This window comes from Lithobates pipiens, unplaced genomic scaffold (assembly GCF_037356315.1).
Source record: "Lithobates pipiens isolate NorthernLeopardFrog02 unplaced genomic scaffold, aLitPip1_a1.2 Scaffold_18, whole genome shotgun sequence".
Classification (NCBI taxonomy): domain Eukaryota; kingdom Metazoa; phylum Chordata; class Amphibia; order Anura; family Ranidae; genus Lithobates; species Lithobates pipiens.
In genome coordinates this window covers 28,774,899-28,919,077 of record NW_027507758.1, presented here as the reverse complement: position 1 = coordinate 28,919,077, position 144,179 = coordinate 28,774,899, and the positions used below count along the sequence as shown (strand labels likewise).

Genomic DNA, 144,179 nt, shown 5'->3' with positions numbered 1-144,179 from the left:
TTCAAAATTGTCGCTCTTTTTTTGTTTATAGCGCAAAAAATAAAAACCGCAGAGAAGATCAAATACCACCAAAAATCGCAGATCGCCGCCATTACTAATAAAACAAAATCAATAATGAAAATGCCATAAATCTATCCTCCTATTTTGTAGATGCTATACCATTTGCGTAAATCAATCAATATACGCTTATTGCGTTTTTTTTTTTTTTTACCAAAAATATGTAGAAGAATACATATCAGCCTAAACTGAGGAAAAAAATCATTTTTTTTATATATTTTTTGGGGATATTTATTATAACAAAAAAGTTTAAAAAAAAGCTTTTTTTTTCACAATTGTCGCTCTTTTTTTGTTTATAGCGCAAAAAATAAAAACCGCAGAGGTGATTAAATACCACCAAAAGAAAGCTCTATGTGTGGGAAAAAAAAGGATGTCGATGTTGTTTGGGTAAAGCGCAACACTTCCGCGCAATTGTCAGTTAAAGCAACGCAGTGCCCCAATCGCAAAAAAAAAAATGGCCTGGTCATTCAGCAGCCAAATCTTCCGGGGCTGAAGTGGTTAATGTAGGGCGTACTTTTTTTTTCACTGTAAATGAAAACTGCAGCGTTTTCATTCGTCCTCGGCACCAGAAGCTCTCTTCCAAAAAAGATCCTTGTCGGAACTAACATTGGCGAGAACAAGAGCGTTGAAGGATTCCTATAAAGCTGATCATTTTCCTTGGCAGTAATATTCGTATTGCTGCGGCTTCAACGACCATGGATGAGGCAGGCGTAGCTGTGAAAATTCTACCACCCCAGAAGCAGGGCTAGACCACCGATCTGTTAAAGAAAGATAAATAATGGTTTCCTTGATAAAAGTCCTACTGACAGCGAACTCGGTCCTGTGAACAGATGTTTCACAGAGATTTGAGGGAGGTGTTTTTTCAATTATCGTTATAAAAAGTCCAGGAAACAATAATTAGACAAGAAGCTGAACCGTTTCCAGGACATTTGCATAGGAAGCAGATGATTTATACCACAATTATGCGTCTAATTCCCAGAGGACGTGTTATATTATTGACAGATATGTGTGAATAGTTTTACATCTTGCCTAATTAGCTAAACGATGTCGCTGTGATTGGTAAGAATTGCACAAGAAGAGATAAATCAGCTAAATCTGAATAGATCTTCTGCCAGTGTTTTTACCCATAGCAAGACTCAAAACGTTCGTATTGGTCTATTGTATATAAAAAATATTGGCAGTGGCTATATTTTTATACCAAACTAAAGGCATCGTATGGGTATTTTTGTTGTACTGTATTCAAAAAGTGTTTTAAGTAAAATTAAAATGAACTCCTTCCCGACTGGCGCACGACGATATACGTCGGCAGAATGGCACGGGCGGGCAAAAGGGCGTACAGGTACGTCCCCTTTAAGATGCGGCACTGTAGGCACGCTGCTCCCGTGGACTTGATGTCTGCCGGGTGCCCGCGATCGTGTCACGGAGCCTCAGAATGGGGAGATGCCTATGTAAACAAGGCATTTCCCCGTTCTGCCTAGTGATATGACAGAGATCGATGCTCCCGATCACAGGGAGCAGTGATCGCTGTCATGTGAGTAGTAGCCCATTCCCATACCTCCCAACATTTTGAGATGGGAATAAGGGACACCTACTAGCAAATGTATGTAGCCATAGGACACGCCCCCTGCCACCCCGCCTTAAAGGATAATTAACCCAAAAAAGGTTAATTAATTCCACAAGGCCTTTTTTTACCACTAATATTCCTTTATATTGGCTTTTAAAATGTACAAATGCAGCAATTTAGAATATGGATGAAAGGTTTATCGCTGGGAAACACTTTTTGAAAGAAAAAAAAGACATTTTATATACAACTATATAGATCAAACCAAAATGAGGGACAAGAGAGAAAGAGGGGCAGAGGGACATTGCTCCAAATCAGGGACAGTCCCTCCAAATCAGGGACAGTTGGGAGCTATGCATATGGTCCTCTAAGACCCCTTTCACACTGAGCCACCCTGGGTGTCAGCAGTAAAGAGGCGCTATTTTTAGCCCGCATTACCGTAGTTTTAGCTGTGCTATTTGGCCACTGGCGGGGCGGTTTTCACCTTCGCTAGCAGCCGAAAAGGGGTTAAATCCGCCCGCAAAATGCCGCTGCAGTGGCGCTTTGCCCGCGGTATAGCAACGCTGCCCCATTGTTTTCAATGGGCAGGGGCGCTTTGCACTCCAAAGAAGCTGCTGGCTTTAGGGTGCTTTGTTGGTGCTATTTTTAAAGCTATAGCACCTGCAAAGCGCCTCAGTGTGAAAGGGGTCTAAGTATTGTGCATGAAATAAGATACCGTATTTTTCGGACTATAAGATGCACTTTTTTCCCCCAGAAATATGGGGGAAAATGTGCCTGCGTCTTATGGTGCGAATATACGATTGGCACCGCCCCCGCCGCGATCCGCGGCGTCGGCCTTGGGAAAGCCGTGGCTTCGGCCTAGCTCCGGAGCGGCAGCCATCTTGGTGCACCCATCTGCCTTTACAATGTGATCGCTCCGTCAAATGACGGAGCGATCACTTGTAAACAAATCGGCGTCATGACGCCGGTTCCTCCCTCCCCTCTGTGTACAGATCTATACAGTAAAGGGGAGAGATTGGATGGCAGCAGCGCTGTGGGCTGCATCTGTAGTGCCCACAGTGCTGCCCTGTGACAAGTGCAGTCATAGCTATCCCTCCATACCGTGCCAATAACCTGCCAATACTCTGCCATACCCTGCCAATACTCTGCCATACCCTGCCAATACTCTGCCATACCTTGCCAATACTCTGCAATACTCTGCCAATACTCTGCCATACTCTGCCAATACCCGGCCATACTCTGCCAATACCCTGCCAATACTCTGCCATACCCTGCAATACCCTGCCAATACTCTGCAATACCCTGCCATACCCTGCCAATACCCTGCCAATACTCTGCAATACCCTCCCAATACCCTGCTAATACTCTGCAATACCCTGCCAATACTCTGCCATACCCTGTCAATACTCTGCCATACCCTGTCAATACTCTGCCATACCCTGTCAATACTCTGCCATACCCAGCCAATACTTTACAATACCAAGCCATACCTGGTAATACCCAGCCATACTCGGCGATACCCAGCCGGTACACTTAGTACTGCATAGTGGCCTGATGGAGGAGGGAGAAGTGCCAGCTGTCCCTTGGGGAGCCTGGCACCATAGAGGCAGAGAAACGCAGGGTCGATGACTCTGACAGGAGTGGCCGGAGGAAGAGGCGAAGGCAGGAGTCGGCTCTCAGGAACAATGGCCGGGGAGGAGGACGGACCGAGGACAGGGGGAATAGGCAGGCCGCTGGGATAACATCAGGTAAGGCAATGGTAACTCTGCATTTCTATGGTAATTGTGACTCTGCATTTCATGGGCACTGGAAAATATTTTAGTACACCATTTGGTTCAGAATATTTTTTTTTCTTGTTTTCAACCTTTTAAAACCTGGGTGCGTCTTATGGCCAGGTATGTCTTATGGAGCGAAAAATACGGTATACCTAATTAATGACCTAATATACAATGACTGGTGACTACTCGCTTTGTAACATTTATAAATTATAAAAAGAAATGATGATAGAAAGAGACAGCTTTTAAGGTCAGGACACTCTCATCATTCCACAGAGTCAACCAACCAGCTAACACTAAATGCAGGCACAAGTAAGTAATCTCAATGGGATCCAAAAAGCGGAACGTTTTATATTGTATTACATTGGTCAATATTTGTTGGGATATGATGACAGAAAAAGAGAGATGGTGTTTTGAATGTCCTAATACTGAAGGGTTTATAGTGTTCAAAAATATGTTTAAACATGCATTCCAGTCATTCTTGAAATTCAATCAGGGAACACATTCTACCCGCTCAGCGATTTTCATCCAAAAATTGCTATAGTACACAGTTCAATCCAACACCTGCTTGTGATGCCAGTGAAGACTTACACGGTCCAGCCAGGGCACGCTTTAACCACTAGCTGACCAGCGCATGATGATATCTGCACAATGGCATGGCTGGGCAAATGGGCGTACAGGTAAATCGTGGCATTGTGGGTGCGTGCGCCCGCCGCGTTCTCCATGACCGTGGCCGCGAGTCCCGTGGACTCGATGTCCACCCGGGGGCCCGTGATCGTGTTACGGAGCGGAAGAACGGGGAGCTGCCTTTGCAAACAAGGCATTTCCCCTTTCTGCTTAGTGACATGACAGAGCTCTACTGCTCCCTGTCATCGGGAGCAGTGATCGCTGTCATGTCAGTGGAAGTCCATCCCCCCCACAGTTATAACTCCTCCCTAGGACACTCTTAACCCCTTGATCGCTCCCTAGTGTTTAACCCCTTCCCTGCCAGTGTCATTTACACAGTAATCAGTGCATTTTTATAGCACTGATCACTGTATAAATGACAATGGTCCCAAAATAGTGTTAAAAGTGTCTGATGTGTCCGCCATAATGTCAGTCACGACAAGAATCACCGCCATTACTAATAAAAAAAATTCATAATAAAAATGACATAAATCTATCACCTATTTTGTAGACGCTATAACTTTTGCGCAAACCAATCAATATACGCTTATTGCGATTTTTTTTTAAATCAAAAATAGGTAGAAGAATACATATCGGTCTAAACTGGGAAAGAAATTTGTTTTTCTTATATATTTTTGGGGGATATTTATTATAGCAAAAAGTCAAAAATATTGTTTTTTTTTTCAAAATTGTTGCTTTTTTTTTTTTATAGCGCAAAAAAAAATGCAGAGGTCATCAAATACCACCAAAAGAAAGCTCTATTTGTGGGAAAAAAAGGACGTTAACTTTGTTTGGGTGCAACGTCCCATGATCGTGCAATTGTCAGTTAAATTGACGCCGTGCCGAACCGCAAAAAGTGCTCTGGTCAGGAAGGGGGTAAATCCTTCCAGGGCTGAGGTGGTTAATATTGATTGGACCTTGGGCAAATATTAACTTGGGCCCTCCTGAATCCACTTATGAACTATTTGCTGGCAGTGCAGACTCAAGGGGCAGCTGCTTTGGGCCCCACAACAATGACTGGGCCAGGGGAAGCTGCCCCTTTTGCCCTGTGTTAAAGACAGCCTTGGACACCACACAGAAGCCTTGATGTTTTTCACATTAAAGCGGGACTGCACTGCGGAAAAAAATATTAAAAGCCAGCAGCTGCAGTATTTGTAGCTGCTGGCTTTTAATATTTTTTTCCGCATTTACTTTTAATAAATGGTCACTCACCTGTCCCGGGGTCCAGCGATGCCGGCAGCCGAGGCCGATCGATCGCTCAGCTCTCGGCTGCTGCCGCCACCATTCTAGGTGAGGGAATCAGGAAGTGAAGCGAAGCGGCTTCACTTCCCAGTTCCCTACTGCGCATGCGCGAGTCGCGCAGTGCAATAGGAATTGTCTGCGCTGTCTCTGGGACCCGTATGTGTCCCAGCAGACACCGTGCAGGGACAGGAAGAGGCATAGACTCCCGTGGGAGTCCCGGGGTTCCACTTTAGGGTGGAACCCCGCTTTCAAAACATTTCAGTGCTAATTCATTTCTCACAGTTTCTAATCAGAACCTGCCTTGGAAGCTTAAATATTATTAGTGAAGAAGAGAAATGAGGAGCTATAGATGATATTTTGGGTTGTACACTCCCACTAACCATGTGAGGTGTTATCTGGCAAAATTCCAACCTATCTTGCCAGTAGGCACTGGTGAAGCCCAGAATCCCCTTAGGCTCTACAGCACATGCCTACTGGTGACGACCCTTTAGATATTTTTAGACATGTACACTTCATTTCATTCTGAAATAGTTTTTTAATGAATTTCGATAAATTCGTTAATCCGTAAATATCTGAATTAACCAAAAACCCCTTTTAAAGAATGTTTCTGAATATTCGTAAATTCTAATACTTGAAAATTCGTAAATTCGTGAATTTGTAAATTCAAAAATTCGAAAAATCGGAAATTTGCTCATTCGGAAATTTTAAATTTTAAAAGTGAAAAATCGGAAAATTTTAAAAGTGAAAAATCGGAAAATTTGAAAATCTGAAATAATAACTAACTAATAATAACTTAACTTTTACTAGCTATTAAATTATAGGTATTGGAATTTCCTTTCAAATTTGGCTGTTATGAATGTAACAAATACGGATTTATCCGAAATTACGAATTATCCGAAATAACGAATGCCTTATCTAAACTAATGGAATGTAACAAATTAATAATAAATTATAATAATTAAAACGTTTTAATAGTATTATTTTTTATTATTAATTTGTTCTGTTCTATTTGTGCAGCATTTGTTATTTCATGTAATTAGTAACTTCGGATAAATTCACATTCTTTACGTTCACTAACAGCCAAATTTGAAAGGAAATTCCAATACCTATAATTTAATAGTTATTATTAGTTAGTTAGTTATTCTTTCAAATTTTCAAATTTTCTTTCTTATTTTTGGATTTTTGAATTTACAAATTTTTTAATTTACGAATTGCGACCATAACGAAAAAAAACAAAACCTGCTCAGCAATCTTCAACCAACAATTCAATTATGAAAAATAATTAGAGGTACAGGAAGTGGGGAGAGGAAGATATATAGATGATGTTTCAGGATGTGGGGTTTTATCTGGTCAAATTCACAGTGGGCCATGGTGAAGCCCAGAATCCCCTTTGTTTTTACAAGGGATGAGCCAAACCCCCCCCCCCCCTTTCGGTTCGCTCTTGAACACTGTTAAAGTCTATGGGACTCGAACGTGATAAATCAAAAGTGAAAATTTTAAAGGCTAATATGCAAACTATTGTCTTAAAAAGGGTTTGGTCCTGCCCCAGGGGACATTTTTTTTCGGGAGCAGGGATTTTAAGAATGCTTAAAGTGAAAAAAAAAAAAGTTAAATATTCCTTTAAATATCGTACCTGGGGGGTGTCTATAGTATGCCTGTGAAGTGCCACGTGTTTACCGTGTTTAGAACAGTCTGCACAAAATGACATTTCTAAAGGAATAAAAATCATTTAAAGGTGCTTGCGGCTGTAATGTAATGTTGGGTCCCGGCAATATGGATGAAAATTATTAAGAAAAATGGCATGGGTAGCCCCCCAGCCCATTACCAGGCCCTTTGGGTCTTGTATGGATATTAAGGGGAACCCCGCACCCAAATTAAAAAAAGAAAAAGATGTGGGGGCCCCAGGCCCTATATACTCTGAACAGCAGTATACAGGCGGTCCCGAGAAAGACAGGGACTGTAGGTTTGTTCTTAAGTTGAATCTGATTGTAATTTGGAACAGGTACATTTTGCTCCAGCCAAAAAATCTATTTTAAGCTTTCTGGAAAACATAGGGAAGGGTTATCACCCCTGTAACATTTGTTTTGCTGTCTGTGCCCCTATTCAGAAGATTTCACCTCACTTTCTGTCCCAATGACAATTGGATTTCGAAAATTTGTTTTTTTTAGGGAAACAAGGATTGGTGATAAAGCATTAGGGGAGGAGACATCTTTTTCCCATATTAACTCTTCTAGGAATTTCCCTTCCTAGAGGAAGATTTCCTCTCACTTCCTGTTGTCTCCCTTCGTTTGCAAGTAGGAGACGTTTGTAAGCTGAATGTTTGGAAGTAGGGGCCTGCCCTATATACTCTGCAGAAATTTGGGCCTTATGTGTTGGTGGTACCAGAACACTGTAAGCCCGGTGGCTGTGGGGGTCTGCGGGTGGGGGGGCTTATTGGAATCTGGAAGCCCCCTTTAACAAGGGGACCCCCAGATCCCACCCTCTCGTTTGAATTGGTAATGGGGTACAAATGTACCCTTACCGTTTCACAAAAAAAGTGGCAAAAGGGTTAAAAAAAACACAAGAGATGGTTTTTGACAAGTACTTTATTAATTTTCTCTTCTTTCCTCTTCTTCTTCCATCTTCTTTCTTCTGGTCTTCCTTTGGTGTTCTTCTTCTTCCTCCATCTTCTTCTACTCCATCTTCTCCATCTTCTTCTTCCTCCGCTCTTCTCGTCTCGCATCTTGCTCCAGCTTCTTCTCTGCTCTGTCCCCACGATATGCCTCTGTGGGAGTCTTCCGCCGCGTGATGCTTCTGTTCTTCTAACACTTGTTATATAACAGAGGGCGGGGCCACCCGGCGACCCCGCCCCCTCTGATGCACAGGGACTTCCTTATGGCTTTTCCCATGTTGTCAGAGGGGGCAGGGTCACCCATTTACGTAAACGGGGTGATCCCGCCCCCCCCCTCTGACATCACGGGGAAAGCCTGAGGGGTCTGGAATTGATTTTCAGGGGTACCCCCACCCCATTTTTTTATTATTTTGCCGCGGGCTTCCCCTTAATATCCATACCAGACCTGAAGGGCCTGGTATGGAATTTAGGGGAACCCCAGCGCATTTTTTTTTTTACATTTTGGTACGGGGTTCCCCTATGGGGAAATTCCAATGCCGTTTTTATCAATGAACTGTTATATGTATCGCCGGACCGACAATTCATTGTAGCCACGAGTAGTTTTAAATTACTTTTTTCCCTTTAGAAATGTAATTTTGCTGTCAGACTGTTCTAAACACGTGAAACATGAACCCCTTTACAGGCATACTATAGATACCCCCAGGTACTACATTTAAAGGAATGTTACACTTTTATTTTAAAACTTTTTTTTGCATTGATACATGTCCCCTGGGGCAGGACCCAGGTCCCCAAACACTTTTAATGACAATACCATGCATATAAGCCTTTAAAATTAGCACTTTTGATTTCTCCCATAGCCTTTTAAAGGGTGTTCTGCTGCTTTCGAATTTGCTGCGAACACCCAAAATTGTTCTCTGTTCGGCGAACAGGCGAACAGCCAATGTTCGAGTCAAACTCATGTTCGACTCAAGCATAAAGCCCATCCCTATACATCAGGAACGGTCTGAATAAACTACCTGCTCAAAGTAAATGAAATGACACTCTCTCTCTCTCTCTCTCTCTCTCTCTCTCTCTCTATCTATCTCTCTATAACGCCAGCAACACACTACACAGGGCCGATCTGCAGCCGGCCTTATATAGTGTGGGGAGTGTACTTAACCCCCTGAGCTATAATTGGCCAAAGGCAACCTGCTTTGGCCAATTTTGGCTCTGTTTGCTTGTGATTTGCGATGTGATTGGCCAAAGCATGCGGGTCATAGTGCATGCTTGGCCAATCATCAGCCAGCAAACCACTGCGATGATGCAGTGCATTATGGGCCGTGACACGTTGCTCCAATTTTGCACGAACGGCCCATAATCTTCGATGGCTATATTCATAGCCCCCAAGAGTATAACTTTATATTTATCCACGTTAAGGCTGCGTTCACAATGAGCAGCCCCTCGTTTTATCAGCACTTTATCACTATTTAACCACTTGCCGACCAGCCACCGCAGTTTTACTGCGGCAGAATGCATGTACCCGGTGGTCGTCGGCTCGCGCGATCACTCGTGACACACCGAGAACTGGGATTTGTGAGTGTAAACACACAGATCCCGGTTCTCTGAGGGGAGAAGAGACTAATCGTGTGTTCATACAAAGTATGAATAGTGATCTGTCATCTCCCCTAGACAGTCCCATCCTCCCTTCAGTTAGAACACAATGATGGAAAACAGTTAACCCCTTGATCGCCCCTAGTGTTAACCCCTTCCCTGCCAGTGACATTTATACAGTAATCAGTGCATTTTTATAGCACTGATCACTGTATAAATTCCAATGGTCCCAAAAATGTGTCAAAGGTGTCCGATGTGTCCGCCATAATGTCCCAGTCCCAAAAGAATTTGCAGATCGCTGCCGTTAGTAGTAAAAAAAAAAATAATAAAAATGCTATAAATCCTGCCCCTATTTTGTAGGCACTATAACTTTTGCATAAACCAATCAATATACGATTATTGCGATTTTTTAAATCAAAAATATGTAGACGAATACATATCAGACTAAACTGAGAAAAAAAGTACAGCATATTGGTGGTTATTTACTAAAGGAAACTCCACTTTGCACTGAAAGCGCATAATAATAAAAATGCCATAAATCTATCCCCTATTTTGTAGACGCTATAACATTTGCGCAAACCAATAAGTATTACTATTGCGATTTTTTTTTTAACCAAAAATATGTAGAAGAATACATATCGGCCTAAACTGAGGAAAAAAAATGTTTTATATATTTTTTGGGGATATTTATTATAGCAAAAAGTTAAAAATATTGGTCTTTTTTTGTTTATAGTGCAAAAAATAAAAACCGCAGAGGTGATTAAATACCACCGAAAGAAAGCTCTATTTGTGGGGAAAAATTTCAATTTTGTTTGGGTGCAACGTCACACAACCGCGCAATTGTCAGTTAAAGCAACAAAATGCTGTATCGCAAAAAGTGCTCCGGTCAGCAAGGGGGTAAAATCTTCCAGGACTGAAGTGGTTAAAAAATGTTTTTTAAAAATGGAATCCATGCGTCTGGCACCCTGCATGTAAATTAGGGACCGGGCGCAAGGACTGGGAGGGGGGGCGCGTCCCTGCACCCCTTATAGACGGGCCGCCACTGATGGAATGCCTAATCCAAGATATTTCAGTTCAAGACTCCAAATAAACAAAGTGCAGAAAGCTGAGCAATCTGATAACTACACTTCAACTAAGGATCATTAAATCCTGCTTCATATTATTATAAGTATCAATCACTTACTAGACATTTGCTAAACTGCAATGCCTAAGAATTACTAAACATGATCTTTTGATTTACAACTAGAGGGATATATTATACTCATCATCAGACTTGCAGGTTTGATGGGTCTGACATTTAAAAAATCAAATGAGATCATAATTTAGCTCAGCGCCAGCATTAAAACATAATATCACCCACATTTTATTAACGAGTTATCCCTGACATTAGTTGGGGACCTTTCCATGGGTTAAATGCTTATTAAAGGTCATTTGGAAATTAAATGTTTACATACAGAGAGATTATATTTGTCCATCAGCAAATCGATCTCTTTCTTTTCTGCTGGAGGCTTGATGAATACCTACATAAATTTACATTTCATGTAATTCAGAGCACAGGCAACATTTCTCCCTAAGTACTAGACAAATGTTTAATACAGATAGGATCTAATTTATTTTAATCAGGTTTATAACATTGATGTTCGTGTTTAGGTTAATGTATTCGAGTCGTTATTAAGCAACCCCAAAGGACAAGTAAAATAATTCAGTCCCTTGTTAATGTGCTGACAGTTTGTAAAATTAGGAGCTGATTACCTAAATAAAATAAATACATACATTAAAAAAAATAATAAAAAATAATAGTTAACCACTTCAGCCCCGGAAGAATTTACCCCCTTCCTGACCAGGCCATTTTTTGCGATACAGCGCTGCGTTGCTTTAACTGACAATTGCGCGGTCATGCGACGCTGTACACAAACAAATGTAGCACTGACTCCCGAAGGAGCTTCTGGTTTTAATGGGCTTACCTTTACCTTCTTCACCTCGAATTGCGTCTAGGGGTTTCCCATGGTAGATGGCCCAAGAACTATAAAGACTCATAACAAATCGGCTTAAAGGGATTTTTATATGCAAAAACTTAGTTAACAAACAGTCTCTCAGTATAGGATCAGAGGGTTAAGGTGAAAAGTCCAGGTACTCTTAATGTCAAAGACAGTATAGGAGAACTCTCTTACTTTAAATAAATCCAGAGAATAGCCATTGACAGCTGGATCTTCACTCTAATTGGATAGTCCTTCTCTCACCAGGGCTAGCAGCCAACAGGGTGCTTAAGACAGGAACAAGTCTCTGCCACAGACTTTATTATAGAACACGTGTAAGGAAACTTGAAAACTTGTAGAACACTTGTGTGGTACCAGTATCTTGCAGCCGGTCCGGCGATACCGCACAAGATTGGATTCGCTTAGGTCCTTCAGCTTTACCAGGCTCTTGTTGAGAAACCAACCCTTGCGTGGCCTTCTCCCGAAGAGTCCTCCCCTGGATAAGCCTCTCCCCAACCTGAAACGGCACCTGACCACCTCCGAATCCTTCATTTAGTTTCCTTGACTCGGGCTAGCCAGCCCCGAGACGTAAAGTCGGGTGGATCCTCACCCCAGGCCATGGATGTCCTGGGGGCTGGTCAGGAGGACCATGCAGTTAGAACATACTTCTGGACCGGAACCCCTAAACACGTGACATCCGCATCTTAAGTACCCTCTCCCAGAAGGCACAGCAAGAGTGACACTCCCACTGGGCTGACTCTGAGAGAAAGTAACCTTAAAGCATCCAACTAGACTGTGTTACCATTCTTGCCAGAAGTGACAGTGCCCCCCCATGGCCAGGCAGAACACCTTGTAGTCTAGTCAGACTGATGCTGAGGTCAAAATCTGGAGCAATCAAACACAAACCAAACTGCGGTTTAGATTAAACATTGCATTTTAAAAACACATAGCACGTGCTCTTCAGGAGCCGGCGCTACACAAAATATATGTCCTTTTCTTCCCACAAATAGAGCTTACATTCTAAATGCTTCTTCACTCATTGAAGCTAACTTCTAGGTATATTGAGTTGGTAATTAGTTCCCATTAAACTTGCAGAAATGTTCCCAGGAACCTCTCCTTTGTGCTTTAAGGGGTTGCGGACATGAAGAAACTATGCCTCACATATGCTGGGAATTTCCTAAAATCCAGGAATACTGGAATATAAAACTACCTAGAATAGACCCTCAATTTATGCTTCTTAAAGCGGGAGTCCGCCGGGACTCCGCGTATTTTTTTTTTTTTTAAAAGCCAGCAGCTACAAATACTGCAGCTGCTGACTTTTAAAATAGTGACACTTACCTGTCCAGCGTGCCCGCGATGTCGGCACCCGAAGCCGATCTCTAGATCGTCTCTCGGGTGCTGCCGCCGCCATCTTGGGTATGGGAATCAGGAAATGGAGCCTTTCGGCTTCATTTCCCGGTTCCCTACTGCGCATGCGCGAGTCGCGCTGCGCAATAAGGACGGTCCCCGCTGCCTCTGGGATCTGTGTGTTTCCCAGCAGGCAGCGGGGCACTTGCGGAAGGGGGCGGGCACTTGCGGAAAGTAGCGTAATCTACGCCCCTTTCCGCAGAGAGCTATCCCGGAAGTGGGTGCAGATACCTGTACTGTACAGGTATCTGCACCCCCCTCCCCCCTGAAAGGTGCCAATTGTGGCGCCGGAGGGGGGGAGGGTTCCGATGAGCGGAAGGTCCACTTTAGGGTGGACCTCCGCTTTAACCTCCCTAGCGGTAATCCCGAGTCTGGCTCGGGTTGGGAATTTACTAGCAGGAGCGGTAACCCCCAAGCCAGACTCGGGATCGCATTGCTGGATGCAGGGGAGGACACAGTGAGACTTACTTACCTTGTGCCCTGGATCCAGCGATGTCCCCCGCGCTGTGTGATTGAGCTGTCCTCCGCTCGATTCACAGTGCCGAATGCCGCCGAGCTCCGTTCCCTGCGACATTACGGTGCACGGGAGCGGAAAACAGCGGCAAATTCAAAAAAGTTAAAAGACACAAAACACACACAGCACTGTCATCTTACAGATGACAGTGCTGTATTAAAAAATTACACACCCCCTTTGTCCCTAGTGGTCTGTGCAATGCCCTGCATGCACTTTTATATTATAAATACTGTTTTTTCTGCCTGGAATTTGGAGATTGTCCATAGCAACCAAAAAAGTGTCCCTTTTTCAGTGTTTTAGGATTTGATTACATTATTGAATAATTTTTATTATTCTTTATTATATTATAAACTTTATCATACCCGGGATGTCTGCTAGACTCTGGTTTGAAGAGATTTAAGTGAGTTATTCCTAAGAATTACAGGACTACAAAAAAAAAGGCAAAATTCCATGCAAAATAATTGTACCGCTTTCAGCACCTAATTCCAGACTGAATCATACCGCCAGGGAGGTTAATGACCTAGTTTGGGACATAACCAGTGTGATATTCGGGAAAGTCCGGATCACCAGCCAACTGTGTTGATAAAAGCAAACGGTCTTTATTTTTCAAAAGCTAAATGAAAACAGCTAATAGTTTAGCATAAAAGCAAACAAAACAATCAATTTCTGTTATAAGGTAAAACTGTCAACCAAAACCTTGTCCCACAACAGGGTTCAAAGTCCCCACCTGCTCCAGGGATCCAAAGAAAAGGTCACCACAACTCAGCAACATCTCAGTAGCTCATACAATACACAGTTCCTTCTCACAAATGTGTCCTGCTCCACACCAAACCTCACTGGCATCTGCTGGCTGCTTTCTGCCCTTTTCAGCCTTCTCTCACAGGTGAGTTAACCCATGTAGGACCATAGTACCCATAGTCAGGTTTGGAGGCTCTTTCCCACCCAAAATCTATCTTAGTCTCTGGATTCCGGGTCCCATATCAGAACTTAATAACTTTGGGAACAGGGGCGTAACTATAGGGGGTGCAGCAGTCGCGACCACAACCGGGCCCTGTGATGCAGGGGGCCCATGCAGCCCCTTCTACATATAGCCTGCAGCAGCATAGGCAGCTAGGGATGCCAGTGCACCATGCATACGGGTGGCTGGAGGTGGAGGGTGACTAGCAGAGCTCCATGCTCTACTATCGCACTGGCTGCTCTTTAGTTGTGCATTCCCCACATAACCTGTGTCCTCAGCTGGCTCCTCAGAGTACCCCTCTCCTGCTCCATGCATTGCCGCTCAGTCCGATGTCTGTTCTCCCCAGCCAGAGTCCCGCCCCCCCCCCCCCCCGAGTCCAGCCCACACTGCACTGTAAACAAACTTAAATTTAAAAAAAACTACTGATGCCAGTGGTGGAACTACAGGGCTCACAAAGGTCATACCTGTGACCACGCCCTGGAGTTTCACTGCCGGACTCGGAGGGAAGGGCCCTGGCTGGGGTTCAGGGGGGCCCTTCATGGTTTCTTGTATCGGGGCCCTGAAGGTTCTAGTTACGCCACTGCTTGGGAAACCTGTAAATCAGGTTTCCCTCCTTACCGCATCACCCCAGTACCCCTCACCTTGCACAGATGAGAATCCATGAGTTCTCCACAGTGCTTTTTTTTGTCACCCTTATAAGTGGACCACAACCCAAACAATGGGGACACATACCTTTCATCCTGTACACCAGACACGCTCTAACATTGATTTTCTTTATACTGGTCAAATTTATGATAGCAAGGGCATGGAAAATCTCTTCTGTTTCTTTATATTTACTAAAACCAACATTTCATGGATTAGGACTAAATAGCTAGCAACATAAGAAATAACACCAGTTTGAGAGTGCCTGGAACCCTTATGCCCCGTACACACGATCGGACTTTCCGCCAACAAAACCGTGGATTTTTGTTCGAAGGTCATTGGCTCAAACTTGTCTTGCATACACACGGTCACACAAATATTGGCCAACAATTACGAACGTGGGAACGCGGTGATGTACAAGACGTACGACGAGCCGAGAAGAATGAAGTTCAATAGACAGTGCGGCTCCTTCTGCTTGATTCCGAGCATGCATGAACCTTTGTGTGTCGGATTTGTGTACACGCGATCTGACTTTTTCGACAACAACGTTTTGTTGGCGGAAAATTTGAGAACCTACTAGCAAACATTTGTTGGCAGAATGGCAGCAAATGTCTGATGGAGCGTACACATGGTTGGACTTTCTGACAACAAGCTCACATCCAACATTTCCCGTCGGAAAATCCGACAGTGTGTATGCCGCATTAGATGGAATGTGTTAACACTCGTTAGTTTACTTAATTAATCTTCACCCCATATATACCTTTTCGAGCAATCAAGTCAGAACACTAATTTACTTTCCTTTTTCTATCTCCCCTCCTTTTTTGTTTCTTTTCTTTTCCCTTTTCTGTCTTTCTTATTGTATCGCATGACCATGATTCCACAGAGCAATTTTAGAAGGATGGTCCCTCTCCTCTTTCCTCCTCTGCCCCTTTTTACCTTTTTTGCTGAAGGAACAATTGATTCATTAAATTCTAAAACCATTACGACAACATTTTGTACAAAAAGCCATTATATTTACTTTCCCTTTTTACTATGACTAATGGATGACTATGGACAACATGACCGTACTGTATCTGTTATCTTTTTTTATTGAAAACCTAATAAAAATTTTGAAATGAAAATAGCTATTTTCCACATATTTTTTTGCAAGACAGGACAAAAGCCATAAAAAAATAGACAAGTAAAATAAACATCTGTGAACCTTCTACTTTGTTGTACACGTTAACAGTGGAAACCTAATAATCTGCTACCTCCGCTGTCTTTTTTATAAAAGCGTGCAGCCTAAAGTCTTACTAAACCCACAAAAGTAAAATCAGTCTGGATATGCAGTAAAGCCCTCTGTGTAAGAAGGCCGTTTGATCATGTCTTCTCTGATTCTCCCCTTCTTCCACTGTCCCCAATCTATCTCCTAATAGAGCAGAGCCTTGGAGGCAAGCTGCACATGCTCAGTTTGGTGTATATTGCTAGAGAGTTCTTTTTTTTTTTTTTTTTTTGAGGGTGCATGTGATCAGCACAGGGCCAATCAGCACTGTCTAGACAGAGGGTCAGGGGTCCTGCAGCCTCGTAGGTCAATAACAGTAGAATGAAAGTTCCTCCTACAAGCTTTAACCAGACACTGATAGAAGTCACAAGACTGCTATATACTGCCGATGAGAAAAGGTATTTAGCAGTTTATATTTACAAAAAATAATTGTATTTCCATGTTCTGTGTACTGTGGGAGACCAGATATAGTGAATGCAGGGTCCTGGGTTTAGTAACACATTGAGCAGATTCACCAGTGGTGTTGCTGGTATGCAAATTTAGATTTTCTTGCAAAAGGCATACACTACACCCTCATTGCCATCTCTAACCACTCCTTCTGCCCGCTGATGCAGTGATTGGCAGCCTATCTTTACCTTCTCTATATTTTGAGATGGAGCTTGGAGCTTCCACTGCCGAACTCACTGGGTCTCAAAACACAAACTTAACCACTTCAGCCCCGGAAGATTTGGCTGCTGAATGACCGGGCTTTTTTTTGCAATTCGGCACTGAGTCACTTTAACTGACAATTGCGCGGTCGTGCTACGTTGCACCTAAACAAAATTGACATCCTTTTTTTCCCACAAATAGAGCTTTCTTTTGTTGGTATTTGATCGCCTCTGCAGTTTTTATTTTTTGTGCTATAAACAAAAAAACAGCGACAATTTTAAATAAAACACAATATTTTGTACTTTTTGCTATAATAAATATCCCTATATTTATTTATTTTTTTTAAAAAGCAAATTTTTTTCCTCAGTTTAGGCCGATATGTAATCTTCTACATATTTTTGGTAAAAATAAAAAATTGCAATAAGCATATATTGATTGCTTTGCGCAAAAGTTATAGCGTCTACAAAATGGGGAATAGATTTATAGCATTTTTATTATTATTTTTATTTTTTTACTAGTAATGGCGGTGATCTGCGATTTTAATCGTGACTGTGACATTTTGGCGGACACAATTTTGACACATTTTTGGGACCATTGGCATTTATACAGAGATCAATGCTATAAAAATGCACTGATTACTGTAAAAAACCCCTGTCACTGGCAGTGAAGAGGTTAACACTAGGGGGTGATCAAGGGATGCACGCCTGCTATCCCTATCCCGCGAGCTGGCATATGGCTACGATGGTTCGTGGGATTGTGCCGACCTGCCGCAGTAAAATGACTAAACACACACTTTTGAATTTACAGCGTCCCTTTGCTTTCTATATGTGGATGATGGCACTGTAATTATTTTAATAAAAAAAGAAAAAATCTAAGTACCTTTTTTCTAACTGATATAAATCTGTCACATGACCCAGATCTCTCCCAGCCTGTCTGTACGGAAACAATGGCAAGAGAAGCTTATAGTCCTCTGCTACCGGTCACATAAATAATATCAATAAACTGTTTTAAATTGTCATACAAATATATATTTTAAATTAAATCTTTATTATTTTTTGGAAATAACATGGTGTGGGTGGATTTCTGCCAGTCACAGGCTGTGTTGTGCCCCTCCAGCTTGTGTCTTAGAATAAGAGGGAGGTGAAGCCTCCATCTATCAACATGTAATATCCCACCCTCATTGTGTTTAGCTGGTTAGTGGGTATGGAGGAGGAGGGGGGAGTGGCCTGTCATTTACAACTGTGTATACGCCCACATGTGTGATTCTATAGTCACATGGGCTGCTCAGATGTGATGAGGAGGAAATGGCCAGCATAAAAACTCACTGAAAACTGTGTAAAGTTGCCAACACTGCTATGCAAAATCCCCAACTGCAGTGGGGACATGGACAGAAAGGGGGAGATAGAGAGCACCAGGATCAACCCGTTTTTTTGCAGAATACAGAAAATGAATATCATAGTGACTGAGTATGAACAGCATGTAATACACCATTTATTCATAGATTTTAATGACGTGGGTTTAATGATACTTTAAGCAGAGTTTTTGGTTTCTGATTAACTCCAATTAATTATTTATAATTTGGGTAATTCAGTCAAAGGTGATATTTTAAAAAAAGTCTGGTCACCTTCTAGCTGTTTTATTCCTTGTGTTTCATTTCAAGCATTTGATGGACATACTGGCAGCATATGATGGGCACACTTGCAGCTATTGATGGACACAGTGGCAGCATTTGATGGCACAGTGGCAGCATTTGATGGTAAAGTGGCAGCTTTTGATGGTACAGTGGCAGCGTTTGATGGGGATAGTGGCAGCATTTGGCACAGTGGCTGCATTTGATGGGCACAGTGGCAGCACTTGATGGCACAGTGGCTGTGTTTGGCATAGTGGCTGTGTTTGATGGCACAGTGGCAGCGTTTGATGGCACAGTTGATGAATTGATCATTTTTTTTCAACATTTTTTGTTCCTCCCCTCAAAAATTTGGAGCACCAGCCGCCACTGAAATGCATTCTATGCATTAAAGTGAAAACCCTCCCCCCTTCAATATTTACCTGAGCCCGGTCTTCCTCCAGGGATGTGCGTGAGATCCAATGCTCTCCGGGGAGTCTCTCTCCTCATTGGCTGACACAGCAGCGGGAGCCATTGGCCACTGCTGTTAATCACCAAGATCGTGTGAATGTGTAATGTCACAGTCTGTGAATGGACACACAGAACTGCGGCTCGTGAGCGAGCCTGCTTGGAAGCCACCATTGCAAGCTGCTTGGTCTCTGAGGGCACTCGGCAGGAGGGAGGTGCCAAGAGCGCCGGCAAAGGAGCCCGAGAAGAGGAGGATTGGGGGCTGCTCTGTGCAAAACCACTGCACAAAGCAGGTAAGTATACCATGTTTGTTAGTCCTTATTACCGGCTCGCCATTTTTGGGGGCACCTCTTCCAAAGTTCAGTTCATCTTTAACCACTAGCCGACCAGCTCACTCAGATATACTGCGGCAGGTTCAGCTCTCCTGCGTGTCGGTCCGTGCAAGGAGGATATCAGGCATGTGCGCACCCACCGCGCACTGCTGGAGCGTTCCCGCGGGTCCCGCTCCCCCGATGTCCGACAATGACCCGCAATCGTGGTGATGAGAGTGTAAACAAGGTGATTCCCTATTCTGCCAGATGACATGACAGAGATCTACTGGTCCCAGTGATCGGGAACAGCGATCTCTGTCATCTTTCAGTAAGCCCACCCCCCTTACAGTTAGAAAACGCTGAGGGAACACACTTAACCCCTTGGTCGCCCCCTAGTGTTAACCCCTTCTCTGCCAGTGACATTTTTACATTGATCAGTGTATTTTTATAGCACTGAACAATGTAATAATGTCACTGGTCCCCAAAAACTGTCATTTGGGGTCAGATTTGTCAGTCCCACTAAAAATTGCAGATCGCCGCCATTATCAGTAAAAATAATTGAAAAAAATATAAGTCCCTTAATCTATCCCGTAGTTAGTAGACGTGATAACTTTTGCGCAAACCAATCAATATACAAATATTGCAATTTGTATTGCAAAAATATGTGGAAGAATATATATTGCCTAAGATGATGAATAATTTATTTTTAGTTTTTTTTGGATATGTATTATAGCAGAATTTTTTTTTTCATTGTTGGTCTTTTTGTTGTTGTTTATAGCGCAAAAAATAAAAACCGCAGAGGTGATCAAATACCACCAAAACAAAAGCTCTATTTGTGTGAAAAAAGGACGTCAATGTTGTTTGGGTATCGCACGACCGTGCAATTGTCAGTTAAAGCGACGCAGTGCTGTATCACAAAAAATGGTCTTGTCGTTAAGGGGGCAAATCCTTCCAGGGCTGAAGGGGTTAAATAACCTGATATTTATTTATTTTTCATGGGTTATTGCTGCACCTTTTCAACATTATAGCAGCCTGTGTTTCATCAGTTTGCCCTTTAACCAATTCGGGCCGTTGCACGCCGATATACAGTGGTGTGAAAAAGTGTTTGCCCCCTTCCTCATTTCCTGTTCCTTTGCATGTTTGTCACACTTAAGTGTTTTTCGGAACATCAAACCAATTTAAACAATAGTCAAGGACAACACAAGTAAACACAAAATGCAATTTGTAAATGAAGGTGTTTATTAAAGGTGAAAAAAAATCCAAACCATCATGGCCCTGTGTGAAAAAGTGATTGCCCCCCTTGTTAAAACATACTATAACTGTGGTTGTCCACACCTGAGTTCAATTTCTCTAGCCACACCCAGGCCTGATTATTGCCACACCTGTTCACAATCAAGGCATCACTTAAATAGGAGCTGCTTGACACAGTAAGGTCCACCAGAAGATCCTTAAAAGCTACACATCATGCCGAGACCCAAAGAAATTCAGGAACAATTGAGAAAGAAAGTAATTGAGATCTATCAGTCTGGAAAGGGTTATAAAGCCATTTCCAAAGCTTTGGGAATCCAGCGAACCACAGTGAGAGCCATTATCCACAAATGGCGAAGACATGGAACAGTGGTGAACCTTCCCAGGAGTGGCCGGCCGCCCAAAATTACCCCAAGAGCGCAGCGACGACTCATCCAAGAGGTCACAAAAGACCCCACAACAACGTCCAAGGAACTGCAGGCCTCACTTGCCTCAGTTAAGGTCAGCGTTCATGCCTCCACCACCAGGAAAAGACTGGGCAAAAATGGCCTGCATGGCAGAGTTCCAAGGAGAAAACCACTGCTGAGCAAAAAGAACATCAAAGCTCGTCTCAATTTCTCCACAACACATCTTGATGATCCCCAAGACTTTTGGGACAACATTCTGTGGACCGATGAGACAAAAGTGGAACTCTTTGGAAGGTGTGTGTCCAAGTATATCTGGCGTAGAAGGAACACTGCATTTCATAAAAAGAACATTATACCAACAGTAAAATATGGTGGTGGTAGTGTGATGGTCTGAGGCTGTTTTGCTGCTTCAGGACCTGGAAGACTTGCCGTGATAAAAGGAACTATGAATTCTGCTGTCTACCAAGAGATCCTGAAGGAGAATGTCCGACCATCTGTTCGTGTACTCAAGCTGAAACGAACTTGGTTCTGCAGCAGGACAATGATCCTAAACACACCAGCAAGTCCACCACCGAATGGCTGAAGAAAAACAAAATGAAGACTTTGGAGTGGCCTAGCCAAAGTCCTGACCTGAATCCTATTGAGATGTTGTGGTATGACCTTAAAAAGGCCGTTCATGCTCGAAAACCCTCTAATGTAACTGAATTAGGACAATTCTGCAAAGATGAGTGGGCCAAAATTCCTCCAGGACGCTGTAAAAGCCTCATTGCACGTTATCGCAAACGCTTGGTTGCAGTTGTTGCTGCTAAGGGTGGCCCAACCAGTTATTAGGTTTAGGGGGCAATCACTTTTTCACACAGGGCCATGATGGTTTGGATTTTTTTTTCACCTTTAATAATAAACACCTTCATTTACAAATTGCATTTTGTGTTTACTTGTGTTGTCCTTGACTATTGTTTAAATTGGTTTGATGTTCCGAAACACTTAAGTGTGACAAACATGCAAAGGAACAGGAAGTGAGGAAGGGGGCAAACACTTTTTCACACCACTGTATATCCTAAATTTGACGGGGGATATCATTGCTATGGCAGCAGCTAGCTGCCATAACCCCAGTATCCTTGTGTTCGGACGGCGGTCCGGTTTTTGATAAGAGTGGTCTCTGTGGTGGATTCGCCGCAAGATTACTTTTATTGGCGGCTGGAGGTCTCCCCCCCATCCCGCCATGCTCAGGTGCCCTCTACGGCTTTCCATCGGCAGTGGCGGAGGCAATCAGATCTTCACTCTGGCTGGGCATGGAGACGAGTGAGGGGTAGCTGGTCCCCACCCATCCCCAAAACAGTGCAGGGTGGAAGCGACGTCAAAATGTCACTTCTGCCCACAGCTCTTAGCCCTTGTACACACGTTCGGAGATTCCGACGGAATGTGTCCTATCGGACAGTTTTGTCGGATAATCCGACTGTGTGTGGTATGCATCGGACTGTTTCCGTCGGAATATCCGTCGGACCCAATTTTCCAACTTGTTGGAAATATTTTCCGACAAACTGGTCCGATCGGACATACTCCGATCATGTGTAGAGAATTCCGATCGGACAAAGTGCCACGCATGCTCAGATCAAATTCCTACACCAAAGCTATTGGCTACTAGCCTGAATGTAGTCCCATCGTAACGAAATAACGTCATCACGTTCTGAACGATTGGATTTTCCGACAACTTGGTCCGACCGTGTGTATGCAACACAATCCGTCTGACAAAATCCGTCGGACAAAATCCAATGGATTTGGTGGTCCGACCGTGTGTACAAGGGCTAAAAGGGCCTGTTTTTTTTTTAAATTATTTTTTTAAATGCCAATTTTCTTTTTATTTCATTTAAGTGTAAATATGAGATCTGAGGTCTTTTTGACCCCAGATCTCATATTTAAGAGGTCCGGTCATGCTTTTTTTTTCTATTACAAGGGATGTTTACATTCCTTGTAATAGGAATACAAGTGACACGATTTATTTATTTTTAAAAAACTGTATACAAATAAAAAAATAAAAGGTAAAATAAATAAGAAAAATTTTTTTTTTTTAAACGCGCCCCATCCCGCCAAGCTCACGTGCAGAAGTGAACGCATACGCGAGTAGCGCCCGCATATGAAAGCGGTCTTCAAACCACACATGTGAGGTATCGCTGCGATCGGTAGAGCGAGAGCAATAATTCTAGCCCCAGACCTCCTCTGTAACTTAAAATATGTAACCTGTAGAATTTTTTAAATGTTGCCTATGGAGATTTTTAAGGGCAAAAGCCTGTCACCATTCCATGAGCGGGCGCAATTTTGAAGAGTGTTGGGAATTCACTCGGCGTAACATTATCTTTCACAATATATTAAATTTAAAAAAAGTGAATTTTTTCCAAATAAGTGTGCTTGTAAGACCACTGCACAAATACGGTGTGACAGAAAGTATTGCAACGACCGCTATTTTATTCTCTAGGGAGTTAGAAAAGAAAATATACAACGTTTGGGGGTTCTAAGTAATTTTCTAGCAAAAAAAAATAATAATTTTTAACTTGTAAACAACACATCTAAAAAAAGAGGCTTGGTCCTTAAGTGGTTAACAATTCAACCATTGCATACAGTGGGTATAGGAATAAGAGTACAATGGCACATCTACATCCATGGTCACAGAGTTTGCAGCATATGCAGCATATTTGATCTTTTTGACCCCAGATCTCATATTTAAGAGGTCTTGCATGCTTTTTTTTTCTATTACGAAGGATGTGTTTTCCTTGTAATAGGAATACAAGTGACACGATTTATTTCTTTTAAAAAAACTGTGTAAAAATAAAAGATAAAAAGGTAAAATAAATAAGAAAAAACGTTTTTTTTAAACGCGCCCTGTCCCGCCAAGCCCTCGTGCAGAAGCGAACGCATACGTGAGTAGCACCCGCATATGAAAATATAAGATCTGAGGTCTTTTTGACCCCAGATCTCATATTTAAGAGGTCCTGTCATGCTTTTTTTCTGTTACGAGGGATGTTTTACAATCCTTGTAATAGGAATACAAGTGACACAATTCATTTCTTTTTAAAAAACAGTGTAAAAATTAAAACTAAAAAGGTAAAATAAATAAGATTTTTTTTTTTTTTTTAAACGTGCCCCATCCCGCCGAGCTCGCGTGCAGAAGCGAACGCATACGCGACTAGCGCCCGCATATGAAAACGGTGTTCAGACCACACATGTGAGGTATTGCCGCAATCGGTAGAGCGAGAGCAATAATACTAGCCCTGGACCTCCTCTGTAACTAAAAACATGCAACCTGTAGAATTTTTTAAACGTCGCCTGTGGATATTTTTAAGGGCAAAAGTCTGTCTCCATTCCACGAGCGGGAGCAATTTTGAAGACATGTTGGGTATCAATTTACTCGGCGTAACATTATCTTTGACAATATAAAAAAAAAATTGGCTAACTGTACTGTTGTGTTATTTTTTAATTAAAAAAAGTGTATTTAAAAAAAAAAAAAAGTGCGCTTGTAAGACCGCTGCGCAAATACGGTGTGACAGAAAGTATTGCAACGGCCGCCATTTTATTCTCTAGGGAGTTAGAAAAAAATATATACAATGTTTGGGGGTTCTAAGTCCTTTTATAGCAAAAAAAACTGTTTTTAACTTGTAAACAACACATCTAAAAAAAAGAGTCTCGGTCCTTAAAGCGGAGGTCCACCCTAAAGTGGAGCTTCCGCTCATTGGAATCCTCCCCCCCTCCGGCACCACAATTGCCACCTTTCAGGGGGGAGGGGGGGTGCAGGTACCTGTACAGTACAGGTATCTGCACCCATTTCCGGCGTAGATTCTGCAGAAGGTACGCCCCTTTCCGCAGAATCTACGCCCCTTTCCGAAAGTCCCCCGCTGCCTGCTGGGAAACACACGGATCCCAGAGACAGCGGGGACCATCCTTATTGCGCAGCGCGACTCGCACATGCGCAGTAGGGAACCGGGAAATGAAGCCGAAAGGCTCCACTTCCTGATTCCCATACCCAAGATGGCGGCGGCAGCACCCCGAGAGACGATCGAGAGATCGGCTTCGGGTGACGACATCGCGGGCGCGCTGGGCGGGTAAGTGTCATTATTTTAAATGTCAGCAGCTGCAGTATTTGTAGCTGCTGGCTTTTAAAAAAAAAAACGGCAGACTCCCGGCGGACTCCCGCTTTAAGTGCTTAACAATTCAACCATTACATACAGTGGGTATAGGAATAAGAGTACAAAGGCACATCTACATCCATGGTCACAGAGGTTGCAGCATATGCTCTCTGCTATACCAAATAATAATAAACAACAATCTCCATTCATCGCCTGACAAAGCACGCTAACAATCTATTAAACGAAATGTTGTACATCTGTGATCTCAATGAAGAACATTCTTCATACAGTGTCCTTGATGTTTGACAAATGGCAAATTCATTTTGTAATTCTAATTTGCAAGATTTCCCCCATAGTTCCTTTCATTCATCAAATGTAATTATTCCGTCCATTCAGCCTTCTGATTAGAACACTTCTTGCAAATTTATAATGAAATTTCTGAATGAGAAAATTACAAGTAACTTTCGAAAGGCAGCCCGTTATCTAAAACGCTGAAAGATACCAAGGTCTAATCATATTTAGCTATTGCTCGAAATAGAGCCGAATGAAAGGGAAGAGTATAGACATAAAGAATGTTCTTTTATGAGAAGTACAACGCGCATACAAAGTAGAGCGAAAGTTGTGATAAAAAGTTTGTCAGGGTTTAGCTGAGAGGTTTAAGATACAGCTCTGAACTATTTTCTTAGTTTGAATAAAGTAAGAAAACTCTGTAACCTTTTTCTTTTTTTTTTGTGTGTTGGCTGTGACCTCATCGGGGAGATTTGCCGCTACGTCCTGTCCTGGTGAAACCATAGTAAGTAAGGAAACCGCCAAAATAATGACACAAACATCATGGAAGCCCTTTTTCCCCAATAACTTTCTCTCCAAAGCTAGTAATCAAAATGCATTCTTTGCTCTTGACCCAATAGGAAAACTCTATCTGCCTATGGGGAATAAAAAGGGAAGATACCAAATAGGTACCAACAGGTCGGATTTTTAAGGCATGGAAAATAATGGAAAAATATTATTAATGAAAAATACATAGTGTCATAACAGTGTTTAAAATAGATTAAAAATCATATAAAATTATACATTTTGTACATTGAGCCCTTGTGTGTCTCGTCTACGCGTTTCGCCGTAAAAGGCTTCCTCAGGACACGGAAAAAGGTTCAAAGACGTAACAAGAAAGAGCAGGATAAATCTCACTGTGTTCGGGTTGGGTTACATCTCAAGTACAAATGTCACAGCAGCCGGAACAAGTCCAGATATGTGGGGAGTGTCTGCCAAGCTGTGGTAAGGTAAACAGCACGTAGCACATTCAATAAAGATAATTAATAATTGAATGTGCTACGTGTTTACCTTGCCACAGCTTGGCAGACACTCCCCACATATATCTGGACTTGTTCCGGCTGCTGTGACATTTGTACTTGAGACGTAACCCATCCGAAGACAGTGAGATTTATCGTGCTCTTTCTTGTTACGTCTTTGAACCTTTTTTGGTGTCCTGAGGTAGGCTTTTATGGCGAAACGCGTAGACAGGACACACAAGGGCTCAATGTACAAAATATATAATTTTATATGATTTTTTAATCATGGCAGGGGCGGATGAAATCTCATGTCATGAATGTAGCATAAAATGGAACAGCCAGTGAAGCCCAAGTTCCCATCCATTAGTGGAGCTTAGTAGACGCTGGTAGCAAATAGTGTATCCTGAACAATATAATCAGCAGCTAAAGATAGATATATATGCTGTGAGACAGAAAAACATGCTCCTGGGAGCCAGCCCGACGCTGTGCACCTATTTGGTATCTTCCCCTTTTGTTCTCCTTGATATATACGGATGTGGCAATGTGCTTTTCCCTTTTTCCCTACTTCTTTCTGCCTATGGATGAAGATAAAGAAGTATAAGGAGGAAGTAGAAAAAGAGGAATAAGGAAAAGCAGACAGGAAATGGCCAAGATGGGTACCAAGGTGCTCAGGAGCAACTGGCCCAAGTCTACCGTAGCTGGTGCATCATCCAGGGAGTCCAAACTTTGGTAAATGGTGACAGTTTTTTTTCAGAAAACATACCGGTAGATTGGTTTAGTCTATATGATTTAGTGTGGGTGAATCGTCACTTGGCCACAGTCATGACCCAATTCTTGTGATCCTTAATTTCATAGAGGTATTATGATGAAATATCCCAACATGTTTCACCTGCTGGGCTTCTTCAGGGGGATGTATTTAAAAAAAAACAGATATGGTATAAATAATCCTAACTAGGGATGAGCAGTTGATTTACTATGGATTCAAAGTTACTTTATAAGTAAAAAAATGTATTGTATGTGCAAATTGGTGTCTTTTTTTATTGAGCAAGAAGTTTTCCTTCATAAATCTGCCCAACGAGTATATAAATGATCTGGCTTGATGTACACTGCCAGATACCATCTAAAGATGTGCACAGCTAGGCATCACAGAAAACAGAGGAATGCTCAGAGATAGTTCACATGATGGGGACAGAGACTAAACAAAATCTCTATAGATATGTCTAAGTGGATTCCAATAATAATGCATTGACAGCGCATTTAAAGGTAGCATTCTAAATGTGTTTCACAGCCCTAGTTGTAGCCAGTACAGGCAAAGAAATGGGTTCACTTTAAAGTGGTTGCAAACCTCAGACTTGAAATATGAACAAAACATATCCCTCCATAGTGTGCAAAAGCACTAAATTAAATTTCTGTCTTCTGCATTGTTCATTTGCTATGGTCATGAGTTCTGACAATTTTTCCTGACACCAAGAGAAAAATGTTGACAGAGGAGGGAGCTTCAGCACACAGCCTGTGATTGGCAGCCTCAACTCTGTTCCTATGTGCTGTGTGAAGGGGGGTGTGTCCCTTGCCTCCAATCAGCTCTCAGACCTCTCCTCACTGAGCTCTGCAGAGTGTAGCTTCAGCCCTTTTTTCTGAACGCTATGATAAGCTGCAGTTTGAATTGCTGTAGAGAAGAGAAGACTGGAGATAAATAGGTACAACTTATGTAGGAAGATTTGTTTCATCCCTATGTATCACCCAAGGATGGTCTCTGGGTATATGTAAGGGCTTACAACCACTTTATACTTTGGAACATAAGCAGTATGTATTTATCATCCGCTCACTCCCAGTTCACATTCTGCCTCACTCTCAAGAGAAAGCTCTAGTAATTTAACTTTTCTATGAAAGAGCATATATCACTGTACAAGGCACTTTTGTGGTGGTACAAGGTGCCTCATAGAATATACGTTGGGGCATCTGCTTTCCAAAATGGGGTCATTTTGTGGGCGTTTCCATTGTCCTGGTGCTCCAGGGCCTTCAAAAGTGTAATAGATAGTCACGAAATTAGATGTGTAATTTATACTCCTAGAACACCCGAAGGTGCTCCCTGCATGTTGGGCCTCTCTATGTGGCCAGGCTATGAAAAAGTCTCACACATGTGGTATCGCCCTATTCAGGAAGAGTAGCAGAATGTGTTTTGGGGTGTAGTTGCAAGTATGCATATGCCATGTGAAAGAGATAACCTGTTAATATGACAGTTTTGTGAGGAAAAAAAACGTAATGTTGCTAAATTGTGGGAAAAAATTACAACTTCAAAAAACTCACCATGCCTCTTACTAAATACATTGGAATGTCTACTTTTCAAAAGGGGGGTCATTTAGGGGGTATCTGTACTTTCCTGGCTTGTTAGTGTCCCAAGAAATGAGATAGGCCATCAGTACATCAGGTGTGATCAATTTTCAATGATTGGCACCATAGCTTGTAGACTGTATAACTTCCACAAATACTATACACTGATTTGGGTTATTTTTACCAAAGAAATGTAGCAGTATACATTTTGGTGAAACTTTATGAAGAAAAATGGCCAATTTGCAAAATTGTATAACAGAAACAAAGAAAAATTCTTTTTTTTTACAAAATTGTCTGTCTTTTTTAATTTTTAGTACACAAAATAAAAAAAATCAAGCGGTGATTAAATACAGTATGACAATAAAAAAGCTCTATTTGTGTGAAAAAGTACAAAAATGTCATATGGGTACAATGTTGCATGACTGAGTAATTGTCATTCCAAGTGTGAGAGCGCTGAAAGCTGATAATTGGCCTGGGCAGGAAGGGGGGGGGGGGGTATAAGTGTCCAATAGGCAAGTGGTTAAAAAAACACTTAAGCTGGAGATAGAATCAGAATATTTGTATACTGAAAATCTCAAACTCTTTCAGCAGCGGGTGAATGCAGCAAGCCAAAGGCACCAAATCTTTGATCCCATAAAAGCCAGTGGGACAGAATAATGTCAGGTCAGAAATTACAGCCCCCAATGTTTCTTTCAAAGTGGGTTTAGTAGAAGTCAGGATGTGACAGGGGCATTGCTAGGTGGCAAAAAAAAAAAACAGGCTTCAGCCCCGAAGTCTGCACCCATGACATGACCGGGGGGGGGGGGCAGGTGTTGTGTGTTACCTACCTGATGCCCACTGATCTTCCTGACATACACTGACCATTACACTCACCTACCTGACCATTACACTCCCCTACCTGACATACACTGACCATTACACTCACCCACCTGACCTGACCATTACACTCACCTACCTGACCCACACTGACCTACCTGACATACACTGCCCATTACACTCACCTACCTGCCCATTACACTCAGCTACCTGACCCACACTGACCTACCTGACCCACACTGACCTACCTGACCCACACTAACCTACCTGACATACTCTGACCTTCCTACCACACTGACACTGACCCACACTGACACTGACCCACACTGACCTACCTGACCCACACTAACCTACCTGACCCACACCAACCTACCTGACATACTCTGACCTTCTGACCCAAACTGACCTACCCGACCCACACTGACCTACAGCAACCCTTACACTGACCTACCTGATCCACACTGACCTACCTGACATACACTGACCATTACACTCACCTACCTGACCATTACACTCACCTACCTGACCCACACTGACCTACCCGACCCACACTGACCTACACTGACATACACTGACCTACCTGACATACACCGACCATAACACTCACCTACCTGACATACACTGACCTACCTGACCCACATTGACCTACCCAACTTCAGGTGACATGACCTCCTCCTGCAGCTCAGCCATAGTGTGCGGCGTGCCTGTAGAGTAGACAACAGCCAGAACCATGACACACTAGAGGAGAGGAGAGCCACCCGCCCGAGCACCGAGTGGGGATATTCTCACAGTGGCACGGGCGGCCGCATTGCAATTCCTGCATTCTGGAGCCTGCAGCAGCTATGATGGATGTCACACGTCCTGCAGTCCCCGCATTGGACCAGTGGGACGTCCACCATAGGCGCTGCAGGCTCCAGACCTGCTATGTCACTCAGCCGCGCTCGGGTCAGATCGGTCCCCGCTATGCAGCGGCTCTCATGCTCAGGGCTAATTGATTCAGACTACAAGAATTTGAACAAAGACAGTTCTTTCAACCAAACGCCGTGGTAAAATACAGTATGACAGTTAATGATATCTGTGACATCAATTATCCGTTTCAATGAAATATATGTTTTTCCAGCTGCCTAATGCAATATATTTTATGTGTGTTTTATTGATGTGTGATTACTATATTGTCTTATGGTGAATAGGAGGAGGGAGTTATTCAAAACCTTCATCACTAGAGGTATTATTTGTCCTTAAGATGAGGCTGGTTCTATTCAGGCATTTTTCTTTGTCAGAGCCTTTCATTTATGTTTTATTATATAGAATGCATCCTCATCGGTAGATATGAAGGTGGGTGATGGATGTGATGGAGCTAGAAATGCTGCAGGAGTCTCTGCCAAACATAATGGGCGAGTCGACCCAGCAGGATCACCCACATTAAGACAAATTATTAAAATATCAAACAGGCTCTGTGCCTATCAGAATTATCCGAAATAACGAATGCCGTATCTAAACAAATGGAACCTAACAAATGAATAATAAATGTTATAATAATAAAAAAACTTTTTATTATTATTATTTATTATTATTAATTTGTTATGTTACATTCATTTAGAAGCGGCAATCGTTATTTTGGTTAATTCGTAACTTCGGATGAATTCGTATGCGTTATGTTCATAAACAGCAAAAGTTGAAAGGAAATTCCAATGCCTGTAATCGAATAGTTAGTTATTATTAGTTAGTTATTATTTTGGATTTTCAAATTTTTGGATATTCGAATTTCCGAATTTTCGAATTTACGAATACCATACCTAAACAAATGGAACATAACGAATTCAAATTTTTCCGAAGTTACGAATTCATTCGAAATAACGAATTTCTATCATAACGAATGACCCGAAAAAGAACGAATAAAAAACAAAAAAAGAATGAAGCGAAAATGAAAACAAACCAATTTTTCAGTAGTGCACAAGTCTAGTAACCTGTAAAGGCACTTGAAACGTTACCTATGGAGATTTTTAAGTACCGTAGTTACTTGTCTATCTTGCCAATATGTGCCTATCATATTGAACAATATAAGAGGATCAGATGCTGCGTGATCGTTCTGGGAGTTTAGAGCACCGAGTATGTTGAGGAAATGACCAGCTCAATCTGAGCCTCAGAGGTTTTTTGCTTTGTGATAAATTTCCTTTAGCTACTTGCTTTTTTGCTAGAAAATTACTTATAATTATAACCTCAAAACACTATACATTTTATTTATTTATTTTTTTAGCAGAGACCCTAAGGAATAAAATAGCAATTGTTGCAATTTTTTATGCCACGCGGTATTTGCACAGCGTTTTTCCAAGCGCAATTTTTGGGGAAAAAATACTTTAATAAATACATTTTTAAAACACCATGATAGTTACCCCAATTTTTTGTATAATGTGAAAGATGATGTTACGCCAAGTAAATAGATACCCAACACATCACACATAAAAATTGCGTACGCTTTTTGGAATGGTGATAATTTACGGTATATAAAGATCTCCACAGATGACGTTTTAAATGCCTTTACAGGTTACTAGACACGTCCACTGCTGAAAAATTGCTTCATTTTCATTTAATTTGTTTTTTTTTTTTGTTTTGTTTTTTATTAATTTTTCGGGTCATTCATTATGATCAAAATTAGTTATTTCGAATAAATTCGTAACTTCGAAAAAAATTTGAATTCGTTATGTTCCATTTGTTTAAATACAGTATTCATTCATTTGAAAATTTGTAAATTCGAAAAAAAAATTATTTGAATATCCAAAAATTAGAAAATCCGAAATAATAATTAACTAATAATAACTAACTATTAGATTATAGGTAAATTTCCTTTAAAATTTGGCTTTGGTTTATGAACATAACGAATATGAATTTATCCGAAGTTACAAATTATCCTAAAAAATGAATGCCGCATCTCAATGAATTGAACATAACGAATGAATAATAATAATAATAATAATAATAATAAAACATTTTTAATTTTACAATTTATTATTATTAATTTGTTAGGCTCCATGCGTTTAGATGTGGCATTCTGATAATTATTATTTTCAGATAATTCATAACTTCAGATAAATTTGTATTCGTTACGTACATTAACAGCCAAAGTTAATTTTCGGGGATTTCAAATTTTCGTTCTTATTTTCGGATTTTCGTTATTTTAATTTATTGGATTTTCATTCTTATTTTCACATTTTTTAATTTTCAGTGTTTTGAATTTTCAAATTAAACAAATTTACACATTTTCAGAAAATCTAGGAAAAATTTGTCAAACGGTTTTCGTTAATTCAAATATTTGCGAATTAACAAATTTGTTGAATTTTGCCCAAAATCGAATTCGTAACTAAACAAATTGCACATATCTACTGGTTACCTGTTTAGAGTTACAGAGGAGGTCTAGCGCTGGAATTATTGCTCTCGCTCTAACAATCGCCGTGATATCTTACATGTGGTTCGAATACCTTTTACATATGCGTGCCCAACTTACATATGCGTTCAATTCAGAGGGCGAGCATGGGGGGATGGGGACACTTTATTTTTCTTTTGTATTATTGTTATTATTTAGTTTACTTTTATTTTTTATTTTTACGCTGTCCCTTTTTTTATTCATTTTTTGGTTACTTTTATTCCTATTACAAAGAATGTAAACATCCATTGTAATAGAAATAAGGGATGTCAGGTCATCTTTATGGAGAGATCTGGGATCAAAAAGACCCCAAGTCTCTTCTTTACCTTTAAAGTGGTTGTAAACCCTTACAGACCACTTTGACTTACAGGTAAGCCTAGATTAAGGCTTACCTTTAAGTCCATGAAATATCTCCTAAACCTACACAGTTTAGGAGATATTTGCAGGCGTACTGAGCATGCCGGTATGCCGATAGTGGCGGCTCCCGTGCGCATGCGCGGGAGTGACATCATCACTGTTCCGGCGCTGTGAGTGGCTGGAGCAGCGATATCTGGAAGAAGATGGATGCTCTGTGCTACAGGGGACAGCGGTGACATCGCTGGATCCTGTGTGAGGTCAGTGACACACAATGCATAGTAGCCCGTTATGCTTTACCTTTGCAGGGAGACAAAGAGGAAGTAAACCCATCAGGGTTTACTTCCTCTTTAACCGCTTCCCGACCGGTGCACAACGATGTACGTCGGCAGAATGGCACGGACAGGCAAATTGGCGTACAGGTACGTCCATTTAAAATTGCGTCATGCCATCGCGTGGGCGCTGCTGGCGGCACGTGTGTGCTGGTCGGGACCCCCGTGAGTCCGACCATGGGTCCCGCGGACTCAATCACCGTGGAGATACCTGCGATCGCCTCACGAGGAGGGAGAATGGGGAGATGCTGATGTAAACAGCATCTCCCCATTCTGCCTAGCAACAAGTGACACTGATCTCTGCTCCCTGTGATTGGAGCAGAGATCAGTGATCTGTAAATCACAGCCACACCCCCCACAGTTAGAAACACGCCCCTAGGACACACTTAACCCCTACACTGCCACCTCCTGGTTAACCCCTTCACTGCCAGTGTCATTTATACAGGACTTAGTGCATTTGTATAGCAGTGATCGCTGTATAAATCACAATGGTCCCAAAAATGTGTCAAAAATGTCCGATGTGTCCGCCATAATGTCGCAGTCACAATAAAAATCGCTGATCGCCGCCATTACTAGTAAAAAAAAAATTATTAATAAAAATGGCAAAAACTATCTTCTATTTTGTAAACGCTATAACTGTTGCGCCAACCAATCAATAATTGCTTATTGCGATTTTATTTAAATATGTAGAAGAATACGTATTGGCCTAAACTGAGGAAAACAAATGTTTTTTTTATATATTTTTTGGGGATATTTATTATAGCAAAAAGTTAAAAAAAAATTGTTGCTCTTTTTTTTATTTATAGTGCAAAAAATAAAAACCGCAGAGGTGATCAAATTCCACCAAAAGAAAGCTCTATTTGTAGGAAAAAAAGGACGTCAATTTTGTTTGGGAGCGACATCGCATGACCGTGCAATTGTCAGTTAAAGCGCTGCAGTGCCAAATCGCAAAAAGTGCTCTGGTCTTAAGCAAGCAAAATGGTCCGGGGCTTAAATGGTTAAAAGCAAAAGATCAAAAACAAAAACAAAAAAAAAAAGTTGAGCTTCTGCTTTCAAAACATATATATTTTTTTTTTTTCCATCCTGAACCGGAAGTGATGTCATGACGTCGCTCCGGCCCTCCAAGGCCATAGAGTCGATCAAAGAGTGTTAGCTTTTTATTTGCCTACTATGAGATCAGCCGGCCACATCGCCGAAACGTTTCTCAGGCAGGAAACAATGAAAAAGAAGCTTTAAGGTGGGTTCCCATTGCTTTATTTTACTCGGTCCATTTATTGGCACTTGGAAAGTTGTTTTGACCCCTAACAAGTGGCTTGCAAACATTTGGTCTACAGGTGCGAACTGAGATAAAAGATCACATTTCATAGTTGGGTTAGGACAGAGTTTCTCAACCTTTTTTCAGTCAAGGCACCCTTTAAAAATCACTTAAAATCACCAATACCGCACGCCGTCATACTTTGTGCAGGGATATTTGAATGATGCTTGCAGCTACTGTGCATGATAAGAACGATCATTGCGGCAGTTCTCCGCTTGATCCAGGGTCGGGACAAGGGGTGGGCAGGAGGAGCGGCTGCTACTGGCGCAATGGTTTATTGCAGGGGTAGGGAGCACCCTGACCCTAACCCTAAGGGAAAGGGGGGCGCAGTTTGGCATCTTTGCCCTGGGCACTGGATGACCTTGTCCTGGCACTGGCTTGATCGTTCTTATAGGCGACGCGAGGGGACGTCCCCCCCCTCCAGACGCCATCCGGTGCTTCTTCGGGCTCTCCTATGCCATTGGGGGGGTCCGGAAAAGAATCTGACTCCTCCGGATTATGACCATAGAGATTTCCACTGACCAGGTGGTCACCAGTCATCTCAGGCACAACGTTATGATGTCACGCCCAGACCCTGCATGTAAACAAAGCCGCGATCTCGGCTGTCAGCATGAGATCGGTGAATTTTTTTTTTTCCGATCTCATGCTTTACAGCCTGGAAGAAAGATGTGGGGTCTTATTGACCCCGCATCTCTCCATAAAGAGGAGCTGTCATGATCGATTCCTATTACAAGGGATGTTTACATTCAACTTAAATGTAACCAAAAAAAATACAAAATAATAAAAGTATTAAACAAATTGGAAATTAATAAATAAAGAAAAAAAGAAAAGGAGAAAAGAAGTAGAAAAAAGGGAAAAGAATAGCAATAAAAAAAAAAATCTAAGAAAGATAAAAAGTAACCAAAAATAAAAAAATGTAAGCGGTATTAAACTTAAAAGTAACCAAATATAATGTGTATTGAGAGAGTTTACTTCCACTAAGTCAAGGCCTAGGAGGTCTTGAACCAGGTGATTGGGTACCTATTATACGTGATTAGAATGTAAGAATGTAGAAAAGTGTTATAACCTGTGACAAACCTGTAACCAAAAAAGAGCTTAAATGACAAAAAAAATAAAAAAATACTAGATTAAAGCGGTATTAAACCCAAAAGTAACCCAAAACAAAGTAATATTTTATTACTTATAAGTAGTCAAAGTAATAAATAGAAAATTTAAAAAAATTAAGAAAATCAGAAAGATGGAAAGAAAAAGATTAAATAAAATGGAGAAAATAAAGAGAAAAAAAAAGAAAGAAAAAGGAAATAGTAATAAAAAAAAATGAAAGTAATACAAATAAAAAGTAAGCAAAAATTAGGAAATTATAGCAGTATTAAACCCAAAAGTAACCAAAATAATAAAATAAAAAGTAATAAGTAATAAAAGTAAATAAACATTAATAAATAAAGAAAAAAGTAAGAAAAAAAAAGTAGAAAAGTAGAAAAAAAAGAAAAAAGAAAATAAATAGCAATAAAAAAATAAATCTAAGAAAAATAAAAAGTAACCAAAAATAAAAAAAAAACAGTATTAAACTTAAAAGTAACCAAATATAACACTAGAGTTAAAGACATAGTAAACCCAAAAAGCTAATTTATATTATATTGCGGCTTTTACCAATTCTTAGATGTGATGGCTTTTCCTTTTTTAGGCTTTTTTTGAAAGCACAAGCTCTCCAGCAGATTGCATCAGTTTACATGGATGAGATAAACCATTTAACACTGGCAGGGGTGCTTGCAATAATCAGCTTTTATTTATTTATGTCAAACCTTTATCCCAAAAAGGAAGAAAACTGTTTGCTGTAACTGATTATAAATTTGAGCTGCTAGTACATTTAACACTACCTTCCACCCAGACTGACAATGCCGTGACCCCCCATGCCCATTCCTCCAGAGTGGAGGAACTCTAATACAGGAGATGTGTTACTGACCGGATCCCCAGGTGAAAATAGAGGAGAAAAAAAAAAGCCAAAGAAAAGAAAACAAATGCAGCCACTACATCTAATGATTGGTAAGCTGCAATATATCACATCGCTGGATTTTGGGTTTAATACCGCTTTAATTGCTAAATATGGCAAAGTAGAAAAATGGAATGTAAAATAAATACTGCACCTGTTATTTAAGGGTAACATTTCACGTGGTATTCAATGCTTGGTTTCAAAAATTAGGAGAATTCATTCTGTTTTGTGAAACGTTTTAAAATAGATTAACATTTTTTTTTTTCATGAAATTCAAAAGAAAGGAATGTTTTTCGCTGTTTGCCAGCCGATCGTCCACAGATCATCTCTGCTTGGAGCGGGGATGAAATCTCAGAAAAAATAAAATCCATACACATCATTTCTGCACCAAATCCATGGAGCCTTGTGTAAGAAAGTCAATGCAGACATGAGTGAGATTCCCTAGCATGTCACACTTCATATCAGACATCAGGATGTGAAAGCTGCAGCACGACATTCTACTGGATGGGGTGCAACAGGATCTAAAGCAGCCCCCATACTGTGCATACATAGATCTGATAGAATGTGCCTTTCCAATCTTCAGCCATTCTCAATGAATAAAGCCTTGCTTTAAAGCGGTATTAACCACTTCAGCCCCAGAAGGATTTACCCCCCTTAATGACCAGACTTCTTTTTTTTTTCCGATACGGCACTGCGTCGCTTTAACTGACAATTGCACGGTCGGGCGACATTGTACCCAAACAAAATGTATGTTCTTTTTTTCCGCAAATAGAAGCTTTCTTTTGGTGGTATTTGATTGCCTCTGCGGTTTTTATTTTTTGCGCTATAAAACAAAAAAAAAGCACAACTTTTGAAAAAAAAAAAAACATTATTTTTAACTTTTTGCTATAATAAATATCCCCCAAAATTAAAAAAAAAAAAAATGTCTTCATCAGTTTAGGCCAATATGTATTCTTCTACATATTTTTGGTAAAGAAAAAAAAAGAAAAAACAAATCGCAGTAAGCGTATATTGATTGGTTTGTGCAAAATGTATTGTGTCTACAAAATAGGGGATAGATTTATAGCATTTTTTGTATTTTTTATTTTTATTTTTTTACTAGTAATGGTGGTGATCAGCAATTTTTAGCGGGACTGTGATATTTTGGCAGACAGACGTGTAAAAACGTGTAAAAAAAAACCTGTAAAATGCAAAGTTCCGGTGGGTGTAACATGAGGTCCGCTTGCCGCCTTCTCACTATATCCTTGTATCCTTACTGTGGAGGAGTGCGGGGTGTAGCAAGATGGTGGCGACGGAACATCACTTCTGTTAGATATTCTGACGGGACGCCTAATCTGACGAAACACCAGGACTCAAACTGGACAGGGCTTAGAATTCTATAGCAATGCAAATGGTGGGCTGGCTGACAGGCGGGGACGAAAGCAGGCAGAAGATGAGGGACTCAACCCGAGCAGATCTAAACATTCTAAATCCTTGCAGGGGGTGGACGGGGACAGCAGCCGACAGTTTTGATGATGTCACTAAGATGCAGGAGGAACTGAAGCAGCCACTGCACCCCCCTCAACACCATGCCCCCTTCAACATCACGCTCCTCAACACCACGCCCCCCTCAACACCGCACCCCCTCAACACCACGCCCCTCAACACTGCACCCCCTCAACACCACGCCCCCCTCAACACCACACCCCGTCAACACCGCACCCCCTCAATACCACGCCCCCCTCAACACCTTGCCCCCCTTAACACCGCACCCCCTCAACACTATGCCCCCCTCAAACCTGCACCCCCACAACACTGCACCCCCCCTCAACACCGTGCCCCCATCAACACTACGCCCCCGTCAACACCATGCCCCCCTCAACACCACACCCCCTTCAACACCGCACCCCTGTCAACACTGTGCCCCCCTCAACACCACGCCCGGTCAACACCCCACCCTCGTCAACACCATGCCCCCCTCAACACCACGCCCCGTCAACACCGTGCCCCCCTCAACCCCCCCTCAACACCACGCTCCTCACAGTGCTCAGTGAGCAGAGAACTGGTGACTGTCAGTCGCTGCTCTGCTCTCTGCCCCTCCCCCATCCTCCTCCCTCCACGCACACTGGAAAGCTGGGCTGTGGAGGGGGCAGGAGTGGCCGGTTTAGGCTCTCAGAGGCTCTCTGCCGGTGCAGAACAAACTGCACTCCTGTGATCCACGGCAAAAGTACAGCCAAACGAGCTTTGGCTGTACTTCTCCTTTAATCCCTTCCCAACCAGTGTCATTAGTACAGTGACAGTGCATATTTTTAGCACTGATCACTGTATTAGTGTCACTGGTTCCCACACAGTGTCAAAAGTGTCAGTTAGTGTCAGATTGTCAACCACAATATGGCAGTCCCTCTATAAGTCGTTTTTCCTGACAGGCTCCATGGCAGCATACGTGTGGGTTAGCCCCGCCTCCATAATTACCCAATAGGACCTCTACTCCCATAAATCTTTGCTCCAAGCTGCTATCCGTGTTCCTTTTTTGTCCTCCTCCATAGGACAGGTGTTTCCTATCTGAAGAGATCTTCACTACGATCAAGTCGGCCGACTATCAAGCTTTTGTTCCTCCGATAGGCCCTGTCTGTTAAGCATGGGTATGGAGTGTATGGCAGAGTAGCGCTGAAGGCTTGGTTTGTCCGAAGATAAAGTGCGCACGGCTTATTACCTGCTATGTAAGGTGGCCATTATCTGCCCGGTGGATCGGTGGTGTGTGCTTGAACCTGTTCGGCCAGACGATTGTTGGTGGAGTGGTGAGCTGTAAAAATTCCGTTTTTCATGGCAGCAGTGTTTATGTGTTTTTCTTTTTTCTATCTGTGTCTTTTCATATGCCAGCTGGTTCTTGTGCATAGGCGCTGACGCTTCCGCGTTCCAGCAGCCTTTCTCCCCCTGTTTCCGGGTCCAGCGCTGCGTTCTGCGCATGCGCGGACCCAAATCCAAAGCGAGGCTTGGTTCCCGCGCATGCGCGCGGGCATCTCGCGTCTGACGCCGCTGATGACGTCATGGGCGCCATATTTAAAACACAGTGAGAGATGTCAGAATTTGGGAATGATTGCAGGAAATTCAGCGACTTCCCGGGGCCATTCTCTGGTTGGTGTAAGGTAGGTTATGATCTGCTCTGATGTATTATTGCTCCTGTGTTTTGTATGGCTGCTTATGAGGGTCTATTGTTGTTACAGTCAGCGTTCTTAGTCATGGATGCCTCACTGCCTACTAGTGACCTGCCCGCTTGTAACAGGTATGTGCATGGCTGGATTGCTGTGTATATGTGGAGTATTCCTTAGCGTTTGATACCAGCCTGGTCTGTATCTCTCTCTCTTTCTTGTATATTTCCTTATAGCCCTTCTAGGTCTGAAGCGCATTACAGTGCGCATAGTCGCAGTGGATCGTCAAAATCGCACCACCGCAAATCATCGTCAAAGTCTGGTTACCGCAGGTCTTCCAGATCTGGACAACGCAGTGGTCACTTGCACTCAAGCAGAGGACCAGATAATTCATGTTGGGGCTGTAAGATGCCCATTTCATCAGACAAATCGCTCTGTGATCATTGCTTCTCTAAAGTCGCAGATGAAAGAGATGGTGCGGATCAACGCTTGGAATCTATGGTGAGAAGAGTGGTAAAGGAATCCCTGCAGCAGAGGGAAGCTCATCACGCTATGGAATCCCCCTCAGACCCATTATGTCCTTCAGGAGGTGAAGGGCTCTTACAAGAGACTGGGGAATCTTCTCAACCAAGCCACCACTCTGTGCTCTTGTCTGACAGCGAATCGGATCCAGAGGATCCAGGAGTAGGATTTGATTATGCTTTAGTACCTGCTCTTGTCAAGGCAGTGAAAGAAGCTTTAAAATGGGAAGAACCCACTTCTTCCCCCCTCCCCAAACAAAGAAAGTTTTTCAAACAACTCAAAAAGGAACGGCAACATTTTCCTTTCCTATCTGAATTGGGAGAAATCATTACTGAAGAGTGGAGCAAGATTGATAGGAAGAGCTCCATGCAATCAAAGGTGTCTAAATTGTACCCCTTTAAGGAGGATGATGTGAAGCACCTTGAATCAGCTCCTCTGGTAGACGCAGCACTTATGCGTTTAGTTAAATACGTGACTCTCCCTTTGGAAGACACGGTATCTTTCAAAGATCCGTTAGAGAGAAGAATTGACTCAGATCTGAAAAGAATTTATCTAACTTCAGGGATGGCTTGTAAACCAACTTTGGCTTTAGCCGCAGTCTCATAGGCTATTGAAACATGGGCCGACAATGTTGAAGAGTTCTTGAGAGGTATCTCAGTGAATACGGCTAAAGACTCTCCTATTCAGGAGATCAGAATGGCATCAGCTTTTTTGGGGGAGGCATCTATTGACATTACCCGCCTTCTGTCTCGGGCTATGTTGGCAGCAGTCTCGGCACGCCGTGCTTTGTGGCTCCGTCCCTGGTTGGCGGATCCAACATCTAAGCAGGCATGGTGTCGTAGACCATTTGAGGGTACCTCCTTGTTTGGTAATAAACTAGATAGCGCCATATCCCGGGCCACGGGTGGGAGGTCTGGGTTCCTCCCTCAAGACAGACGTCTTCAAAACCAAAAACGTATTTTCTCAAGAAGGCAGACCTCGGATCGCGCTAGAGAAGCGCGCAGTTATAGGCCCGGCAGGGAGTTCTCTAGATCTTGGAGGTCCAGACAATCCTCCCTTAAGAAAACCTCAAAGGGGGCTTCCGCAGGTAATCAAGATTATTGGACCGTCAAGACGGTTTCCTCGGGTCACAAGTGGACTTTCATCAACACTCCGAGGTTAAGGTTCATTCCCACAACAATTCCAGGCTCAGAGGGAAAGAAACAGGTCCTATTGACCTACGTAAGTTGTTTGCTGGATCAAGGTGCAGCCGTGCCCGTGCCAGAAGACGAACATGGCGAAGGCATGTATTCTCCTCTGTTTATGGTTCAGAAAAGAAATGGCGCATGGAGGCCGGTGATAGATTTGACCCACCTCAATTCCTTCATTCGCAAGGAAAAGTTCAAGATGGAGTCTCTTCTTACAATCCAACAGTCAGTGCAGCTAGGGGATTGGTTAATCTCAATCGATTTGAAGGACGCATACTTTCATGTGCCAGTAGCAAGGGATTTCCAGCAATTTCTCAGTTTCGCAGTTGGCGATCAACACCTCCAGTTTACCTGTCTCCCATTCGGGTTGATGACATCTCCTCGGGTCTTCTCCAAGGTACTCCTAGCGATAGTAGCTCTTTTACGAGTCAAAAGGAGTTCGTCTCCATCATTATCTGGACGATTTGCTCCTATTATCTCAGGACAGAGATCAAATTCTGGAACACAAGAGTTTAGTCATCTCCACTCTGCAGACGTTTGGTTGGCTCCTGAACCTAGAGAAGAGCCATCTGGTTCCAACTCAAGTGATCGTGTTTCTAGGGGCTCAGTTCGACACATTAAAAGGCACTATCTCCCTGCCGGAGGAAAAAATCAGTGTGATCCGGGACAGGATTCACAAGGCTTGGGAATCATCTCATCTTTCGGCTCTACAATGCTTGAAAGTGATCGGCACAATGACGGCCACCATCCCTATGGTGAAGTGGGCCCAGTGGCACACTCGTCCCTTCCAGAAAGGGTTTCTGCAACAGTGGGACTCGTCCAATCAAACACAGCGCATACGCCTTACACCAGCGATGAGGATGTCTCTCCTCTGGTGGCTTCAAGGGAAGAATCTACGCAACCATCATTCGATAGTCCCCATTTCCTGGATAATAGTAACCTCAGATGCCAGCAACAAAGGTTGGGGCGCCCATTGCCTTACGGAAGTAGCTCAAGGAAGGTGGTCGTTCCCGTCGCGGTATGTGGTCTCCAACATCCTGGAGTTGAGAGCAGCCTTTCGAGCACTCATAGCATTTCGCCATCTGGTGGCAGGGTCGTCAGTAGAACCGATAATGAACTGGGCTCAGAAGAATGTGGTCAACATTTCTGCTGTATACATCCCAGGAGTCCAGAATGTTCAAGCAGATTTTCTGTCAAGGGTCAAAATAGACAACAACGAGTGGTCCCTTCACAGGGATGTCTTCGAGTGGCTTCTGACTCTGGGAGTATCTCCAGAGGTCGATCTGTTCGCTTCGCCGTACAATCGCAAGATGCACAGATACTACTTGAGGTTCAGGGATCCTCAGGCGTTCGGGATAGATGCTCTCACGGATTGTTGGAAGTTCCAGAGAGCCTATGCCTTCCCTCCAGTTCCTGTAATCCTACAGTTCCTTCGGAGGCTCAGAGGGGAGAAGGTGGAAATCATTGCGATAATACCATTCTGGCCCAACAGGCCTTGGTTTCCTCTGCTGTTGCTCCTCAGCTATCAGGACCCTGTTCCCCTGCCTCTCAGGCCAGATCTACTGTCTCAAGGCACGCTGTTACACCCGTGCCCATCCTGTCTACACCTCAGGGCATGGTTCTTGAGAGGGGAAGGCTAGAAGCTCTAGGTTGCCCAGAAGAAGCGATTCCAACCCTTCTTAGTGCCAGACGGAAGAGTACCAATAAAGTGTACGAACGTATATGGGCCAGGTTTATGGGCCACATGTCTTCTAGGTCAAATTCATATAATTCTCCAGCAGTTCAAGATATCTTGTCTTTCCTTCAGTCAGGGTTAGACTTGTCTCTGGCAGTTAGCTCTCTTAGAGTACAAGTTTCTGCCATTTCAGCCTTTACAGGAGTTTCGTGGGCGAATCACACCTTAATTCAACAATTCTTTAAAGGAGCCATCAGGCTTAGGCCTCAAAAGAGGCCCAGGTTTCCCAAATGGGACCTTCCGTTAGTATTGGACTTTCTTTCTGATCTTTGGAAAGGTTTGGATGCTCCCCTGTCTTTAGGAGATCTCACTATCAAGACGGTGTTTCTGATGGCAATAACTTCAGCCAAAAGAGTGTCGGAAATTAGGAATCTTGGGTCAAGTTGAACCATTTCTAACTTTCTTTCCGGACAGAGTGGTCCTGATCCCTATGCTTGGATCAAATCCAAAAGTCACATCAGTATTTCACGAAAATCAGGAGATCGTGCTACCTACGTTTAGAATGTCAGACAACCAAGAGATTCATCCCCTGGATGTTGGTCGCACCTTGAAACAATATCTGGACGCTACAGCCTCGTTCAGACGAACAGACTTTCTTTTTGTCCTTCTTCATGGCAAAAATAAAGGGATGCGAGCATCAGTAAGATCAATCTCATCTTGGGTGGTCCAAACGATTAAAAGGGCATACAAGGCAAAGGGCATGGTTCCTCCTGAGGCAGTGACGGCTCATTCAACTCGGGGCATCTCGACCTCTTGGGCAGCAGTTCGACATGTCGCACCAGAAGTTATCTGTAGAGCAGCTTCCTGGTCTTCAATTAATACCTTTGTTTCCCATTATTGTGTAGAGCCAGCTGCGCTTTCTTCTGTTAATTTTGGTTTACAAGTATTGTCAGTGGACAATGAAAAATAAAATTCTAGTTTCTTTGCTCAACATTTTTAGCCCACCCGGGTGTGTTTGGCGAGTTATTTCCCACACGTATGCTGCCATGGAGCCTGTCAGGAAAATGGAAAATTTATATCAAATACTTACCGTAATTTTCCTTTCCTGATGGGCTCCATGGCAGCAGGAGTTCCCTCCCAAATGTTGGAGTAGGCTAGTTACGGAACACGGATAGCAGCTTGGAGCAAAGATTTATGGGAGTAGAGGTCCTATTGGGTAATTATGGAGGCGGGGCTAACCCACACGTATGCTGCCATGGAGCCCATCAGGAAAGGAAAATTACGGTAAGTATTTGATATAAATTTTCCATTATCTCCGCCATTACTTGAATTTAAAATAATAATAATAATACAAATTTCAGTTTCTTTTTTTTTACCAAAAACATGTAGCAGAATACATATTGGCCTAAATTTATAAAGAAATTCGATTTTTTACATTTTTTTTCCTTTTTCTTTTTTTTGATGTTTTATAGCAGAATGTAAAAAAATATTTTTTTCACAATTGTTTTTTTTGTTTATTGCGCAAATAATTAAAAATGCAGAGGTGATCAAATACCCCCAAAAGAAAACTCTATTTGTGGGAAAAATTATATCAATTTTATTTAGGTACAGCGTCGCATGAGCGCACAATTGTCAGTTAAAGTGATGCAGTGCTGTATCGCAAAACATGGCCTGGTCATGAAGGGGGTAAATCCTTCCCGCTGAGCATACGCAGATATGAGGCCTCGGCTTTTGGGGGTTATACCGGTATGATGTCTGCAGCTGCAGGCATCATCCTGGTACCATTTTTTAGAGCGGGCGATCAGCTTTCCAGGGATCACAACCAATGTGGGTAAAAGCCGCTCGATTGTTATCCCGGAGGAGCGGGAGGGGACATCCCCCTTCCGCCGCTCTGACCGGGCCTCCCGTCCCACCGGGAGACCCGATCCCTGATCCGCCACTTCTGGCAGCTAGAGACAGACTGGCACAAAGCCAGAAACGGCTTCATTCCAGTCTCCTGAATAGGGATGAGCCGAACAGGGGAACATGCAAACAGACAAAAAATTTGTACGAACACGCAAACACCGTTAACGTCTATGGGACACGAACATGAATAATCAAAAGTGCTAATTTTAAAGGCTTATATGCATGGTATTGTCATAAAAAGTATCAATGCAAAAAAAAAAAAGTTTTAAAAATGGCCATTTTTTTCGGGAGCAGTGATTTTAATAATGCTTAAAGTGAAACAATAAAAGTGTAATATTCCTTTAAATTTCGTACCTGGGGGTATCTATAGTATGCCTGTAAAGGGGCGCATGTTTCCTGTGCTTAGAACAGTCTGACAGCAAAATGACATTTCTAAAGGAAAAAAAGTAATTTAAAACTACTCGCGGCCATAATGAATTGTCGGTCCGACAATACACATAACAGTTCATTGATAAAAATGGCATGGGCATTTCCCGCATAGGGGAACCCCGAACCAAAATTTAAAAAAAAATGCGTGGGGGTCCCCCTAAATTCCATACCAGGCCCTTCAGGTCTGGTATGGATATTAAGGGGAACCCCACGCCAAATATTTTTTTTTAAATGACGTGGGGGTCCCCCTCAAAATCCATACCAGGAAGTGTCTGGTATGGATTTTAGGGGAACCCTGCGCCAAAATTAAAAAAAATGGTGTGGGGTCCCCCCAAAAATCCATACCAGACCCTTATCCGAGCACGCAACCTGGCAGGCTGCAGGAAAAGAGGGAGGGACAAGAGAGCGCTCCCCCTCCTGAACCATACCAGGCCACATGCCCTCAACATTGGAATGTAAACGGGTGATCCCGCCCCCCTGACAACACGGGGAAAGCCATAGGGAAGTCCCTGTGCGTCAGAGGGGGGCGGGGTCACCGGGTGGCCCCCGCCCTCCGTTATATAAGAAGTGTCACATGGCGGAAGACTCCCACTGAGACGGATCGTGCGGACGGAGCAGAGAAGAAGCCTGAGCAAGATGTGGGATGAGAAGAGCGGAGGAAGAAGGAGATGAAGAAGATGGAGGAAGAAGAAGAACACCGAAGGAAGACCAGAAGAAAAAAGATGGAAGAAGAAGTGGAAAGAAGAAGAAATTAATAAAGGACTTGTCAAAAACCATCTCTTGCGTTTTTTAACTCCTTTGACACTTTTTTTTGTGAAACGGTAGGGGTACATTTGTACCCCATTACCAATTCACACAGTGGGGGGCTGGGATCTGGGGCCCCCTGCCCGCAGACCCCTACAACCACCGGGCAAGGGTTGTGGGGGTGAGGCCTTTCTCCCCATCAACAGGGGGACAGGGTGCTTTGGGGGGGCCGCTACCCCAGAGCATCCTCCCAATGTTGAGGGCATGTGGCCTGGTATGGTTCAGGAGGAGGGCGCTCTCTCCTCCCCCCCTCTTTTCCTGCTACAGGGATGCCCCCACTACCTTCCCAATGCTGAACATAATGAGGCTAATCATCATTCGAGTCAGCGTTGGTGTCTCGCGACTCCGTCCATATATCCCATATTTTATGAAATTTGGTGCCGCAACCACGCGACAGATATGTAGCCTTATACAGTGGTAGAGCCGTATTCACTAAACTCTTGCAGAAATTAATTGAGGGGGCGGCCGAGGCCTTCCATTTGAGTACTATAGATTTACGGGCATAGTATAATAATAGTCCTAGCAGTGTTCTGATCGCCCGGCGTGGAGCCAGTGGCCTGACCAATCCCAGCAGACATATCTCTACAGACAATGGTACAGAAACGGTGGTGACTGTCAAAATAAATTTGGTCACCTCCACCCAAAAGATTTCTATCTGAGGACAGCTCCAGAACATGTGTATGAAATCCGCCGACTGCGAGTTACATCTCCAACAAGAGGCAGAGACAGTGGGGTAAATTCTGTGAAGACGTGTAGGTGTGTAGTATACCTTATGTACTATTTTAAATTGCACCAATTTATCTCTGGCTGACACTAACTGTGCGTAAGAATACTCCCATATGTCTTCCCAGTCCTCTGTGTCTAATATAGGGAAATCCACCTCCCACTTTGCCTTAAGGCAGGGGTTGACAAATTTGCTTGGAATCTAGGAGCCAGCTAAAAAAGTTAGGAGCCAGGTACGTGACGGCGATCTGGACCTGTCCCTGGCCTGACATGGAGGCAAGTGAGGGGAAGATAGCCCCCAGCCCCCCACATATGAGATCACCTCCCATTGGACACACCGCTCGAGTGCTAAATGGCCGCTGTGATTGGCCATTTAGCATGATCTGTGATTGGCTGTATCCAAGGGACACGGCCAACACAGAACTTCCCCGATGCGGGCCCATGGCGGCGTGCAGAGGGGAAGTAAACAGGAGGATGTCCAGGGACGCCCTCCCGGCAACTGGTGTACGTGCTGTAGACATCTTTCGTCTATAGTGCGGGCACGAAGTGGTTAACAAAAGAATGTGACTTCTTTTATTTCCGCCATATTCCCGCTAAGGGTTCGATCAGGTCCGCCTGAAAAACTGACAGTATGAACCTGATCAGACAGCCCTTGTGAAAGGGGCCAAGCAGGTAGGATTACAAATAATAATTTTTTTTTTCCTTAATTAAAATAATTTTTTTTTATTTTTAAAAAATAAATTAAATTAAAAGCTATTATGAAAAAAAAAAAATTATATATATATATATATATATATATATATATATATATATATATATATATATATATGTATTTATTTATTTATATTACACATATACATATACATGCATAAAGCCATTTACCAGCCACCACACTCATCGTTGGGCAAAAGGCGCCAGTTGATGCCCGCAATCACTTCCTTCTCTTCACTTTGGGAAGGAAATGGGCGGCCAGTGAAAAACAGGCAGGGCTTTGAAGCTCCATTAGGATTAGCATTATTGGATGGTTTGTAATTTCAACATCCACCACAAGATGGCACCAGACTACGGAAAGACTTTAGAAGGCCGCAAAGCCGCGGCCTCAATTACTGGCCGGCGTGGCCCGATGCAATCGCACGGCGGAGTTTGGGGTCCACATGGACACAAGATACCCCAGCTGTGTTGCCCCAGGCGCCAGGACGCGAATTCTAGTTGCAAATGGGACCTGGCGTCCGGGGTTTGTCGAGCCCTGCCTTAAGGTTTTCCAGACCCGTATGAACGTTAGGTAGTAATGCTTTGTATATTGTGGATAGGGGTTTAGATAGATTCTCATCCCTAAACAAAGTCTCCAGCCTCGAGGTATAGAAAGCCACTGGGGCGTTTCTAAACTGCGTCTGGAAAGCATGATTAAGTTGTAAGAATCTAAATAGGTGTGAGTTAGGCAAGGTATATTGTTGTTTCAGCCTGTCAAAAGTCTGTATCTTGCCCTCAAAACAGAGCTGATCAATATACTTGATACCCCTACTCGCCCACATGTTAGGGTCAGGAATGGATCCAAATTCTGATAAGTTTGGGTTAAACCAAAGAGGACTATGCGGGGAGATGTGTCCCAAGGGAATGGAGCGCATTGAGTTAGCCATTGACCATGCCCTTAGGACGGCTCTCATTGCAGTGGTGAGAGGGAATGGAGCTTTAGGACCTTGGTAAATTATGTTCCGTAGTGCCTCATATGATCCCAAAAACGCAGCTTTCAGGACCACCGCTGCGTTAGACTCATCCGAGACCAACCAGTTATGGGCGTGGGACAGGAGAGCCGCCTGGCAAGCCAGACCACCCTCTCCCCAAGGCCTCTGCAGCACCGTCAACCTAAATCTCGGCTGACCGGCGCCCCAGAAAAAGGATACCAAGATGGAATTTATTGTGCGGATTCTGCGGAATACTCTTTTTGGAATCCAAACTGGTGCATGTCTGAAGGCAGGCAAGAGCTTCATCTTAAATAAATTAATCCTCCCAATCAAGGTGAGAGGGAGATGCGCCCATGCCTTCAGTCTAGTCCTCATCTTCTGCACCAGTGGCTCCAAGTTGAGGGCACAAAATTCAGAGGTAGAAGTGGAAATATGAATCCCTAGATATTTAATTGTGTCTGTCCACAGTAATGGCAGGTTGGGATCCGCTACCACTTTGGCTTCCCTATCTATTGACATAATTTGAGACTTGTCTCAGTTTACCTTCAGTCCCGAACAGTTAGTAAAATGAGAGAGAATGATTAGTGTCTCTCTGAGGGACTGGGCAGGATCACTTAAAAAAAGGATAAGATCGTCTGCATGCAAAGCTACTTTCTCTTGTATGGAACCCACCTGTATCTCTCTAACCCTTTCCGCCTGTCTGAGGGCCGATGCAAGTGGCTCCATCACCAAGGCAAAAAGAGCCGGTGACAGTGGACAACCTTGCCTCGTTCCTCTTCTGACAGCAAAGGGTGCTGACAGAGCACCACCAATCTTAATCTGCGCCGATGGTTCCTTGTATAAAATAGTAATCCATTTACGAAATTCTACTCCAAAACCCATAACCTCCAGGACTGAGGACATAAACTGCCACGCCACTGAATCGAACGCTGTCTAATGTAACCAGTACCCTCGTGGAGGACTCAGTGGGAGGTAATTGAAGATGGGTAAACACTCTACATAGATTTATATCTGTAGATTTCTCTGGCATGAAGCCGGTCTGGTCTATATCAATCAGGGATGGCAGGACTGATCGCAATCTGGTGGTCAGAATTTTTATCAAAATCTTAAAGCGGGAGTCCGCCGGGAGTGCACGTTTTTTTTTTTTTTTTTAAAAGCCAGCAGCTACAAATACTGCAGCTGCTGACTTTTAAAATAGTGACACTTACCTGTCCAGCGCGCCCGCGATGTCCGCACCCGAAGCCGATCTCTCGATCGTCTCTCGGGTGCTGCCGCCGCCATCTTGGGTATGGGAATCAGGAAGTGGAGCCTTTCGGCTTCATTTCCCGGTTCCCTACTGCGCATGCGCGAGTCGCTCTGCGCAATGAGGATGGACCCGCTGCCTCTGGGATCTGTGTATTTCCCAGCAGGCAGCGGGGGACTTTCGGAAAGGGGCGTAATCTACGCCCCTTTCCGCAGAGAGCTATCCAGGAAGTGGGTGCAGATACCTGTACTGAACAGGTACCTGCACCCCCCTCCCCCCTGAAAGGTGCCAATTGTGGCGCCGGAGGGCGGGAGGATTCCAATGAGCGGAAGGTCCACTTTAGGGTGGACCTCCGCTTTAAGGTCATAATTTAGCAGGGAGATCGGTCTGTAAGAAGCACAAAGGGAGACATCCTTGCCAGGCTTGGGAATAAGCACTATTTGTGCCTGATACATAGAAGGAGGTAATTCCATCTGATTTTTGCTGTCGGAGAATACTTTTAACAATTTTGGAGCAATTAAGGGGGCGTACATTCTGTACCACTCTCCAGGTAAACCATCAGATCCAGGTGTCTTCCCGCTAGGGAATGAACAAATTGCCTCTTCTATTTCCTCCAGAGTAAGGTCTTTATCTAGAACCTCACTATCCTCCTGTGAAAGAGTGGGTAGATTTAGGGAATAGAGAAACTCCCTTTTCTCGTCCACAGACCCCCCTGGGACCGCACTATACAATTTTTCATAAAAGGATCTGAATTCATCAAGAATCAGTTTGGGCGTAGATACCAGATGACCATCCAACCCACAGATCTCTGAGACCACCGTCTTCATTTTGGAATCAGCCACTAAATTTGCTAAAAGTTTGCTATTTTTGTCACCGGACTCAAAAAAATTTCCCGCCATAGTCTTTAAGTCTAAATGGGTAGCCGCTGCAAGGTGTAGGGATAGGGCCCTTCTTGCCTCGGCTAGCCGGGTATAGTGGTCCAGAGTCGGTGAGCCAGAAAAAGCTTCAGCCGCCTCGGCCTCTCCCTCCTTGAGTGTCCAAACCTGGTAGGACATCTCAGAATGGACCGCCTTGATAGCCGAGATGTATTCGCCTCTGGTATTGGCTTTAAAGGCGTCCCAGACCATCTGTGCTGAGGTAGAATCCTCATTAATCTCCCAGTATTGTTGTAATTTAGGAGCGACCTCCTGTTAGTGTCTTTTCTAATGTATTCAATAAATACAAATGAAATTTTACTATTTGTGATTGCTATATCTGGGTACCGTAATAGTCCCCTCCATTGTCTATGCTCAAGGGTACCTTCTGCAGTAAGCCTTCTATGAGCTTTTTTCTTTCCCATATGTTATTATGGGATGATGGTACCCTCACTCTCCCTTACCTTTATTTACAAGTATCTGTTGAGGCGGTATCACTTCAAACAGTGTTTATATGTGTACTATGTGTGCTGATTTCACTAAGGCATGTGCTGGATTTTATTCCCTGCTTTAAAGGGAAACAAAATCCAGCACATCCCCATTGACAGGACGGCGCTCTGCCTTGTTGGCGTAGACAGAGTTCCGTCCAGTGTCTCTCCTTGATGATCAGCGGGTGCCAGAAGACATCCATTGGCCGGCACCCTCTGATCAACTTCTGCTGTAGGCACACGCCCCCTATGTTTAACTGCAGAACCATGTATACATCCGTGATTCTGCACAGAACTGCCACTGTGTAGCTGTAAATCTGCTATTGGGCAGTCGTAAACTGGTTAAGGCACTCCTTTCATTATTAGAGACATTTTCCATGTCACCCCTGAAGTTGCATGAACAGGATCTTGCCCCCACTATAATTCTTTTTTTTTTGGCACTGACACAGGCTCCCCATGACAGTGCCCCCTTTCTGGTGCCCCTTTTATTTATTTATTTATTTATTTTAGTACTAAGATTCACCTTGCATAGACTTCAATTGAATTTGCTGCTACAGTGAGGGAAGAAAAGTATTTGATCCCCTGCTGATTTTAAAAGTTTGCCCACTGACAAAGAAATGGTCTATCATTTTAATGGTGGGTTTATTTTAACAGTGAGAGACAGAATAACAACAGAAATATCCAGGAAAACGCATTTCAAAAAAGTTATGAATTGATTTGCATTTTAATGCATGAAATAAGTATTTGATCCCCTATCAATCAGCAAGATTTCTGGCTCCCAGGTGTCTTCTATACTGGTAACGAGCTGAGATTAGTAGCACTCTCTTAAATGGAGTGCTCCTAATCTCAGCTTGTTACCTGTATAAAAGACAACTGTCCACAGAAGAAAAAAGATTCCAATCTCTCCACCATGGCCATGACCAAAGAGCTGTCCAAGGATGTCGGGGACAAGATTGTAGAGTTGGTGTGATTATTCGCAATGGAAAAAACACCCTCTCCCTCAGTCTGGGGCTCCATGCAAGATCTCACCTCGTGGCGTTTCAATGATCATGAGAACGGTGAGGAATCAGCCCAGAACTACACGGAGAATCTTTTCAATGATCTCAAGGCAGCTGGGACCAAAATCACCAAAAAAACAATTGGTAACACACTGGAAGACTGAAATCCTGCAGCGCCCATGAGGTCCCCCTGCTCAAGAAAGCACATGTACAGGCCCGTCTGAAGTTTGCTAATGAACATCCGAATGATTCAGAGAAGAACTGGGTGAAAGTGTTGTGGTCAGATTAGACCAAAATCGAACTCTTTGGCATCAAATCAACTGGCAGTGTTTGGAGGAGGAGGAATGCTGCCTATGACCCCAAGAACACCATCCCCACCGTCAAATATGGAGGTGGAAACATTATACTTTGGGGTTGTTTTTCTGCTAAGTGGACAGGACAACTTCACTGCATCAAAGGGACGATGGATGGGGTCATGTACTGTCAAATTTTGGGTGAGAACCTCCTTCCCTCAGCCAGGACATTGAAAATGGGCCATGGATGGGTATTCCAGCATGACAATGACCCAAAACACACGGCCAGGGCAACAAATGAGTGGCTCAAGAAGAAGCATGTTAAGGTCCTGAAGTGGCCTAGCCAGTCTCCAGACCTTAATCCCATAGAAAATATGTGGAGGGAGCTGAAGGTTCGAGTTACCAAAATTCAGCCTCGAGTGGGACAAAATCCCTCCTGAGATGTGTGCAAACCTGGTGGCCAACTACAAGAAACATCTGACCTCTGTGATTGCTAAGAAGGGTTTTACCACCAAGTACTAAGTTATGTTTTATAAAGGGGTCAAATACTTATTTCTAAAAAAGGGAAGCAATCGAAACTACGGTTTAAAATAAATTCAATCAAAAAGTAGTCTTTCAAATTTCAGCAGCGTGAAGCACAAATTTTTGATTGAATTTATTTTAAACCGTAGTATCGATTGCTTCCCCTTTTTAGAGATTTTTTATACTAAAGCAGCTGCTTGTCTATTGTATGAGGTATTTTCTAAGCCCTTGTACACACGGTCGGACATTCCGACCACAAAATCCATCAGATTTTTTCCGACGGATTTTGTCCGAAACTGGTGTTGCATACACACGGTCGGACAAAGTTGTTGGAAAATCCGATCGTTTGTAACGTGATGACGTTCGTTCGTTACGACGGGACTACATTCAGGCTAGTAGCCAATAGCTTTGTTTTCATAATTTGATCTGAGCATGCGTGGCACTTTGTCCGTCCGGAATTCTCTACAAGCGATCGGACAAAGTCCGATCGGATCATGTTGTCGGAAAATTTTATATCCAGCTCTCAAACTTTGTTGGTCGGACATTCCGATGGAAAAAGTCTGATGGAGCCCACATACGGTTGGATTATCCGACAACACGGTCCGATCTGACATTTTCCGTCGGAATGTGTGACCGTGTGTACAAAGGCTAAGAGTTGGATAAGTGGTCTTTTGTGAAATACTTTTTTCACTCGTTAAAAGGCAAATAAATGTATAACTTTTTTGAAATGCATTTTTCTGGATATTTTTGTTGTTATTTTGTCTCTCACTGTTATAATAAACCTACCAATAAAATTATAGACTGATCATTTCTTTGTCAGTAGGCAAACGTACAAAATCAGCAGGGGATCAAATACTTTTTTCCCTTACTGTAAAGCTACGTACACATGATCGGATTTTCCGCAGAAATACAGCAGAGTTTTGTCCGAAGCTTGTTGGCCAGGAACTTGTCTTGCATACAAACGGCAAGGAATTGTTGACCAACAAACACGAACGTAGTGACGTATTCGACGTTCTACGAGTTTACAAAGAGGAAGGTAATTTGTCACACGTCACCCTTTGGGCTTCTTCTGCTAATTTCATGTTAGTAGAAGTTTGGTGAGTGTTGATTCGCGCTTTTCATTTCGCACTTTTCAGTTTGTTTCTGAACGCCCGTTCCTCAACCAGCCATGTTGTGGAATCGGAGGAGATAACGTGTTATTTATTATTGGCCTTGGAGTTATTGATTTGGCCCAAGTCCAGTCCAGGAATGGGAGGAGGAGGATTTCTTGGACCAAAAATTGGTTGCTTTATTAATCGTGAGTAATTATGTCATATGCCTTTACTGCGAAAGCTCCAGGAGAATAATCCGGATGATTTTTGGAATTATCTCCGGATGAGGGACTCCTGCTTTCACCAACTCTTGCCATTGCTGACCCCCCAAGAAGCAGGACACATGAGTGAGGCTCTTATTTTATTTTTTGGTTGAATAATGATTTGATTTGGTACATTTTTTATATTTTTGGATGCATAGAATGCCTTTTTGGTTAAGTTCTATTGACAGATAGCATGTCTAATTTTAATTGTTTTCTTTTTTTAATGCACAATAAAACAATTGTGGAGAATAATACTTGGCTGTGTGTTTTACTTCAAATGACAGTTTGGGAGTAGGCAGTTACATTTAAAAAAAAATTACAGTGTGAAATTGACAAGGGACACCAACATAGTTGTATATTTGATCTTAAAAACTACAGGATAATGGTAGTGTTGTGGTAACTTGCCCAAATAAAAATAATAAGCATAATAATATTAATCTTGATATCACTAGAAAAAAAAGCCTTTGAAAATTGTTTTCCATAACTCCATCAGTATCACCAGCAAAGCAGCTTCATTATTATCCAATTATAGAAGAAGAGAATTGTGCGCTGCATTTCCAGATTTCATAATTTGCCGCGTTGCGAATGTTAATCCTCCATTACGAACGCTAGTTTACAAGACCGACCGCTTCCGGCTCGTCCTTGCTTCTGAACATGCGCTTTTGTACTTTGGACTTTTGTCCGATGGACTTGTGTGCACACACTCAGAAAATCCAACAACAGTTATTTGTCCGCAGAAAATTTATAAGACTGCCATCCAACATTTGTCCGCAGAAAATCTGACAACAATTGTCCGATGGAGCGTACAAACGGTCGGATTTTAGGCCAACAGCCTGACATCACACAATTCCCAGTGGTAAATCCAATCATGTGTACGAGGCTTAAAGGGGTTGTAAAGGGAATTTTTTTTTCTTTTAAATAACAAACATGTTATACTTACCTCCACTGTGCAGCTCGTTTTGCACAGAGTGGCCCCCGAACCTGCTCTTCTGGGGTCTGGCGGCTGTCACGGCTTCCCCCCGCAAGTACTTCTCATGTTCATGCGAGCTCCCTCGCATGGTGAGCAGCATTTGCGGGCGCGCTTCCGTGATACAGTCGGCAGCTATAGCAGCTCACTGTATCACTCAGCCCCCCCCCCCCCCCCGCACGCCGCGTCATTGAATGTGATTGACAGCAGCGCAAGCCAATGGCTGCGCTGTTTTCAATCCATCCACTCCAGCCAATCAACGGCCAGGCTGAGCGGCGAAGAGGATCTCGGGGACGAGCGCGGGACTTTCGAGGGGTCAGTTAAGTAAAACGGGGGCGCTGGGGGCACCGGCACTGTCAGATGTTTTTTCACCTTAATGCATAGAATGCATTAAGGTGAAAAAACTTTTACCTTTACAAACCCTTTAAGTCTTTGTTTCACAAATTTCAAACAGCATTCAATGAAACAACTCCCCCCCCCCCCCGCCCCCACACACCAAATTAAACCTGACCACAATCACCCATTGTCGGGGTGGATAGTGAGTTTATTGGCTGCACTGAATAAAATAGTTCCTTTAATGTCAATTCATATACTTTTGGTTGATAACCTCTAATACCCTTTTCAAATGAGGTTATTTTCATTCTGATTACCTGCCAAATATTTATATTACATTTCAGCTAACCTTAAAGAGCTCGGTGACTGGTCTTTCACATTTCCGGTCAGATTGTCTGAATTTATTTTTTTTACAATAATTTATGATAGGCAGGTCACACAGCTGGGCTTTATGAGATTGCCTGATGGAGCCCAACATTACATCCGTCATGGGAAAAGAAAGAAAATGTCATTAGTATTAAACAAAACGAAGCACAAATGGAAATGCAAAAAGTTCCCATTGCAATAAGTCATGTAGAAGTTAACTTGGATGATATTTGCAAGGTGATGGGGTGGTGTGAGTGAGTGGTTGGATGAGGATTTGTTAGAGGGGCTCATCCCTCATTTAAAGAAAGCATGAGAATCCATGCAAAAGATTTCTTTTTGCTAACAGTTCATTTAGGCATTGCTGGCTTTGCAATATACTGTATATACAGCCTAAACTATGAGGGTCATTTATCAGACTTGAACACAGATGTTTTGGTTGGAGGGTTCTCAGTTCTCTTTGGTGTTAGATATGGAAACCATGCTTTCTATCAACCTCAACATTTTCTAAAAGTACCATCTTACTCTAGGTTAACATCTATGCAATAGCGTTTTTAAACCCCTTCATTTTGATGCGTTTTGCACATGGGGGGGCGGGATCGGGGGAGCCTTTGTTACAGGGGGGCTTCCAGATACTGAATAAGCCCGCTGCCCACAGACCCCCACAACCAGCAGCCAGGATTGTGGAGAAGAGGCCCTTGTCCCCATGGAAAAGGTGCTCCCTCGCCCAAAAGCACCCCTCATGTTGAAATCATGTACCTTGGTATGGTTCGGGGGGGGGGGCGCTCGCTTGTCTCCACTCTTTGCTGATCTGCTGGCCTACATGCTTATATAAGGGTCTGGTATGGATTTGGGGGGGGCACGCCATTTTTTTTTTTTTTAATTATGGTGTGGTGCTTCCATCAAAATCCACACCAGGCCCTAAGGGGGGGGGACCCCACACCATTTTTTTACAGATTTTCTTATTGCTGGTAATTCTTATTTTTACATTCAGCTGTCAGCGTGGAACCCCGCTGTCAGATGATGACTCACCGGCTCTTAAGGACGTCGTGGCCAGCTTCCAGGCCCGCTCCCTAACAACCAGCTATTTACAGTTTGTTAAAGAGAAAACAAAAAATGCATGTAAAAACACATCAAAAGCACAACACTTGTGTTTTTTGGCACAGGTCCATTGAAGTCTATTGCACGCAAAATGCAATCTGCTGTGGGGAAAAAAAAAGTCCCTGACCCTTTCTGAAAACACTGAAAAATGCATAGATTTTATTATACATTATTATTATTATTGTACACCATTTATATAGCGCCAACAGTTTACACAGCGCTTTACAATGTATAGGGGGTACAACACAATTACAGTACAATACAAAAGGTACAGGAGGGCCCTGCTCGTAGAGCTTACATTCTAAAGGGAGGGGGTGATGGTACAAAAAGGTAATAGCTGCAGAGAATGGCGTATACCATAGGAAAACATGTTAAATGGACTGTAGTGCAAGCCTGTGAACTGCAAAATGCACTAAAAAACGCATAGCTGTGAACCTAGGGTCATTGATCAACATAGACTGTGGTTTTCTCATATGTCAATAACAAGCGCTAATAAGCTTTCTAAAGCTGCATGTACGCTGATAAATTACTTTACACCTGTGGTTTAAACCAGTGGTTTTGGGTGCCCAGTTGGCCATGTCATTATGGAGTGATCCCTGTGCCTCTGTCAACTATATTCACATGAGGAGTAAACCCAATGTTTTTATTTGGAAATGTTAGGTGTGACCTCAACAAGTCACCTATTTGTCAGGTTATGTTACCGTTTCCCAATTGTTAGTTAGAGTTCTTATCCAAGCAAAGAGACACGGAGGTATTCAGTATTTCTGCTCAGAAGTCCGTCGTTAACTCTGACTTTCTCTGACTGACTCTGGCTCTGAGGCTTCTTTATTACATCTTTTATAGACAGAAAAGAGCAAACATCAGCAAATGTAAAAAAAACAACATTTTCAAAGAAAAGACAATTCTCCGGGTGTTATCAGCTGATAAGACAATCTTCTGGGCGTAGACTGCTTTTTAGGGCTGATGCGGCCTCTTCTTGATGAGTACGTGACAATAGATGACGAGTCCTTATTTTACAGAGAAGGATAGAAAAATACATGTATTTAGTAAGACATACGGTCAACCATTTTGTTTCAACATATACCTTAATCCTTACATTTCCCCCTTTGACATCACCCCTCCCTCTTGCCCTGGGTCCACCTGAACAAGTTCTAGTCAGCCTATATCCAGAGTACTCTCCCTGACCGCGAGTTGTCAGAGGGGTATACACCCATCCCCCTGGACAGTACCAACATCTAAAATTCAGGAAGAGTGGCTTTTCTGACAGATGGGTGATGTCAAGGATCTAAATCTACCTATCTTCACAAAAGTTCCATCTTTTCCGCATCATTTACCTTGGCTTTCTTGCAAAAGCACATAAACAACTTAAAGCATGCATAAAAGAAAAATACGAATAAGAGCACCACTATAATCGTCATTGCTGCCTTCTTAACCCAAGAGAATAACCCTGAGAAACTAAAAGTTCCACCAAACGGATCCCAGTCGCGACCAATATTTCGGGCCTTCTCTTGTAAATTCTTTACTTCCGTACGGTGTTGTGCAATGATGTCATAATAGTCAGGTACCTCAATGCTGGTGTTATGTATCCAAGTACAGCACTCATAGTCCTCAGTAGTTTCACAGAGTCCTGTCAGTGCTGCACTCATACTTTCAATTGCTAATTCATGTAATTCTAATTGTTGTCTGATGGCTCTGGTCTCCAGATTTAACTTAGTAATGTCATCAGAGTTTTTCTCCAAAACATCATTAATAATTCCTGTATAGTTATTTAGTCTTTTCATTAAGTCTATACCCCATCCTGTCCAGGACGGGAACCAAGCCCATGCCATGTCCTTCTTCAGGAATATTTCTCTTTTACTACGATACCTGAGGGGATATCTAGGATGCATGCTAGCTTCTAATAGGTGATCACCTCGTTCATCACCTACTACTCCCATTACTGGTACTAAACTTGCGAGGTAGCACCATCCCTGAGCTCTTCTAGGTATCCAAGTATAACATTTATCCTCACAACAGATGTATATATTGTTTCCTAGAGCTACTGATCTTGAACTGATATCATTTCTATAACGAGAGGTGTATCCATAGAGGGATAAGTTGGATACTAACCACCTAACATTATTATCCACAATGTTAGTGAGGAAGTCAGATAATGTCTGGTGTGTGCTGGAATTACTGGGGTAGAAGCTTCCATTTAATACGACAATGGACAAATTAAACTTGCTGTCTTGGCATTCTCCATTTCCTCCCGTTGTGTTCCCTAAGTTGAAACACCAATCAGGGGAAAAGGCGAGGCCATTTGACTTAAACATTACTGTCTCGCTGGTATTTGTTCTAATTATGTTAATGCTACTGTTAGCAAGGTCAGTATAGTTTATAGGAACTGCCATCAGTGGTATACTTGCTGTGCTGGGGTGTAATTTGCTACAAATCCAACATTTCTCATATCCTGACTTCTGGGCATAAGCATATTTAAACTTCAGTAATAACATTTTTTTAGAAAATCCTTCATCCTTGTGTATTTTATTCTGTGAGGTAACCAAACTATTAGCCAGGATTACTGAAACAATAAAAAGATACATGTTGTCATTTGCCAACTGGCTCCTTTTTACAGTGAGAAGCGTGGATCCAGGTAGGTTTCCCTTCCAATTTCACTGAGGTTGCTGTAATCAATAGCACCTGGAAAGGACCTTCAAACCTTGGTTCCAGTGTCTTTCTGGTATGTTTCTTTACATACACATAGTCTCCTGGTTGTAGATCGTGAGTACCTGTGACAGAATTAGGGTCTGGAAGAGAAGAATACACACTCTTGTGGATTTTAGTCAGACGCTGTTGCAACTGTATTACATACGTAGTTAAACTATCACATTGTAATTGCATACTTTGAGGAAAATATAAACCTAATCTAGGTGCACTTCCAAACAGTATTTCATATGGGGATAACCCTGTTTTTCCTGTTGGGGTGTACCTAATAGAGAACAAAGCTAAGGGTAGGCACTCAGGCCATGGTTTATTTAACTCTTGCATAGCTTTTTGTATTTTCAGCTTGATTGTACCATTTACTCTTTCTACTGATCCTGAACTCTGTGGGTGGTAAGGGGTGTGGAAACTTTGTTGAACCCCTAACATTGCCATCACATTTTGCATTATTTCTCCCGTGAAATGTGTCCCCCTATCTGATTCTATTGTTTCTGGGAGACCAAACCTAGGTATCAGCTCAGTAATCAGTTTCTTGGCGGTGGCTTTTGCCGTAGCTGATTTCACAGGATAACTTTCGGGCCAGCCTGAAAATAGGCAGATGCACACGAGAACAAATTCAAAGGGGCCGCTCTTAGGCATTTGTATGTAGTCAATCTGCAGTCTCTGAAAGGGATATTGGGCCCGGACCTGATGTTTACGTGGGGTTTTCACTCTCTGTCCTGGGTTATTAATCAGACAGATTTGGCATGCAGCACAGTAGTTCCTTGCAGTACTACTGAATCCAGGGGCTAGCCATCCTTGGCTTACAATCCTATACATAGAATTGGAGCTGACATGAGTGGGTAAGTGAACAGCCGCTGCCATTGCGGGGTATAGAGAAGCGGGTAGACATATTTTGTCTCCTTCTCTCCATACATTGTCAAGGCCTGGTGCAGCTCCCTCCTTAACCCAACGGTCCTTCTCAATAGCCCCTGCTTGTTCCTGTAGTTCGATTAGCTGCTGCCATGTGGTTTCGGGCATACTCACCTGTACCGTGGCTAAGGTCTCAGGGCTTACTTCCCCTAGAGCTGCCTTCTTTGCAGTTAAATCTGCAAATGCGTTTCCTTTTGCCTCAGTTGTTTTTGCGCTCGTGTGTGCCGCTATCTTCATGATGGCTACTCTTATAACCTTTTGAAGATTGTTCAGGACTCTTTTGATTCCTTCACCATGTTTAACAGGTGTGCCTGCTGCTGTAAGGTAACCTCTAGCTTTCCATATGTGGCCATAATCATGTGCCACACCGTAGGCGTATGCGGAATCAGTGTAAATGTTCCCTTCTTGTCCCTCCAAGTGTTCTAGGGCTTTCTCTAGAGCGGTTAGTTCCGCTTCTTGTGCCGACATGTGTGCTGGTAGTGACTTTGCCTCAATTACCTGTGTGTCCGTTACCACAGCATAACCTGTGTGATATTTACCTTTGTCATCGGCAAATCTACTACCATCTATGTACAGTGTGTGTTCTGCATTTGTAATGGGTATGTCTGTGACATGTGGGAACCCCGTGGTTTCTTGTTCCATAAGTTGAAAACAATCGTGTTCATCAGATGTTATGTCATGAAATGAAAGTGTGTCAGAATCCTGAGTATCTTGTGCTGTATCTACACCATTATCATCATTACTCCCCCCTGTCAAATCTGTCTGTAATGGTAAAAGCTGTGCTAAGTTAAAAGAAGTGCATCGCTGAAAGGTAACATTGGGGGGTAGGAGCAAAGTGCATTGTAGACGCAGCTGCCTTGCCATTGATATGTGTTTTGGCTGGACCTGTGACAAGATGGCGTGTATGTCATGTGTGGTATGTACCACTACAGGATTGTCTAAGACAATTTCTGAGGATTTGTCAATGATAATTGACACTGCTGCAACTGCTCGTACACAGGACGGTGATCCTCTAGAGACAGGATCGAGAGCCGCCGAGAAGTATGCTACCGGCCTTTGTTTGATGTGTTGTTGTGTCAACACCCCTGTTGCGTGTCCCGTGATTTCAGCAATGTACAAATGAAATGTTTTGGTATAATCAGGGATCCCGATCGCAGGTGCCGAAATTAGTAACCTTTTTAAGGTGCTAAAAGATTCATGACCTGCTTCTGTGAGTACATAGGGTATTATTTTCAAGCAATCATATAATGGCTGCATCAGAGAACTGGCATGTGGTATCCATTGTCTACAATATGATACCATTCCCAGAAACATACGAAGTTGCTTAAAGTTGCGTGGGATATTCATTTGTCTTATGGCCTGGACTCGGTCTTCAGTGAGATGTCGAGTACCCTGGGATATACAGTGGCCCAAAAAGACAACCTTTTTCTGGCATACCTGTAACTTAGTTCTATTCACCTTGCACCCTTTTTCAGCCAGGAATTGTAACAATGAGAGAGTGGCTTTTAAACAAGTATCGTTATCCGGACAACATAACAATAGGTCATCTACATATTGCAACAATACACAAGTGTCAGGCGGTAGCCATTCTCCCTATTTTTACTTTTTAAGGTTTAGTCAGTGGGGCATCGGACAAATAACCGTCATAACCACTTATGGGTATGGTGTCACGGGACGTCATGTGTGGAGGGACTACTGAATCAGACAACAGACTGCGTGACGCTCCTGTGTCAACCAAACAAGGAATATGTTTACCTTCCACCTTCATCAACATGTGGAGCATTTTGTTCTCTGATTCAGCTAGGACTGGGGCAAGTCATGCGGTCGGATCGTCCCTATCATTGGTACGCCTCTGTCTGTAGTCCCTCGTGTCTCTGTCCGTGTTTCCTTCCTGTTCGTCTTTTATCCTTTTCCTACAGTCTCTTTTTATATGTCCCACCTTGTTGCAGTAATAACAGGTAAGAGGTTTACGGGAGGAATTCCCTCCTTCATTGACCCGGGCAACAGTGTTAACTCCCGGTGTCCTTCTGGGTTTAGTTTCTGCTAAATCAGCCTCTATGCCTTGTGCTTTCTGCAACAATGTTCCTCTGTCCCGTATGGCTCTCCATTCGGGACGGGAGTACATGCCTTCAGTTTGTCACCTATTTGGGGTACTAGTCCTTCCATAAACTGTCGATTGAAAGCCCTAATGGTGACGGGTAAGGCTAAATCTAGACCTTCGTCAGCCATCATGCTTTCCATGTTGAGGTAAAATTCTGTAACAGTCTGACCTGGGGCCTGTTTTATGGGCGCTGTCGAACCCCTTTCCTGCTGTTTCCCTTGGCAAAATTCTCGTAACTGAGCAATAAACAGGGGTCTAGAGTCTATATGACGGGGGTGTACTCCTGGCGGATCTGCCGCTGGATCCCCTTGTGGTCTATGTGGAGCAATTTCATTCATAAATTGATTAAACATCGTTAGTGTAATTTTATGTCTACATATATCTTCCCCATCTTGCCAAGTTGCTTCATGTGTGTCTAGTAATTGTGTCACGAATCTACAGAATGCGGCAGGTTTTGCTACGGGATCAGGAGCATTCTGTATTAATGCCATAAGAGTGTCAGCCGACCAAGGTGTCCATGTCCTCAGAACGACTTGTCGGGTCACTGTAGGTGGCTGTCCTGCTTGACCCGCATTTGGATTATTTACTTGTATTACCCTAGTCCGACTATGGACTGGAGCTACGGGCTCTGGTCTTTGAGCGCCGCAATGCACACATTCCTGTGCCCAGTCTGTATTCTGGGTACCGCATACTCGGCATACCCATCCTCTTCCTCTTAAGGAAGGATAAAGTTTTGGTCTTTCATTACCTGGTGTGGTGATGTTATAAGGAGGTGGAGTATCTCCCGTATTAACCCTATCGCCGGGAGCAGAAGGAAGACTTTTGTGTCGGACCTTCATATCCCATCCACCCTTTTCCTGACAATACTCCCATCCCTCCTCTTTAGCCCTGTTGGAAACCTTAATTAAACATTGTATTTGTGATACCCATCTGTTCTGCAGTATCTCCCCCTGTCTGTCTCTCTTTATTTCTTCCCAACCTTCTACACTTAATCCATTTTCTCCATCCATCCCCAATTTCTTGAGAATCCTATTTGTGCCCTGTGCCTTATCCTTCCCATACAACATTGTAATTATGTCTTTAACAGCATAACATTTCTGAGATTCCTCCTGGGGTTTACCATGTGTCTGGCCCATTTTGACAGTCCTGCCTAGGTGGCGTTTGGATCACTTACTAAGTGTCTCGTTGCCTTCTCCTCCTAGGGTGCCAAAATACTAAAAACCTCTCCTGGATGAGATTTATGAAATCGAATTACCTTATATGCTAGCCAACTGACAAATATTATGACCAGACTGACGGCTACAACATATACAAGCATTCCCTTTTGGTGGCCAAACACATATGACTAGGTCTCCGGGACTTTGTGGAGACCTTATTTCCGTCCCATTACCATGGAATCTCTCAGCATTCGTTTCTTATTCCTGCTTTATTGAGGCAGTCAGGACTTATACTTTCAACCCGTTTTCAGGCTCATGAGTCAAAAGGCATATATCAAACGTAAGTGTCAGACCCCCAAAGTACTCTCACGAGTTAAGGGCGCATTCCGTTACCCATTGGGATGATATATGTTTCAATTCACACCATACAAACAGGGCTTATCTCAGTCACAACAGACAGATGACAAGTAGACAGACAAGAAACAACGGTAACATAAGCCAAAATATTAAATTCAAGACCCGCTTACTACAGAGGTTGGTGTTTACCTGAAGAACAATTCAGACAGATCAGGTGGGCACAAATCTAAGAAGCACAGAGTTTATAAGAAAATAAAGCTTTTCTTACCTGCGCAGGATTTGTCTGTGGTTCTTGATGTGCCCGACCATTTCGTTCCGTCCTTATGTTCGTTCGCCTCTTGTAGTTTCTTCAGCGAGTCCCTATTCGCGGCGCCAGAAATGTTAGGTGTGACCTCAACAAGTCACCTATTTGTCAGGTTATGTTACCGTTTCCCAATTGTTAGTTAGAGTTCTTATCCAAGCAAAGAGACACGGAGGTATTCAGTATTTCTGCTCAGAAGTCCGTCGTTAACTCTGACTTTCTCTGACTGACTCTGGCTCTGAGGCTTCTTTATTACATCTTTTATAGACAGAAAAGAGCAAACATCAGCAAATGTAAAAAAAACAACATTTTCAAAGAAAAGACAATTCTCCGGGTGTTATCAGCTGATAAGACAATCTTCTGGGCGTAGACTGCTTTTTAGGGCTGATGCGGCCTCTTCTTGATGAGTACGTGACAATAGATGACGAGTCCTTATTTTACAGAGAAGGATAGAAAAATACATGTATTTAGTAAGACATACGGTCAACCATTTTGTTTCAACATATACCTTAATCCTTACAGAAGCAATTACTTTTAAGTACAAAACGCTGTCATCACAAGATTTTAGTGAAGGTTTTTTAGCACCTTTTGGCCCAATTCACCAAAAATGTAATGGTCAGCTTACTAAAGACTGCATTTTTTTATACACTTACTCATAATAAACATCTACAACAATTCTCATGTCGCCCTTGAGGTGATAAAATCTAGCAGCCGTCAGGGTTCAAAGAATGCTAAATATGAAAAAAATGTCTGTTCCCTTTACCATTAACCCCACCACCTATATACTTCCTTTTCAGGTTTGGTCAAGGGTTCTTCCATCTATTCTTCTGAATAATTTGGGACCTGAATTACAAGCACACTAGAGTTCCACAGTCTACAGTTTTAGTGTGTTGTTCCATAACTTGACCTCCTGCCATGTGGGACCAAGCAACACTTCCCCTACCTCTTTTTAAAATGCCATGTTTGTTTCCTGATTGGCTAAATGCCAGGCTTAGCCACAGACAAGTGACTGCAGGAGGAAGTCAAAACGTACACAGGAATCACAGGTAGGCTGGCAGATCACAGCAAGAAAGGAGAGATTAAGAGGTAAGGGTATGCTCTAAAGAGTAACGTCAACCCGTTAATTCACCCATGGGCAAAATACAGGTCCATTTTTAAAAAACCTTACCTTCTACCAGTGATGTAAGTAACTGAGTTAAAGTTAACGGTGTTACATAACGCCGTTACTTTAGAGGGTAACTAACGAGTAATCTAACTGATTACTCTTCCCCTCATGGTAACGCGGTTCCCATTACTTGGGCAGCGTTACCGCAATTACATCTACTGCCACGGGGGGGCGATAGATGTAATTGCCAAAACGCCGCAATTACATCTACCGCCACTATGGGTGCAACGTATCGTCATACGCCGCGATCCGGAGCACTCCACGGCCTCGGCCTTAGGAAAGGCCGCAGCTTCGGCCTAGCTCCGGAGAAGTAATTTGTAACTTAACTAATTACTTTTTTAAAGTAAGATGACCAACACTGCCTTCTACCTGCCATTATGTGTGAACTTCTAATAGGCGTGTATTGAGGAGAGAAGAAAACTATAAACAGTTAAAATAAAGCTTACTAAGTTGATTCAGTGGAGGGCTGTTTGGTTCCTATTAGCCCACTTTACTATGACCTGTTCAGTTATACTTTTTCATTGCTCCCCAAGCCCTACTCCATATAAACTACTACAATGATGATGGCCAATAGGGATGAGCCGAACACCCCCTGGTTCGGTTCGCACCAGAACTTGCGAACGACCCCCGCGTTCGGTACGAACGTTAGAACCCCATTGAAGTCTATGGGACTCGAACGTTCGAATTGGAAAGTGCTAATTTTAACGGCTAATATGCAAGATAGTGTCCTAAAAAGGGTTTGGGGACCTGCCTCCTGCCTCAGGGGACATGGGTCACTGCAAAAAAAAGTTTTAAAAACGGCCGTTTTGGCGGGAGCACTGATTTTAATGACGATTAAAGTGAAAAAAAAAAAGTGAAATATTCCTTTAAATATGGTGCCTGGGGGGTGTCTGTAGTATGCCTGTGAAGTGCCACGTGTTTCCCGTGTTTAGAACAGTCCCTGCACAAAATGACATTAAACGGAAATAACACCATTTAAAACTGCTTGCGGTTTTAATGTTATATCTGGTTCCTGCAATATGGTTGAAAATCATTGAGAAACATGGCATGGGTAGCCCTCCCTGCCCATTACCAGCCTATTTGGGTCTTGTACGCATATTAAGGGGAACCCCGTACCCATATTAAAAAAAGGAAATGCGTGTGGCCCCCAGGCCCTATATACTCAGAACAGCAGTATACAGGCGGTGCAAACAAGACAGGGACTGTGTAGGTTTGTTGTGTTAAGTTGAATCTGTTTGTCATTTTCAACCGGTACATTTTTAAAGTGTAGCTCCAGTCAAAAAAACTATCTTTAAGCTTTTTGGAAAACATAGGGAAGGGTTATCACCCCTGTATAATTTGTTTTGTCGTCCATCTTTTTTCATCTCACTTGCTGCTGTCTCCTTGCGTTTGCAAGTAGGAGATGTTTGTAAGTTGGATGTTTGAAAGTAGGGGCCTGCCCTATATTATAGCGGTATGTACTGGGTACAGAGCACGCAGACAGCACGCACTATCTCCTAACACTACTGACTGCAAGCTCTATTATTAACCACTTGTTAGCCCAATGTTTGCATAAAGTGAAAGATGAAGTTATGCTGAGTAAATAGATATCAAACATGTCACTCTTCAAAATTGCACATGCCCGTGGAATGGCGCCAAACGTCGCTACTTAAAAAATCCCCATAGGCGACACTTTAATTTTTTTTTTACTGGTTACATGTTTTGAGTTGCAGAGGAGGTCTAGGACTAGAATTATTGCTCTCGCTCTAACATTCTCGGCGATACCTCACATGTGTGGCACATGCGAGCACATGGGGACATGGGCGCTTTAATTTTTATTTTATTTTTTTATTGTTCATTTTACTTTATTTATTTTAGTTTGACATTTTTTCCCCCAAAAATATATTTTTGATCACTTTTATTCCTATTACAAGAAATGTAAATATCCCTTGTAATAGGAATATGGGGTGACAGGTCCTCTTTACAGTGAAATCTGGGGGGTCAATATGACCCCACATCTCACCTCTAGGCTGGGAAGCCTGAAATAAAAAATAAAAAAAAGATTCTGGCTTTGATCGTACTGGCGAGTTGGTAGAAGCACCGGAGGGCGGTGAGGGGTGGGGGGCGTCTATGGCTGGGTATTTCAGGGTATCACCGAGTATGGCTGGGTATCTCTGAGTATGGCTGGGTATGGCAATTTATGGCAGGGTATTACAGAGTATTGGCGGGGTACTACAGAGTAATAGCAGGGTACTGCAGAGTATTGGGGGGTACTACAGAGTAATGGCAGGGTACTGCAGAGTATTGGGGGTACTGCAGAGTAATGGGGGGTACTGCAGAGTAATGGCAGGGTACTGCACTGCAGAGTAATGGCAGGGTACTGCAGAGTATTGGGGGTACTGCAGAGTATTGGGGGTACTGCAGAGTAATGGCGGGTACTGCAGAGTAATGGCGGGTACTGCAGAGTATTGGGGGGTACTGCAGAGTAATGGGGGTTACTGCAGAGTAATGGGGGGTACTGCAGAGTAATGGCAGGGTACTGCAGAGTATGCACTGGTATTGCAGAGTATTGGCAGGGAATTGAGGGGTTAAATTCGGTGAGCAGCGATGTGGGCACTGCAGATGCAGCCCACATCGCTGCTGACACCGATCTCTTTCCCCTCCGCTGTACCGATCGGTACAGAGAGGGGAGGGAGGAACAGGCGTCATAACATGACGCCGGTTTGTTTCCAAGTGATCACTCCGTCATTTGACGGAGCAATCACGTGGTAAACGGCCGCTATGAGCGGCCGTTTACCGTGATCCGTGATGCGACCCGGCGGTCACGGATGCTCTCGAGTGCGCACACCTCGGGGCACGCGAGAGCAGAATTCTGGGAGGCTGTTAATTAACGGCCTCTCAGAGTTAAACAACCCCCCTGAAGCCGTTAATCGGCAATGGGCAGTTGTTAAGTGGTTAAAGCTAGATCACTAGCTATATAGGTGAGGTGAATATAGTGGTGTATACTGCAGTCAGGGCACAGACAACAACCACTACACAGCAGCAAGATAGGAAATCAGCCAAAAACGATTGGTGTGTACTGTGTTGAAGGTACACAGAACACCCACTGCTTCAGATGCTAAGTAACACACTACACGAGGCCGCCTCAAAGGCGGCCTTATATAGTGTGGGGCGTGCACTACACAGCCTGAGCTATGATTGGCCACAGGCAGGATGCCTGTGGCCAATCATGGCTCTCCTCGCTGCCGGCGCTGCGATTGGCCAAGCATGCGTGGGTCACAGTGCATGCTTGGCCAATCATCGGGCAGCAATGCACTGCGCCATCGCAGTGCATTATGGTCCGCGCGCGCGTCACTCGAATTTTGACGCGAACGGCCAAAACGTTCGGAATTCGCCGAACGCACGAACAGCCAATGTTCGAGTCGAACGTACGTTCGACTCGAACACGAAGCTCATCCCTAATGGCCAACACAACAAGCCTGAAACAGTTTGGAATAAATGGCGAGGATATTTGGAAAGATCTGTGCTAAAAGCCAGTACAGTTGGTCAAAAGGCATAAAATAATTATTTGTTTGGCTCCATCCACTATCCGAAAATGAGGAATAATCCTTTCGTTTTTGGGATTTGTCATGAAAATTAGAAATGTTGATATTCCAGGAGGTGTCTCCAACATGAAATGTGATCTGGCATTGCTTAAAGATGGGTCAAAGCAGTGGAAACTGAATCTCAATGGGGTTGATTTAATAATTACTAAAGGTAAATAGACTGTGCACTTTTCAAAGGGCAGTTTAAATGAGCAAAGGCTCTGCTGACTTCCATCATCCAATCATGTGCAAGCAAAAATACAGTTTTTTTCTTTTCCTTGCACATGATTGGGTACCTTTTTGCTGAGTGTAGCTTTACCTCATTTAGTAAGCTCTGGAGAAACTGCACTTGCAGAGCGCAACTTTGCGAAGTACACATTTTTTTTGTCTTTAGTAAATTCACCCCACAGCGTTTTTTAAATTTTGGTCTCATCTGACAGGAGCACCTTCTTCCACATGTTTGCTGCGTCCCCCACATGGCTTCTCGCAAACTGCAAACAGGACCTCTTATGGCTTTCTTTCACCAATGGCTTTCTTCTTGCCACTCCTCCATAAGGCTGGGTTCACATTGCAGCGATGCGGGAACGCCGCAAATCCGCTGCGGGTTCCCGCATCGCATACCTCCCAGCGGCAGTTCACACTGCCCTATGCGAACTGCTGGGAGTGTCAGTGAAACGTTAATGACACCCCCAGATCAGTTTGCATATCGCAGTGCGATCTGCAAACTCGGACAGGAATCGGATCGCATGGTGTGAACACCCATGCGATCCGATTCTGCTGCGGACCAAAAAAAGGGTCCTGTGCGAGTTTGGGCCGTGTGCGATGCGAATTCAGCCATACTACATCGCACAGAGATCGGATGTGATTTGCACTGCAGTGCGGTGCGAATCACATCCGTTCTCATAAACCGCTGCAGTGTGAACCCAGCCTAAAGGTCAAATTTGTAGAGCACACAACTAATAGTTGTCCTGTGGACAGATTTGTGGGGATCTCTGCTGCTCCTCCAGAGTTACCATGGACCTCTTGGCTGCTTCTCTGATGAATGCTCTCCTTGCCCGGCCGGTCAGTTTAGGTGGACGGCCATGTTTTGGTGGTTTTGCAGTTGTGCCATACTGCTTCCATTTTCGGATGATGGATTGAACAGAGCTCCGTGAGATGTTCAAAGCTTGGGAGATTTTTTTTTATAACCTAATCCTGCTTTAAACTTCTCCACAACTTTATCCCTGACCTGCCTGGTGTGTTCCTTGGCCTTCATGATGCTGTTTTGTTCACTGAGGTTCTCTAACAAACCTCTGAGGGCTTCACAGAACGGCTGTATTTATAGTGAGAATAAATTACACACAGGTGGATTCTATTTATGAATTAGGTGATTTTTGAAGGCAATTGGTTCCACTAGATTTTAGTTAGGGGTATCAGAGTAAAGGGGGCTGAATACAAATGTACCCCCACACTTTTCACGTATTTATTTGTAAAAAAATTTGAAAACTATTTATCCTTTTCCTTCTATTTCACAATTATGTGTCACTTTATGTCACATAAAATCCCAATAAAATATATTTAGGTTCTTGGTTGTAACATGACAAAATGTGGAAAATATAAAGCGGTATGAATTTCTTTTTCAAGGCACTGTAATATCTTTGTATTATTATCATCCTCAGCGTTCTTTATCGATTATGTAACATCGTCCTCATTTAACATAGAAAGACTGATAGCAATACCAGAGTCATGTTTTACTGTAGATGACTTGAGATGGTGGGGGGTGTTCACAGGGAAGATATTTTAAGCCACATTCTGATTTCTTGTCATTATAGGATTGCCCATTTAGTAATAGGAATGACACCAGAATGAATGCTTGGTAAACGACTCCCATGAAGATAAAATAGCCTTGTGATTTCAGTCTTCGAACATTAGAATATAGAATAGAAGGAAAACCCAAAAATAACTTATGAAGCAGAAAACTTCCCATGAAAATATATATATTTTTTTTTACCCAATCGCCCATTACCGTTATGTTGTTATCAGTCCATTCGCACAGCATAAAGACATACAACCCATGTGAAGCTCTGTGCATTGGATATTTGTCAACAAGAATATCCCTTGGAGTATATTAATAAAGCCGTGAATCTGACATTCACCAAACGTTTACTGCTGGTCAATCTTCTTGGTGCAAGTGTTTTAAACAGTGATTGATTCACCACCAGTGACTGTTTAGTGAAGATAAAAGTCACCACTTTATAAATATGCTCCTTAACCACTTACAGACCGGACCATTTTGCTGGTCAAAGACCAGACCACTTTTTGCGATTCGGCACTGCGTCGCTTTAACTGACAATTGCGCGGTCGTTTGACGTGGCTCCAAAACAAAATTGACGTCCTTTTTTTCCCACAAATAGAGCTTTCTTTTGGTGGTATTTGATCACCCCTGCGGTTTTTATTTTTTTGCGCTATAAACAAAAATAGAGCGACAATTTTGAAAAAAACGCATTATTTTTTACTTTTTGTTATAATAAATATCCCCCAAAAATATATAAAAAAACATTTTTTTCCCTGAGTTTAGGCCGATACGTAATCTTCTACATATTTTTGGTAAAAAAATCGCAATAAGCGATTATTGATTGGTTTGCGCAAAAGTTATAGCATTTACAAAATAGGGATAGTTTTATAGCATTTTTATTAATAATTTTTTATTATTTTTTTTTTTACTAGTAATGGAGGCGATCAGCGATTTTTATTGTGACTGCGACATTGTGGGAGACCAATCGGACATTTTTGACACATTTTTGGGACCATTGTCATTTATACAGCAATCACTGCTATATAAATGCAGTGATTCCTGTGTAAATGACACTGGCAGTGAAGGGGTTAACCAGGGGGTGGCAGTGTAGGGGTTAAGTGTTCCTAGGGTTGTGTTACTAACTGTGGGGGGGTTGGGCTTTCATTTAGTGAACACTGATCTCTGGTCCAATCACATGGAGCAGAGATCAGCGTCACTAGTTGCTAGGCAGAATGGAGAAATGCTGTTTACACAGCATTTCCTCCATTCAGCCGTCCCGTGAGACGATCGCGGGTATGCCCGCGGCGATCGAGTCCGCGGGTTCCGCGACCGGACTCACGGGGGTCCCGACCAGCGCGGGAGCGCGCCGCCGGCGGCGCGCTCCTGATGGCAGGGCGGCATTGAAGATTGGACGTACCTGTACGCCAATATGCCTGCCCGTGCCATTCTGTCGACGTGCATCGGCGTGCGCTGGTCGGGAACCGGTTAAAGTAGAACTAAAGGCAAAACTTTTTATATATATTTTTTCATTTTGCATAGAATAAAGGAAGGTTAAAGTCCATTTGGATAGTATTCACAGCGTTTCACTTTTTCCACATTTTGTTAAATTACAGCCCTATTCCCAAATGGCATTAATTCATTATTTTCCTCATAATTATACAAAAAATACTCCATAATGACAACGTGAAAGAAGTTTATTTGCAAGTTTAGAAGTTTTGCAAATTTATTAAAAATAAGAAATGAAAAACATGCCATGTTCATAAGGATTTACAGAATTTGCTCAATACTTTGTTGAAGCACCTTTGGCACCAATTACGGCCTCAAGTCTTTTTGAGTATGAGGCTACAAGCTTAGTACACCTATTTTTGGGCAGTTTCTCACATTATTTTTTGCAGGACCTCTCAAGCTTCATCAGGTTGGATGGGGAGCGTCGGTGTATAGCCATTTCAGATCTCTCCAGAGATGGTCAATTGGGTTCAAGTCTGGGCTCTGGCTGGGCCACTCAAGGACATTCACAGAGTTGTCCTGTAGCCACTCCTGTGTTATCTTGGCTGTGTGCTTAGGGTCATTGTCCTGTTGGAAGATGAACTTTCACTCCAGTCTGAGATCCAGAGTGCTCTGGAGCAGGTTTTCATCAAGGATTTCTCTGTATGTTGCTGCATTCATCTTTCCCTCAATCTTGACTAGTCTCCGCTGAAAAAACTTCCCTAAAGCATGATGCTGCCACCACCATGGTATGGGATGGTATTGACTAGTGTTGGCTGGTATTGCCTGGTTTCCTCAGACATGACGTTTGTCATTCAGGCCAAAGAGTTACATTTTTGTTTTATCTGACGTAAGAATTGTGTTTCTCATGGTCTAAGAGTACTTCAGGTGCCTTTTGGCAAACTCCAGGCAGGCTGTCATGTGCCTTTTACTGAGGAGTTGTTTCCTGTCTAGCCACTCTACCATGCAGGTCTGATTGGTGGAGGGCTGCAGAGATGGTTGTTCTTCTGAAACGTTCTCCGCTCTCCACAGAGAAATGCTGGAGCTCTGTCAGAGTGACCATCAGGTTCTTGGTCACCTCCTTGACTAAGGCCCTTGCTCAGGAGACCTGGTGCTTCCAAACTTCTTCTATTTATGGATGATGGAGGCCACTGTGCTCATTGGGACCTTCAATGCTGCAGTCATTTTTCTATACCCTTCCCCAGATCTGTGCCTCAATACATCCAGTCTCAGAGGTCTACAGACAATTTCTTGGACTTCATCACTTGGTTTGTGCTCTGACATGCACTGTTACCTGTGGAACCTTATACAGACAGGTGTGTGCCTTTCCAGATCATGTCTAATCAACTGAATTTACCACATGTGGACTACATCAAGTTGTAGCAACATCTCAAGGATGATCAGTGGAAACGGGATGCACCTGAGCTCATTTTTGAGTGTCTTGGCAAAGGCTGTGAATACTTATGTGCATGGGATTTTTTCATGTTTTTTTTTAAATAAATTTACAAAGATTTCAAACAAACTTCTTTCACATTGTCATTATGGGGTATTGTTTATAACATTTTGAGGAACATTATGAATTTAATCCATTTTGGAATAAGGCTGTAACATAACAAAATGTGAAAAAGTGACGTACTGTGAATACTTTCTGGATGCATTGTATAACCCCTGTGAACTGTGTACCATTGGGGAGATTTCGCTGCACTTCCTGCCCAATAGCCAAAACTGAAAGTGAGAGGAAATCCCTCCAAGTTGGGGGAATCGCTAATGACTATCAGATCTAGTGTTCCCATTGGAAAATTCCCCCTCTATTGTTGTTCTGGGAACAACTCAAAATGTGTGATTTTTTTTTTTCACTTTCACTCTAGGTGATGATGGTAAATAGGATAAATAGAGAGGGGAGCGAATCTCCCTAATGGGGGTACAGACAGCAAAAATGATCTGATAGGGTCCCTTTCTACTTGATACAAACAAAAAGCTTTTAGCCTTTAGCTATACTTTCAATTTGTTTGCTTCCATTTCATTTTTGTTCTTTTTATAAATACAATTTATTCTTCACCATGTTGAATTTTTTATTTGCCACCATGCTATCCGTTGTACTGACTGGTATTTAAAAATTAATAAAAAGCCAGAGTAGCTCCTTAAAACTGAAACATAGAAGAAAAAAGACCAAATAGCCCATCAAGTCTGAATTTTGTATTTACATTTTTTGATTTTATGTCTGAGTATATATAGATCTACTGTTAGTGCCAAGCATGTTTGAATCCACTTATTGTTGACTGACTCCAATAGCTTCATATTGAAAATACTGCCCTCCTAAAACATATTCACATCACAATGTGTTTGAAGGTTTCAATTAAGTCTCCTAGTCACCTTCTTTCCTCCAGAATGTACATATAGGGGTTGATTTACTAAAGACAAAAGAGTGTGCACTTTGCAAAAATCCTGTTTTTTTAAACTGTACTTGCACGTGATTGGGTACTCTTTGCAAAGTGAAGCTGTACCTTATTTACTAAGCACTGGAGCAACTGCACTTTACAAATTGTACAGTCTATTTTACTTTAGTAAATTAACCCCTATGTGTGGCGGAAAATGAACACTGCAGATTACCCAGAACCCACCATCCCCATCGTGAAACCTGGTGGTGGCAGCATCATGTTATGGGGATGCTTTTCTTCAGCAGGGACAAGGAAGCTGGTCAGAGTTGATGGGAAGATGGGTGGAGCCAAATACAGGACAATCTTAGAAGAACACCTGTTAGTCCTTGTACACACGATCCGAATCTCCGACAACCAAATCCGTCGGAGTTATTCGGCCGGATTAATTCCGGACGAGGTCCGGAAGTGATGTTGCATACGCCCGGTGGGAGCAAGTTGTCGGATTTTCCGGTTGCCAAGAACGCGGTGACGTAAGCCGCGTACGACGGGACTAGAAAAGGGAAGTTCAGCACCACGTCCGGCACCCTTTGGGCTCCTTCTACTGATCTCGTGTCTATCGCGTGTTAGTAGAAGTTTTGTGAGAGACGATTCGGGCTTTTCAGATTAGTGATTCAGATCGCTACTGCTCTTCAGTTTCTGCTTGTCTTTGCGTATCTGATAATCAGTGCGTGTAGTCAGTAAGTATTTGTTTCTCATTGTGGACTATATGTTGGTATAGTACGCTTTGATTTGCATTGCTTATTGTCTGCTTGCTTCTGCTATTCAGTTCGTTCTTTCAGGCATTGCTGTTTTTCTGTGCTTTCTGTTGTCCGTTCTGACCAGCCGACCGTTTGCAAACCATGTTTCGTCTACGTACTCGTCGTAGAGTTTGTGCTGTGCAGGGGCTTCGTGTTGGGGTTTTTGCTTTGACACAAGCCCGGTTCATGAACAGGGAGGGGAGGCGTTTGTGGACCAAGAATTGGTTGCGCCAGCGTGACCAGTTCTCGCACATGCCTTTGCTCCGTGAGATCCGGGAGAATAATCCTGATGATTTCAGGAATTATCTCCGGATGACGGACCCCGTTTTTCACCGTCTGCTGGATTTGCTGACCCCTTATATCACCAGGCAGTATACCTGCATGCGGCAAGCCATCACTCCGGAGCAGAGGCTCATCGCCACGTTGCGCTACTTGGCGACTGGGAAAAGCATTCAGGACCTCAAGTTCTCCACAGGCATCTCCCCCCAGGCTCTGGGGATAATTATTCCAGAGACCTGTTCTGCCATCATTCAGGTCCTGCAGAAGGACTATATGAAGGTAAGTTTTATCCTTTAACATCACATTCTATGTATTTCATGATTGCTAATGTCTTGCATTTCTTTCCTCATTCCCTATCCCTAATTACCATCATTGCAATATGCTCTAATTCATATGCTCTGCCCCTTTGTCCTCATGCATATTTGCCTCACTAACTTCCCCACCATGCTCTTCTTGGCCCATAAAACTATAGTCTAGTCACTTACCAATGTCTTTTGTCAGCTCCATCGTATTGCTTTCCTCTAAACACCCCCTAAAATGTCTACAAATGTGATGTGTGTGCTTTAATTCATGCAGAGGGACTTTTTTTTTTTTGGTTGTACCAAACTCATTAGGAACCCCCCTCCCCCCAACTGCTAGCTCAGCTGATAGCAATCCTCTGTCTGCTGACTTTACCAAACCCAATACACACTTTATTTACCTTTTTGATGGTCACATTTATGGATGAATTCATCTAAGCATGTAGTGCAAGGGCCTACCTCAATACTTTCAAATGCTATCATTTTATATTTTTTCCCCTATTATTATCTTGATATGTAATAGCAGAATGTCAAAATGTGCTTCCATTTTGTTTTCTTTTTGGTATTATGACACTTCTTACCTGTCCAGTGGGCTGCCAATAGTGTAACTAAGGAGGGGCTTCCCAAAGTATCACACATTATTTAGGCATTCAGCTCTCAAACAAGTGGAGAGGGTTACCTGTCCAAAACATCCCCCCCTCATTTTTTAGCAAGGGCCCATCAGATGGGGGGATGGGGAGTGGGGGAGGGATGGGGGGGTGATGACTCTGATAAGGGGACCTTATACTTTAGGCTTTAAATACTCTTTTCCCAAAATGTCATACTGATCTTGTGCAAAAATGTTGGTGTCTAATCTGCTTGCAATGTTGATTTGTCAAATTACTAATTTTTGGTCTTGTTTCACTCCACAGTGTCCTTCAACGCCACAGGAATGGCAGACTGTGGCCTCCCACTTTGCCTGTCGTTGGGACTTTCCCAATTGTGGAGGGGCAATTGATGGGAAGCACGTCTGCATCGTCCCACCACCCAGCTCGGGGGTCGTACTATTTCAACTACAAGGGGTTTCATAGTATCGTGATGTTGGCGGTGGTGTCTGCGACATATGAGTTTTTGTAAGTGGACGTGGGGCAAAATGGCCGGATGTCGGATGGTGGAGTGTTCTCCCAGACGGAGTTCTACTGGCGTCTCCAGAGTGGCAGTCTGGGCTTGCCACCCCCAGAGGAGAATCAGGGAGGATTCCCGTTCGTCTTCGTCGCAGATGAGGCGTTTGCCCTGGCGAACCATCTGATGCGGCCTTTCCCGATGAGGAACCTCACCCCGGAACAGAGTATTTTTCATTTCTGCCTGTCCAGAGCCCGAAGAGTGGTGAACACCTTTGGAATACTGGCCAGCCGGTTCCGCCTTTTTTTAACACCTATCCACATGGCGGAATACAAACTCAATCACATTGTGCTGGCCTGCTGTGTTCTTCACAATTTCCTAAAAAGACATTCATCTAACTATGCGGTCTCAGTTGTCCAAGAAGCAGACTTGCTGGAAAATGATAACCTCATGGGCCTTGAAGCTGCTCATCCTGGCTTGCCCCCCAAAACCGCCCGTGAGGTTAGAACCCAATACATGGACTACTTTGTGGGTAGGGGGGCCATTGATATGCCAGACAATGTCTGAGTGGCATTTTAGCAATAAATTTTACTTTGAAACTACAATATTTGTTTGCATTTACTGCTTGGCTTGGTTTTAGGTGTCTCCTAGGTAAATTTCAGTTTTTTCGTGTTGTACCTTTTTCACCAACAGTGCAAACCCAAGTTCTGAGCGAGATGAGGGGACAGTCTCTTCTTCAGATAAGCTTATTATGTTGTGGGTGTTTTTTAATAAAGGCACATCCACTATGCACTACAAGTGCACTGCAAAAGTGCACCAGAAACTGCACTTGGAGTGCAAAGTGGAATTGCCTTTAGTAAATAACACCCATTCTCACCAAAAACTTAAAATTTTACTACAAATACATCTTTTGCGCAAGGAAAAAGGAAGCCACACATTGTTCATAATTTTAAGTTTTAATCAAAGCACATTCACATGTGCGTTTAGAAAAGGGTTTTAGAACAAACCAACAAATTGGGTATATCAAAAACATTATTTCAGGAATTTTTTTTGTAACTTGGTGTTTTTGTGTAAACAGGCATGTATCAAAGCGTAACATACAGAACACAGGAACTTACAAAGTTCAACTTTGAAAAGTGAAGACAATATCAGACATGAGTATATACAAACTGGGCTGATATTGCCTTCATCACATGGGGTGTCACCCCTTGAAAATCCAAATTTGGAAGATGCACACAGTGGGTCAACATGTGCTATCTCCCATCATGGGGGATCAATGTACATGTTTTGGGGCTGCAACCCCTTCATCTCAGCCACTTTCCACAAAACGCGTACTTTGATCCCCCATGATGGGAGATAGCACATGTTGACCCACTGTGTGCATCTTCCAAAAAATACAAAAGTTGTGTTTTAAAAGCCAAAAAATAAAACCCTAGCTAGTTTAGGCTGTTTCACACTCTCCCCAAAACATCAATGATGTTCTTCATTTTATTTTTCACATCATTGATGTTTTGCTGTATATTTTCGAAATCCCGATTGCACCGCATTATCTCCCCAATCATTATCTGGGCACTTTCACTGGTAAAATTGGATTCTTCTTCCACATGACCTACAAAACAAAGCAAAAAAACACACCATGTATTATAAATATGGTGACATACATTGATGAGCTTACCGGAAGCTGTGTTCTCCGACACTCACCTGTTGTGGGGACAATTTGTCCAACTTCAACGATCTCTCCTTCCTCCTCCTCCTCCTCCTGCTCCTCTGCTTCTGGTTTTGGAAGTTGGCCTTCTTTGGGAGGGGTGGGGTCCCTGGTGTCCTCATACTTGCCGAGTCTTCTCTCCCCTATGAGAATGTAAAAAAAGAAAAATTAGCACACAGAGGGCAGAAATAGGAATATGAAACATTGCTTGGAAGTGTTGTACAATTTTGTTTTTTGGCCTAGTTCAAAGGTGAGAACATTATTGTGGACACTTTGTTAAGCTGGAATACTTCCCTGCAGAACGATGTTTCTTATGAACAAATGAAACCATGAACTTGAAAGTGGCCATTTTAAAATGCACAACATGAAATCAAAGCACATGGAGCATGTATGCAAGCAAGAATAATCATATGAACACACGACAACTACTTACTTTTTTTAAGAACACGCTTGATCCTTCTGTACTGATCGTGCTCCCTCCGTTTCAGGTCTGACCAACATTTTCTCAGTTGATCCTTGGATCGGTGTACCCCAAAATTCTTCTGAAGATTCTTCACAACTTTAGTCATGATCTTGGCCTTTCTGATATTTGGGTTTGGGTAAGGTCCATACTTCCCATCATAGTCGGTCCTGTTCAATATGTCCACCATCTCCAACATCTCTCCAAAAGACATATTTGAGGCCTTAAATCTTCTCTTCCAGGATCGGGACGTTTCAGGCTCCGGGCTTTCCTCACCCTCCTCCTCGTTAGTGGAACTCTGATTGCGCACCTGTGTTCTCTCCGCCATGTGCTCTCCCCACTGCGCCGAAAGCGAAGGGGCGGGGAATAGTCTAGAAAGAACGTCAGGGGTGGGCGGAGTTTCACGCATACGCACTGTATATAAAACGCAACACACGTGTGTCGTCCGTACGATCTGGGAACAGAGTGAGGAGCTGACGCGACAATCGTGAAAACGAAGGTAACATTTTAAACTTGGTACATCAGTAGACTAGACTGCTTCTATCTAGGCCGATGTTGGGACAAGATTAGGAGGGTTTATCATGGCATTATTAATATTTTAGGGTTTGTCTTGTGTTGTGTCTTGCAGAGAAGATGGATCCATTCAAAAACTAAAATTTTATGGATCTATTCCTGGAACTGTACAGGGAGATGCCCTGCTTGTTTCAGATCAACAACCAGTTTTATTATGACAGAAGAAAGAGGAACGCAGCGCTGGAGAAACTTCTTTCTTTGGTGGGGATCATGGTCCCCACGGCAGACACGGCCTATCTGACTAGGAAAATTGGTGTAATGAAGAGTACATATCTCAGGGAGAGAAAGAAGCACCTGGAGTCCTTGAGATCAGGAGATCCAGATGCCGTTTATTACCCCAGGATGGTTTACTTCCAGAGGCTGCATTTTCTGGTAGACCAGGGGGTACCCAGGCCACCACTCTCCAGGCTTACTTCAAGGCTTCCTTCCCCCAGCTGAGGCTTTCAACGTCCAACCTGGGCCTTCCCGGCAGCAACATGTGGTGGGGCCCAGCTTGAGACAGGTATTGCATTGTTGAACATATTTCTTGTGGTACATTTAATGATGTTAACTAGATGTTCTTATTGATCAGTAAGTTGTGATTTAACAAAGTGGTTTACATCTCAATAGACAGTAGTGACCAAAAATGATTGGGACAAGAAAGAAAAATGCTGGTCTCAGAATGATAGTCTGTTCTATTTGGTAACATTCAATTTGCAACAGTCATGAGCTAAAAATTGTGTGATTGATGAGCAAAAAACTAAAACTATGTCCAATTTTCATGCACAGGAAGACCTCAGTCAGGGGGAGGCTGTGGCAAGTGGCAGCCAGGAGGTCGACCAACGCCCTCCTTCTCCTGCCACAACTACAGGAGCCCAGCCACAGCCTGGAAGGAAGTCTGGTGGGAAGTGCCTAAGGAAGACTAGAGTGTGATGACCTGGGTTCAGTCTGGTCTGCCAGAAGATGCAGCCTCTTGAAGAACCACATCCTGGGAACATAGATGGCATCTGATTTTCCTGATCTCTAGGACTTCTGGACCAGACTTCTCTCCCTGAGATATGTACTCCTCAGGCCACCAATTTTTCTTTTTAGAATTAGTTCGGGTCTGCCCTGGGGGCCAAAGGCTGTGCCAAAGTAACAAGTTTCTCCAACGCTGCATTCCTCTTTTTAGTTTATTCAGACCTAAATAAAGGTTTTTTTTTGTTTGAAGAAATACTTGCGTATTTGTTTTCCTTCCAAAAGGACAGTTTATTTGTGAACAGGCAGGTACATTTCAAAAATACAAAGTGAAATGAATATTAAGGAGCAACAACACTAAACAACCTCCTGTAGATTAAAAAAGAAAAAGAAAATATATAAAAAAAATATTGTTGTTGTGGTAAGTTTACACACAAAACACACCCCAAAAAATGGAAAGATGAGCAAACTGTCAAAAAAGGAGATGATTTTGAAATAAAAAAAAAATTCAGCCAAAAAAGAATAAACAAAAAATAGAATTGTGTAGATGTGACGAATTCTAAAATTGTATTGCTGAAATTAGTAAAAAAGAGTAATGAAATCCGTTCGGGAGAAGTGTGTGTGACTATGAGCATCAAAAGAAGTTCCTTCTTGCAGCATTGTAAAGAACAAGAGAATGCGCTTCATGAAAGAATTTTTAACATTGCAGCGTGACGAATGTCCTATATCGATTACGAGCGGGAGTTTTACCTGAACGAGCGCTTCCGTGTCCGAATTTGATTGTGAGCATGCGTGGCACCTTGTCCATCGGAGTAGGCTACACATGATCGGAGTATGTCCGATCGGAGCATTTTTGGAAAATTTGGTCCTACGGATATTCAGACGGAAATAGTCCGATGCAGACCACACACAGTCGGAATATCCGACAAAACGCTCCAATCGGACACATTCCGTCTGAATCTCCGATCGTGTGTACAAGGGCTTAGAGTCTGCAAAAGACTTGAGACTGGGGCGGAGGTTCAGCTTCCAGCAGGACAGCGACCCTAAGCATACAGCCAGAGCTACAATGGAATGGTTTAGATCAAAGCATATTCTTGTGTTAGAATGGGTTAGTCAAAGTCCAGACCTAAATCCAATTGAGAAGCTGTAGCAAGACTTAAAAATTGCTGTTCACAGACGCTCTCCATCCAATTTGACAGAGCTTGAGATATTTTGCAAAGAAGAATGGGCAAAAATGTGCAAAGCTGGTAGAGACCATGGGCGCCGACCCCCACCCATGCATCTGGCCCCTTTCAAGATGCCGGGCGCATGGATTCCAATGTGGGGTGGGTGTTTTTTTTTACGTACTGATTAGAGCCAGAGGCTCTAATAGGCTTCAAAATTGGATGGGCTTGGGGACGAAGAGAATGCCCTTACAGCCCACCAAGGTGCTTGAGAATAGCGAACGAACATTCACTATTCTCAAACCAAATCTCCTCTCTGCCAATCAGGAAACGGGTCTGAGACAAGAAAAGAATAGAACAGGAAAAAAACAATAGAATAGAATTGAAAGACTATAACAATATAACCATCTTCCAAAATTCGAATTTCAAACAGAATAAATTCAATTTAGAATGGGATTTGAATCGATTTGAGTTTTCCAAACTGAATTCGGTCAAATTCAGGAAAAGTTTAATCGATTTGAATTTCGAATATACAAAGCGAATTCTGAAAACGAATTTAACTAAACGAATTTGTGTAACGAATCAAAACAATTTTTTTTGTTCTGCACATGTTTAGGAATGACGTTGTACCATGCATTTTAAAAATGTGCGATTGTAATTGAGAATGTAAACCAAATCAGTGTATGAGGGTCCCCCAAACCTAAAGGGCCTCGGGCCCCCCCAAGGTCTAAATTTGGCCTTAGTGACGGGTGCCCCTGATGACATCGCTATGACAAAACATGTAGAACGGGACTGATATGTGTGAATGGCTTACGAGTAAACATGAACTTATATGGACTTGATGTGATTTATTTAATGATGATTTTTATCGTTTTTTTATTGATTGGTTGTGAACAATGGTCACAATTCTTATCAGTCGTTCACGGATAAGTGTACATGGATTACAAGTGAATACGAACTTATATGTTCTTTATTTATGTATGTTTATTGCTGTTTTTTGATTAGTTGTGCTTATGGATTGCACTGCTTCACATCAAATGCAGCGGCGGCCTTTCCACTAGGGGCACACGGGTGACACCCCCCCCCCCCATACATGTGTCCGGCCCCCTGATCTACATACAGGGATGCCGGACAATGGATTCCAATGGGGGGGTGTGTTGTTTTTTTTAAGCATGTGATTAGAGCCTGAGGCTCTAATAGGCTTCAAAAAAAGGGTGGGCTCGGCGCGCAGAGCCCACCCAGTTGAGTTACAATAGTGACTGAATACTCGCTATTGTAACACTGAATCTCCTCCCGGCCAATCAAGAAGCGGGTCATGAGACTCATCATCTGATTGATCGAAAGGAGATCTGATCAGATTGGCCAGCAGTAGACACAGGAGGAGAGGAAGTAGAAGACGCACGCAGGGGAACGGAGCAGCAAGCAAGCAGCCCTCAGCCACCGTCGCCCGCCACGCTGCCTGCAAGATGGGGTAAGTGCAGCGACCGCGGGGGTTGCTGCCTTTGACCCGACCAAAAAAAAAAAAGAACACTGTCCTTTGCATTTGCATTGACTCCTTAAATACCTTCATGAGCAACATAACAGGGGATGAGAAGGCTGAATATTGTTCAATATTTCTCCTGTATCTACGTCAATAAATGGAATGTTTTCTAAATGTCAATCACAATCCTTAAGCACACAGCACGCTCTCCGTCTCCGCTCGGAGTTTATCATCCGTGATCTTGCCCAAAGCTCCCGAGTAATAAGTCCTTGCAATATTCCTTATAGTTAAACGTTAATTCAAAAGGCTGCACTGCGAGGAAAGAAAAAAAAGAAAAGCGTAAAAGGAGCGGTTTCTATGACATCGATAAAAAGTAATCAACAACTGCCAAAAAGCAATCGGTTTTCATTTTCTTTTGCACAACCGTTTCTTTTTATACAATTTACTTCTAGTAGGAGATATTTGAAAGCAATAAAAGGGTATAGTGATCTAAAAAAATAATAATAATCTCATGGGGTTTTTTTTTTTTTTGCCTACCCTAGTTCTTTCCTCCCGGCCAGATTAAAATGTTAATAATAATTTTAAAAATGTCAGTTTTCATTACGTACCTTGTTTTAGGCAGATGTCATCACTGGGTCTCTCTGCCTCTTTATGCAATGCAGGCAGATTGTGGCTGGTGGGAGGGGCCAGCAGACTGTTGTCATAGCTATCTGAAAACATCACAGCATGCTGCCTCAGGACTCTGATGTAAGCACTGGGCTGGTTCGTGGGAGGAGTTATGCAAATTTTAAAATACCCTTAACCACTTGCCCATCGGGCAAATTCCAGCACTCCTCTCCTACATACGTAAATCATTATTTTTTTGCTAGAAAATTACTCAGAACCCCCATATATTATATATATATATATATATATATATATATATATATATATATATATATATATATATTATTTATTTATATTTATTTTTCTTAGCAGAGACCATAGGGAATAAAATGGCGGTCTTTTTTTGTCATACGGTATTTGCGCAGAAATTTTTCAACTGCAATTTTTTTGGGGAAAAAAAAACACTTTCATGAATAAAAAAGACAAACCAAAACAGTAAAGTTAGCCCAATTTTTCTGTAAGAGCCCCCCCCCCCCCCCCCCCCATCTCTCCTCTAGGCAGGAAAGGCTGAGATCAAAAAAATAAAAAATTCACGATCCCAGCCTTTCCCGAGACCTTGGCTTTGTTTACTTCTGCTGGCTCGGATGTGATATCATAACGTTGTGCCCGAGAGTCAAAGAGATTGCTAGGGGCCATCTGTGCCTTGGAAATCTCTATGGTTAACTTTCACCAGCAGTGGATTCCTTCTCCGGTTCGGGCAACTCAGGAGAAGCACTGGAGGGCAGCGGGAGGGGGGGATGTCCCCTCTCGCTGCCTGTCAGAATGATCATGCCGCTATGATTGTTCTTGCAGTGAAGTGAATCTTTGGCGGAAAAGATTGATATCTGAATCATGCCTGTAGCTGCAGCTGCAGGCATCATTCAGATATCACCACCGAAAGCCCTGGATGTCATATGACGGCCAGCGGTTGGCAAGTGGTAAAGGGGGAATGCCAGTCTTGATGTGTGTGCCTCTCTACGTATGCTGTATTTGCATGCAGCGCACCCTAGGTAATGCCCACATCTGATGCTGAGCCTTCATGATTGAAAGTACTGAAATAAAAGGGGTGGGATTGTCAGGCTGGGAGAGGAAAGAGCTAGATGATGCTGGGCATCCTCCAGGCAGGAAAGGAGGCTGGATTTATCTGACCTGCTGCAGCTTCTAATGCACACTGTGAAAAGCTTTGAGCATGCAGTGAAATCAGAGTAAGGAATTTTAGTACAGGAAAGGAGTCTTTACATCAGTGCAAGACTGAAGGTAAGTCTGCAGTTCAGCTTTAGGAACTCCAGTCTCTTATAATCTCTATGCAAGTCACAGATTTTAAAACTAGGGATGAGATCTTGTACTAGAATTATTGCTCTTGCACTCACGTTCGCACCGATACCTTGCATGTGTGGTGCGAACGCTGTTTACATATGTGGGCGCAAGTATGTGTTCACTTCTGCGTGTGGGCATGAGGGGACGGGGACACTTTGAAAACATTTTTTATTTTTTACACTGCCCCTTTCATTAATTTTTTTTGGATCGCTTGTATTCCTATTACAAGAAATGTAAACATCACTTGTATTAAGAATAAGGCATGACAGGTCCTCTTTTTGGAGTCATCTGTGATTAATAAGACCGCAGATATCTCCTCTCCTGGAAAACATGAGATAAAAAAAAAACGATCTCTGCTTTCCAGGGAAAAAACTGTCAGGGTTTACACCTGCCAGAGTTGGACATGACATTATGATGTCACTTCCGGACTCCCAGGGTCATAGAGATGGCCATCCAGTCCACAGTCAGCTCTATGGTAATCCGCTACAGCCGCCGGATCGGTAATCTGGCTTTCCCATCACATGGGAGGACCCAAAAAGGCACCAGAGGTGAGGGGGGGGGGGGGGGTGCTACTCCTGCTGCCTGTAAAAGCCATCTAGTGGTCACTAGGATGGCTTTTACATTAAAGAGAATTGCCAGCAGAAAACAAAGATATCTGAATGATGCTTGCAGCTCCACCCATCATCCAGATAGCACTACTTCAACCTAAGGAGGTCATATGACATCTAATGCCGCGTACACACGATCAAACAATCCGGTGGAAAACAATCCCCCCGTGTGTGGGCTCCGGCGGACTTTTTTTAACCAAAAGTCCGGCGGACTAAGAAAGTAGTTCTGCAGCAAAATACGGCCGTGTGTGTGCTAGTCTGCCGTACTTTTGAAATTAACGGACTTTTCCCGCACAGAGAAAAGTCTATTCATTTTGGGCGTGGCTCCAGGTAGCCTGGTATGGACTTAAAGGGGAAGCCCTACGCCGAAAAATTGGCGTGGGGGTCCCCCCCAGGTCCATATCAGACCCTTATCCGAGCACGCAACCCAGCCAGTCAGGAAAGGGGGTGGGGACGAGCGCCTCCCCTCCTGAGCCATACCAGGCCCTGAACATGGGGGGGTGCTTTGGGAAGGGGGGGCCACGCGGCCCCCCCACCCCAAAGCACCTTGTCCCCATGTTGATGAGGACAAGGGCCTTTTCCCGAAAATCTGGCCGTTGGTTGTCGGGGTCTGCGGGCGGGGGGCTTATCAGAATCCGTGAGCCCCCTTTAATAAGGGGGTCCCGGATCCTGGCCCCCCAACCCTATGTGAATGAGTATGGGGTACAATGTACCCCCACGCTCTGCGAAAGGCTTCCCCTTTAAGTCCATACCAGGTGACGTGGCCAGCGACGCTTCATTGGCTGGTCCCGGCTACATGGAGCCGCGCTCAAAATGAACGGACTTTCCTCCGTGTGTGTGGGCGAGTCCGTTCATTTCAAAAGTACGGCGGATAATCCGGGGGACTATGTCCGCCAGACCTAGACTGCCGGAAAAGTCACGTGTGTGGGCAGTTCCTCTCGTTCGGACAGTTCGGCGGACTTTACGGCGGTTTGTCCGCCAGACTAAGTCCGCCGGATAGTCTGATCGTGTGTACGCGGCATTAGTGGTAGTGGTTAAGGCTGGCCACGTCATATAATGTCCTATGTGTTGGCAGAGTATTGATATAATGCACTGGAAGCTTCTTGGATGCAGAGAATACGTTACCTTCATGGAGAAATAGCAGAACATGTCTTTACAGGATAGGAAATAGGAACAAGATACATACAAGAGAACAGTGAGGAAAGCAAACGTGTCCTCTCATTACATTACTATAGATAAAACACTATAACACTGCAGTGCCACCTGCTGGATAGATAGGTATAATGCATACAGTATATACCGTAGATCACAGTGTAAAGCCATTTTACATTACTTGCTGTTGTTTTTCCAACACTATGGGCAGGAATTGGTTAAGGCTGGCCACGTCATATGATGTTCTATGGGTGGGAATTGGTTAAGGCTGGCCACATCATATGATGTCCTATGGGTGGGAATTGGTTAAGGCTGGCCACGTCATATGATGTCCTATAGGCGGGATGTGGTTAAATCGTAATTTAAAGAAAATTCCATAGTAAGTGAATAACAAGCATTATATAATTTGCTTATTCACACATTTCCAGTATTTTCTGGACAACATATGATTCCTTTTTTGTGGATTCCTTTATATGTCAGACTGTCTTTCTTTTTCCTTGTTTCCTTTGTTCTTATTTTATTACATTTTAAATATTACATAAAGAAGATTAAAACAAAAAATATATTTGAACATAATCCAGGCATCCAATCCAACATCAAAGTTTGTTTTCCTTGTGGTGATAATCTATCTCATGTATTTTTTTTATTAGAGGCCGGATAAAAGCTGAATGTGATTGGTTTCCATGGACTAAATCTCTTCTTCTCTTTTCCTTCCTTGTCTGGATAAATGATGCCAAGTGTATCCACTAAGGTTCATGCGTTTACACTCCAAAGTCATGCGACTTCGGATTGATGAAACTTTTGATGGGTGTGACTTAAATGCAACTTTGCCTTTGACCAATGATAATGGATAACTATTGCATAATTGTCGCTTTTATAACATTCAGGGGTGACTTTCATGTGACTTTTGAGGGTTTATATTGGAGTCTATGGTACTCAAATTGCATGAAAGTGAACCAAAGTAGTGCAGGAAGCTTTTTAATGTTACTGTAATGCCGCGTACACACGATCGAATTGTCCGGTGTACTTAGTCCGGCAAACAATCTGGCAGATAGTCCTGCGGACTTTCTACCGAACGGACTTGCCCACACACGGACACACAGAAAGTCCGGCGTTTGCTAGTGCGATGACGTACAGCACGTACGACGGGACTAGAAAAGGGGAGTTCATAAGCCAGTAGCCAATAACTTCCTTTTCGTACTTGCTTCTGAGCATGCGTCATTCTTAGTCCACCGAACTAGCATACTGACGAACATATTGTCCGCTGAAACCCACACACAATCGAATTGTCCGGTGAAATGCGTTTCGGCGGACTAAGTACGCCGGACAATTCGATCGTGTGTATGCGGCATAACTTTAACTTACACATATTTGAACGATTGTCATTGAAAAGCATTGGGTGCGGCTTGTCGTTTGATTTTAGTGTCCAAAGTCGCATGACATGTTGCACAAGTGTGAATGGAGCCTAAATTAGAGATGCATTTGTTTCCAATCACAGAGGAGAATTTACACTTTAGCTTTGGACATGAGAAAAGCTTAGAGGAGGGAAGGAACATGTGTATATGTGAACAAACACCGAACTAATGACAAACACTTATAATATCCAATTTAAAACAAAATGTTTGCTCAAGGAAAAATACATTGATCAGCCATAACATGACCACCCACCATAACATATTCACAATACGAGCTCCACTAGACCTCTGAAGGTATGCTGTGGTATCTGGCACCAATCTCTCAGAAGAAAATCTTTTAGGTCCTGTAAGTTGGGCGATGAGGCCTCCATGGATCGGACTTGTTTATCCAACACATCCCACAGATGCTCAACTAAATTGAAATCTGAAGAATTTGGAGGTCGTCAAACTTGTTGTATTCTTCAAACCATTCTTGAATTCACTAGAGCAGGCCACCTTCTTTTATTTCCAATACTTTTTATTATTTTACGAAAGTATGTAATGCAAATATAAACTCTCATTAAAAAGCGGTAATGAATATTGCTCCATGGTCCAGTCCTGATTCTCACGTGCCCATTGTAGGTGCTTTTGGCTGTGGACTAAAGTCAGCATGGGCACCCGGACTGACCCGTACACAATAAACTGCAATGCACTGACATCTTTCTTTCAGAACCAGCATTAACTTTTTCAGCAATTTGAGCTACAGTAGCTCTTTTATTGGATCAGATTACACAAACGAGCCTTTGCTCCCCATATGCATCAGTGAGCCTTGACCATGTCCCCGGTTTGCCAGTTTCCTTCCCTGGATCACTTTCCTTCCTTGGATCACTCCTGACCACCGCAGTCCAGGAAAATCCCACAAGAGCTGCAGTTTTAAAGATGCTCTAGCCCAGCCCTGAAAATTTCCACTCGCCTGCTCGCATTTGGCGAGTGGAAATTAGCTGGGGACGAGTGTGGAGCAGGTGCGGACTGGGCTGACCGTTTCCTGGCTGATCACTTCTGGGAGAAGCAGTCTGGCCTTTTTTACAGGGCATCAGAGTGACCTGGGGGGCAATTGCCTCCCTGCCCCACAGGCCACTCTGATGCCCTGTAAAAAATGCCACACCGCTTTTGCCAGAAGCAATTAGCCAGGAAACTGTCAGAAGTAAAGCCAGCCGGATCACTCAAAGCGGGGATCTCTTGCTATGACATAGCTTGGATATGATACACCGGCCACTGTCAAACAAAGTCCCGCCTCCTGGACTGGCTCCTATGATAGGCAAAACATTGGTCCAATGCCAGTCCAGGAGGCAGAACTTTGTTTGGCAGCGACCGTGGTTTCATCTCTAAGCTGTGTCACACTAGGAGATCCCCGCTCTGTGTGATCCAGTCAGCAACCGTCTCGATTCCTCCCTGTGATTCCTGCTGCGTTGATGGACACTGATGACTTTGGATATTTATTTTTGTCATTTAGCTGGACAAGCCTGAACAATTTACTAACACTACACAGAGAGAACAAAAAACTCTCTCTCTCTAGCATACTAACTAGAGGGTGCTACATGTAGGTACAAGTTAAAAAGTGGACTTTACTTCCACTTTAATATTGCTTTAAACCAGCATTAAATCCCAAAACAAACACAAAAGTATGTGGATATAGATATAGATATAGATATAGATATATTAGCTAATTCTCACATGTGGTGGTTAAATTTGTTTTCTTTTTTGTCTTTTTTTCCCCCTTTATTTTCATCTGATGATCCTACCAATAAATCTGTTATTTTTTTTTTTAACTTCCTTTAACCAGACAAAGCTGACCAGGAAAAGTGGCAGTTAGAGGGTAGAGAGAAATCATTTACCACTGACAAGGGTTCTTACAATGACCCACTTTTATTAATTTATTTAAAACCTTTATCCCAAAAAACAAAACAAAAACAGTTTTCTGCAGTGGAGTAGCGTTGGGGGCAGGCGGGGCTGTCGCCCAGGGCACAAAATTTGTGTTCGCTAAAAGGAACATCGGCAGGTGTCCTGAAGAGCTCAGTCTATCTGATTCCTTATGAAGGGACTCTGCTCTTGTTGCTCTAAGGAAAGAAGCCTGTTTTTGACTGCTTCTACTGCAAGCCAAATCCACAGTTTGCTATATGCAAGGACTTCTGTTTCAACTAAATAGAAAGCAGTTTACTATCCTCAATCTGCACATAGTTTTTTGTTTTAAGTATCCCACTCATTTCCCTCAACCCTATTCCAGTTCTCCAAAAATTAAAACAGCAAAAACATCCGTAGACTAGTTATTGAGGAAAAGTGGGTCTGGCATTGTTTGCCTGGATGGCAATCCACCCGGGGAAGAACCTGGGCTTTTAAGGAAGTAAGCACAAAGTTAGGAGAAAAAAAAAAAAAACCAAGGCTTTACAATCACTTTAAGGATTGTTACGTTGTAATATATAAAATGTTTGCTTTTTGGGTATAATACAGCTTTAAATCTATTGAGAGAGGAACGTGACCCGTGGAGCACTTCTTACGTAAAGCACTCAGAAATGGTCCAGATGACGGCGATGTTCTCTTGAGCGTTATCCGCGCTCTTCGGCTCTCTCACCCGTCCCCTTTTCTGCTGTACCGCCGGAGAACAGTCATCCTCTTGAACCCTGACATCCGCTGCCCTTTCCGCTTGTCATAAATGACATTTCTGTCATCCTGATGTTTTCATTAACCTCCCAAAAATGTTTTCAGACTCTATAGAACGGGAAGCGATTTTTTTTTTCTTTCTTGTGATTCCCAGAAGCAATCTTGCAATGAAATTAAACTCTGTTTTTCTCATTCAGACTAAACTTAGCTTTCTCATAGAGCATGAAATTGCCGGGGAAAGGCTCCTCCACCAGCCAAAACAGATGTCATTGGATGGAAAAAGAGACTTGAGTCATGTCATTTCTGTAGAGTCACTACATAGCTCCCAACAGTCCCTGATTTTGAGGGACTGTCCCTGATTTGGAGCAATGTCCCTCTGTCCCTCATTCCCCTTCATTTGTCCCTCATTTTGCTCTGATCTATATAGCTGTATATAAAATGCACTTTTTATCTATCAAAAAGTGTTTCCCAGCACTAAACCTTTCATCTTATTTCTAAATTGCTGCATTTGTAAATTCCAAAAGCCAATATAAAGGAATAGTAGTGGTAAAAAAAAGTAATTGTGAGTTTAACCAATCTTGTTTTTTGTACAATTTTCCTTTAAGGGGTGTGGCAAGGGGTGTGTCCTATGCCTGCATACTTTTGCTGATAGGTGTCCCTCGTTCCCATCTCAAAAAGTTGGGAGGTATGTCATTATCTAAGAAATCTGGAGGAAGACGAGATTGCGTGGACACCTGAGGTTACTTTATAACTTGTGATTATATTGTCTAAATGAGAATTTGTCTCGGGACTCGGTCAAAGCTTATACTGCACTACAAACAGACTGACCATAAAACATCACTAATTGGATTGCAAATTCCCCGGCTAGTTCTAAGAAAACCATTGATTCTTTGTTTCCGTGTAGCACTGAGACGCAATTTAGCTTTAATTTTGTGTTCTTAACATTTAATGTCCTAGTGAGAAAGGTTAGAACTCTTTTCAGCTTTTTATTGTGTGCCTGCTGTTCATTAACCACATCAATACAGGGCACTTTCGCCCCCTTCCCGCCCAGACCAATTTTCAGCTTCCAGCACTCTCGCAATTTGAATGACAATTGTGCGGTCATGCAACGCTGTACCCAAATGAAGTTTTTATCATTTTGTTCACACAAATAGAGCTTTCTTTTGGTGGTATTTATTCATGACTTTTTATGTAGCACCTGCTCCATGCGCTATATGTTTTTGAAAATTAATATTCCTGAAACCACAATTGTGTTTTAGGGCTAATTTTGCTAAATGATGGTTTCAGTACCAGTCTGGCTAGATTGCACTGGGTTCTCTATGGCCGCAGGTGTCGCTGCCACTGCCGACAAGTGGTAGAACGCAGTTTAGCTGGGTGTATTGAGTGCCACGTTTTCTCTGAACCAGCCCAGTGGGAGTGTTCTCCTGCTGTGTATTCTAGGAGGTGGTATTTAAGGTATTGACATCACGTGCTTCGGGGTTCCGGTCCAGAAGATATTTTCTGTCTGTTTGGTCCTGGTCCTCTTGACCAGCCCCCATGGCCCTCCTGGCCTGGGGTGCGGATCCATGCAATTCCAAGTCTTGGGGCTGGATAGCCCGAGGCTGAATGGATATCAAGGCCTGAGGATTCAAAGGTGGTCCGGTGCTGTCTCATTTAAGGAGAGGTCCAGCAACTGGAGAAGCATCCAGGGGAGGACTCTTCAGGAGAAGGCTATGCACAAGGCTGGTTTATCTGGAGGAGCCTGGAGGCTCAGTTGAAGGACATCTCATGGGTCTACACCCATACGGTATCACCGGACTGGCTGAGAGATACTGGTACCATATGATAGTTCTCTAAATTTGTCTATGTCCCTCGGTTACGCTCAAGTCTGTGGCAGAGACTTTTTTCAAGTATTTCACATTCAAGTCTGTGGCAGAGACTTTACTTTAAATAACACCCTACCGGCTGCTAGGCCTAGTGGGAGGAGGTCTATCCGGAGCTTGTGAGAATCCAGCTGTGAAACGTTTATTCTCTGGATTTCTTCTATAGGAGACTTTTTATTTTTGCAGTCCAAAAGTACCTGAACTTCCTCCTAACCATCTACCCTAAACTGAGAGATCTTGTTTCTATTTCAAATAAATAACCCAAAAGAAGATCCAGTGTCAGTTTCTGCATTTCTTTGGGCCATCTACCACGGGAAACCCTAGACAGAGACGAGGTCAAGAAGGTAACAGTAAGCCCAATAAAACCAGCAGCTCCTTCAGGGGTCAGTGCTACATTTATTTTTTTGTCATATAAGTGAAAAAAGAGTGGAAATTTGGGAAAAAAACAATATTTTCTTATTTCTATTTTAAAAGAAATCCAATAAAATCGAATGTTCTCATAAATTTAAGCCAAAATGTATTCTGCTACATGTTTTTGGTAAAGAAAAATTCCGTTAAGTGTATAATTATTGGTTTGTGTGATCACGGACAGATGTACACAAATGATCATGTACAGATGTGCGCAGGTGATCACAGACATACGTGGGCAGAAAATCATTGGGACGTGATTTTACTGTTACATATTTGGGAGACAGGTGTCTTTACTATGTGGAGACATGTGTTTTGGGGACACGTGTTTTTTACACTGTGAGGACACTAGACTGGTGATCAGTGAGTAAAAAGCTGTTAAAAAAAGCTCATACTTACTGATCACCAGCTGGCTGGAGCGATCCGCTCTCCTCTCCTCACCGACAACTTCTGTGTGAGGAGAGGAGAGCCAATTGCCTACCAACCGGCTCTGTGTTTACATCACATGACGGCTGTGATTGGAGATGGTCGTCATGTGATCAGGAGGGCCGCACAGAGCCCTCCTGCCGATCGGAGGTGCGCCGTGTCCGGGTGCAGTGGCATGATCTCCTTCCTTCAAAAGGACATTCCTGAACGTCCTCTCAGAAGGAGAGAGCGCCCACCCGGCGGTTTATATACAGTGGCTGAGTGGGAAGTAGTTAAAGCGGTTGTACAGGGGTTTTTTTTACTTTTACCTACAGGTAAGCCTTTAGGTAACTGTAACTCAGATGAGTAACTGTGTAGAGAGATATGAGTAACTGTAGAGAGATATGGGAGCTGGCAATTAGCCAACAGGTGAGCGGCCAGCTCAGAGAATGAAGGGTTGAGCCAAGCCCTGACAGTCCCAAACCTCTCTCTTCAGTGAATTGTCAAATAGGGATGGAGGCATTGTACCTACGGGTCTTATGCCTCATATAAAGTCCCAAATCTCCCCTTTCCCCCCAGGTATTATTTAGTTGTCTGTTGTTTATTCACTGGGTTCTTTTTGGTACTCCCCTATGTCTATACCAGCTCTAGTGAGGTATGCGGTTCTTATCACCTGGCTTTCTGACACTAGTACATGCCCCTTAGGCTGTTCTCCACTCTGCCAATTGAGCAGTTCTACATATATTTACACATTGTTCTTTCCACAGAAGTTTTTTTGGAACTTCCATACACTAATTACCAATATTATAATTGCCAATTGGGGACGACACTTCTATTGATGTTCTATGTACCGCTGTTTGTGCCACCATGTGGCCATGGAGACTCCTACCACAGCTCCCAGGGATGTTGCTCCTATAGTGCCTTCAGCTCTCAATACTAATATCTCTTGAATACTTAGACCCCTTTCACACTGGAGGCGTTTTTCAAACACGTTTAGCACTAAAAATAGCGCCTGTAAAGCGCCTGAAAAAAGCCTCACCTGCAATCCCAGTGTGAAAGCCCGAGTGCTTTTACACTGGGGTGCTGCGCTGGCAGGACGCCACAAAAAGTCCTGCAAGCAGCTTCTTTGCAGTACTGTAGGAGCGGTGAATACACCTCTCCTAAAGCGCCCCTGCCCATTGAAATGAATGGACAGCACCATCAAACCGCTGACAAAGTGCCGCTGCAGCAGTGTTTTGCCGGCGGTTTTAATCCTTTTTCGGCCACTAGCGAGGGTTAAAACTGCCCCGCTATCGGCCGAATAGTGCTGCTAAAATGACGGTAACGTCCCGCTAAAAATAGCAGCACTTTACCACCGACGCCTGGGTGCTGGCAGTGTAAACTAAGTGCTCTTAGTTTACCCTTAGGTAAGAGTTTTTGGGTATATTTTGGCCCCTCTCTTCCTTCTTTCCCCCTCTGTGCCAACCACCAGATCATTTTGCATTTATTTATTTTATTATAGATGCATCTATTTTGTATTTTCTGATGAGTGGTAACAGCCACGAAACGCGTAGAGCTCCAGTCATATGCTACACCATTGCAATCCTGTGTTTGAGATTCTTCAGTATTATGTATTTTTATCATTCATTCTACTATCATTTCCAAGATGATCGCCCCCTACTGTTTAACTCATTCACTGCTAGTTACATTTATTAAGTAATCCGTGGCTAATTTTAGCCCTGATTGTTGCATAAATGTCACTGGTCCCAAAATAGTGTCAAAAGTTTTGCCCGCCGCAATGTCACAGTAACGATAAAAATCGCAGATTGCCACTATTACTAGTGAAAAAAAAAATTTATAATAAAAATGCCATAAATCTGTCCCCTATTTTGTAGATGCTATAACTTTTGCGCAAAGAAATCAATATACACTTATTGCGATTTTTTTTTTTTAACCAAAAATATGTAGAAGAATACATATCGGCCTAAACTGTTGAATCATTTTTTATTTATTTTTTTATATATATTTTTTGGGGATGTTTATTATAGCAAAAAGTACAAAGTATTGTTTTTTTTCAAAAAAAATTCGCTCTTTTTTGTTCATAGCGCAAAGAATAAAAACCATAGAGGTGATCAAATGCCAACAAAAGAAAGCTCTATTTGTGGGGAAAAAAAGGACATCAATTCTGTTTTGGTACAGCGTCGTAGGACCGCGCAATTGTCAGCTAAGTTGACGCAGTGCCGAATCGCAAAAAATGCTGGTCAGGAGGGGGATGGGGTAAATCCTTCCAGGGGCTGAAGTGTCATTTTACTCCTTAAGATGAGTTAAAACCCCAAACATGTATTTTCTGAAAGGAGAGACCACAGAGTATAAAATGCTTGGCAGTTCCAATTTTTTATCTCACACGATATTTGCACACAATTTCAGTAAAAAAAGACACTAAAGTTATTTTGGGAAAGAGTAAAAATTAACTAATTTTTTGTTAAAATATAAAAGATGAGGTTGGATCGAGTAAATAGATACCCAACATGTCAAGCTTTGCATTTGCATGCACCAGCAAAACGACAACTCACTTTGGTACCCTAAACAGTGCCGAAAAAAGTCTTTCATGGAGCTCCAGACCGAGGGCGATTGATGGTTATTTTTAGGGCTGTGGAAATTAAAGATGAATTCCTCAATTAATTGATTAATTTAATTTGACCGATCGAAATTCTTTTGATCAGTATTCAACTCTCCACCGGCTTCTGGGTCTTCAGGGAGTTCCGTCGGAGATCCGGTGACGTCACAGACATCAACGGCACCAGAATCCTCTCCCCTTCTCCAAATGCCTCCGTCTGCTAACGAAGGGAAGGGGGGAGGAGTCCGGTGACGTTGAAGTTCTGATTGAACGTAACACGTACGGGGGAGGAGCTACGCATGACGTCACCCGCTGCTGCCCTACGGAACTAACACAATTGTCGGCTTTACATGCTGTGTTTTTATCATCTTTATGTGAGTAGTTTGTGTTTGAACACAAAAATTTAATCTTATACTTAAGCGGTGAGCACTTAGATCTTTTCTTTCTACCCATGACCTGGCGTCCTTGCTGAGATCTAAGGAGACGTGAGAGAAGTTTATGGTCCATGTTAACCCTTTTCATACCTGTTTGCACAGGAGTCCATGCCATAAGGTGAGAGTGATTAGTTAGCCCGGAGGTGGAGGGATTGTCACGCTACTGTGGAAAAAAAATTACTTACGTCAGTGCTACAGTTTGAATTTAAAACGTATTTGTGTGAACTGTGAAGTTAAGTCATGGATTGTGGAAACTAACTAGTGTCGGGTGATTGTATATAGTGTATACCACATTTACCACTGACTTATGCAGAGCTGCAATGCAAGGAGATCAGCTAAAAGTAGTTGGATCTGTATGTGCATTATAATTAATCAAAATTAGTCTATTAATCGATTTTAAAAAAATCGATTAATTGAACACGAAAATTTTAATCAGTAACAGCCCTATTTATATTTTGTATTTCTTCCATTTGCAAATAATCACTCCAACAGTTGTCTCCTTCTCACCAAGCTTCTTGCTGATGGTCTTGTAGCCCATTCCAGCCTTGTGCAGGTCTACAATCTTGTCCTTGACGGTCTTTGTCAGCTCTTTGGTCTTGCCCAAGATGGTGACCCTTGAGCCCTGGTTCACATTGATGCTACTTTTGAAAGTAGCAAGGTCAGCGCGATTTCAGCTGCTACTTGATAGACATCTGTGTGGCTACATGCACAGATGTCTATTGAAGTCGCATCTGAAATCGGCAAAAGTAGTGCAGGATCTACTTTTGCAAATCGGTGCGGCGCCACAAAATCGGTGTCACACCGATTGGAACAGTGCCATTGTCTCCAATAGACTGCGATCTCTCAAATCGCCTGACAAATGGCTCCAATGTGAACCTAGGCTGAATTGAAGAAAGAGATTTTGGATAATTCGTAACTTCGGATAAATTCATATTTGTTACGTTCGCTAACAGCCAAACTTGAAAGGAAATTCCATTACTTATAATTTAATAGTTATTATTAGTTAGTTATTTATCATTTAGAATTTTCAGAATTTTGAATTTGTGGATTTTCCTTCTTATTTTCGGATTTTCAAATCTTTGGATTTTCGAATTCACGAATATTCAAATTTACAAATTGCGATTATAACGAATGACCTGAAAAACTAAAAACTATAAAAACAAATGAAACGAAAACGCACATGTCTATACACCTGATCTCTCTGCTGATCCCCGCTGAGCAGGTGGATGACAGGTCCGTGTCCGGTCCGCAAATGCAGAGCGGACACAGACCGTTCTCCTCTATGGGCACCGGTATGTAAATGGGCAACCACCCTGACCTGGCACTATATATCACCCTGACCTGGCACTAGATCATAGCTCCCAACTGTCCCTGATTTGGAGCAATGTCCCTCTATCCCTCATTCCACCTCGTTTTGTCGCTAATTTTAGTCTGATCTACATAGTTGTATATAAAATGCACTTTTTGGGGGCGTGGCCTGGTGATGTGCTAGAGCAGACGTGTGCTCTGTGAGCTCCGAGGCCGACACCGAGAAATATACATAAAATCATCCAAAAATCTATATTTTTCCTACCTGAGTGATGGGCCGGCGGACGGGCAAGTCTCTGCCCAAGAAAGGAGCCTCAACGGGGTCGATTAAGCGATTCCTTTCCGTGGAACCGGACGAGGTGGAAGAGCAGGACGACCTAGGCCGCAAGCCGCGGAGTAGAGTGGATTCCGCATCCCGCGATGGGCCGGACCGGAGGTCGCGCTCGCCCGAGTCCTCGGCGGGCTCGGGGGCCGAGGGTGAGTCACATCCTTCCGCCGGAGCGGCGCCGAGAGCGAGCGATCTCCCTACTACCTCCGATCTCGCCGCCATGCTTCTGAACCTCGAGCGGGTCATCAGGAAGGAGGTCTCCGCAGTTCGTTCGGATCTCTCGCAAGTATTGGCTCGTGTTGAAGAGTCGGAGCAACGTCTCGATCGCCACGCGAACGCTATTCGATCCCTCCAGGCGACTACACGTCAACTTGCCATTTCGCATCGTACGACCGCCTACAAGATCGAAGATCAAGAGAATCGTAACAGACGAAATAACGTTCGGATTCGGGGACTTCCCGAAGCGACTGGAGACGACGATCTGTTACCATCCGTTCGGGGCATTTTTAATAGCCTTCTGGGACGAGCACCTGACGCCCCTTTGAAGATTGACCGGGTGCACAGGGCACTCCGCCCACGCAATCTTGCTACAGACGTCCCACGGGACATTATTTGCCGGGTCCACCATTATCCTGAAAAGGAACTGATTATGCAGAAAGCTAAGGGAGCTAATCCGTTTGATTTTCATGGAGCGATGCTATCCTTTTTCCCGGATCTCGCTAAAGAAACCTTGGATCGACGCAGGGCTTTAAGACCCCTCACGGAACTGCTCCGGGCGGTGTCCATTAAATATAGGTGGGGCTTCCCTGCGGCCTTGATCGCATCTAGAGATGGCAAAACCGCAATACTTCGATTTCCGGAGGAGCTGTCCAAATTCTGCACGGATATGTCCGTTCCTACCCCAGAACTACCTGGATGGCATGAAGGCATCCCGCCCCTGCCTGCTGGGACCGACCAGGGCTGGCAGAGAGTGAGCCGTGCCCGCCGTACTTCTGCACCTGATTGCCGCCCTTGAAAGGGCATCCTGCCCACCAACTTGTTCAGCTTGGTTACCTGTCCAGGACGTCTACTTGCATCTGTGGGGCATACCGCCTGAATGTTTCCTTTACTAAGTTTGTGAGAGGAAGCTGACCGCCTTTGGCGACAACGTATTTTTGCAGGCCAGGGCTGAGCACCCCTAGGGGGCCCTCAGTCTGGATATGAACATCGCTGCACTTTTGCCCTTTGTCTTTTTATTGGCGTGACGTTTCTTTATTTTCCTCGCTGTGCCTCTGGAGCGTATTTGACTCTTGGTTCCTCTCTCCCCCCCCCCATTGGGTACCCTACCGCCTCAGTTTTATACCAATATTGTTCTGTACAGGCGCTTTAGGTTTTGGATGATGTTGTTTATAGTTTTTTTTTTTTTTGCCTGGGTGTCGGCACCGGACCGCGGGGCGCTGCCTTGGACCTTTATGGTGTGGTTTGCGCCCGGCTGTCTGCGTCCCGCCTCCCCCTTTTTGAGCGGGGGCCGCCCGGCGCCGGGCCTCGGCGTCCGTTCCCCCGTTGGGGTGGCGGGCGTGGGGGCCCTGTGGCGGGCACGCAGCCCGCTCTTGCACGGCATAGTAATGCGTGCACTAATGGCTGTTTCTCGACAGCACCTTTTTTGGTTCAATTTGTTTTTCCCACTACGGTGGGGCCTTGTATTTTTTTGTTGCCTTTCTCTCTCCTGTCCTCTTCTCTCTCACCTTTTCTGTCTACTGCCTCCACCTCCTCTGTTCCCCTCCCCCCTCTCTGGCGGCAGACCGCCTTGGTATTGTATTGATAATGTTGTGATGATCGCGGTTCCTCCTCCTGAAACCCCATGGCTACTGTGAACATTGTATCTTTTAATGTACGGGGCCTATACGCCCCAGGGAAGAGACACAATTTATATAGGGAACTGGACCGTTTGCGGGGGGACGTGGTCTTCCTCCAGGAGACCCACCTCACACAGACGACTCGAGTTAGGTTACACTCACCACAGTACCCCACGTGGTACTACAGCCTCTCGGACATCTCTAAAGCCAAGGGTGTGGCCATCGGGCTTCGTAGGGGAACCGCGTTCACGTTTGAGGAAATGTTATGTGATCCTGCGGGACGTTTTCTGTTTCTGCGGGGCACCTTGGGCAGCATGCAGTGTACTTTGGCCACCTTATACTCCCCTAACAAAAACCAGGTGCGTTTCTTGGCTTCCACACTTAGCTCCCTGCGGAACTTTGCACGTGGATGCATCCTCCTAGCAGGCGATTTTAATGTTCCCTTGGAACCTACTCTGGACACCTCTAGGGGTGGTTCCTCGCTTTCCGGCAGGGGAATAAGGTATATACGCTCTCGACTCCATGACCTACAATTGATGGATGTCTGGAGAATTGCTCACCCACGGGAAAGGGACTTTACCTATTTTTCCCCGGTGCACCAAACCTACTCTAGAATAGATTTATGCTTCATTGACCACCAACATCTCCCGCTCGTAGTGAAGTCAAGCATTGACTCCTCCCCCATTTCGGACCATGCTCCGATATCCTTAACCATTAGCGTGGCGTCCATACCCCTGAAGGCCACTAATTGGAAATTGAACGAGGACCTTATAGCCGAAGAAGCGGATAAAAAGGTGATGGGTGAAAGTTTGGAGTTTTATTTTAAGACTAATGTCAGTCCTGAAGTTTCACCGGGAGTGCTTTGGGAGGCCCACAAGGTCTATATTAGGGGAAAGTTCATAGAATTGGGTTCTAGGAAAAAGAGGGAGCGCTTAACTCAACAGGCCAACTTCCTGCGGGACATTACTGACTTAGAACGCCGACATAAGTTGAACCAGACTCCAGCCCTTTTCCACGCCTTAACGGAAAAACGGGAGACCCTGAAGTCTCTCCTTCATTTAGACCACAAACGTCGCGCGCGGTTGGTAGCTCACCGTTTTTATGAGTGGGGCGATAGGCCCAGTAGACTGCTGGCTAATTCGGTGCGACAACGGAAGAATGCAGCGTTTATTGCCAAAGTTAAGACCCCCTCGGGAGACTTGGTGTTCGAGACACCCCGTATAGCCAAGACATTCCGGGACTTTTACCAGCGCCTGTATCGGGTGCACCAGGGGGACCATGATAGAGAGGCTCGGAGACGCCTTATTGGGGACTATCTGGCCCGCGCCGCTCTCCCGAAACTCTCCGAGGAGGTTTTGGCTTCCTTGGAGGGGGAGTTGACGACTGCGGAGCTCCGGGGCGCCATGAAAGCTATGGCGCGCGGTAAGGCACCGGGTCCAGACGGCCTCACGGTATCGTATTATAGAGCGTACGCTGACATACTGATGCCGTACTTGACCAGATATGCTAACGTGACCTCGGACGGCGGGGACCTTCGCCCGGAGACCACTCATGCACATATCACGGTATTACCCAAGGAGGGCAAGGACCCTAGTGACTGCGCGAGCTACCGCCCTATCTCGCTCTTGAATATAGATGCGAAGATTTATGCTAAAGCTATAGCGAATAGGCTGCTCCCCCTGGTGCCACAATGGATTTCACGGGATCAGACAGGATTCATCCCCGGGAGGGAAGCGCGGGATAACTCTCTCCGCACACTCTCCTTGATGGCATATGTGCGGCGGACTGCCCAGCCCACCCTGTTACTCTCCACGGATGCTGAGAAGGCGTTTGACAGGGTGGACTGGGACTTCCTTATGGCTACGCTGGCGCACCTGGGCATAGGTCCCACTCTGCGCTCCCAAATAGCGGCGTTGTACCACTGCCCCACAGCCCAGATACGGATCAACGGAACCCTTAGTGACCCCTTCACCCTATACAACGGCACTCGTCAGGGGTGCCCGCTCTCGCCGATTTTATTCGCGATATCCCTAGAACCATTTTTATCCCTTGTTAGACAAAATCCGAATATACGTGGTGTTACCATTGGTACGACGGAACACAAATACGCGGCTTACGCGGACGATATTTTGTTCTACGTGCAACAGCCTCTGATCACCCTTCCAAATCTTATGTCCGAGTTTGCGGCCTACGGCGCGGTGTCGAACTTTAAAATCAATATGTCCAAATCGGAAATGTTAAACATCTCTGTACCCGCCAAACAAGTATCCCACCTGAAAAAGAACTATCCCTTTAACTGGCAGCTGAGCTCCATGAAATATTTGGGCATTTACCTAACGCCCTCATTACCGTCCCTTTTCCGCGCTAACTTTCTGCCTTTACTCAACACTCTTAGATCCGATATCCAAAAGTGGTCCCAGCTACGACATTCTTGGCTGGGAAGAATAGGCCTGGTTAAGATGAACTTGCTGCCCAGGGTGCTCTTCATGTTGCAGATGGTCCCGTTTGGAATACCGGTGGGGTTTTTTACAATTTTGACATCTATGGTATACCGTTACATATGGAATAGGAGAAGGCCCAGGCTGAATAGAACGCTCCTCATCCGCCCTAAGTGTAGCGGGGGTTTAGCGGTACCAGATTTCAAACTCTACTATAGGGCCGTTGTGCTGACCAGACTCTCTGACTTAAAGTATTGCAAGGGCACGAAACTCTGGGTAAATGTGGAAACAGACCTTTGTGGAGCTGAACCTTCCACGCTGATGTGGATACCGAGGAAGTTCCGAACCCTTTTGCCTACCACGTCCCCACTTACACACTCCTCCTTGATGGTATGGGACTCTATCTGTAAGAGAAATGGCTGGCTGCATAACTCCCCCCTGATGCCCTTGGTGGGTCACAACTTTTTCCCACCGGGTAACATGGACCCTCAGATTCACCCGTGGCGGCTGGGCACTAACACCTATCTCCATCAGTTCACCGGCCCATCCGGGGTGCTACCTCTTGTTTCCATCATGGGTGACTCCTCCATTTCCTACATGGATCGCTGGAAACATCATCAACTGTTGAACTTTGTTCGCATGCTCCCAAAACCCCTGCGCACCCTGGCGGAGCTTACACCTGTGGAAACCGCATTTGCTGAACCTGACCCGATTGAGCGGCCAGTTTCGTACTTCTATCAGGCCTTGCTGTCCCTCACCTCTACGGGTACCCCCTCCTTTCTACGGTACTGGGAAAGGGAACTACAAATGGAGCTGTCTCCGTCCCAGCAGTCACAAATCCTAACACTGGCTCATGCCTCCTCGGGATCCTCTAAGACATCAGAAATGGCGTATAAACTTTTGACCAGATGGCACTACACACCGGTTGTCCTACATAGGTTCTCTCCCCAGTCCTCCCCACTCTGTTGGCGGGAGTGCGGGGAGGTAGCCACTCATGCCCATATCTGGTGGCACTGCCCGAGGATCCGCCCATTCTGGCTGGCGATCATATACACAATTAAAGAAATCCAGGGATGGGAGGTACCTAATGACCCGTGGTATGTCCTGTTCCATTGCACGGGAAGGCCGACAGGCTCCTACAAGAGGTCGATTACACCACATCTCTTAAACGCTGCTAAAACCCTCATTCCTCAGTTTTGGAAGATGAAGACGATCCCCACCCTCCGGCGTTGGTTGCTCACTGTGGATACCACATATTACATGGAGGATATGACCCTTTCCCTCCGGGGTAAATCTGAGTTGTCAACAAAGATCTGGGCCTGTTGGGTTGCCTTCAAATATTCCTCGAGTTATGCAGCCATAATGTCTCAACCAGAGTGAAGTGAACATGACGCTTGTTTTTACTACATCTACTGTTATTTTGCAATAGGTTGTCTGACGGTGGTCTGCCCCCTCCCCGCCCCCCCCCCCCCCCCCTCTCCCTTCTTTTTCTTTCTCTCTCTCTTTCTGTTTATTTTCCTTTTCCTTTACTCCCCTTCTAATTCTGTCTACTATATTTCCTCTTTTATGATAGAAGAGGAGGGTGTATATTTATGTGCCCATGTAACTAACGTTATAATGTTGTAGATCTTACTATTGATTTCTATATTGATTGTTATGCTCTGTACACGCTTCTCTTCTTTAATAAACATTAATTAAAAAAAAAAAAAAAAAATAAAATGCACTTTTTATCTATCAAAAAGTGTTTCCCAGTGCTAAACCTTTCATCTGATTTCTAAATTGCAGCATTTGTAAATTTTAAAAGCCAATATAAAGGAATAGCAGTGGTAAAATAAGCCCTTGTGGATTTAATTAACCCTTTTCTTGAGTAATCCCTCCTTTAAGGGGGTGTGGCAGGGGGGCGTGTCCTAAGCCTACATATATTTGTTAGTAGGTGTCCGTCCCTCATTCCCATCTCAAAATGTTGGGGGGTATGCTATATACCACCCTAACCTGGCAATATAATCCACCCTGACCTGGCACTATATACCACCCTGACCTGGCCTGGCACTATATTCCACCCTGACCTGCCAATATATACCACCCTAACCTGGCACTATATACCACCCTGACCTGGCCCTATATACCACCCTGACCTGGCCCTATATACCACCCTAACCTGGCACTATATTCCACCCTAACCTGGCACTATATATCACCCTGACCTGGCCTGGCACTATATTCCACCCTAACCTGTCACTATATTCCACCCTAACCTGGCACTATATATCACCCTGACCTGGCCCTATATACCACCCTAACTTGGCCCTATATACCACCCTAACTTGGCACTATATCACCTAGCCTGTCGGTATACTACCCTAATGTCACTTGGCGGGGGGGGGGGTGCCAGATATAGGATCCACCCCAGGTGCCAAATGCTCTAGGTATTCCCCCCCCCCCATCCGTTCCTGACAAACTCTCCCGAGAGTGAGAGAGAGAGAGCTGTGCATGATGTCAAAAACCTAAGATAATGACCAGACAAGAGAGAGGAAGTGGTCTGTATAAGGGATTTATTAGAAAAAAAAAATGTTTTACTATCCAACTATCCAAAGTTAAAACAACAAGAAGAGCAGAAGATTTAATAGATGGAAAGATGAAAAAATGACTGAAGATCCACTTTAAGAGGGGTAAATCTTCCGGAGGTCAAGTGGGGGTGGGGGGGGAGTCGGGGGGGACGAGGTTATAATTGGAGAGAAGTTGCGTTTTAATGAAGAGATATCACTCTGCTATTGATCGATCGTACATTATTAGCTATTATGTATTGTAGATTTACAAGTTGTGGTGTGGGAAAAGGGGAATAGATGGACTTCTAATCCAGAATAGAGATATTGGATTGTAAACCATCCACACTGAAATAGAAGGGAGAAGTGATGACATCTGTGTTCTCTCATCCTGACATCTTCCTGTATATAATAGTATCCAGATATATCATGGAGACGGGGGTCCGTTTGCTTTTCTTATGATATTAAACATTTGATCATTTCGTAGGACATTCGGAGCTCTGCGGTTTTCAAGCTGATTTGGCATCAGGAAAAGTTGATTTATAACAAGTTTGCAGCGCTGGGAGGGAGACCTCCTTTTTCTCAATTCTAATCTTAACCACTTCCAGACTGCCTAACTGGGAGTTTACGTTGACTTTGACGTTAAATACCGGGGTTATGGCAGCAGCAAGCTCCCCATGGGAGTCTACGCCTCTTCCCGTCCCGCCGCGCTGTCTGCTGGGACACACACGGGTCCCAGACACAGCAGGGAGCATTCTGGTTGCGCTGCGCGACTCGCGCATGCGCAGTAGGGAACCGGGAAGTGAAGCCGCAAGGCAAATCTTTTTCTTTTAAAAGTAAAGAATAAAAGTAGCTTAAAACCCTTACATATATTTTAGGCTTCAGGCCTAAAATATATATTTTTTAAACTTGTAAACAAAAATGCAAACACGGCTCTGGCAGTGAACGGGTTAAAAGCAGGTTTTAGAGTCCTAATTAAAAAAAAAAAAAAAAAAATTAAAATGGCAGTGTGAATGTCGCAAGCATTTGTCCAGCTGTCAGAAATTCTCACTGTATTTTGTCTAATAGGATTATATCCTGCAATCTCCAGATCCATCTAGTGGCCATAGTGTGTAATTTTCCTAAAACACTTCAATCAGGAAAATACAATATTATGGCCACTAGAAAATGCTGACAATTATAGGAAATAATCCTATAAGACAAAACACTATGAGAGCGAATGCTTGCGACGTTCGCCCAGTGATTTTTTATTTTTTTTTGTTTACTGTAAATGGACCCCTAAGTGTTGTAATGAGGAAAGCTGCAGAGTCTGCAGGAATGACCTTAGAAAGTATATCACGATAAAAATCATATTCCCATTGCAAGGATGCCTGAAATCCTATTTGTATGCCAGTGCAAATTTCTAAGAAAAACAGCAATACAATCATACAAACAGCATATAACTGTCAGGGCTGGGCTCAGCCCTTCCTTCTCTGGGCTGACCACTGTCGGCTAATTGTCAGCTCCTGTCTCTCCACAGTGACTCAGCTGTTGATGATATCCTGTTCGTCAGTCCTGTCTACTTAAATTGTCCAGCCCAGATAATCTCTGCTTTCGCCTTGGTCACATCTCTAGAGACGCCCTCCTGTTTTCATGTTAAAGACTTGCTTAGCTGACATTCCTTCTGGCTCCAGATCCTGTTTGCTTTTCTACTACACTCATCTCTGGCTCCCTGACGTTTTGACTTGTCTGACTATCAGTTCCAGTTCCTGAACTCTGGCTATGTTTTGACTACGTTTACTCTGTTTACTTTTTTTATTATTATTAAACAAGTGAGATTTAACTGTACTTCTGTCACAGCCTGATTCATGGTTTCTGACAATAAGATATGCATTCTATAACTGGTTTGCAGAATCCATGCAGGCAGTCCCAGAACAAGGTCCTCTAGAGCCCGGGGCAAATATTCCAAACTGCCCCCCCCCCCCTCCAAGATGTATGAGCATTACATATCTGCGAAAATCCCCCCCCTCCACAAAAAAAAAAATAGAGCACCAATCTTTATGCTTGTTAACTAAGCATACATTCACCCTCCTCCCAGTTCAAATCTCCCCCTCCCAAACAAATCCCCCCTCCAATCTCCTTGCGGTGCCCATTCCACCTCACATGATACCACAGTGCCCAGGGCAGCCGTCCCTTCTGCCCACCCCTTGATGTTTGATATCTTTAATAATTTTAGAAAATCACAGCCGCTATGGATTGAAATGGAAATGTCATTTATATATTATTTTTAATTTGTGGTTTTTTTTTTGTGTTTTTTCTTTAAGCAAAAGTGGAGTTTTCCTTTAATGAGCGACTTAAGAGAACTGTCAACAGTATATACCAGGCCGTTCTTATTATAGAAGCATTGATGTAAAGTTCAGCTTGTGATATTTTTATCTCTGTGATTCTCACTTTAATTCATGCGCACGCAGGAACATACAATGCTATAAGGCAAAACAACTGAACTGTGTCTGAGCCACTGATATATTATTAAAACCCCACAGTCTGAGAAGAGTAACGTCAATATACTTTGAATGCAATCATTCACTGAAAACTGAAATTAAAAAAAGTTATACTGAGATGTAATTGACTGATTTAACACTTGACCGCCATATTGGTAGCTTATTAAAAAGAAGGCATGACCACAGATTGTTGCAGGCACATATTTCCATGCACCTGAAATAAATAATGCAAGATCTTCCTATTTAATTAATATATATTTTTTTTTTGTATCATTGCAAACATGATGGAATAATCATATATCTTTCTATTTAATATACCTTTTGTGAGAAATGCTGCAGTTTGTGGATATGTGACCAATGCACCAGTAGAAGCTTGTTGGACATTAGGGATAAGCATGGGTTAGGTCCAAACCCAAGTACAACTGAACCTGGAAAGGGGCTGTCAGTGCTGGGCCAATCAGCATTGGCTAGGAGATTCCTGCCCAAACACACTACCGGCATCCATGGCCAAGGACACGGGTGGTGTGTATAGATGAATATCCCTACAAAATCCCACCCCGTTTGTGACTGTTACCGAAGAACATAGTAAGGGATGAGTGTGAATAGCATAGCTGGAGAACACAATTGGTGGAGATAACTGGTGGTGTGGCGATTGGGGGCGAATGACCTGTTGGGGTGCAGGTCCCTCCTGTCTACAGACCCATAAACACAATAAGGTTATATCTATTTTTGGATGTTGTTAAGAATTAGTCATTATCATGACATCCCCATAAATGATCCTAGATACAGCTAGAGACCATAGTACGTGGACCAGAAGGAACACCACCCTCTCAATGTATATAAGCTTTCTACTTGGTCAGTATTAATATGCATTCAAGTAGCACCATATAATTGAGAAAGTGGCTAAGACGGTTGCTTGTTTCTTCCAAAAATATTAAATTGGGATACAAAGGTTCATGGTTGCCCTTCAGTACTTGGGTCTCTCTCCACCGCGGAGATTATAGCCTACCTGGAGAATATGAATGGCGGAGATAACTGCTGATGTGGTGATTGGGGCGAATGACCTGTTGGGGTGGGACTTTAAATGAAGCACACAGCAGTACAGGAGTAAGTCAAGTGCCTAAAAAATATAATTTATTAGATATAATCCATGGTAAAAAACATTTTTGGGCTTCCAACCTCTGAAAATGCTATGGGCATCAAACCTCTATATTATAAACCAAGGATTAACCAAAACATGAATTATACATTGAGTCCATATTACAATATAAAGCATAAATAACAATAATACATATGTATACATTTGATGCTGTAGTTTAGCCCAGAGTGGCCAAAACAGCTCTGATAAAATAAAACAAAATAACAATAAAAATAATTTTTTGAGTTGTAGTTGTAGAGTTGTATTTATGTTGTAGATGCTGATGAGTAGTTGTTTTCATGGCAGCCCCATAAATGATAATAGGTACAACTAGAAACCGTAGAACTTGAACCAGAAGGAACACTACCCTCTCAATGTGTATAAGATTCCCACTTGGTCTGTAGTAATATGTACTCAAGTAGCGCCCTATAATTGAGAAAGTGGCTAGGAGTGTTGCTTGTTTCTTCCATAAATTTTACACTGGGATACAGAAGAAGTCCATGGTTGTCCCTCAGTACTTGGGTCTCTCTCCACTGGGGAGAGTATAGCATACCCGGAGAATATGATTAGTGGAAATAACTGGAGGTGTGGTGATTGGGGCAAATGATCTGTTGGGGGTGCAGGCCCCTGCTGTCTACAGACCCCTTAACAAAATAAGGTTATATCTATTTTTGGATGTTGACAAGAAGTAGTCATTATCATGGCATCCCCATAAATGAAAATTAATAGTGCCCTAAAATTTAATTATAAACTTCATATTAAACTCCAGTGAAGATGTGACAGACCTTGATCTTAACTGCTTCAGTCCCGGAAGATTTTACCCCCTTCCTGACCAGAGCACTTTTTGCAATTCGGCACTGCGTCGCTTAAACTGACAATTGCGTGGTCATGCAACGTTACACCCAAACAAAATTGTTATAGCGTCTACAAAATAGGGGATAGATTTATAGAATTTTTATTATTCGTTTTTTTTTTTACTAGTAATGAGTGGTTATCTGCGATTTTTATCATGATTGCAACATTATGGCGGACACATCGGACAATTTTGACACCCTTTTGGGACCATTGGCATTAAGTGCTTTAAAAATGCATTAATTACTGTAAAAATGTCACTGGCAGTGAAGGGGTTAACACTAGGGGGCGCTCAAGGGGTTAATTGTGTTCCCTAGTGTGTGTTCTAACTGAAGGAGGGAGGAGACTGACTAGAGGAGGTGACAGATCGCTGTTCATAGTTTGTATGAACAGACGATCTGTCACTTCTCTCCTCGGAGTACCGGGACATCTATGTTTCCACACAGAGATCCCGGTTCTTGCCATGTTACGAGCGATCGCAGGTCATCAAGACCACCGGGCACTCGTACCGGCAATGGGGGAGAGCTGCGGGTGCTCGCGCCCCCCTAGTGGCCACCAGAGGGAGCGATGTAACAGAACGGCGATTCACGCAGCCGAGCAATGTTGCCACAGTACAACTGTGGCGGCTGGTCGGCAAGCGGTTAATGAAAAAAAGCTGCAACCAGTTAAAATATGTTCTGGTACCACATATAAAACAGAATAGCAAAAATTAATAGTGCGCTAAAATTCAATTATAAACTTCATATTAAACTCCAGTGAATATGTGACAGACCGGGATCTTAAAAAATATGTAAAAAGTCCACATGCACAATAATATAAAAATAAAAACTCTTGATTGCTGAAGAAACGTAAATACACTCAATCTATGCTCTTTGTTGGCCTCTGCAAAAAATACATGCTGACATGTGATCACCACCCCCTCCGTGTGCAATGCCTGCTCACCTCAATTTAAAGACCTCCTTGGGTCTATTGGCTCTTTTAATAATAATCTGCACACGGATCCGATCGATCATACACTGTGCCAACACAGAGCATGGATTGAGTTTATTCACGTTTCTTCCAAAATCAAGAGTTTTTTATTTTTATATTATTGTGCATATGGGCTTTTTTTTTTACATATTTTATAAGATCACGGTCTGTCACATATTCACTGGAGTTTAATATGAAGTTTATAATTGCATTTTAGCGCACTATTCATTTTTGCTATTCTATTTTATATCTACACATTTTAAATGTCTGCAGCTGTTTTTCATTAATATAATTAGTCATATTATTTTAGTTTTAGGTTGTTTGTTACTCATATCAGCGCTTTAGTAATATATTTCACAATCCCCATAAATGATCCTAGGTACAACTAGAGACCGTAGGAGGTGGACTAGATAACCTTCTCAATGTATATAAGCTTCCCACTTGGTAGTAATATGCACTCAAGTAGCGCCCTATAATTGAGAAAGTAGCTACCCTGTTTCCCCTAAAATAAGACCTAGCGTGATTGTCGACGATGGCTGCAATATAAGCCCTACCCCCCAAATAAGCCCTAGTTAAAGTCCTTCTATGTCTTACTCTCAGGGTAGGGCTTATTTTCGGGGAAAGAGGGTGGGGTTTATTTGGGGGGTAGGGCTTATATTGCAGCCAACACCGACACTCATGCTAGGTCTTATTTTAGGGGAAACAGGGTAGGAGGCTTTGCTTGTTTCTTCCTTAAATATAACACTGGGACACAGAAGTCCATGGTTGTCCCTCTTAGCCTTTGTACACATGGTCGGACATTCCCACAACAAAATCCATCGGATTTTGTCCGACGGATTTTGTCCGAAACCAGTGTTGCATACACACGGTTGGACAAAGTTGACGGAAAATCCGATCGTTCTGAACGTGATGACGTTACTTCGTTACAACGGGACTACGTTCAGGCTAGTAGCCAATAGCTTTGGTCTAGGAATTTGATCTGAGCATGCGTGGCACTTTGTCCGATCGGAATTCTCTACACACAATCAGACAAAGTCCGATCGGATCATGTTGTCGAAAAGTTTTACAGCCCAGCTCTAAAACTTTGTCCGTCGGATATTCCAATGGAAACAGTCCGATGGAGCCCATCCACAGTCGGATTATCCGACAACACGGTCCGATCGGACATTTTCCGTCGGAATGTCCGACCGTGTGTACAAGGGCTAAGTCCAAAGTAGTCATTATCATGACATCCCCATAAATGATCCTAGGTACAACTAGAGACCGTAGGACGTGGACCAAAAGTAACACTGCTCTTCTCAATGTATATAAGCTTCCCACTTGGTCTGCACTCAAGTAGCGCCTTATAATTGAGAAAGTGGCTAGGAGGGTTTGCTTGTTTCTTCCATAAATATCACACTGGGATACAGAAGTCCATGGTAGTCCCTCAGTATTTGGGTCTCTCTCCATTGGGGAGAGTATAACATACCCGGAGATAACGATTGATGGAGATAACTGCTGGTGTTGTGATTGGGGCAACTGACCTGTTGGGGTGTGGGCCCCTGCTGTCTGCAGAACCCTGAACAAAATAGAGTTGTATCCATGTTTTGGATGCTGACTAGGAGTAGTTTTCATGGCAGCCCCATAAATGATCCTAGGTACAACTAAAGATCGTAGAAGGTGGACCAGAAGGAACACCACTCTCAATGTATACAAGCTTCCCACTTGGTCTGTAGTAATATGCACTCAAGTAGAGAATTTGAAGTAATTGAGAAAGTGGCTAGGTGAGTTGCCTTTTTCTTCCATAAATATCACACTGAGACACAAAAGTTAATGGTTGTCCCTCAGTACTTGGGTATCTGTCTGCTGGGGTTCCTACACTTTTCTCCTACCTCCCCTCTTTGGACATGTGGTATGTAATTTCACCATTTGTGCGATTTAGCATGTTATCCAATGTCCAGTGACGGGCATTAGCCCCATGTTTACACATGTTTAACAGTAATACATACCAATTTTGATTGGGTACACATTTTTCTTTGGTGGTTCTTACATTTACACTTGTTTTCTTTTTTTGGTTTTTGTTTGGGAAATTACTCTGTGTCTTTCTCTCTGTGCCATCTTAGTGTGGCTTCCGTTGGTGGCCTGCGTTCCAATACTGGCCGCTGCCGCGTTCCATCCTCAGGTAGAACAACACATCATATGACGCCACTTCCGTTGGGTGTGCAGGCAATTTCCACTGGCGCTCTGGAAGGAACGTCAGTTCCGGAAAGACTGCGTGCGTTTCAGCCTATGCTGGGAGCATGCGCCGTAATGATGCACTTTTCTTATACACGCCGTCACTTCCACTGGGTGTGTGGGTAACTCCCACTGGCGCCTTGTTAGTGATGTTGTTGTTTCTGGAAATACCGCTTGCGTTCCAGCTTATGCTGAGAGTGCGCGCCGCAACAACGCACTTTTCTCATACACATTGCTCGTTGGGGAGGTTTACAGCCACGTGAGGCTCTACGCCCACATCCTCCCTGATTGGCTGAGCTAGGTAAGAGTGTGAAACCTGACAATCGCTTCACTATACACACAGGGGGATGGTTCATTAGAATTGCACACACCCTCCCTATTTAGCAAGTGAAACACCAACCAATTAGAGGATCACCACTCCATATTTAAACAGGTCAGCTGCTGGAAATTTCAGTACCATCCATATGCTGCACATAGAGGACTGCGTTGCTGTTTGTAAGTACTCCCTTTAGCTAAGTTTATGCAAGGAGGTAAATCTATGCATTTTGGTACAATATGAATTACTGTATCTGCTTTATAGGTAATTTGTGGTTGGACTACAGCTTCCAGTTTTCCTTTTGGGCTTATTTCCTGGGAATGAGACAAGGCAACCCTGGGTGCAAGTCATATACATGCTAATTCAGCTTGACACACACATGAAGGTGGACTTGAAACATCCAGATAGCCATTGTTTGTTCCAATTAATGTCTCACATAGAAACAAAACCCCCCCCTTGCCATAGAATCCGTGAGTATGAGACTACATGATTCTATTTATATCTATTTACTTTTGGTTCTATAGGCTGCTTCATGCTGCACGTTATTTAAATCAGGGCTTCCTATTCAAATGGCACTTGGGTTTTTTTTTCTTTGTTTCCACTTTTCTCTCTGGTTGTGAACTACATCCAAGGTGTGTATGGCAATTTTCCATATAGTGCAAAAAAAAATCTTTGCGCACACCTTTTCTATTAAATAGTTGCCTGCACATTCTTGGTCTCGCATGGTATATTCCTTTCTCTATAGGCATACATGTTTTCATTGGAAATGGATTTTAACAACTATTTGGCTGTACACATACTCTTTTGTGTTAACCATTTTAGGTCTAACTGATCTGGAAGTAATTTGCAGGACATCCTGTACTTGGTTGACATCTCGATAGTATTTGAAGTACTCTTCAGACATACTTATATTTTTCTAAATGGCAGGCATTTTGATCCTCGAACTTACACCTCACTAGGTAACGATTGGCAGACATTTTATCTGTTTAGCTAATTTTGGTGTGTGTGTGTGTCCCCCTCTTCTTTTGTGTGTTTTTTTTTTTTTTATAATATTTTTTTTCCCCAGCCTGGTAAAAATGGCTTATATGCTTTTAATTGAATTATATATTCAATTTAATTGAGTTTTATATTATAGATTGCTATATCATCAAGTTTGTTCACCCCTGATGAAGGTTCTGAATTATCAGCAACTGGAAACGCGTCGGTGTGGGTGATATAGGACAAGCATTGTTTTAATCATATTTTGTTCTGTACATATGTATGTTTATTAATACACAAGGAGGACATTGTTTAGCCCATTTGTACTTCCTGGTAATATGTACATTGTGTCATTTATGAATAAAAATTGTATATTATTGTGTCCAGAGTTGATGGTCATTTAAAATCCCACCCATTCAGGGGGAAGCCTTTTTTTTTTTTATGGGTTCCTACACTTGGCCACTTGTACTCCTTAAAGCAGGCATGTCCAAAGTCCGGCCCACGGTTTTGGTTTAGGGCGGCCTGCATGGTAATTTTGACATGTATATCTTTTGTGGCCCCCAACGCATCCCTGAGCGCCAGGGGCAACAAAAGATATACTAGCTGGCTGCCTTGGAGGGGACGAGTGCTGTACATACAGGAGGAGATGTTTGGACACCCCTGCTTTAAAGTAACAGTGTTTGCATCCAAGAAATGTGTTGAGAGAGGGATAACTTTCTATTGCCTTGTTAGCAGTGTCATAAACATTATGGATAGGTACTTAGTGACCTATCTGAAAGACCAGGTCACTACCATAGCCATAGCTGACTCATGTATAAGGTGATCAGGTATAATGGCTGGTGAAGGTGAGCACATAATCTGCTGAAGACATGATATAGACAGTGGTGGATGATATATGAATGGAAAATGGAAAAGTCATAATTCAACGCAGAAAAGTTTCAGCATATGAACATTAACCACTTCAGCCCCGGGAAGATTTGGCTGGTGAATGACCAGGCCATTTTTTGCGATTCGACACTGCGTCGCTTTAACTGACAATTGTGAGGTCGGGCGACGCTGCACCCAAACAAAATTGACGTCTTTTTTTAACCACAAATATAGTTTTATTCTGGTGGTATTTGATCATCTTTTGGTGGTATTTGATCATCTCTTTTTTTTTTTTTTTTTTTCTTTTTTTTTAAACAAAAAAATAGCGACAATTTTGAAAAAAATACAATATTTTGTACTTTTTGCTATAATAAATATCCCCTTAGTTTAGGCCAATATATATTCTATATATTTTTGCTAATAAAAATCGCAATAGGCATATATTGATTGGTTTGTGCAAAAGTTATAGCGTCTACAAAATAGGGGATAGATTTATAGCCTTTTTATTTATTTTTAATAATAATGGCGATCTGCGATTTTTATTGTGACTGCGACATTATGGCACACATCGGACACTTTTGACACATTTTTTGAACATTGTCATTTATACAGCGATCAGTGCAATAAAAAGGCACTAATTACTGTAAAAATGTCACTGACAGGGAAGGGATTAAGACTAGGGGGGCGATCAAGGGGTTAACTGTGTTCCCTGGGTGTGTTTCTAAATGTAGGGGGGAGGGGACTGGCCTAGAGGAAGTGACGGATTGTGGTTCCTAGCTATTAGGAACTCATGATCTGTCATTCCTCACAGAATAGAATAGGGTTGTGTGTGTTTACACACACACACGTCCCTGTTCCGCCTCTCACGCCCCCGTGATTGCTTATGGCCGACGGGCATCGCGACTGTCGGCCACGAGCATCGGCACCCCCGCAGTGCAGCGGGTGCATACGTGCGCCTGCTATCCCGCTTTAAAGGAGCCGTCGTACAGCTACGATGGCTTGCGGGATCGCGTCGACCTGCCGCAGTGTAATGATGGCGGCTGGTCAGCAAGCGGTTTATTATACACAGTATTATATAGATTGATTTCTTTATGTATTTGAATATAATTTGATATCACTGGATATTTCACATGATACATTAATAGCACTGCACTTATAGTGTTCATTTAATTTTATATGTTGTATGGTGAGGGGAAATCACTGGAAGTGTACAGCAGCTGTGGAGTACTAATTAGTAAACTTTATAGTTTATTTATAGCATATAACACTTTAGGTAGGTGGCGCTAATTGTCTTTTATACACAATTAATTTTTTTTTTTTTTTTTCACTTTAGACACAACTTTTCACATTATTTTAAACCCTTTTTATCCACTTAATGGTCATTTCATTCACAAACTACAGGTCACACCACAATCCCCTCCTCCTTGTTCTGGACACACTTTGGAGAACAGGTACCTGCGCTCATCTGGGGGGCCTGTTTGTGCGCCCCTATGGACATGAGGTACATGACCACCTCACCTATTCTTGTGGCCCTTGTGCTGTTCATGGTGCTTGCCGTCGCTATCTGTTGGCACGTAAGTATTTAGGGCTAACAACTATGGTTTAGCCTGTTGCAATTACCTCAACATCAGGACTAACTTTCACATTACATGTTTCTACAGATACCTTATAATATCCGCCCCTGAAGAAGTGTCTTTACACAGAAACGCGTCGGCCTTTAAGGATATAGTTATGTGCCCTATTATGTGCCCCCTGGACGTGTTATATTTTTTGTACCACCAAGGCTGCCAATTGCTATATGAATCAACCTTGCTATTGTTTTAATATTTTTTACCATTGTATTATGTGCCAATTATGTATATAACTGTAAATACGACGGTATCATTGTTGTACACATGCACAGATGTGTTAACATTTACTCATTGACTCTCTTACATTAACTATATCATTGCTACATATTTATATACTTTGTATTCTAACAATAAAAAAATTGATACAATCTACACGAGTCAACCACCTCATTTAAAGTCCCAACCTCCTGTCTTGATTTATACACAATTAAAGAGGTTGTAAACCCTCAAGGATTTTCACCTTAATGCATTCTGTGCATTAAGGTGAAAAACCTCCTGTACTGCAGTAGGTCCCCAGAGCCCAGAGAGGGTCTTTCCAGTGACGGGGACGAGCACACAAGCTCCAGTCGGTGTTTCAGGTCCTGATTGGACAGATTGATAGCAGCCATTGGCTCCCGCTGCTGTCAATCAAATCCAATGGCGGGGGCTCAATAGACACAGCAGCAGGACTCGGGAGCGAGGCCACCCCAGTGCCCCGAGGGAGAGCGCTCTCAAACAGGGCACTTGAGATGAGGAGGAGCCAGGAGCGGCGCTGGGGGACCCCAGAAGAGGCGGATCGGGGCCACTCTGTGCACAACCAACTGCACAGAGGAGGTAAGTATAACATGTTTGTTATTTTATTTAAACAAACCTTTAGATATACTTTAATGCTTACATCAATAGGTCCCCAGGAGAAAAGAGTCATCTTGTATACTCATTTTGTTGAATATATAAAAATACCCTGATGGAGACACTTAAACTTGTTAGGATGGTATCTGATAGAAGATATCAACAACCATGGGGGAGAGAGAGACCAAGGACAAAGTACATGGGAAGGGACAAATAAGTGTGCTATATTATACTGATAATTTAACTTATGGCGCGTACACAGGATCGGACTATCCGCCGGACTTTGCAGCGGAGGTCCGCCAGACTTTCCAAATGAACGGACTTGCCCACACACGGAATAAAGTCCCTTCATTTTGAACGCGACTTCAGGTATGACGGGACTAGAGAAGGAAGTCAATCTCGCCATCTCCATCGCCGAGATTGACACCTTGCGAGCCCCGTCACCTGGTATGGGTTTTAAGGGTAACCCCTACGCCGAAAAACGGCATGGGGGTCCCTCCAAAGTCCATACCAGACCCTTATCCGAGCACACAGCCTGGCCGGTCAGGAAAGGGGGTGGGGACGAGCGAGCGCCCCCCCCCCCCCCCCTCCTGAACCATACCAGGCCGCATGCCCTCAACATGGGTGGGTGGCTGCTTTTGGGAAGGGGGCCGCCCTGCGACCCCCCCACCCCAAAGCACCTTGTCCCCATGTTGATGAGGACAATCGCCTCTTCCCGACAACCCTGGCTGTTGGTTGTCAGGGTTTGCGGGTGGGGGGCTTATCAGAATCCAGGAGCCCACTTTAATAAGGGGGGTTCCAGATCCCGGCCCCCCACCCTATGTGAATGAGTATGGGCTACCCATTCACCTGAGGGAAAAAGTGTCAATAAAAAAAAAACACACTACACAGGTTTTTAAAGTAGTTTATTAGGCAGCTCCGGGGGTCTTCTTCCGACTTCGGGGGTCTTCTTCTGACTTCTCCGCACTTTCCGGTTCTTCTCACCGGGCTCCTCCGATATCTTCTGCTCTTTTGCTAGCAGAGGAGCCCGGCTTTCTCCTTCCTCGTCGTCGTTGCCCTCTTCTTCTTCTTCTTCTTCTTCTTCTTCTTCTTCTTCTTCTTCTTCTTCCATCTTCTGTTCTTCCGATGTTGACACGACACTGCTGTAATGCCATCGACATGGTACGCGGTGACTTATATAGGCATAAGGGGTGGGGTCACCAGGTGATGTCACCCGGTGACCCTACCCCTTATGACGTCACAGTCCCAGGGAATGCTGGGACTATGACGTCATAATATTTTACCTAAGTGTCTCCTGCAGGTGCGTTTCCTCCCCCGCCAGTGTACCAATGCCAAAAGCGTCATTCCTGGTCCTGTTTATACCCACCCTCCCACCTCTAAAGCGCCCAATGACGCCAATGGAGATGTGGATAGTGAAATTGCCACGTGCGCATGCGCACGATGGCACCATTACCAACGTCACGTGCAAATGCCGTGAGTCCGTCGGCATCATCTTGGAAGCTCCTGCTTGGCCAGGTCAGGGCGATAATGGTAATCACCCAAACCCCTGGGCAGGAAAGTGTCAGTGTGGGGCCAGCATAGAACCAAAATGGGCCACAAGGGACATCCAATGTAAAAATGATTCTTCCCAGCGATCACCATCAATGATGTAAAGATCATTCTTCTCACTGACCACCAATGTAAGGGGTATTTTTACAACTGACCACCAATGTAAGGGGCTTTCTTCCCACTAACCACCAATGTAAGGGGCTTTCTTCCCACTGACCACCAATGTAAGGGGCTTTCTTCCCACTGACCACCAATATAAGGGACATTCTGCTGACCAATTATCAATATAAGGAGCATATATCCCACTGACCACCAAAGTAGGGGGCATTCTTCCCAATGACCACTACTAAAAAAGGGGACATTCTTCTTAATGACCATCAATGTAAGGGGCTTTCTTCCCACTGACCACTAATGTAAGGGACATTCTTCTGACCGGTTATCAACATAAGGAGCATATATCCTACAGACCACCAATGTAAGGGACATTCTTCCCACAGAAAATCAATGTAAGGAACATTCTTCCAACTGACCACCACTAATATAGGGGGCAATCTTCCCAATGATTACCAATGTAAGGGGCATTGTTCCTACTGACGCCTGAGACCTGAAAATTATTTCAAGGCTTCCTCTAGGGTAAAAAGGGAAAGGCTGTTGTAATACTGTACATGGGGCACAGGTCCCTTTTAATTCATGTTCCTCTCTCAGGGGCCGGGTAACCCCCAATGTCAGTTCTGAGCTTGAAACTGGTATATAGGTTGAGAGGGATGCAGTTAGTTGATTGGCATTGGGAAAAAGACCTAAGAAAGGATGAGGGAGAGGCACCTGCTGCCTTGTCATCTGAGAGTGCACAGCGTGCTTTCCTTCGGTTGTCTCTCCAATGGAGCAAGGGAATGCCCCCCTTATGTAGCAGGGATTGAGTTGTCAGCTATACCTGGGAATATAGGACAGAAAGACAAAATAGACATTTATGCCAACTTTGTTGGGCACTGAGTTTCTCCTAGTGGGTCTGTTCGTAAAAAAAAACTTTACCTGCCATGGTACTGCATGGAATTGGAAATGGTATAACTAATAAGATATCTCTCACCCAAGCCCACAGGGCTGATAAAAAAAAAAAAAAAAAAAAAGAATTGTAATAAATAAATATTTAAAAGGTTAAATTGTGACAATAATTAAAAAATAAAATAAAAAGCACACTGACACCATCCACTCCCTCCCACCAATCCCCCCAATGACCCCCCCCCCCCCCCCCCCCAAAAAAAAGCATTGTAAAAAAAAAACTGACACAGTCCACACATCATCAGTGCTGCATATTAGTGCCCATGTCATGTGACATAAAAAAAAAGTATTGGTAATCGGTATCGGTGAGTACTTGAAAAAAAGTATCGGTACTTGTACTCTGTCTTAAAAAAGTGGTATCGGTGCAACCCTAATAGAAACCATTATCCTAATGCCACCCATGCTGAGTGCGTGACCTCCTGTGTTCAGTAGGCAGCAGAGCAGTTGCTCAGCACTGGTCACCGGAAGCTAGTGTAGACCACTGAAGTAGTGGTGCCAACTACAGTGATATCCAACATCTAGGGCAGTGGTCATCAACCCTGTCCTCAAGACCCATTGACAGGCCAGGTTTCTAAGATAACTGAAATACATCCCAGGTGATATCATTTGCTGCTCAGTGATTGCAGTATTCTAGACTGCATCTCCCCAAGGCAATACATAAAACCTGGCCTGTTAGTGGGCTCTGAGGACAAGGTTGATGACCACTGATCTAGGAGGATCCCACAGGTATGGCACATACATTTACATTGGTCCAAGTTAAATTTAAATGTAAAAATTGCCATATCTGAAATTTAGCTTTAAGCAAGCTCAAAAGTGTTGTGCTACTCAAACCACTTAGCAAAGAGCAGATTCAAGTAGGCTTTTGACTGTGCGATAATCATCATTTTAGCTAATACAAATCATCTTGTTCTTCACAAAGACAAACTAAAGACAGTCAAGCAACTAGGTGCTTAATAATATCTGTATCCTTGGGCTACACAACACTTCAGCTTACTGAGGGGTCGGAAAAGTCAGTTGAGGGTTAAATACATATCTGTATCTAGACACATTGAAAGAGTTCAGTGTAAAATTGCTGTTTTGCAATCACAACAGGTAGAGCTGATTGAGATGGCCCTCTTAATATTTATGGTGCTGGCAATAGTTGCCATGGAAACCTAGATGCTATACATCAGTAATGAGAATCATGTCAACATTAATAACAGAGATTTCTAGCTAAACGATGATTAAGTCCCTCAAGCTTTCGTTTTCACAACGCCTGTGGGGGAGGTATATCATACCAGGTATAGGTATCTATTGTCATGACCTATAACGCCAGCACAGTTTTTTCAGGTGATGCTGCTGAAATAACATATATTAGTCCATAAAGTGTCTTAGCAATGAACACAGTGTTTTTTGTGGGTGTACATTGGAGTAGGGAATATCCCTCACCAGTAGTGATGAGCTGGAGTTCAGGCTTTGGATCAGACTTGAGCTCATGCTTGAGTTCAGGCCTGGGTTTCAGGCTTTGGATCAGACTTAGGATCAGGTTTGAGTTCAGGCCTGGGTTTCATGCTTTGGATCAGATTTAGGATCAGGCTTGAGTTCAGGCCTGGGTTTCATGCTTTGGATCAGATTTAGTATCAGGCTTGAGTTCAGGCCTGGGTTTCGGGATTTGGATCAGATTTTGGATCAGGCTTGAGTTCAGGCCTGGGTTTCATGCTTTGGATCAGATTTAGGATCAGGCTTGAGTTCAGGCCTGGGTTTCAGGCTTTGGATCAGACAGGATCAGGCTTGAGTTCAGGCCTGGGTTTCGGGATTTGGATCAGATTTTGGATCGGGCTTGAGTTCAGGCCTGGGTTTCATGCTTTGGATCAGATTTAGGATCAGGCTTGAGTTCAGGCCTGGGTTTCAGGCTTTGGATCAGACAGGATCAGGCTTGAGTTCAGGCCTGGGTTTCATGCTTTGGATCAGATTTAGGATCAGGCTTGAGTTCAGGCCTGGGTTTCATGCTTTGGATCAGATTTAGTATCAGGCTTAAGTTCAGGCCTGGGTTTCGGGATTTGGATCAGATTTTGGATCAGGCTTGTGTTCAGGCCTGGGTTTCGGGCTTTGGATCAGACTTAGGATCAGGTTTGAGTTTGAGCTTGGGTTCAGGCTTTGGATCAGGCTTGAGTTTAGGCTTGGGTTTTATGCTTGGGATTAGACTTGGGATGGATCAGCCTTGGGATCATGCTTGAATTCAGGCTTGGGATCAAACTTGAGATCAGGCTTGAGTTTAGGTTTGGGTTTAAAAACATAGTAACTGTGGTAAGAGAAAGAGTAGCAGGTGCTCTGGACTGAAGAGTAAAAAGGTGAAATATTTGGCTGTAGCAGGAGCCAATTTGTTCACGAAGGGCTGGAGACAATAATGAGTGAAGCATGGGTGGAGGTTCCTTGCAAGTCTGCATTACTACAAATGGAGTTTGGAGATTTGGTCAGGATCAATAGTGTCCTCAATGCTGAGAAATACAGGCAGATACTTATCCATCATGCCAATCATAGAGAGGTGTGTGATTGGCCCTGAATGTATTCTGCAGTGGGACAACAACCCCAAACATACAGCCAATGTCATTAAGAACTATCTCCGGCGTAAAGAAGAACAAGGAGTTCTGGAAGTGATGGTTTGGCTCCAACAGAGCCCTGATCTCAACATCATTGTGTCTATATGGGATTATATGAAGAGACAAAAGGATTTGAGGTAGCCGACATCCACAGAAGATATGTGATTAGTTCTCCGAGATGTTTGCAACAACCTATCTGCCAAGTTCCTTCAAAAAATCTGCAAGTGTATCTAGAAGAATTGATGCTGTTTTGAAGGTAAAGGGTGGATTTCTCTTCTTTCCATTTAGTTTGTATTTGGTTAACTAATAAAAATAAATATTCTTCATTTACAGCATTTTTTCACGCCTGCCTAAAACTTTTTCACAGTACTGTATGTACAATATATATATATATATATATATATATATATATATATATATATATATATATATATATATATACTGTGTTTCCCTGAAAATTAGCCCAGAGCTTATATTAATTTTAGCAACCAAAAACACAGTAAGGCTTATTTTCGGGGTAGGGCTTGCATGCCAGGAATCCCCAGTGTAAACAGAGTAATGCCTTGTACACACGTTCGGACATTCCGAAAACAAAATCCATCAGATTTTTTCTGACGGATTCTGTGCCAAACTTGTCTTGCATACACACGGTCGGACAAAGTTGTCAGAAAATCTGATCATTCTTAACGAAGTGAGGTACACCGCATATGTTGGGACTATAATCGGGCCAGTAGCCAATAGCTGTGGTCTCTTAATTTATTTTGAGCATGCGTGGCACTTTGTCAGTCGGAATTGTCCACACACGAATTTAAACAATCAGATTTTGTTGTCGTAAAATTTTAGATCCTGCTCTCAAACTTTGTGTGTCGGAAATTCTGATGGAAAAAGTTTGATGGAGCCCACACACGATCGGATTTTCCGACAACACGATCCGATCACACATTTTCCGTCGGAAAGATCCGACCGTGTGTACAGGGCATTAAAGCAGTGGTCATCAACCCTGTACTCAGGGCCCACTAACAGGCCAGGTTTGCAAGATAACTGAAATACATCACAGGTGATATCATTTGTGATTGCAGTATTGTAGTCTACACCTCCCCAAGGTAATACATAAAACCTGGCCTGTTAGAGGGCCCTGAGGACAGGGTTGATGACCACTGCATTAAAGTGCCTATAAAATGCTGGAATCCTCTCTATTACAGGATTGTGTAATGTGGAGGGTGTGTGTTTCTGTAGCAAAATTGTGCTGAGCGCCTGCAGAGGGAGAGGGCCCTAGATCTCCCTCTGACAGCCAGGAGAAGAGAAGAGAGCAGCTGAGCGCTGCTGTACCAAAGGTATGTGATACAATTGTATTGCAAAGGCACACACCTTTTGAGTTGTGTACTACTATAGGATTCTACCTTTTTCCAACCACTTTCAACTAGGGCTTATTTTCGGGGCAGGGCCAGGCATGTACTGGGCATTGGGACTACAGGGAGTTTCCCAGTGGGCCGATGGCTCAGTGGGCCAGTTTCAGTTACAAAGTAATGGCTGCGCGGCTCGCCCTCAACTTCACGCAGTGATGTGAGAAAGATGAGAAAAATACAGAGGAGAATAAGTGAAATAATAAAAGAGGTTAGTGAAGACTCCTTATGTCATGCTACTTATGTTTTTTTTTGCACAATTGCGTATAGTTTTATATACTGTTTTTGTGCTTGTTTGCAAAATTAAAGTGGGCTGGTCTGGATGAAGTCCAGGGCCAAATTTTTGTCCCAGTCCAGCTCAGGGTAGGGCTCATATTGCAGCCCTTCCCGAAAATCTAGGTAGGTCTTATTATCGGAGTAGGTCTTATTTACGGGGAAAATACACATATATATATATATATATATATATATATATATGAATGAAATACTTGTATAGCGCACAATGCGAACTGAATCGCCTCTAGGCGCTGTGGCGAGCTTTGATCATCTGCTAAAAGAGGAAGGTCTTGAGTTTTTTCCTAAAAGCCAGGTGATTTTCTTCCAGGCGGATGTTGATTGGTAGAGCATTCCATAGCCGAGGCCCTTGGACAGCGAATCTCCGATCCCCCTTGGATTTATACCGGGCTTTGGGCACGAGGAGGAGGTTTTTGTTGGCTGATCGAAGACTGCGGTTTGGTGTGTAATGATTTATTTTCTCCATTAGGTATTGCGGAGCTTCTCTATGCACGCATTTGTGGGTGAGGCAAAGGATCTTGAACGTGATCCGATTTTTTACGGTTAGCCAATGTAAGCTCCTCAGCGAAGGAGAGATGGATTCCCAGGGTTTTTTTCCTGTTATATATATATATATATATATATATATATATATAATCCAGCTCAATGCTATAATTGTTTTTCTTAGAAACTGGAAGCAGACATAAATAATTCCTTTAGTGAGAAGGAAAAGTTAACTGTCTATTGCCAAGTAGGGTGATTCTAATCCATGATGTCTTTCATTGAGGCCAATCACATTGCATCATTTTGCTAATATTTAACGACAGTAAATTGAAATCCAATCACTTTTCTTTCATAGTCAACAGCCGTCATTAAAGAAGTATGATTGTTTCCATAAATATCTTTGAACCCGACAGCAAAATGTCTCTGCAATTTGTTTCCTGATGTAGACCATTACACGAGATTAGTAATTAGGACTGCATCCCTGCATGTCAGGACTGATAAAGGCTTAGGATGCCGCCGTTAATCAAGTTGCTGGATGGAGTTATCCACAAGCTCAGTCTCTGCAGTCAAGTCTTGTCACATGAATTCTTATTTGCATGAATGTAACTGTGAAATCTCCCTGACAAGACTTAGTAGTTGCCTATGACTCCAGGGAAAGATGTGTACAATGAAGTGATTATGAAAATTCTGATGGGTCACTTAAAGTCTTTGCATTAGGGCCCCCAATCACACTCCAAAGGTGCAATTCTCTTTTTAGCCTAGGGGTAGAGGAAGAAGGCTTAATACATATACCCCCAACTGTGGGTATAGCTTTGGGTATATGGGATTGTATGATATTTTTTATTTAATTTTTTTTATTTATTTTTTGGTTGAATTAGATGGACTTGTGTCTTTTTTTACCTAACTAACTATGTAACTATGTAACTTACCTGTTTCTATGTTTCCATAGGCTCCCTCTATCTGTGCAACTGGTCCCCTAAAGCATCCTCTTTAAGGCAGTCCTGGCTGCGACTGTATGCTTGCTTCCTCACATAAAATGTAGGTCCAGTAGCCTGGCGTTGTACAGTGCCCTGAAAAAGTATTCATACCTCTTGAAATGCTCCACATTTTGTCATGTTAAAACCAAAAACGGAAATTTATTTTATTGGGATTTTATGTGAAAGGCAAACACAAAGTGGCACATCATTGTGAAGTGGAAGGAAAATTATAAATTATTTTCAAACAAATAAATATGGGCAAAATGTGGTGTACATTTGTATGGCGCCCCCCCGGAGTCAATACTTTGTAGAATCACTTTTCGCTGCAATTACAGCTGCAAGTCTTTTTGGGGATGTCTCTACCAGCTTTGCACATCTAGAGAGGGACATTTTTGCCCATTCTTCTTTGAAAAATATCTCAAGTTCTGTCAGATTGGATGAAGAGCGTCTGTGAACAGCAATTTTCAAGTCTTGTCACAGATTCTCAATTGGATTTAGGTCTGGACTTTGACTGGGCCATTCTAACACATGAATATGCTTTGATCGAAACCATTCCATTGTAGCTCTGGCTGTATGTTTAGGGTCGTTGTCCTGTTGGAAAGTGAACCTCCGCCCCAGTCTCAAGTCTTTTGCAGACTCTAAGCCCTCGTACACACGGTCGGAGATTCAGACAGAATGTGTCCTATCGGACCGTTTTGTCGGATATTCCGACTGTGTGTGGTCTCCATCGGACTGTTTCCGTCGGAGTATCCGACGGACCAAGTTTTCCAACTTGTTGGTAAAATTTTCCGACAAAATGCTCCGATCGGACATACTCCGATCATGTGTAGAGAATTCCGATCAGACAAAGTGCCACGCATGCTCAGATCAAATTCCTACATCAAAGCTATTGGCTACTAGCCTGAACGTAGTCCCGTCATAACGAAATAACGTCATCACGTTCTGAACGATTGGATTTTCCAACAACTTTGTCAGACCGTGTGTATGCAACAGTTTCGGACAAAATCCGACGGATTTGGTTGTCGGAATGTCCGACCGTGTGTACAAGGGCTAACAGGTTTTCTTCTAAGATTGTCCTGTATTTGGCTCCATCCATCTTCCCAACAACTCTGACCAGCTTCTCTGTCCCTGATGAGAAAAAGCATCCCCAAATTATGATGCTGCCACCACCATGTTTCACGGTGGGGATGGTGTGTTCAGGGTGATGTGCAGTGTTAGTTTTCCGCCATACATAGCATTTTTCTTTTAGGCCAAAAAGTTAAATTTTGGTCTCATCTGATCAGAGCACCTTCTTGCACATGTTTGCTGTGTCCTCCACATGGCTTCTCGCAAACTGTAAATGGGACTTCTTATGGCTTTTTTTCAACAATGGCTTTCTTCTTGTCACTCTTCCATCAAGACCAGATTTGTAGAGAGCACGACTAATAGTTGTCCTGTGGACAGATTCTCCCACCTGAGCTGTGGATCTCTGCAGCTCCTCCAGAGTTACCATGGACCTCTTGGCTGCTTCTCTGATTAAAGCTCTCCTTGCCTGGCCTGTCACTTTTTTGTGGACAGCCATGTCTTGGTAGGTCTGCAGTTGTGCATACTCTTTCCATTTTCAGATGATGGATTGAACAGAGCTCCATGAGATGTTCAAAGCTTTGGATATTTTTTTATAACCTAACCCTGCATTATAATTCTCCACAACTTTATGCCTGACCTGTCTGGTGTGTTCCTTGGTCTTCACAATGCTGTTTGTTCACAAAGGCTCTCTAACAAACCTCTGAGGGCTTCACGGAACAGCTGTATTTATGCTGAGATTAAATTACACACAGGTGGACTCTATTTACTAATTAAGTGACTTCTGAAGGCAATTGGTTCCCCTAGATTTTAGTTAGGGGTATCAGAGTAAAGAGGGCTGAATACAAATGCACGCCACACTTTTCACAAAACTTTATTTGCAAAAGATTGTATTTATCATTTTCCTTTCCACTTTACAGTTATGTGCCACTTTGTGTTGGTCTATCACATTAAATCCCAATAAAATACAGTCTCCAAATCTTTGCAAGACTGATTGTGGTTCTAAAGCCTTAAGGTTTATCACCTTAAAGAATTCTTTGCATGAAGGCTCCAAATGCTGTCTCTCTCCTCATTGGACAAATCTATAGCAGTGGAAGCCATTGGCTCCTGTTGCTGTCAATCAAATCCTGTAACGGGGGGGGGGGGGGGGAGAGCATCCGATGGCCGGCGGGGACCCCAGAAGAAGAGGATCGGGGCTGCTCTGAGCAAAATTATTGCACAGAGCTGGTAAGTATAGGCATGTTTGTTACGTTTATAAATAAACAAAGAAAAATAAATTAAAGGTTTACAACCACTTTAACCCTTGAGGATTATCTCACCAAAATTCCTATTGCAGAGGATGCCTACAATTTTACTTGTATCATGAAGAGAAGTGGGGAAATCAATGAGCCAATCACGCAGGAAATTACATTTCTGGGGGGATTGAAATTAAAATGTAATTTTAATACCATTAAATTGAAAAATGGATTGGCTGGCAATTTTATTTGCTACAGTTGTGTTTATAAGTTTACATACCCTGGCAGAATTGATGATTTCTTGGCCATTTTTCAGAGAATATGAATAACACAAAAACTTTTCTATCACTCATGGTTAGTGTTTGGATGAAGCCATTTATTATCAATCAACTGTGTTTACTCTTTTTAAATCATAATGACAACAGAAACTACCCAAATGTCCCTGATCAAAAGTTTACATACCCCAGTTCTTAATACTGTGTATTGCCCCCTTTAACATCAATGACAGCTTGAAGTCTTTTGTGGTATTTGTGGATGAGGCTCTTTATCTTCTCAGATGGTAAAGCTGCCCATTCCTCTTGGCAAAAAGCCTCCAGTTCCTGGAAATTCTTGGGCTGTATTGCATGAACGGCACGCTTGAGATCTCCCCAGAGGGGCTCAATGATAAGGAGGTCAGAAGGACTGAGATGGCCACTCCAGAACCTTCACTTTATTCTGCTGTAGCCAATGACAGGGCGGCTTGGCCTTGTGTTTTGGATCATTGTCATGTTGGAATGTCCAAGTACGTCCCATGCGCAGCTTCCTGGCTGATGAATGCAAATGTTCCTCCAGTAATTTTTGATAACATAATGCATTCATCTTGTCATCAATTTTGACCAAATTTCCTGTGCCTTTGTAGCTCACATATCTCCAAAACATCAGCGATCCACCTCCGTGTTTCACAGTAGGAATGGTGGACCTTTCATCATAGGCCTTGTTGACTCCTCTCCAAATGTAGTGTTTATGGTTGTGGCCAAAAAGCTCAATTTTAGTCTCATCACTCCAAATGACTTTGTGTCAGAATGTTTGAGGCTTGTCTCTGTGTTATTTGGCGTATTGTAAGCGGGATACTTTGTGGCATTTGCATAGTAATGGCTTTCTTATGGCGACTCGACCATGCAGCCCATCTTTCTTCAAAGTGCCTCCTTATTGTGTATCTTGAAAGAGCCACACCACGTTTTCAGAGAGTCCTGTATTTCACCTGAAGTTATTTGTGGGGTTTTCTTTGTACCCCGAACAATTTTCCTGGAAGTTGTGGCTGAAATTTTAGTTGGTCTACCTGACCGTGGTTTGGTTTCAACAGAACCCCTCATTTTCCACTTCTTGATTAGAGGTTGAACACTGCTGATTGGCATTCTTAATTCCTTGGATATCTTTTTATATCCCTTTCCTGTTTTATACAGTTCAGATACCTTTTTCTTCAGATCATTTGACAATTCTTTTGCTTTCCCCGTGACTCAGAATCCGGAAATGTCAGTGCAGCACTGGATGAAAGATGGAAGGGCCTGTCAGGAGTCTAGAAACTCATTGGCCTTTTTATATACACACACTAATTACAAGCAAACAGATCACAGGTGAGGATGGTTTCCTTTAATAGCCATTCAAACTCCTTTGTGTCAACTTGTATGCATGTTATCAGGCCAAAATCACCAGGGTATGTAAACTTTTGATCAGGGTCATTTGGGTAGTTTCTGTTGTCATTATGATTTAAAAAGAGTAAACACCGTTGATTAATAATAAATGGCTTCAGCCAAACATTAACCATGAGCAAAAGAAATGTTTTTGTGTTATCATTCATATTCTCTGAAAAATGACCAAAAAATCATATATTCTGCCAGGGTATGTAAACTTAGGAGCACAACTGTATATTACTATTTTTTTTTATTTTTTAATGAAAGTAGAATTCCTCTTTAACGCATCTTTGAACTATTCCAGTCAGACCCTGCTCCCAATTCCCAAAGCAGCTTGCAGTGTGACATGCCTATAAGAGGATATTGGAGCACTCGGAGGAAACCCACATGGTGGGACTATACAAACTCCATGTGGCTGGTGTCCCTGCTGCAAAACCCAGGACCCCAGTAAAAGTGTAAAAGACTGTGCAAATTATGACCTATAATGCCTGACACAATCTTTGCGGGATATCTCCATTAAAAATAAAATACAAATAATGTTTTTATAGTCTGCCAGGATAGTGAAAACACACAGCTTGTTCAAATTTTTTAACAATAATGAGGAATAGCTGATGTCTATGTACTACAGTAATAAAAGCCTAGAGCTCCCCCAACTGGACATGTCTCACTGAGACGTATAGGCTGAATATTATTTATGAAAGTGCAAGAGATACAATAATTATAACAAGTAAGTGCCTCTAATAAAGGAAGCGAGTAATATACAGCAAGAGTCGAATGGTGGGCAGAAGCAGGTTCTCTGTTGAGAATTGCATGCAAAGGCTAGTTCTAGCTACAGCACAGACTTAAGTTCCATTGAAGGTCCACAATATTCTTAAAATATATATTTTTTTAAATTAAAATAACAAACATGTTATACTTACCTGCTATGTGCAATAGTTTTGCACAGAGCAGCCCCGATCCTCTTCTTCTGGGGTGCCCCACCGGCGCGCCAGGCCCCTCCTCCTCATCAAATACATTCAAGGAAAGCCGCTTTCCCTCGGGGGCACCAGCATACCTCCCAACATTTTGAAATGGGAATGGGGGGCACCTACTAGCAAATGTATGTAGGCATCGGACACGCCCCCTGCCACACCCCCTTAACCACTTTCAGACCGGACCAATTTGCTGGTCAAAGACCAGACCACTTTTTGCGATTCGGCACTGCGTCGCTTTAACTGACAATTGCGCGGTCGTGCGACGTAGCTCCCAAACAAAATTGACGTCCTTTTTTTCCCACAAATAGAGCTTTCTTTTGGTGGTATTTGATCACCCCTGCGGTTTTTATTTTTTGCGCTATAAACAAAAATAGAGCGATAATTTTGAAAAAAACGCATTATTTTTTACTTTTTGTAATAATAAATATCCCCCAAAAATATATAAAAAAACATTTTTTTCCCTCAGTTTAGGCCGATACGTATTCTTCTACATATTTTTGGTAAAAAAAATCGCAATAAGCGATTATTGATTGGTTTGCGCAAAAGTTATAGCGTTTACAAAATAGGGATAGTTTTATAGCATTTTTATTAATAATTTTTATTATTTTTTTTTACTAGTAATGGCGGCGATCTGCGATTTTTATTGTGACTGCGACATTGTGGGGGACCCATCGGACATTTTTGACACATTTTTGTGACCATTGTCATTTATACAGTAATCACTGCTATATAAATGCAGTGATTCCTGTGTAAATGACACTGGCAGTGAAAGGGTTAACCAGTGGGTGGCAGTGTAGGGGTTAAGTGCTCCTAGGGGTGTGTTACTAACTGTGGGGTGGTTGGGCTTTCTTTTAGTGTACACTGATCTCTGCTCCAATCACATGGAGCAGAGATCAGCGTCACTAGTTGCTAGGCAGAATGGAAAAATGTTGTTTACACAGCATTTCCTCCATTCGGCCGCTCCGTGAGACGATCGCGGGGATGCCCGCAGCGATCGAGTCCACGGGTCCCGCGACCGGACTCACGGGGGTCCCGACCAGCGCGGGAGCACGCCGCCGGCGGCGCGCTCCCGATGGCACGGCGGCATCGAATATTGGACGTACATGTACGCCAATATGCCTGCCCGTGCCATTCTGTCGACGTACATCGTCGTGCGCTGGTCGGGAAGTGGTTAAAGGAGAATTAACCAAAAAAAAAAAAGTTAATTAAATCCACAAGGGATTTTTTTTACCACTACTATTTCTTTATATTGCCTATTAAAATGTACAAATGCAGCAATTTATAATTTGGATGAAAGGTTTAGCACTGGGAAATACTTTTTGAAAGATAAAAAGTGCATTTTATATACAACTATATAGATCAGACCAAAACGAGGGACAAATGAGGGGGAAAGAGGGACAGAGGGACTTTGTTCCAAATCGGGGACAGTCCCTCAAAATCAGGGACAGCCCCTAGAAAGTCAGGGACAGTTGGGAGCTATGGGCACCCGTGTGAATTCGCTCTCGCATTCTGCAGCTGTATCTATTGACACAGACAGCGGGACTCGGCCCCATCTCCCACTCCCATGTCAACGGATTAGGTTAACAGCAGCGGGAGCCAATTGCTCCCGCTGATATTAATCTGTCCAATGAGGAGAGAGACAGCGCTGGATCAGATGGGCTCAGGTAAGGAAAAGGGGGGTCTGGGGGTCAGCTGCAGCACAGAAGGTTTTTCACCTTAATGCATAGAATGCATTTAAAAAAATTTCAGAAAAGGCTTGGTCCTTAACCATTTCCGGACCACCAGCCGTCGTTATAAGTCGGTACATTGAAATAGAATACAGTTGTTTTGGCAGCAGGTAGCTGCCATAACCCCAGTATATTCTTAAACGGCAGGCAGTCAGCTTTGAGATAAAAGTGGTTTCCGTGGCGGATTCGCAGCGAGATCACTTTTATCGGCGGTGGGAGAGGTCAGCCCTCCCGCCTCATTCCAGTCATCTCCGCCGTTTACTGGAGCCGTTGGTAGCGGCGGAGATGATCCAATTCTTTCCCCTCAGAGGCACTGCGTTGAGTGAGGAAAATGATGGCCCCCACTTGACTCAATGACGTTAGATGACGGAAGCAACTACAAACGTCACTGCCTTCCAACAGCCTTAAAGGGACAGATTTTTTTATCGCAAAAAAAAAAAAAGAAGACATTTTTATGTATTTCTTTTTATTGCATTTAAGTGTAAATGTGAGATCTGAGATCTTTTTGACCCCAGATCTCACATTAAAGAGGTCCTGTCTTGCTTTTTTTTTTCTATTACAAGGGAGGTTTACATTCCTTGAAATAAGAATAAAAGTGATCCAAATTTTTTTTTAAAGGGACAATGTGAAAATAAAAAATAAAAAGTAAAATAAATAAGAAAAAAAATTAAATAAAATTTAAAGCGCCCTGTCACATGTGAGGTATCGCCACAATCGTTAGAGTGAGAGCAATAATTCTAGACCTCCTCTGTAACTCAAAACTGGTAAGCTGTAGAAATTTTTAAACATCGCCTATGGAGATTTTTAAGTGTCAAAATTTGTCGCCAATTCACAAGCAATTTTGAAGCATGTCATGTTGGGTATCAATTTACTCGGCGTAACGTTATCTTTCACAATATAAAAATAAATTGGGCTATCTTTACTGGTTTATTATTTTTAAATTTAAAGAAGTGTATCTTTTTCCCAAAAAATTGCGTTTATAAGACCGTTATGCAAATACGGTAATAAGTATTGCAACGATCACCATTTTATTCTCTATGATGTCTGAAAACAAATATATAATGTTTTGGGGTTCTAAGTAATTTTCTAGGAAAAAAAATGAACAAGTTTGAAAAATAAGCCTGGTCCTTAAGTGGTTAAGTAAATTGTGCCTCAAGATCAGTGGGAAAAATAGTGCTCCGAGGGCTGGATAAGAGCAAGCAAAATGCTGCATTCTTCCCCTGGGCCACAGTTTGGAGACCATTGCTTTACAGGATAGTTAGGCTTTGACCAGAATTCTATTTTAAATAAAGATACAATGGTAAAGTATAATACACACGTAGTATACCATGTATCTAAGGGGGTCTGAAAGTAAAAAATGCACATGGTGTTGTAATAAAAAAGCATTTTAACCAGCTAAGAGGAGGTAGGGAGGGGAAAGGTTCTGGGGAGAAAGAAGGCCCAACGCAATCATTCAGTAGTATAGGTTGTAGTAACAAAGGGGATTTAGGTCATCAAGGTTCCAGTAAGTGTTATCAAAGTCTGCTGGTAGGTATTTATTGACCGAAGGTTGACATATCTGGGCATTATTTGGTGATCCTATCCACTAGCATTAATTCAATCTTTTCATAAATCATAGCTTGTGTGATCTGATTTTTAGTTTCAGTCAGGCCAAATCTTGGACTCCTCCAGGCCAAATTTGGATATTTCAAAGAACTTTACAAGAAATCCTAATGCCGCGTACACACGAGCGGACTGTATGGCGTACTTAGTCCGTCGAAATACATTTCAGCGGACAATCCGCTCGTGTGTGGGCTTCAGCGGACTTTTTCAGCGTGCAGTCTGGCATACTAAGTATTTAGGTTTTTTCGAAATTCTGTCCGTCGTACTTTGGTTTCAGCGGACAGTACGGTCGTCAGTAGGCTAGTTCGACGGACTAAGAATGGCGCATGCCCAGAAAGGATTTACACGGCGGAAGGGTGCTTTGCTGTGTCTTGGACTTCCTATTTCTAGTCCCGTCGTACGTGCTGTACACGTCATCGCGCAAGCTTTCGATGGACTGTTTGTGCATCCGGTGTGTGGTCAAGTCCGTTCAGTGGAAAGTATGACGGACTGTCCGTCGGATTGTATGATGAACTAAGTATGCCATACAGTCCGCTCGTGTGTACGCGGCATTAGAAATTAGACAGATCTCCCCAAATATTAAGAGCTGTAGATCTGGCGGTTTTAGAAGATATATTGGAGAAATAGGTAGAGTGTTCCTTTGAGGTTGCTTTTTCACAAGAGTGTCTCCATTGGTTGCCAGTGTTGGTCATCTTACTTTAAAAAAGTAATTAGTTAAGTTACAAATTACTTCTCCCAAAAAGTAATTGTGTTAGTAACTCAATTACTACATTGGAAAAGTAATTAGTTACTCAGCAAAGTAACTGTGACTTTTTTTTTTTAAATATTCTATAATGCAATTACGTTCTATAACATCTTTAATATCAAAGATGTTTATATTAACTGATTGAAGAATAAAAACATGAACCCAAATGTTGAGGGGGGTGGCAGCGGTGGTACTTGAGGGGTGGCAGCAGTGGTACTTGAGGGGTGGCAGCAGTGGTACTTGAGGGGTGGCAGCAGTGGTACTTGAGGGGTGGCAGCAGTGGTATTTGAGGGGGTGGCAGTGGTGCTACTTAAGGGGGTGGCAGCTGTGGTACTTGAGGGGGTGGCAGCATGGTATTTGGGGGGGTGGCAGTGGTGGTGATGTACTTGGGGGTGGCAGCGGTGGTATTTCGGGGAGGTGGCAGTGGTGGTGGTGTACTTAGGGGGGGTGGCAGTGGTGGTGTACTGGGGGGGTGGCAGGCAGCGCGGTACTTGGAGGGGTTGGCAGCGGCGGTGGTGCCATCCTCTCCCACCACCACCTCTGCCTCTTACTGATCCCATCTCCCACCACCACTGATCTCATTCCTACCCTATCCCCCCCATCACCTCTGTTGTGGAAGTGATGGTGGGTGGGTAGGGATGGGATCAGTAAGAAGCAGAGGTGGTGGAGGACTTGGGATGGATCGATTGCACTGCAATTGGAATCATCAGTCACTTACTTGAATGCCTCCAGGGATGCCTTTCCTCATGGGGAGAGAGAGACCCTCCCCTTCACTCGATTGGTGTCAGCTGGTCAGCTGACTTCATTTTTCAGTGTCCGCCCCGCCTCCCTACATCTCTCTGGATAGGCAGGGCGGAATGGGACGGTCCAGACAGTCTCTCTAAGTCTCAGCCTCTTCTCAGCTCAGCTGGCAAAAGCCCCCCTCCCTGCGGCGGAACGAACGGCCAGGCAGCGCGGCCATGGCAGGGCCTCCTGGGCGGTAGATGTAATTGAGGTAATGTCGCCCAAGTAATGGGCACTGAGTTACCATGAGGGGAAGAGTAATCAGTTAGATCACTCGTTACCCTCTAAAGTAACTGCGTTATGTAACTCCGTTTATTTTAACTCAGTTACTTGCATCACTGTTGGTTGCAGACTCATCACCTTCACCAGATTCACCATTTTGTTGCTCTAGGCTTCAAAAACCAACAAAGAGGAGTTTGACCTGCACCCATAGCTTGGTTGGTATCCCCCCTTGTTTTTTCAAGACACAAAAGCCTGCAAGCCGTTTTGACTCTACATACATCTCCATAAATCATATCAAATATTTTATTTTTGAAAGTTTCCTTTTATCTTGCACAAATAGACTCAAAATAGGATTCCGAGTTGGTTAATCTGCTTTGCGTTTGCAGATCATTCCTTGGCCAGGGATCACTGCATTTTGTTCCATATCAGTTCTTTGAAATCATGGATCATGTGAGTCACAGACAACAGCTGGCCCCACCACCAGTGAATAGAGGAATGCTACTGCTACAAACCATTAACGAGAGCACCTCTTGTGAGAGCTGAATTTCTTTTTACGGTCTTCAGAAATCTCAGTGGAAAATAATCTTGTATGAACTGATACACATTTCTATTTAGTTTTGCGGGTGTAGAAATCCAGCATTTAAAAATCAAGCTTTGCCTTTTAGTATCATCAGTTTACAGATAAGTGACCATTTCTGCTGTGGTGGTTGGGGGGTCATCTAAGGGTATACAGGGGGGCAGAGGTCATTCACCATCCCTTGGACTAAGTTATTAAAAGAAAAAAGCTTTAAGCACTTATTAATAACTCTTTATTGAATAAAGCAGATTTTTTTAAAAATATAATTCTATACAGTAGCTATCTGCCTTTCCTAAATTATTCCTCTTTGTTGTTTGCCTGGTTGTTGTCCTATGGCCGCATGGTGCCTCCTATCCTCGGTGGTGCTGTTCCTAGTGGTGACTGCCTGGGGGCTTCCTGGGGTAAGCTTTGGGATGGGTGGACAATGGCAAATGATGTAAATATATTTTGTGCATTTATACATTTATGTATATATTCTTATATATCTATATATTTTTTTCTGATATTGTATTATATTTTTTTGTACAGTTTCACGTGTTTTCTGGTGGTTCTTAAATACCTGATGAAGCCAACACTGGCGAAACATGTCGGGATAACATATGAATCTATAGCCACCATATAACCAGAATTTCACTTGTTCGACCACCAAAATGGAGATGTACAATGAGTGATTTTATTTGATCATATTTTAATCAGGTCTACAATAAATGTGATGTTTTAATTACTTATTGTTTCTATTATTATATGTTGGCACCATTATAATCCCACCCCAACCTTCTTCCAACATATTTGACACTTTGGGATGCGGTGCCGGATGCTGTGTGATTACCTGGGCTGGAACAAATACATAAATCGTTCCTAAGACCTGGATTTTTAATCCAGGTCTTAGGAACGACCTGCATTTTCAAATCTGGGTTTGCAACAGGAGTTGAAAGTACTCAAACGGTGTGGGCCAGAGGCGTAACTAGAATCTTCAGGGCTCCGCTGCAGGAAAACATGAAGGGCCCCCAGCCAGTGCCCTTCCCACTGATCCCAGTGCCCTTTACTTCCTTTGTAAGATCCTTTATTACAGTTCTTTATTCTTTATTCACCTTTGAGACAGAGAAATGAGTCTCTGCAGCCTCAGCAGCACAGAATTAATGAACAACAATAGCTCTGTACAGTTCATTCGTAAACTGAAGCATAGTAAACACAGTCAGTGATTGTTACCGATCACAGACTCTATTCATTAACACAAGGAAAGGGCCGACCGACGTTGTCACCTTGTCCTCTAGATCTTCTATAGGTTACGATGCAGAGACACATCCTCAAATGGGATATTCCTGTCACTTTATTTATACAATTCACCTGCTATGGCACCTGGCAGTTACCCACTCCCCCTCTAATTTTTCCCCTCTCTCTACTCCCCCCCCACCCCTCCCTCCCCTCTCTTAAAAATCTTGGTGGTGTGCTGGACACACTCACCAGGTATAGCCTCAGACAACAACCTATACAAAACACATTAGATATGGTCATCTAAGCCTATCTTCAATTATATCATACCGGTTTCCTTAGGTAACTGCATCAAAAATGGCAACAACTCATATTCTTTCATCAGATACCCATGGGTTGTCCAACTAACCTGTTGCCATATCAGGAATTCAGTTACTACACGACGAGACCCACTTACCCTTCTCTAGCTTTATAATAGCCATCAGGATGTTTAGTAACAAGGGTTTGATTGTTATCCTTCCCAAGGTTGTTCGAAATGTTGTAATTGTTATTATAACCAGTCATATGTACCATATACACCTTTCTCCATGGTATATATAATGTTTTATTATGTACTGTTCCTTTTCCTTCAATAAAAAAAATATGGTAAAAAAAAAAAAAAAAGGAAAGGGCTGGTGAATGACACATTTACCAGCTCCTTCAACGCATTCCATCCTGACAGTAGCCCTGGCAGCAGCTGGTGGTAGGGGGAGACCCGGCAGCGCTGAGGGGGGAACCATGGAAGTACACAGGGGCCCAGTACAGCAGAACAGGGAAAGGGAGGTGGCAGGGAGTGGCATATAGAGCTACGGATAACCTCCATTTCCTTTCTGCAGCTGCTAAATGTCTGCAGGAGAGAGAGGAGGAGAAGCAGGCATTCAGTGGCTGCATGGAGGGATCAGTTCCTCTTATTGCCGCCACCCCTTCCATCCAGGTGTACAGGGTGCGGGACGGGCTCCCTGGAGCATGGGGCCGGGTCACAATGGCGACCCCTGTGACCCCTGTACGTATGCCACTGGTGTGCGCAACCTAAAACCTCTAATTGGATCCCAGTTTCTGTTGTTCCCTTTATAAAAAGTCCCCATATTTCAGTGCACACCAATATTTTTCCCCCGGTAAACCAAATGTACATCTCATCAAACAGCAGAAGTGATCACACAGTGGAAAGCATTATGCCATTGACATAAAAAAACAAGATCTCAGTTGAAATATTAGTAAAGTGAAACTGGGTTACTGTAAGATATTTGCTTAGTAAGCTTAGCTTGAGTCCACAAGTCATTAATCATGATAAAATAAACCAAGAGAAGCAATGCGCAGCAAGAGACCGAGCTCCAGTTGTCCAGCTTGGTCCTTCCAGCCAGATAAATAACACTCTATGAAACCTTTGTATGAATTATCCTTTCCTTCCCTTTCCAAGTATTTTAGAACACTTCTGTCCAGACACCTTTGTCCTTCTTGTCTCAGTTTCTTACTCTATCTATTTTTTTTATTTATTTTTTATTCATTACCTCGTTTAGTAAAAACATTTGCAGCCAGAGATAAGCCTGCCGCAGGCAACTCCCAGTTATCATAAGTTTAGTGATTGTAAAAAATAAAGCTCAGGAGTACAAAATCATTAGATGGCTGTGGATCTATAACTAAAAGACTGTTTCTCATTCGTTCATTGACAGTCACAGCCTTCTTTATTCAGAACGGTAGGGTTATATCATCTCCGCAGGAGTAGGACTAGGCAGAACAAAAAAACAACCCCCCGGCTACGCCCATGGGCTGTCCTCCGTCAGTATATAACCCCCTCCCTGCTCTAGGTATTACATTTTTTTCTGCCTAGTCAGGACTAAGGACATAGTTCCCTGCTGGGATCTCTAGTCCTGGGAATTTTATTTGTTGTTTGTTAGTTTTTCTTTTTCTTGGATTTTTTCCTGTATGATCTACAATCAACTGCCGGGCTGGGAGCTTGATCCAGTGGTCACCCCAGTCTGGCCAGTGAGCGCGCGCAGACCACAGCTACGCGCTAGGTCGGCCGTGACATAGCACCACTGGACAGGGACTAGCCCTGCGAGTTAAATGTCTTGTGAGGTCGCATATGACCGGGTCTCAGCCTGTGTCACAGCGTTCCTCATGGCCGACAGTCCCCCCACTTCAATGGCGAGGAGGATCTGTCTGGGAGTGTTACCGCTGGAGAGGTAAGTAAGTGGTCCCCTCCCCGGAGTGGTGTGGGGCGCGAGTACTCACTGGGGTGATCGGTCCTTCTGGGGTTGTCCTCCACCCCCCCTTCCTTCCCCCCTTCCTCCTCCCCCCATCTTGGGTGAGGCCCAGTCCTAGGGGCTTTGAGACATGGTTCCCCTTTTCCCCCCTTCGGGTTGTTACTGGGGGGGGGCATCTAGGGTTGGGCCTGGGGGTGAGTGGTTGCCGTAATTAGGGATGTGGCTTTGTGGCCTACCAGCTAAGGGGACGATCTCGCGGCCCGAAAATTTAGGCTGCGGGTGTGAGGCCTACCGCGCTCGCTGACGGCGGCCCGAAATCTAGGGTTGGGCCTGGGGGGTGAGTGGTTCCTCCTGTGAGGGGCCTCGGTCAACATCCCATATGTGGACCTTGGCAGGGGGTTCCAGTTGGTGGGCCCCTCCCCCTGTGTTTTTTGGGGTAGTGCTTAGGCATATAGCCTAGTATATGGCACCCCTGCCCTCCCCTCCCCCTCTGTCACCCCCTGGCTCTGGGGACATGGCCCACCTTGTGGGGTGGTGGCCACGCTCCCTAGCTTGTCAGGGAATGAGGATGACTGTAGTAGGGCACGAAAAAGCGCTGTTTATTGCACTTATTACATCTGTGCAGGAACCTTTCAAGATGGGGGATGCAGCGGTGGCTGCGGGGAGAGTCGATACCTCATAAGTCGTCTTGCGTGGCAAAAGAGTTCTCTTTTCCCTCTTATCTTGACAATATTGTCCTTGAAGACTGGGGGGTCTAGAGTGCATTTGTGTTTCTAAAAAAAAAAAAAATAAAAAAAAAAATAAACGCTTGCGGTGAGGTACCCATTTGGGAATTCCCTGCCTTTGCTGCATTGCCAGACCTATGGTCTAGGCACTGCAGTATGTCAGCTACTCCTCTTGGCTATAGTTCCCCTGGTTGCTGAGCTTCTAAGGTTTCCTGAGTGGTGCTTAGACAGGTATTTTGGGGGCTACCCTGGATGTCAATACTTCCAATGGGCGTCTACTGCCGGACGGATTGCTGTTCTCCACGGAGAGATTTGCCAGCTCCATTGCTGCAGAGTGTGGTTGTCACAGTTCCCGTGTCCAGAACAGTTTAAGGCCCTGACCTGCCTTGTGTGGGTACAGAAGGTCACGATGGAGTCCATTAGCAAGGCGGTAGCACCCCTTCATTATGGGGACTATCTGGTTTCCATCGACTTCACGAATGCTTGTTTACGCATTCCATTATGTGGCAGACTCCAGCACTTCCTCCGTTTGGCTGTGGGTGTGACGAATTATCAGCGCATAGTCTGGCCACCACTCCTCGGGTATTCGCGAGGTGTTGGCCTCGGATCGGGCGTGGTTGCATCTGTGGGGGTTTGCAGTCCTGGCTGCCTGGATGATCTTCTTCTGCCACTCCTCAGCTACCCCAAGGGGCAATGCATGTTTCTAAACAGGCATCTATACTATCTGAAGTCTGCTTGGGCCCTTCCAGAATGTTGGATTATCTAAGCCCGAGCTTCAGCTCTGGCCAGCGTGTTTTCTTCTCTTGGACAAACTCCAGAAATTGCATGCTGCGGTTTTTATTTTTCTGTCTGGCAGGTAGGCCCTCTGCGGAGCTGCGTGTGAGTGTTGGGTCTGAGAGTTTCTACCTTTTTGAAATGATTCCATTTGCGCAGTTCCATACAAGCTCCCTTCGGGGAGATCCTGGCATGAGACAAATGCCCGAGGTCTCGGGACAATCGGATTTGGCTGAGTTAGGAAACCAGGTGTCAGGTCACCTGAGACCAGGTGACAGATGCACTCCGTAGGAGTCGGAAGTGCACCGCTAGGTAGTGGACCTTAGGACTGACTGCTGCGGATTGTACCCAGGGAGATTCAGGACACAGATCTACAGGATCACTAACACAGATCCCAATGGGAGCTGGAGCATAGATTCCCAAGGGCACGGAGTCTAAGAGCCAGCGGGTGTTCGCCAGAGCCTCCAGTGGTGAGGATGGACTTTGCTGCAGTCTGGCTCCAGGTCGCGGCCCCTAGGGTCTCACAGCTCACGCTCACATTAGACTACAGGAGAAGGAAGCAGCAGGCTGGAACGACAAGGATAGTAAGGGGATAAGGCAGAGGTAAGGGCAACTAGCAGACAGGAACAACAGAGTACACGCCAAAGGTTCAGGGTCACAGGCAGACAGGGATGGTCGGGGGGCATGCCAAAAGGTCAAGGTCACAAGCAGACAGGAATCGTTGAGAACACGCCAAGGTCGGTAACAGAGTCAAACGTAGAGCACACGGCAAGCAGGAAACAGGAAGCCAAACACACAATGGTTGATCAGCACCGCTGGCTTGCAGTGCACAGGTTAATATAAGGTTCCCTGATAGGGCCTGGGGTGGAGTCCTGCTTAGAGGAGAGGTTATAAAAACCACCAGGTGGAAGTGGCTGGCCTCTTAGTCTGAACACACGAGGAGAGGTAAACAAACAGAGGAAGATTACTGCATAACCATGACACCAGGGTTCCCTGGTCTGGTGGCTTGCTCTCCGGTTCTTCGGCGGGATAAATCCTTTCTCCCCTTATATTAAACAGTGTGACCATCAATGCCAGTCGGTCTGGGTAGGATGTCCTGGGACTGAGCTCTGCTCAGGGTCATTGTATGCTGGTGGAATCCACACTACCAGTTAATATCCTAGAACGTCTAGCGATCAGGCTAAGTCTGGATCATGGACGGATCGACTTTGGGGGCTCCCGGTACGGTTTTAGTTGGAAAAGGCAACCACGGTGGCTTTTGTCCTTCACCAGGGCAGCTCAAATAGACTGTGGCAGCCCTGGCTGTTGCCAGCATTCCCCGGTGGGCAGGACGTTTCGTCCAGCCCTTTTCCGGTGTATGCATTCCAGGAGTGGAATGCTGACAGGTGGATACCACAGTTGGCGAGGGTTGGACCACGGATGGGCCTTTCACCAGGCCATGTTTCTTCGGGTTTGTTCCCGCTGGGACACTCATGAGGTAGTTCTCTTGGTGTCCTGGTTCAACTGGACGGTACCAAAGTTCCTGGTAAGGTCACGGATTGCTCTGGCAGCTCTGGTGGCCCATGGGCCCATTCTTCATCTCCAGCTTTTGTTTGTTTTTTACGCAGGATTACGGCTGCGGGGGCTCCGGTCATTCTATTATCTCCGGATGGGCCCAGTTGGTCTGGGTACGCCGACCGGGTGCGCCACGTCGCTGGCGTTCCTTTTCGACTGCCTCTCAGGAAGGATCTTTGGTCCCAGGGCCGTTCTTCCATCCTGCCTTAGAGTCACTAGTTTTAATGGCCTGGCTGTGTTGAGCCAGGTGCGGCAGTTCCAACACTGTTGATGGCTAGGGAGTCCATCTTTTTGGAGATTTT

General features: G+C 43.5%; 1 long non-coding RNA gene across 1 annotated transcript; it reads left to right on the top strand.

The window, feature by feature from the left end:
- Window positions 1-114,271: 114,271 nt before the first annotated feature.
- LOC143990031 (uncharacterized) lies at window positions 114,272-117,972 on the top strand. Its single transcript, XR_013277115.1, has 3 exons — window positions 114,272-114,307; window positions 117,375-117,547; window positions 117,635-117,972. It is a non-coding gene; the product is annotated as an uncharacterized LOC143990031 (long non-coding RNA).
- The last annotated feature ends 26,207 nt before the right edge of the window (window positions 117,973-144,179 follow it).